Source organism: Crotalus tigris, unplaced genomic scaffold, assembly GCF_016545835.1.
Source record: "Crotalus tigris isolate CLP2741 ecotype Arizona unplaced genomic scaffold, ASM1654583v1 scf7180000024383.4638030, whole genome shotgun sequence".
Lineage (NCBI taxonomy): Eukaryota > Metazoa > Chordata > Lepidosauria > Squamata > Viperidae > Crotalus > Crotalus tigris.
Genome location: NW_024100553.1, coordinates 3,750,680 through 3,862,255, shown reverse-complemented (window position 1 = coordinate 3,862,255; position 111,576 = coordinate 3,750,680). Strand labels below are relative to the sequence as shown.

The 111,576-nt window shown below is 41.3% G+C and overlaps 2 protein-coding genes across 4 annotated transcripts; one reads left to right on the top strand and one right to left on the bottom strand.

The window, feature by feature from the left end:
* Positions 1-13,118: 13,118 nt before the first annotated feature.
* On the bottom strand, positions 13,119-34,000 carry HAUS7 (HAUS augmin like complex subunit 7). Its single transcript, XM_039328703.1, has 10 exons — positions 33,933-34,000; positions 30,713-30,828; positions 25,863-25,933; positions 20,893-20,954; positions 20,327-20,442; positions 19,454-19,612; positions 19,125-19,221; positions 17,441-17,668; positions 13,851-13,962; positions 13,119-13,358 (listed from the first exon to the last, which is right to left on the bottom strand). Exons 1-10 carry the CDS (start codon positions 33,972-33,974, stop codon positions 13,294-13,296), a joined length of 1,068 nt encoding a protein of 355 aa, XP_039184637.1. The 5' UTR covers positions 33,975-34,000; the 3' UTR covers positions 13,119-13,293.
* A 61-nt stretch (positions 34,001-34,061) lies between these two features.
* On the top strand, positions 34,062-78,357 carry LOC120301454 (extracellular matrix protein 2-like). Of its 3 annotated transcripts, none has more exons than XM_039328747.1 (10): positions 34,062-34,243; positions 51,423-51,505; positions 59,507-59,791; positions 63,182-64,300; positions 65,655-65,770; positions 66,680-66,812; positions 69,812-69,969; positions 70,619-70,758; positions 74,107-74,433; positions 75,797-78,357. In XM_039328747.1, exons 1-10 carry the CDS (start codon positions 34,173-34,175, stop codon positions 75,972-75,974), a joined length of 2,610 nt encoding a protein of 869 aa, XP_039184681.1. In that variant the 5' UTR covers positions 34,062-34,172; the 3' UTR covers positions 75,975-78,357. The 3 variants fall into 3 exon arrangements, 2 of the variants coding, with proteins under 2 accessions (XP_039184681.1, XP_039184682.1); XM_039328748.1 differs by lacking the exon at positions 75,797-78,357 and adding an exon at positions 73,321-73,397 and having other exon boundaries at positions 74,107-74,240; XR_005554904.1 differs by lacking the exons at positions 51,423-51,505; positions 59,507-59,791; positions 63,182-64,300; ... (4 more) ...; positions 74,107-74,433; positions 75,797-78,357 and adding an exon at positions 36,576-36,747 and having other exon boundaries at positions 34,105-34,243.
* The last annotated feature ends 33,219 nt before the right edge of the window (positions 78,358-111,576 follow it).

Below are 111,576 nucleotides of genomic sequence, written 5' to 3'. Positions count from 1 at the left end.
CCCACAAAATAGTACTCTGAGCATCTGCAAAAAAACCCTCCTAAAGTACCCCTGTTAGACTAGAGCAGTGTTTCTCAACCTTGGTCACTTGAAGATGGGTGGATTTAAATTCCCAAAATTCCTCAGCCAGCCTAGCTGGTCTGATTCTGAATGAGGCAGCTTCCTAACTGAGTATGTAATCCACTCAATTCCAGTAGACTGTGCCCACTTCATGTGTCAGGTTTCCCATCTGCCATTCCCATCTGCAATTCCATCGATTTTGCCACTGGAGGTGAACAATAAAATGAAGCTTATACATAAAATGAAGCATCCAACATGGAAGGTGACTGACTGATATCTGAATCTTATTTTAATGTTACTGGCAAGATAGTGTCCTCCCATTAAGTTATCTAATTATCTGTGGCTTATCCTGACATCCCATTAACCATGAGAAAAAGAGTTTCTCTAACTTTTTTTTTTACAGGACATACATCCCTAATCCTCAGCTATTACAGAATCAGTTTAAATCCATGTTTACCTGTTCCTGTTTTAATTCAGTGTTCCCCCTCATCTTCTGATATATCACACCATATAAATGAACTACAGTATAACAGTTCATCAATGATAATTATCTAAGGTCATAAGTGAAATGTCCTGTATTGGATCGCAGGAACCAATGATTTAATACAAAATGAAACCATTAGTCCATCTAGGCCAGTACTGACTGCACTGGCTGGTTGGGGAGTTTTGGGGTTTCTCTCTGAAAAACTTATAACCCTCTGCATCTAATCCATGTCTAATCTAGGACTATGAAATAGAACGGAGAAAGTGGACAAGTTATTAGAGATAGTCCTTAACTTATAACCATTCGTTTAATGACAGTTTGAAGTTACGACAGCACTGAAAAAAGTAACTTACTACTAGTCCTCATGCGTATGACCATTGCAGTGTCCTTGTTGTCACGTAATCAACATTTGGCAGCCAGCATGTATTTACGATGGTTGTAGCTTCCTGGAGTCACATGATCACCATTTGTGACTTTCCCAGCCAGCTTCCAGCAAGCATAGTCAATGGGGAAAGCCGGATTTGCTTAGGGACTGTGTGATTCCCTTAACAACTGCCGTGATTTGCTTAACAAATTAAGTGAATTAAGCAAATTAAAATTAGGCATGATCTCGTGTAATGACCACCTAGCTAGCAATGGATGTTCCGGTCCCAACTGTGGTTGTAAGTTGAGGATTATTTGTAGAGGCAATACGTTAATATAGATATCACAGACAAAGTAACTGAGCCAGAATTACTTGCCCCAAGGCTATCAAGGATTGCATAGTTAAATTGGGTTCTGAATCACAGACTATAAGCTGCAAATCCAACTGCAGGCTTAGCAGCTCACCAGTCAGTTTAAAGGAATGTAGGCATACAAGAGCGTAAATGGTACAAAGTGTGATTGGTAACATTCTTTGCCACTACCAGCATGACCATATTTGCATACTGGGAATGGCTTGAAGAATATTTTAGGGTCACACTGGCAGACGTTGCTGTAGTCCCACATTATTGGCTACATAAATCAGTTTGAAATGGCTCGCCCCTGTCCTTCGCTTTAAGCTACCCTTAAGCTTTTCTCTATGTCACCGCCAGTTTGAGAATGGAAAAGATGATCATGCATTGAATAAAGGAGGAGGGGAGAGAGTGGAGGCTGCATTTGGAAGATGGACATCCAGTTCAGGTATTTCTGCCCCATAAATGATCTCCCCCCCCCCTCAATTGCTTTCTGTTTGAAATTATTTGGAGCAATAATTTAAAGGTAATATTTTAGTAAACTTTTAGCAGCAAAAAATTTAATAGAGCTGCAGTGACTGAAAAACTCCTCTTTTTCACAGAACTGAGTATAAACATCAAACATCGATTCTTACCGGCTCAAGGTTGACTCAGCCTTCCATCCTTCCGAGGTCGGTAAAATGAGGACCCAGATTGTTGGGGGGAATAGGCTGGCTGTGTAAACTGCTTAGAGAGGGTTGTAAAGAACTGTGAAGCGGTATAGAAATCTAAGTGCGATTTCTATTGCTATTGCTATTGCTAAACTGTGCCTTGATTTTCCATATCGCCCTCAGATGCGCTCATACATTCTTCTAGTATAGACAACCTAGGGCAGTGATGGCGAACCTTTTAGAGACCGAGTGCCCAAACTGCAACCCAAAACCCACTTATGCATCGTCGGGTGCCAGGTGAGTGTGGCCCCTTGGGTGGGCGTGGCTGCGGTGGTAATAGCAGACTGAGTGGGACTAAAAAGTTCAATCAATCAATTCCAACTTTGCAAGATCTTCTTTTTTCCCTTGAAGAAGTTGAAATTGACTGATTGATTGAACCTTTTTTTTTTGGGACATGGTGGCAGAGGCCTAAAGCGAAAAGGTTTTATAAAACCAAGCTGAATGCCTAGGACTGGGGCGACGGTGCGCGTGCCCACAGAGAGGGCGCTGAGTGCCGCCTCTGGCACCTGTGCCATAGGTTCGCCACCACTGACCTAGGGTAAAGACATTAGAGCAGGGGTAGGCAACCTTGGCTCTTTTATGACTCGTGGACTTCAACCCAGAATTCCTGAGCCAGCATGGCTCAGCTTGGAAACCTCTCCCTGTCCCCTCAGCATGGCTGGCTCAGGAATTCTGGGAGTTGAAGTCCAGGAGTCACAAAAGAGCCAAGGTTGCCTACCCCTGCATTAGAGCAAGGCTTCCAGCTTGACATTTCTAAATGAGGACTTGGAGACTCCTTGGCATCTACCTGAGATCAGCTTCCATCCCACTGAGGATGCCAATCAAGCTGTTCTAGGTCACCTCTATACATCAGAGCCTGAAGAAATACACGAAAAGGGCTCTTCCCAGCTTCATACTTGCTATCTTTTACTAAAATGAGGAAAGGTTCTATTCTGGCAGTGAGAGAAACAAGGAATGTTAAATGAGGAATCTTAAGTTAGCTTTCAGAACTATGAAGGGAACCATCCCAGCCCTCCACACCCCTTCTAATACTCTGGGGTGGGGAGGTAGTAATTGTGATCCAAATGGAAAAGAGACAGAAATTCACAGTGTGGAGGAAGGTCTTCTTATACATGCATTTCTCTGCTATACCAAGTTTATAACCATAGAGCAATTGTGTTGCCCTGCCATTATTTCACATTGTGTCATGTTAACAGGTACTTTATTTGCCTGGGCTGGGCCAAAGGCATAGTTTATGTACTTGACAGCTCTCTGAAATAGGACACTGAGAGGGGAGCAGAGCAAGTAAGGGCTTATGGATCATATTCAGACTATACCACTTGGGCATAAGTCAGCTTTCTTCCCCTGCACACAGAGTCAGCTCTCTAACCTAAAATGCTCGGGGAGGAGAGAGCCAATCAACTCTCAAGGCTCTGCAGGGATGGCCTTAACTTCCTGGGGAACTGCCAAGCGTGTTCGCCCCAGCAGAGGGAACACTGCCAGTAGTTTTCGCCCCAAACCTACAGCCTTTTAAGGTGTGTGGAAGAAATTAGAGAAGAATCTCCATAGAAAGAGAATGACCTAAAATTAACTAACCAACCCAAGTGCACAGAATTGTGGCCAGGCCTTCAAGGCCTCCAGAGTCCGCAATTTACACAAAGCAAAGGGTGTGATTAGGGGTGAGATTTGACTTGATATTCTGCTTTGGATCTTGATCTCATCTTACTTAATAACAAAGTAATCAAAAGTAATGAAGTGAAAAGCATATGAACAATGCAAAAGAATAGCCACAACGAACATGCACAATTCTGTTACTGACCTGCTAGCCCGGTTTGCTGATATCAATGTGCAGTATTTTTTTTTTCTGGATTGCCAATGTGTAACACAAGAGTGAATGACTACTTTGAGGCCGAGGGACTTGTTCATTAGTGCTTCATGTCAGGAACTGCTCTCTGCGGCAGGACCAAGAAGAAAAGTCAGTAGACCAGAGAAAAGTGGAAGCTAATCAATTGGGATTTTTTTAAAAAATATGACTTAATGAAATATGTGAAGCCAACAAAACTTTTTTTGTTGCTTCCCCCCCCCCCCGAGGCAACTGCAGTACTTACCTTAATGCCAAATCAAAGATGTTGCTGTTACTGCTTTTCACTTCTAATTTCCTAATCCTTCCTGTTGCCTTCTGTGGATTTCTGCTTTCTACCAGCCCAGAACTGATGGATACTTCTGCAAAGTAAAGTGATAACCAAAACAATTCCATCCACTTTGTTTCTTCTTTTTGCTATAGGGTTGAATGTTAGCTGCCAACAAAAGAATTTCCCTTGTCAAATGGCAGAAACTTTTAGAAGCTTTTCTCAACTTTTAGTTTTATGTATTTATTTGCCACCTTTATTATTTTGATAAATATCTCCAAGTGGCTAACACAATTAATACACCTTTCTCCTCCTATTTTCCGCACAACAATAACCCTGTGAGGTGAGCTGGGCTGAGAGAAAGTGACTGGCTCAAAGGCGCCCAGCTGGCTTTCTAGTCCTAAGGCAGGACTAGAACTCACTGTCTCCCAGCCTGCCTTAACTACTAGACCAAACAGGTTTTGTTCGTGCCTCCAGATGTATATTAGATTTATGTTCCATCTTTCATTTAAGACAGTGTTTCCCAAACTTGACAATTTTAAGGCATGTGGACTTCAACTCCCAGAATTCCACAGCCAGCATTGCTGGCTGTGGAATTCTGGGAGTTGAAGTCCTCATGCCTTAAAATTGTCAAGTTTGGGAAACACTGATTTAAGAAATAAGGTCCTTTTCTAACAGATGTGTGGTGGTTTCAGTTGGAACTCTAGATAGAAGGAAAAGCCGAATATTTCCCTGTGGGAGGCTGCAAATAAAGAATTACAACTGCCTGACTTGTTTACAATATTATAATTGCACCCACATGGTCACTCATGAGATGGCCAGTAGTGACCAAAGTTGTATTTTTGGCATCCAGCAGAAAAAATAAACACAGACATAGGTTTCTTCTCTCATTGAATTTGACATTAGGATTCTCTACAGGTAGTCCAAAAGTTACAGCCGTGACTGAGCCCAAAATTTATGTTGCTAAGTGAGAAATTTGTTAAGTGAAGTTTTGCCCCATTTTACAACTTTTCTTGCTACATTTGTTAAGTGAGTCACTGCAGTTGTTAAATTAGTAACATGTTTGTTAAGTGAACCTGGCTTCCCCATTGAGAAGGTCAGAAGGTCGCCAAAAGTGATCACGTGATCCCAGGACAGTGGAAGCACCATAAATCTGAGTCAGTTGTCAAGCATCTGAATGTAAATCACATGATCATGGGGAATGCTGCAACACATGTAAGTGTGAAAAATGCTTGTAAGTCACTTTTTTCAATGCTGTTGTAACTTTGAACTGTCACTAAGTGAACTGTTTTAAGTTGAGGACTATCTGTATTTCATTTCAAATGTTATTCCTTAACTCCCCTTTATTTATAATTTAATACTTATTCAATATATTAGCTATGTTTCAACTAAGTCGATTTTCAAGATGCTAAAAACTTAAAACGACTTTAAATGCTTCTCATTTTGGGGCATAGTAGTGATCCAACCATTGCGTGTGTTCTTTTTTTTTTTTTGTAACTTAAAACATTGGTTTTATTATTGTTTTCAGTAAAGTGGTGGTGACCCTTTAATACTGCCAACACAGCAAAGCAGTGGGCAATCAACTAATGCTAAAAGAGCTTAACACAGCTAGCAGTCTGTGATGTAAGCCCTGCACAATCACATTGCACGGTACTAACTGCACACTGTGGAATGATTAATGGACATCAATTTTTTCTTCTTCTATTATTAGGTAAATTTTTAGATATGTACAAACTTAAGGTCATTCAGTTAAACTGTGTAATGTCATGTCTTTTAGCTGAGTTCAGTTCCTGATTACTAGTTACTCATAAAGACATCCATGCTGTGGAAGTAACTTGCCTTTGCTTTCTTCTGATATTTTTTTCTTAATTGTATTGCTTAATCTATGGTCCTGGTGGTGATCCCATTGTCTCCCATTAACTCCATTCCTTCTTAATTTTTTTTATGAGAACAGTGTTGGGTAAGTATTGCTGGGTCTGTGCAGTAGGAAATAATCAGAAGCTATTCACTGGGTTCACTCATTGTGAGGAGCTGTCATTTTATATGTTTGGGTTTGATTTAGCATGTTTGATTTAGCATGTGAATGCTGCCATTGAGATTTTTAACCATGGCGTAATTTATATTGCCACCTACTCATGGCAACTCAAGGTGGCTTACAGGAAATAAAAATACAACATAAAAGAAAACTAATAAAAATAAAAATAATAAAATAATAACCTCCCATCCCAGCCATAACACACACTCATACCAGCCATTTAATAGGCTCCATTCTGCTGTAAAACCAGGTCTTCAGGACCCTTCGAAAGAATGTCACAGAGTGAGGGCCAGTCTAATTTCTGGAGGGATGATGTTCCAGTGGGAGGGGGCCATCACAGAGAAGGGCCTTTTTCTGGGTCCCGCTAGATGTATCTCTTTAGGGCAGGGCTTTTCAACCAGTGGTATGGCTACCACCTGTGGTACATTGGCACCTGACAGGTGGTACGCGACCATCCTAGAAAAGTGGTAGCGTGGGAGGGGAATGAGCTGAACTGGTGGCAGCACCACACAAGCCTGAGTGAGAGATGGCTGGAGTTGCAGGGCTGTCAGGGCTCAGCGGAAGCGCCAGGATCAGCGCCAGGCTCCAGCTGGAGCTCGATGCTGATCCTGGTGCTTCTGCTGAGCCCAGAAGAAGCGCCGGTCAGCTGGAATGTTGCAGCATCTTCAGGGTCTTGTGATTTACATTCAGATGCTTGGCAACTGATTCATATTTATGACGGTCACAGTGTCCCAGGGTCATGTGAAGTGACCAAAACCTGCTGCAACTACCCAGCAGACAGGGGGAATAAAAACCAAACACTCCCCCACCCCACCCCCACTGCCAATCCTCAACAGAAATGCTCAGACCAATGAAAACCTCGGACAGGAGGAAGAGCGTGGCCGGGCGGGCAGGCAGGTGCCTTGCTCGGCTGTGCTGGGGGGGGGGGCACTTTTTTCAGTGCCATTGTAACTCTGAACAGTCACTAAGCTGTTGTAAGTCGAGGACTACCTGTACTTTATCACTTTTTTCCTTTTTGGGGGGATCATCAAGTTTTTGACACCTTGCTAGGCGACTGGTGGTACTCGGATGTTGCCATATCCTAAAAGTGGTACAATGGGTGAAAAGCCCTGCCTTAGGGGATGGGACCTGCAACATTCTTTGCCTCCCTGCTCTAGTGGGTTGAGTGGATGTGACTGGCAAGAGATGATCCCTCAGATAATGCAGTGTGCCCCATTGTGTGAACCCAGCTCATTGTAATCTACTCAGCAACCCACAGAAAGAAAACAGTAGCTTGCTGCAATCAGTTTAACTATTTTAAATTCCCTGCCGCAATATATGGGAATATATGGTACTTTAGATCAATGTTTTATAACCTTGGCAACTTCTGGGTGTATGACTTCAATTCCCAGAATTCTCATCTATGGCCATGTTGGCTATGGAATTCTGGGACAGGAAGTCCACACATCGGGAAATTTGCCGAGGTTGGGAAACAGTGGTTTAGATGATTCTGAAAAAAGAAAATCAATCCAGCCAACTCCAGAAGAAAGTCAAACCTCCCATGGCTGTTAATAATCTCCCTATGAGCCTAGCCATGTGGTGCTCCTTTGGGCTGGTCTCAGTCCTTGGAGGCCCTGCATATTTCCCCTCTCTGACTCGTGGAGAATATCGTTAACTAACCGCAGGGCTAGGGAGGAAGGGAAAGAGCAGTCCATTTGTGCCCCATGTCCGGACAGGATGTCAGGGCTCCTTGTTAAGAGACATATCACACAAAGGCCGACCTGTGGTTGAATGTCTAGATTGAAAGCCTAAAAAAAAAAAAAAACCTCCTTGCCCTGGAGGAAGCAGATTGAAAGGAATGGGAGGGCAAAGTGGGGAAGGAGAAGTCTGGGACACACCCTGCTGCATCTGACTGAGGGAAATGCATTTTGTGTGTGCGGCCCTATTGCTCCCTGCTCCCCATCTCGCAGCCCTTTCTATGAATGGCCGAAGGGCCTTCTTTCTCTCTTATTAGGTTTGGTTCCAGCTTTCCATTCAAGTCTGATGCCTGAGCCTGTACGAAGCAACCATGAGCTGTAGCAAATGAGTTCACTGCATGACTGCACAGACAACTGCCCTTTCAAGCAAAGTTCAGCAAGGTTGAAGGTGACTGGAAAAGGGGCTGACTCCAGCTCTACTTACGCTGCAGTGACACTGCAATAGCTGAGCTTCCCAATTTGAACAGACTGCAATGCTATCGGTTTTTGTCATCAGCCTTCGCTAACAACTGGGAGGTAAGGAAGGCCAGCTCATCTTAGAAAAGCTGGAAATTGACTCTTCTCAAACTTGAAAGGTGAGAGGGGCCATCTCTTACAAGAGTGTGCAGGATCAGCCATTTTGCTGCCTTAGACAATAGGAATCACACTTCACCGTGCCCATTCCATGCACCAAACTGATCATGGTCTTATTTACACCCTGGTTGCAGTTGTAGTTCACTTTTTCTCCAGAAATTTAACCTGGGATTCACGGTCTTCCTCTTTTGTCATCCATATTTTAACTTCACAGCAACCCTGAGAGATCAGCCCCTCCCATTTCTTTACCGGTACAAGATATGCCTTGCCAGATGCAGCTGCTTTTTCTACTAATGGCAGTGCTGGCCTTGGGGAAAATAGGAAATACTTAAGGTCCTTGAGCAAGGAGGCCACTGAAAAATGTAAGAAGCAGCTAGGCAAAGCAGTGATTCTGGAGAACGATGATCCTTGTATAGCAGGCAGAGTGTCGGTAATTAATAAATACTGGTTTAGCAAGTGGTACAGCTTGGCTAACTTGCATGAGTAATCTTGAGTAGAGAATTCTGAAGCAAAGGAACAGTTTGCTGCACACGAGGCTTACGAGAACATTGGCTTGTTCTCCTTTCGGTTCTTAAAACCATGAAGGAGAGGAGGTGCTCCAGACAGGCCTCCAACAGCTGTCCAAAGCAACTTTGACAACAGCCCTTCTTAAGTGCAATTGTAGAATGGGAAGTGGATTCCTACGAGTGAAAGGGTGAAAGGAATCGGCTGGAGAGCATCTTTCAGTTGTGCTTCACTGCTAACACAGAGCCCGCCGAGCAGCTTGAAGAGTTGTTGGGTCTCCTGCAGGCCTTGGGCGTTGGCTTTAGCCCAGAGGAACTGAGAGCCGGATGCTCAAGACCAGGCTTGGCTTATTGCCGGATGATGATAGCAACAACGGGGTGAGCAGGGCAGCCAGGCCCTCCCACTCCCCCGCCTCCCACCCAGAGCCATTACCTCAGCCCCTCAGGAATCTGGCCTTGCAAGGATGAAAGCTGCTGGCGGGAGGCGGTGGGAGGGATGAGAGATTAGGAGAGAGAGGGATGGAGATAGACCCAAGAGTCATTGAGAATTCCCAGCTGGGTGGGAGATGGTGTCTCTTCCTTAGAATGGGAGCCCTGCGAGACAGAACTGCTGGGTCTGTTCTCCAGGGCTACTGTGGGTGAGGGAGCATACAGTGAGGTGGTCTTGTTGGAATAAAGTTGGGGGGTTGGCTAGATTTCAGGATTTCTTTCCCCTTATTACAGAAAGAGCATTACATCAAAGCCAAGAGAAGCAGCACTTCTGGCTCTGAAAAGAAAGACAGGCAAGCATGACTTCAGGGACAGATGTATTGTAAGAGTGCCTGCCAACTCCTCATGTCCCTGAATGGCTTCCTTTCTTGCTCGGAAGATTGCAGCATCAATAGAAGAGACTTCCTATTAATGGGATGGGTTGTTGCCTTGGGGTCAAGAGGGGAGTTGAGCAATGGGCACTTGGAAGGGAAGGGTGGGGCAGTCAGTCAGCTGTGCTTCTGCTCTTGCTTGCTTGTGAGATGGGGTTAGAGATCCAAGGCTAATGTTAGCGGGCATTCAAGAATGCAGCAACACTAGGAAGAAATAAATATTCATAAATCATACACAATTGAGGGGGTGAAAAGCCCCCAGAGTTATCGGTTACATATAAAGCTGCCCCTTTCACATGGACATCATTGCCTAATTCCTAGCTTTATAGAAAAGGGAGCTAAGCTTTTTTTCTCAGAGATAGGAACAGGAGTGTGAAGGCAGAATGGGGGTGGGGTAGGCAAAACGCCAGATCTATTCAGGCCTGTTCCTGGCTGATGAAAGCAGGGAGGGAGGGCACTGGAATCTCTCCCCTATAAGGCAGCCACTCCAGTTTAGGGCTGTGTTTACACTCAGCTTAGGTGACTCAGCTCCAGGCCTGCATTCCTGAACTCTGAAATGGGGTGGATGAGATGGGCAAGTCTTGAGTTGAAAAGCTTGAAGGGAATCAGAGGAGTGGGCTTGCAAAAGCAATCAACCACCACTGTTTTTTTAGGGAGAGGCAAAGAATTAAGAGTCAAGAAGAACTATATTATAACTTGATGACCTAGAAAAGGGTTAAGGGTACAAGGGATATTTAAACTGCATAGCTGCAATGGAAAACAAATTCTCATGGTGTCTCGGCGCCCTCTGCTGGCTAAATCAGAGACGTTGCTTTCCTTGTTACTTCTGTTGAGTGTCAGATAACAAAGAATACCCGGTACTTCATTCTTACCTGCTGTGTCAGATTCAGATTTTCTGGATGAAGGAAAGGCAGTGTCTTGAGCATTGATACTATTGTTTCACGATGATTTTTTAAAAATCCAATTGTACTACGTTTTATATTCACAATTATGCTTTATGTGTGTATTATTTCACCAATATTTTCTAACTCCAACTTTGAAGGTATAAATTGTACTTTCATTTACTCTATTCAAAACAGCATAGGACATTTGCTTATAGCAAACAATTATTGCAAAGGTTAAAAAAAGAACACTGGAGAACGTGTGAAATAAGCCACCATTTGAATCCTATTGTTCATTCATAATCGACCAAATTAAGCTAATGTCTGTCCTGACTGCCAATCCATTCAGTAGGTAAAAGGGCATACATACAAGCAAAATTGCACCATCTCCCATATTTCACATTTTTAAATTAAGACCAAATTAGATCCATTCCTTCTCTTCTGGAGTTAGTGGAATTGTACCTTGGAGAATACTGTGCCAAATGAGACAATCTAGTAAAGGTAACTAGACTAAAAAAGAAGTAGGTATTAAGTCTGAACAATCTGCGTGGGTAATGTCTACGTAAATGTATATAGATGTGCTGCAATTTATATTCTGCAAGTATTAGTGTATATAGCACATTGAATTTAAGTAGAGGATCCTTATAAACTTTGACCCCAAATATTCTCCCCACCCCCAGGAGTACTTCTCCAAATTCCTCCACACCCCTTCTTCATTCCTGCAATCTCCTTGTGCTGGAATTTTAACCACTAATATGAAATACATTTTACATCTAAAATATTTTGATTGTAAACATCATCCTTAGAAAGTGGTCCACAGACTTTGTGGCTTGGCGGTCTTTCGGGGGTGGGGGAAGAAAACCGGGCTGTGCAAGCAGCGGGCAGGCATGCATGTGTGTGCATGCCGGCGTGCTTGCGTATACACACATAGCTCAACTGCAAGTTGAGCACTTGAGCTGTAAGCACATGCACACTAGTCTGCTCGCCCAAACTGAGCTGTGCATGGCCACAACCCAGTAGTGGGTTGCGGCCTGGAGGCTGGGGTCTCCTGTTTTAAGCTTTCTGATTGCCTGGTAATTAGCACAGCCATTTAAGAAGAGAAATTGGGGACTCTACTTGAGGACTACTACCAATGCCCTATTTTTAGTTTGATCTTGGACTAAAAATATCAATTTGTTAAGCTCCATGAAATTAAGCAGAAGATTGTGAAGCATCTGCCCTCTCCTGTAACCTGTTAATTGCAGGAATTGTATTTAAAAGTAACGATTCCTTAAATGAAAAAAAAAAAAAGAAAATCCTACAGGCTGATCAAGAGAATTGCCACGATATAAAAAGCAACGTACCTTTAGGGAGGGCAGTATGGAAGCCATGATATGTTTTGACTGCATCTCTTTATGGGCATTATATTTTATTTATATATTAGGCAAATATAAACAGTATCACACCACTAAAGGTTTCCTAAAGACCAGCATATCTCAAAAAATTTAGATCATTTCCCTCTTGCATGAAGTATTTCTAACCCATACCATCAATTTGTCAGCTTTCTTCCAGCTGCATTTAAACCAAGATTTATAAACCATGTTTACAATTCCAACAAACCAAGATTGATACAACTCAAATAAAACACATTGCTTAGAAAAATGAACTCTAAACATGCTCTGTTCTTCAGATAAGCAAGCTAAAACCTCATTAGAATTCATGTTCAACACGGAGTCCAAGCTGGTGAAAATGTAAGCAACTTTATGAACATGAAGTATGGCAAATTGATCAAAATTTCAGAGGCTTTCTGCAATTTATAGCCTTTTAATCACCTAGAACAATGTCACTAGCCTGATATATTGACAGGAGGGAAAAAGAATAGAGGAACAGTTTATTGTCTTCTCACACTAAAATGAGCTCTGTGTTTGATCACATTGGCCCCATGATATTCACCAGTCTTCAGGTCATTTACCCAAATGCTTCATTGCTCTAAGATCATAGAAAACCAAGGGAGTCTGCTTATCCATCCAAAAGAAGGCAATTAGGAGCAATTATGTCAATTGTCCAAGTAATCTCCCTATTCTACAGTTCAACTGGAGTTTCAACAGAATTATACTCCAGAAGCAGGAAAATTCTCTAGGGCATTTGAAATGCTTTTCAATCCATTAACTGCACTGTTTTAATCCTGCAAAGGTCTCAACAAATCAAACCATTAGGAGGTAATGATCTCTTTAGATCAGATTGGGAATTCTAGAAATTGTCTTTCAAGGGATTTGGCAAAAAGGGACGCCATACGGAAATAATCTGGCATGTAGTTTAAAGGGGTAGTGGTAAAAGCCTCATCCACAAGATACTAGATATAGGGATGCAAATATACAAAAAAGGGAGAAGTGCCTTTTTGATCCAACTATTGCGATTTGGAAACTAGAAAGAGAATTCAATAAGTTTAAGGAAAAAACAACAACAACCAAGAAGGTGAGTGAGAATATTCATCCTAAAGGACAGACTTTATTTTCTAAATTTTCAAAGAAGACTTCAGAAAATATATTTACATTTGGAAAAAAAAAACACCTCAGGTTCTCATTTACATCTCAAGAAGGGACATTTTTCCTTCATCCAGTAATAACCTACAATTTGCAGCCCTTTCATCTTCAGGATCCCTGAGAGTCTTTGAAGATGGCCTTGTATTTCTTCTGCAGTTCTTCAAGCTTTGAGGCTGAAAAAGTAAAAGATCAGCTTGCTAGAGGGAAAGGTGCTTGGGAGGCCTAACAGTCTTTCAGGCTCTGTTGAAGTGATGGCTCTATCTCAGGGGTAGGCAACCTTGGCTCTTTTATGACTCGTGGACTTCAACTCCCAGAATTCCTGAGCCAGCATGGCTCAGCTTGGAAACCTCTCCCTTTCCCCTCAGCATGGCTGGCTCAGGAATTCTGGGAGTTGAAGTCCACGAGTCATAAAAGAGCCAAGGTTGCCTACCCCTGCTCTATCTCTTCATCAAAATGCTCCCGCCAATTCTCTCTACACTTTACATGTCCTTCTCTCCTAGCTGGCCATGGTACCTTCCCCAAATTTCACTCCCTAAAGAAAATACCTCTCCCCCCAACCTCCCTGCACACACAAAGGGGCATCAGAAAGAGAGTTTCACAAAGAGTATAGGAAGAGGAGCTGACATTTATAGGAAAGAGCAGGCCACAGAAGACCCAAGGCTTACCTAATGTGGCTATAGTGCTTCCATTCCAGAACAGCTTCTGTTCATGCCGACACTGTACTGTCTCCATAATACATTCTGAGGTTTCTGTAACCTGGGCCAGCCCTTGCAGCTCCTGAAGACAGAAATATTAAAAAAAAATAGAATAAAAAACAAACCAGGCAGCTCCTTTAGTGACATCTTATCATCTCCAACTGTTCAAGACTTTGTGCTCCAGATATCAATAGCTGTGATGAAGAGAGGCAGGAAAGAGGGGAGTGAAAAGCCCATTCTGAAGGATTTTTTTTTTTAAAAAAAGGCAAAAAAGGGAGCAATTGTGTAATAAAAAAACCAAGAAACACCAGAAAGCTAACAAATACATTATATTATAGGCTTCATGGATTAGAAGACATTTCTATTTGATGGCCCCTCAGTATGCCATAAACCAGAGGGCAGATTTACATAGGAAGAAATAAATTCCTGAGTTTAGCAACCTGACTGCTGCCTCTTGTATTCTGCAGACTTTTTGGTTTATTGCACACCTCATTTCATCTTTGTGTGAACATACGCTTGCCCTCTTTCTTTTATTAAAGATAGGCTCTAAGTGTCAAGCACTTTTGTCGCAAAAGTCAAAGGTGTCATAAATGTCATGTTTAAGGAAAGCTATTCTAGATGGTAAAACACACAGGTGCAGGCAGCTACCATTGTTACAATTGCATCTGAATGTGAACATTTAGAAATATGAATACTGCTATTTAGCATGAAACTGAGCCCCTACTTGTTCATAAGGTAAAAGTAAAGGTTTCCTCTGTCCAGTCAAGTCTGTCTCTCCAGAGCAGGGGTTCTCAACCTTGGCAACTTTAAGACTTGTGGATTTCAATTCCCAGAATTCCTCAGCCAGCAAAGCTGGCTGAGGAATTCTGGGAGTTGAAGTCCACAAGTCTTAAAGTTGCCAAGGTTGAGAACCCCTGCAGTCTAGAGGGTGGTGCTCATCTCCGTTTCTTAGCAGGGGGAACCAGCGTTGTCTTGAAGACACCTCTCTGGTCATGTGGCCAGCATGACTATACGCTGAGGCACATGGAACGCTGTTCCTAAGGTAGGGAATGACTAATTGTCTTGTACCAGTTTCAGCCCTTCCAGACACAATATATTATCTTTACTGTCATGTCATCTTTGAGAAAAAGGGAGATGAAAAAAGCTAAAAACTGAATTACATTGATCAGTTTGATATCTAATAATGGATCAGTACAGAAAATAGCAGGACAAATTTCTGTGATCAGTGAACGCAAGGAGCCAATATTTAGACTAAAGGAAAACTGATGAATCAACCCTGTCCTTGTGAAATATGCTCAGTGAATAAGCAATTGTTTTGTTTTTTTAGTAGTTTATAATATAAAATACAAAAATACGAAAGCAAGTAGTGGTGAAAATAGGGGAGGGAAAAGGGGAAAAAGAAAGAAAAGGTGTTGACGTTGGATTCTATTTGGTGCAATAGAGTAAGAGCATCAAACCTCAACTTTCTATTTTACATAATAGTATAAACTAGCCATTTCTATAACAAACCTATGTAACTGGTAAAACCCACAATCGAAGTTTTGTTTTTTTCCACCTCAAGCACAAAGTCAATAAGCAATTGATTTCTAATAGACTTGAAACTGGAGCTATGAATACAACTAGGTCTTGATTGGTGTGGATAATGAATTCTACGAAATGATTGCATTATTCAAATTAGCGTTATTCAAAGTGATATTTCTGTGGAAAATATGATTAGTTCCATCTCAGCCAAAATAGGCAATGAAAAATTTTGAACATAAAAATTATATGTTAAGGCATATTAGTGAACTATGGATTGACAATTGTAGCCAGTATGAATACAGTTAAAAGATGCTGTTTCTATCCTTCTTGTTGATGTTTGCAAACCACAAAAAGCTGATGCAATTTACTTTTTTATTTCCCCTGTGTATGTTATAATATTGTATACTACAGATTCAGGCATTCCAACATCTCATTCTATTTTGGCATTGCTATGACCAGTTTCACGTGGTTCAATTACTTCAAGTTTGTCCTAATGTAATAATTAGCCTCTTCTTTTTGAGCTTGCATTGTTTTCCTCTGATGGAATCTTCTTTTTCTCCATTTTGTATACATAAAGATTTAACTATAGTTCCAACTGCAACTGTGTGCAATAGACACATATTAGCTGAATTTTCAGATTACATGCAACCTGGTATCAATTTACAATTTGCTCTAAATTGAATATTGTATTAGCCTGAACTTGGCATTAATCACAACTTGGCTGTGTATGAAAGACTAACTTAAAAATAAATGTTGAAATTATTGTTGTTTTAACACGTCAACAAAAAACTATGAGTAAGGCTAGTAGGAAGATTTAGGAAAGGGAACTACTCCATGCAAATGGCTAAGAGGGTAGAACTAAGAAAAAGGTAGACATTTGTGCATTTAAATATATTAGACTTAAAAGGCAGGTGCATTTGCCTAACATCAGGAAGGATGAAAACATTATGCTTGCCTTCCTATAATGTATCTTCTTCTGAAGTTTCAGGTAAAGTATTCCACTAGATGGTATTCTGATGAAAAGGAATGTAACTAGGGTAACTAAGATGTAACGAAAGAAAAACCTTTGAAATGGAAACCAAATTTGCTTGCTTTTGAGACATTTGGATGTTTTAGGACTAGAATAGTAGCTTTTTGCTGCCATCTGATGACCTGTGAAGATAGTTTTTTGATTTCCCAAAGGAAATAAGCCTCAACCAGTGATGGCAAACCTTTTAGAGACTGAGTGCCCCAAAACCGCCCCCCACCCCCGTCCCTGCTCCGCCCTGCCTGCTGAGCCACCCACCACCTCCACGGCCCGCCACAGATCACCCAGGCAGCCCAGCAGCGCCATGGCGGCCATGCCCTCCACCCGTGCCCAGCAGCATCATCTGCGTGTGATGAGGCGCAAGGGCGGAGTCTAGTCCCCGCTGCTCAGCTACCATGTCCTTGGTTGCAGTGCTTTGCGTGGGCCATGACTGGGGGCGACTCTCCTCTGGGAGGGGTTGCTGGTGAGGAGGGGGCCATGGGAGAAGGTGGGGCTGGGGCAACGGTGCGTGTGCCCACAGAGAGGGCTCCGAGTGCCGCCTCTGGCACACATGCCATAGGTTCGCCAACACTGGCCTAAACTATATTGATTCTCTTCCTCCTCTGTCACCAGACCAAACATAGAGGCCCACCATAGCCCCAGAAGAGTTCCTTCTGCTGAGCTGAATTGGCTCCAAAGTGACTATTTTCAATTGGCACCAAGAAATATCTTGTGCATCTCTCCAGCCTTCCCCCTCACCTGCAGATTTCCTGGGATGGAGCTATATCTGCAGACTAAAATGGTACAGTCAGATACAGATTTACTGACTCAGAGAGAAAAAGAGTAGTGTCACAACCTCTTTGGATGGTTGCTAGGAAACTAACTAGCATTTTCTATTTTTATTACCAGACTTCCCCAAACACAAGGCCCGAAGCCATGACTGAAAACCCAAAGAACAATTTTTTTCTACATTGCCACAATTTCTATATAGGCTCTCAAATTCTGTCCCTCCATTTACATGCCCCAAGCTCACCTGCATACACAGCAGCAGTTTGTGGTGCACGGCTTGGAAGAGGGGGCCACAAGGACTCAGTTTAGGAGCAGGACGCTCACAATGCTTCTGCAGCTCATTCTCATAGACTTGTTCAAAGGCTGTGAGCAGCTGACTGTAGTCAGAAACTATCAGCTTGAGGGACTGAAGAGCCGTGGCACTGTTGTTGGATGGATCGGCACCAGCCGGACTCCCCTGGAGGAAAGAACACTATTTTCCCCCACCCCACCCCAAAAAAAATACAGTGAAAAAGACCTGAATTGAAGAAAAGAGGGAAATAACTGTTTGAGGATAAGATATATCCAGTAAAAGCCATCCATTCATGCAACAGTGGTAATAAACAGATTGTTGTTGTTGTTGTTAATTGTGAAGTCGTGTCCGACCCATCGCCACCCCATGGACAACGTTCCTCCAGGTCTTCCTGTCCTCTACCATCTTCTGGAGTCCATTTAAGTTCTCACCTACTGCTTCAGTGACTCCATCCAGCCATCTCATTCTCTGTCGTCCCGTTCTTCTATTGCCCTCAATCTTTCCCAGCATTAGGCCCTTCTCCAGTGAGTCCTTCCTTCTCATTAGGTGGCCAAGTATTTGAGTTTCAACTTCAGGATCTGGCCTTCTAAAGAGCAGTCGGGGTTGATCTCTTCTAGGACTGACCAGTTTGAATGCCTTGCAGTCCAAGGGACTCGCAGGAGTCTTCTCCAGCACCATAGTTCAAAGGCCTCAATTCTTTGGCGCTCAGCCAATTAATGCCAATAACCATTTTTATTATATTTTATTTATATCCCGCCTTTATTATTTTTATAAATAACTCAAGGTGGCAGACATACCTAATATTCCTTTCTCCTCCTATTTTCCTCACCACAACGACTCTATGAAGGGGGATGGGCTGAGAAAAAAATGACTGGCCAAAGTCACCCAGCTGGCTTTTAGGCCTAAAATGTGACTTGAACTCATAGTCTCCTGGTTTCTAGGTCACCACCTTCACCACTACACCAAACTACTTTTCTGGCTTCTTCTTCTGCTTGTCTTGAAATTCCAAGCATCACCTTCCTGACTCCCTATGAAAAATTGAATGAAATAGCTCTTTACTGCAATTTAGCCAGGATACCTCTGATGCGATTAAAAAAATACATACACGTGGTATCCATTATAGCAAGCAGATGCAGATGGCTACGATACCTGCATAGTAAAAAGGGAAAAGTAGAGGCACTGTTTTTAATAACAGGACCAGAGCAGTGAGGCTCTCAATAAAAGTGGTAGGCAAGGCAGAAGAGGGAAGGAAAGAAGAATTAAGGGCAATGCAGTTTGCTAGCCCTAACTAGTCTTTCCATGGGAAGGAGTACTTGGGACTAGCAACTTTTCAACATTATTTTCTTGACATTTTTTGATATGAAAACTTACTAATAGGCATCTACCTAACACAATTTAATTAATTACTATGTTATAAAACTGATAGATTGTCAGTCTCATAAAATCAGGTATCCCTTTCTGTAAATATTCCATGATGAGCCTATACAATTAATAAAATGAAATGTCAGACTGTGCTCATAACTGCAGTAATGGGACAAATAAACTGGAGGGGATTCAGAAAGACACTTCCAACTCACCTTTCCCACTGTAAAACATATGCCCCCTGTTTGATATAGCAGGTTTGCAAACTGCTTACCTGTGCTCTTAGATTTTCCAAGGCTGCTGCAGTCTTCTCCAGCGCCTCTGAAGCCTCCAAGAGAGTTTGCTCATGAGAAGTCATTGAGAGCAGGACCCTTTTATATACAGACAAGAAAGTGGGTAGCAAGAGTTCATGGTTTCATCATGATAGACAGGAAACCATGGGGAAAAGGAGTGGAGTCCAACGGAAAAGCAGATCTCATTTTTATAGGAGTCCTTTCCTCTATTTGACACCTCTAGGCCTGCCATAATTCTACAATAAGCTGAGGTGAAGGACTTCTTGACTCTCTACTTCCCATAACTTAACAGCAGGCACAAGAACCTTACCTTTTCTGCTGTCCTTCTTCATCCAAAAGGAGATGCTTTATATCTGAGCTCCAGGGATGACACTCTGGATTTAGCACTGTCTGCAAATCAGGGCTAGAGAAAACCTGCTTTATGAATTCTTCATTCTTCCTAGCTATTTCTTGGCAAGATTCTTCTGTGCTGCAAGAGAATGCTGGGGAATTATAAAATGCAGGCTGCAGGGCAGTCTAACCTAGGAAGTAAAATTGGGATTGATACAAAGGGAAGAAGGGGTCTAAAAATCAAAGAGACATGATCTGTTCCCATTAAAAGACAAATGCATTTGATGGAAATAAAACATGGCCCCAGAGCTCTTGCTTAAGATCAGCCATCTGAGCAAGTGCTCTGATTGCAGAAAAAAGGGTACACAGGTTGGTATGTTCTAGCTACACACATAGGGTCTGTGCCTGGGCACCAGTAATATAAAATGAGATGTTTTTTAAGATTCCATCATTATCGTCTAATTCCTGTGTACCTCCCCTTCTCTCTCTCTCTCTCTCTCTTTCTCTCTCTCTCTCTCTCTCTCTCTCTCTCCCTCCCTCCCTCCCTCCCTCTTTCTTAATTATCCCAAATTTTTACTCCAAAATCCACAGTAAAAAAAATACGACCCACAATTTTGGACGTTTCTAGGACAAAGTATCTAGGATGGCATGCGGATTTCATTCCAAAATCTGAATCAGCATGTCATTGTAATGGCAGAATTCTATACCTTTTGCCAACAGTAACAATTTTGCCCTACTCAGCAATGGCAGCGATATTCAACATCACATTAACTATATATATTTTAGCACACAAGAGCTGCAAAGCTTAGGGAATGCTAATTGTGGGGAGGAGTACCTTGATCCTCCCCCTCACCTGGAATAACTACTGGAGTCCGATTTAGAGTCTGAGAGCATGAGGTTAGTTTGAGCTGGAATGACAGCCACCAGCTGTTGCAGGAAGTGGAGCTGCCTTTTAACACAGGCCTTTCCCTGTGGGGGACACAAAAAAGCATACAAAGTCTTAGCATCTTCCCTTCCAGTCTGGGGACATAAACAGGCCTTCCCCTCGGATATGCTCAGCTGTTAATATTTAGGATAAAGTGTCTGAGCAGGCCCCGTGTTAAAAGAGAATAGAAGAAAAAATGTTCAAGGCCTAGAAAGGAAATTCCATAAAGAGAAACAGCATACATTTCATTTCAATCCTTTTCTCATCACATAACCTGGACTTTTAATTAGTTAAAATGTTACTATGGGGGAGGGGGGAGGGAAACAGCTTGTTGTATCTAGTCAGTTAAACTGCAGGAAAGAGAAGAATATAAGAATATCCGTCACAGCAGGCAACAAGGAGCCGACATCCGCAATGAAAGGTAAGGGAAATGACATAAAACAGCCATGGAAGTGACAGGAGGCTGCTTTTGCAAATGTTTTCCCGGTGCTTACCTCGATGAGATCCAAATCATCAGCTCGACAAAGCATCAGGTCAGATCCTAGCTTCGCCATACCTGTCAGGATAGGAGGAAGTTTAGCCACACAGGTGCCAGGGCTTTCCACAGAGTTATATTTGCTCTAGAACAACAAGTTTCCAGTTCTCATGAACAATGCAGTTCATGAAGCCCTTTTACAAACGTTCCCAGTTTTCCCAACTTGCAAATGGACGCAGATATACAAAGGGAGACCTATGAAACATTTGGCAATTCAACTTTCTGTGGCTCTGCTTTTCTTTTCGTAATCACCCACGCACCTGATGACTTTCCAGCCCAGATTTACTCATTCTGCTTTGAGGACAGAGAGTAGAGCCTGAGATTTTAATACAATACACACTTACATTCCAATGTTAACAAAGCTTTAAAAAACAACAACAGTACTTCGATAGGTTTTTACACTTCTACATCTGTAGAATGACATCAGCATGATTGGCTCCATTCAGGTACCAGGAGATGGCAGAAGACAGGTATGAGACCAGGGCTGGGAAGGGCTATGGAAGCTGAACCAAACCTACAAAACAAAGGTATTGTATTCCATTTTACTTTCCCCTAATTCCTAATGACCATTGCATAGCCAAAAATGAAACGTTGGCCCAGAGTGGAGGGAAACTCTTCCTGGAAAGCAGCATTTTTTTTTTTTTTTTTACAGCAGATTAGTGCAAGACTTGGCTAGCACATGTAATTTTGTCTTTGGTCCTGCTATCCATTTTTATAGAGACACGGAGAAGTTTGATACCAGGCCGAGATGCCCGATTCTTTTTGTGCCCACTCAAGAGGCAACTGTACAAAAAAAAATAAATCATCATCTGGTACTTCTTGTACAATTCCTTGTACACTAAAACTCACAGTCAAGTATTGGAGAGGGGTTTGAATCAGTGTCAGGGTACTTGTTTTTCCCATTAAGAGTCCCCCAATTCATTTTCCAGTGTCTCCTATTCAAGAGACAAGATAGCAACAAATGACTGGGGGAAAAAAGCACTGCCAAGGCGGTACCAATGGTTAGGAATTTATTTTATTTTGTATGAATAAATGGGAAATAAAAACTTTTTAATAAAAAAAAAAGCACTGCCTGCGGTTTGGGGCCCACTGGAAAAAACACAATTTTGTTTTAGACTAAATGCATGTCACCAGTTTTGGGCCAAGAATTATACGTATAGACACAAAAGTTGATGGCCTCAGAACAAAAAAAACCCCACCTAGTACTGCATTAAGTGCTATTAATATGACTGCTCTCTTCATCTCCCTTTTCTTTCGTATTAAACAGATGAAATACCACAATTTGGTCACAACTTTTAAAGGGTCCCTGAGAATTCCAGGGGCCACATGGACCCTCAGGATGTGCTCCTCTGATTCAAAGGGACATGGTCTGATAGGCACCACTGGCCAAAAGACAGCCAATAATATTAAAGAGTAGTGAGACAGAAGTTCCTTTCTTGTGTACAAAACAGCCTGATATGCAGATTTCAAGCTTTGTGTTCCCCACGACTTTAGACTGCACCATATTTACTCACATCTGTATTATCTCTTTTGAATGGCGCTTGCTTCATTCGTTAACTTGCTCACTACAGATGCAAACAAACTGGGTAGAGGTCAGGAGAGAATGGGGCATTTTGGTAACCGAGTCTTGTGAAGAGTCACTGAACTCAGCTTGTTCAATTACAGAAAAACTTTGAGGAACCAGCAGAGGAGAGCTTTAAAAAAAAAAAAAAATTAAAAAAAGAGTTTCATAAACACAAAAGCAAAACATCTGCCTGGGAAAAGAAAGGACTGTTTTCAATTGCTGAAGACAGGCTTGGATTAAAATATGATTTCTAGCTTGCAAGCATTAGACAAAGGAAAATATGACAACATAATAAATTACGACTTGATCCATTTTTATGGAGCGTCTCAAATTATGAAGATTATGGATTAATCCAAGTCACATGCCACAGACTGAAAACCTAAACCATGTTTCTTGGCAAAACCCCTACACTTTTAGATTTAAAAAGTAATTCATACAGATGTGTTTATGTCCGTTGGCTTAGTTCTCTGACCCCATTGAGGAGAGGACTTCAGAATAATCAGAATTTTGGTCCAAAAGTTCAGATTTTGCTTGGAATATTGGAAGCTTGGTGGATTGAAACATGGACTGATGGAATGCCAACTAAGATGTGACTCATTTCCTGGAAACCGCGCAATTGATTTGCAGTGCATCTATATGCCAACAGAAACGCCACAAATGTTAACTAGCAGTACAAAAGTTGCTTTTTCTTTTTTCTTTTAACAGTGAAGTTGCCAGTATTCCCCTATATTAACTTGATGATTTTAAGAAGCAAAAAGCATCCTTCCTTTGTTCTTAATATGTGTCTCTTTTTTTGTTAACATGTTTCTTAAACAATATTATTCTTAATTACTTTGAACAACTCCATAACTTATTTACAAGCAATGACTTCATATTACCTATAAGGGCATGCTGCAAAATTATATTTATTTCCTTATTACATTTCTGTACCACTCATCTCACCTACGTGATTCTGGGTGGTTTATAATAGCATAATAAAACTATATAAACAGATGACTAAAAGCACAATTAAAAACAAAAATTAACAACAAGGTTAAAATATACAAGTTAAAAGTAAAAATCAATGTTAACAAAATGAATGAAATGAAATAAACAAGTGCATTAATGAAGATAATTCAGTTTGTTTCTTTTGGAGACATTTACTTTTCAAGACCTCACTATTCTTATTATTCCGTTATCATCTAGCCTCCAAATGCGATTGTTTAACTAGAAGATTAGACAGAGATGAATCTAACTAATATGTAAACCCGGTTCTATAATCAATCATACTAATAACTCTAAAAACAGAAACTAGGAAATGGCTAGACAAAGAAATGCAGGCTTGGTTTTCAATTGTTCAAATGGAATTTTATAGGATACGCTAACAAAATGCAGTCTAGGACATAATTAACAGTTTTCCCATTTGAGCTCAGAGGGAACTTTAGATCCCTTCCCCCGCAGAAATACATCTTACTAATAATTTCCATAGAAATAAGTAACATAAGCAGTAATCGAAATTATGGTTTCTAGACAGGACAAAATTGAACATTGGACAGCCATTTACAGAACAACAGAATAACAGAGTTGGAAGGGACTTTGGGAGTCTTCTAGTCCAGGGCTTTTCAACCAGTAGTATGGCTACCACCTGTGGTACATTGGCAGCTGGCAGGTACGCAACCATCCTAGAAAAGTGGTAGCGGGGGAGGGGAATGAGCTGAACCGGTGGTAGCACTGCACAAGCCTGAGCGAGAGATGGCTGGAGCTGCAGGGCTGTCAGGGCTCACCGGAAGCACCAGGATCAGCGCCAGGCTCCAGCTGGAGCTCGGCACTGATCCTGGCGCTTCTGCTGAGCCCAGAAGAAGCGCCGATGAGCTGGAATGTTGCAGCATCCCCAGGGTCTTGTGATTTACTTTCAGATGCTTGGCGACGGATTCATATTTATGACGGTCACAGTGTCCCAGGGTCATGTGAAGTGACCAAAACCTGCTGCAACCGCCTAGCAGACGGGGGAAATAAAAACAAACACCCCACCCCACCCCCGCTGCCAATCCTCAACAGAAATGCTCACAATGAAAACCTCAGACAGGAGGAAGAATGCCGCTGGGGGGGTAGGCAGGTGTCTTGCTCGGCTGTGCCTTAGGGGGCACTTTTTTCAGTGCCATTATAACTTCGAACAGTCACTAAGCGAACTGTTGTAAGTCAAGGACTACCTGTAGTTTATCACTTTTTTCCTTTTTTTTTTTTTTTGGTCATCAAGTTTTTGACACCTTGCTAGGCGACTGGTGGTACTCGGATATTTCCATATCCTAAAAGTGGTACAATGGGTGAAAAGGTTGAAAAGCCCTGTTCTAGTCTAACCATTGAGCTGTGGTGGCCAGTGGTTAGAATGCAGTACTGCAGGCTACTTCTGCTGACTGCTGGCTGCCAGCAATTCGGCAGTTCGAATCTCACTGGCTCAAGGTTGATTCAGCCTTCCAACCTTGCGAGGTCAGTAAACTGAGGACCCAGATTGTTGGGGGCAATATGCTAACTCTGTAAAATCACTTAGAGAGGGCTGTAAAGCACTGTGAAGTGGTATATAAGTCTAAGTGTTATTGCTATTATTTTTATCAATAATTCAAGGTGGCAAACACGTACTCTAAAGGTTGAATCATGGCAACTGACCCAAACTTTGCTAATCTGAGATGTCTCATTGCTCATCCAAGGAACTTTACCAGTCAGAGCAAAATTAGTTAGGCAGAGAGTTGTCGGAAAGTACCAACACTTGCCACACCAACTTCAGGGGTTTCTCCTCAAAATGCATTGCAATATGTCAATGAAGACTCAATCATCCAGGCCAAAGGTGTCTAAAGGTTGAATCATACCAACTGGACCAAACTTTATTAATCTGAGATATTTTGTTGCTCATTTAAGCAATTTTATCAAATCTTCATTGACATATACATAATACTTTCTCCTATTTTCCCCACAACAACATTGTGAGGTGGGTTGAACTGAGAAATAGAGAGACTGGCCCAAGATCACTTAACTGATTTTCAGGTCTAAGGCAGGACTAGAACTCACAGTCTCCTGGTTTCTAGCCTATTGCTTTGTCCACTAGACTAAACTGGCTCTCCCACTTTGCAATTTCCCATTTAGCTTCATCTCTTTTCTATACACACTGTGATGCTATATGCAGATACAAAAGTATGCACTGCATTGTCACAGAGTCTTTTTATCTTTTTGACAAAAGGCTTTGATCCTGCATACTTTGAATTTGAGTCTATATATAGTCCTATTCTGCCCTCCTCCCCACACCCAACCCAAGAACCCATAAACACATCAGCCGTTTCCCCAACTGATAGAATGATATAGATTTATTAACCCACTTAATATGACCACTGTACCTTTTATCTTTAAACCTGATTGGGATTCTTTATTGAGAGATGAAAACTGCTCTCGAAGAGGTGGGTACACGCTGCAAGGAAATGCAAAATAAACTTTCAGAGCCTTGTCAGAATATTGTAAACACTTCACACCTCTTCATAAATGCAAGTAATTTGAATTATTCAGAGATAAAGATGGTGAAAGAGTACAAAGTACCTCTGCCTTTCCAAAGAGCAATACCTAACCATTTAAGACATCTGTTCTTGAATAGTTGCTTATAATGATTATGATTATTTCCTATAATGATTTCAAAACAAGTTACTGTAAAATCTGGCCCCATTTGTGGATTTTCAATCTAGCAAGGGGGAAACCCTTAATATAGAATGAAGAGAGCAATCAGAGGAAGCAACCATGATTGTGAGATTGGCCAGAACAAGGGGACACAGGCAATTGTTATAAACATCCCTAGAAGAGAAACTGTAAATATTTGATTTTAAAAAATGTGGATCCCATCAAACCATTATAAACCCATACAGTATCCAGGGAGAACTTATGCAGGCAGAATCTCCTTTAATTTTATATATTTCTACCAGGCAAAAAAGCCATCCTGTCTCTTTAATAATTTGAATACTTTAGTACTATTTAAACCCCTCTATTTGTCATATTCTCTTCTTGCCATTTCTTATCATAAGAGACTTTAAATATCAACTATCTAAAAATACACATAAATGGGCTAAGAGGTAGCCAAGGTACAAAACTCTAGTCCTTCTTTATTTCATTTACAAAAATTGGGAGATACTGGGTTTAGGACACAGGAGAAAATGAATATTTGCCAGCAGTTTCCAAATTGAAGGGCCCAGTCCAACACAGCTGCTGATGTCAGAAATGGCCCTCTCACAGACTATGTAGGTTTCCACTTCCAATTCCACCATATGGATTGGGGGAAAAATGTTCCCATCTTTCTGGGATTATCAAGCCCATTGGCCAGTTTAGGAAGCCAGGTTTTGGCACCTCACTGTCCAAATATGATAGTGCTAAAATCTTGTTCAAATCAGGCTCAAATGATGGACATTGACATATAGGTAGTCCTCAGCTTAAGATGACAATTTGGATCAGAATTTTCATCACTAAACAATGCACAATATAAAGCACAATGTCACATGACCGAATCGCTTAGCGAAAGCAATTTCAGTGGTTCTGGTTGCCATTATTAGCAAAAAGAATTGCCATCAGTCTTATGGTTTGAAGCGACTCTATTAAGCAAAGATCTCATATTATTGCGATTTCCAACTTCCTGCTCCTCCCCTTTAATTTCATAACCCGAGGACTACTGGTATAGGTTTCTTGACAATATTATAGAAATGGTTGGCATTGCCCAGAAATTTTTCCATTTTCCAGTCTAACCTATAGTCATCTCCCATCCACATAACAATCAAATCTGACCCACATAGCTTTTCAAGTTCAGTCGGGATTAACTAGATGCGGTCACCTAGCTGGACCCAATGAAGTGAAAATTACTGTAAACTCTTTCTGAATAGCTGCTCTTAATTTCAGCAAAATGTTTTCTGCAGCTTGTGATTTTATGCCATGGTTAATCTCCACACTTATTACAACTTCCTAATTAACTTTTTGCTAACATATATAATCAAAGGAAAGTAAATTTCAAAGGGCACTTGTCACTTGATCAGAACTGGAAATGGGACACATGTATGAAATGAAACTAACATCACTCATAAGGGTAAGTCAAATCATATAATTAACTTTTAGAATCACAAAGAAAGAAGCACTAATGGTTTCAAGAGCTGTTTCTTTTTCTACTAATAAGAAATTAATCTTGCTTGTCAAGAAAAGAAAATGCTAAAATTGCAGTCTTATGATCTCTAGCAGAGTATCTTAAGAGCTGCAGGATTTTTCAGTCCCTGTCCTGCCCAAGACTGCAAAGAGAATTCTTTTATCAGCAAAGAAATCTGCTATCAGAAACTTTCTCCTTTACCTCCCAGCACTGGAAAGGCTAAAAATAGGGATGGCAAAGAAGGGGCTACAGATTTATTGGATGCAATGCCTCCTCAACTTTATGGTCATGTTTTTCCAAAAGGAATAATTTATTATTTGCATTTAGAGGCTAGCAAACTTCCAGATTCTGGACATATTATATTTTAAAAGTAAGAAATAATAAAATGAAGAGAGAAAAAAGAGAAGAATTCTCTGTAAAGAAAACAAACCAGCAGACCAAAAAGCTAAAATTGACTGGGGTTCAATAGAATACATATGAAAAAATCTCAATCCAGAGAGCCTGAACAATTACAGCCACCCATTCTTGAGCCTGAGTCTGTTCCTCCCAATTCAGACCTGAACAGACCCGGATATTGAGACAGGACTGTAACAACATCACTTGTATGGCCTAGGCCAGGGGTAGGCAGCCCAAAACACTCAAAGAGCCACTTGGACCCGTTTCCCACCGAAAACAAAACACTGGAAGCCGCAAAAACCTTTTGATATCTAAAAGGAAGATAACACCGCATATATCCTTTTTTACTATATATATATATATATATATAATATAATATATATATATATAGTGTGTGTGTGTGTGTGTGTGTGTGTGTGTGTGTGTGTGTGTGTGTGTGTAGGTCTTTGGATGTTTAGGTTTTCTCCCGCGTAAAATTTTACGCGGGAGAAAACCCGAACAACCAAAGACCTACATACAAACACCCGCGAAAACCTCAGAAAACATATATGTATGTATGTATGTATGTATATGTATATGCATGTATGTATATATATATATATATATATATATATATATATTATAAAAACAAATAAATAACGATCACCAAAAGGATAAATAGAAAAATATTTAATAAACCTAGCTTTCGTCGGGCACTCCCAACATCGTCAGGGTTAAAAGCAGTCATTGGGAGAAAGCTTATATACGATCGCTAACTACCTGCATCCGGATTCTAGATCGCGTCACCGGTCCCAGTTGATTGTGCTGTGTTCTAAGTGTATCTCTTACGTCAGCGTGTGGTTCTTTCTTATCCCCTCTCCCTACTCTACTATGCACAACTCCATCGTTAACTCTGGGGCTGAGTAGGGTCCTTTCACCTCCCTTTTGGGTGGTAGTTATTTCCATCCTCCCACCTTTTTGTGTGCAATTCTCTTTACTAGGAGGGGGGTACGGGTTGTTCAATTTTCTCCTAGCTCCACTGCATGTCCCAGCTAAGTTGTGACCGATCCTCCTCACCCTTAGCAATCGCAACTTAGGTGTCTCGCCCCATTCTATGTTATCTACCCTCTTATCTCCTTCTATATGCGCTATCCCAGTTCGTTTGTCATCCGATCCGACGTCTCTCTCCCTACATTCATGAGGGCTATTTCTTTTTGCCGTGCTAGTGACGATACTTTGCCGCTCAGTTCACTGCTGGTCAATATCTTGTCTGTTCCATTCAAATCCCTTGTATATCGTGGTTATCTCCACTTTCCCTGCGGCGAGGTTTCACCTTAGGGAGCCTGCATATACATCAAAGGGGTGGGGGTAAAAATGCGCCCCAAAGAATGTGAGAATAAGAACCAACCCAAGGACGAGAAGTGTGCCCCGACCTGGGGAATCACGGGACGCCCTCCTGACTTACGAACACGGGAAGTGGGGGAGGTGGGTGATAACTCACGTGTAAGTAAAAGATGCAACGATAAGCTAATTGATTCTGTAGATGAGGCAAAGTTTTATCGGCCGGGACCTGTCACGAGATCCAGGAGCCATGTACAGACGCGATTACATTTATAAGCAAGTTCTCCCAGCATCCTGTTTATACCCTGACGATGATGGCAGCTTTTGGGCCATCGAAAGCTTGGTTTTATTTATTAAACTTCATTGTTTATATTTCCTGGTGTTCACCTTGTTGTATGTATGTATGTATGTATGTATGTATGTATGTATGTATGTGTATCTATATCTATCTATCTATCTATCTATCTATCTATCTATCTATCTATCTATCTATCTATCTCATAAAGGTAAAAAAGGATATATGCAGTGTTATCTTCATTTTAGATGTCAAAAGGGTCTCTCTCTGTGTGTCTCTCTCTCCCTCTCTCTTTCTCTACCCCCCCCTCTGATCTTCTGCTCACCTGGCAAGCTGGCTTCAAGCTGTTCTCCAATAAGCTCAGAGGTAGGCAACCTCGGCTCTTTTATGACTCATGGACCAACTCCCAGTCCTGAGTCAGCATAGCTGGGTTAGCTAGCTCTCTCCTGCCCTTCCTGCTTCCTGCAGAGACGTAGCAAAGGGAGGAGCCCCGCCCAAAAAGCTTTTCAGCTTGTCGGAGAACACCGTGAGTCCACTCTCTTTGACACACAGACAGACAGACAGAGAAGCAGGGAAGCGCAAGTGCCTCTCTCTGTCTCTTTCTGCAAATGGCAGAGGAGGCTGGGAGCCACAGGGGAAGACTCAAAGAGCTGCATGCAGCTCCAGAGCCACAGGTTGCCGACCTGTGGTCTAGGTGCAGGGGTAGGCAACCTCGGCTCTTTTATGACTCATGGATTTCAAATCCCAGAATTCCTGAGTCAGCACAGCTGGCCCTAGGGTCAAGATATACAACTGAATATCTTCTATATATTAATGATACTGGACTCTGAATTGGTGGATAACCTTATGCAGGGGTTTTGTGGAGATATTAAACAAGGCAGGCTATAAAGATTTTTTCTCTGCCTTCAGAAGAAAGTGAAGGAGAAAAAAAATCTATTTCTCTCCCCCCCCTTTCTGAGCTGATTCTGTCAGATTTTTAGATTTCACTGAGACTGCGCAAGACATTCTGACAGCACTGTTAGAATTATCGCATCAGGGAATAAGGCTCCAATTGTAATACTCATTACCTGACACAGATCCATTCCAATATGTCCAAACGATGGGATGAAGGGCTGAATAGCAGTTTCTCTATGTCTTCAACATCTGACAGGTAGACACCCTCTAGTGCTGGACAGCCCAATTCCTGAGGATAATGAAAAATAAAATCAGGAATATTTATTTTCATTCTATGCATCCGTCTAAACTTTTCCTTGAATTCTGCTAGGATTTCCAACCATAAAAAATATTTAGTTTTCTCACCCTCCTTTCCCACAGACCTATTTTAAGAAAGGAAATTCTTTGCATTTTCTACTGTTTAAACATATGCAGAATTGTAAATTTTAAATGCTTATGTATATAGTAGATGTATAGGCAAGCCTTCCATTCTGCATTCATTGGCTGTTTGCCATGTCTCAGCTTCAATTAGGATTCAAGCTGACTGAGGCATGACTTTTAATCATGTCAGCGGGGCAATCATTCCCAAATCCCTTGCTTTTTGCTAGACATGTTTTTAATGAGAACAAAAATTTGGAACAAAGGCTGAGAAAAGAGACAGGCAGAATTAACTGACTGGAATATTCAGAGATCTGCAGGGAGAGTTCAGGAAAAATTGACAGAGGCAAATCTGTTTATTCAAGTTTTTATTGTTTTAAACTTTCTATCCGCTTCCCAGAGACATATGTTGAATGGGTAGGCATATAAAATGAATATTGTTGATACTATAGATAAAAATGTTTAGTTGGAAAAATTGTAAAAGATTTATTTTTATTTTGACTTATATATTCAAGCCTAATATTTTGTTTCTGTTACTTACTTTCTATGTTCAATATCATAACTATGTGCTTTACACAACCAGGAACCTCTTCACAGCTGACTTGGTTGTAAAACAAGGAACAGACCAATATCATCTAGAGAGCTGCCTAGCAGTATACTGTAACTCTTCGCCATTGAATGTTTTGGCATGTGATTATTAAATCTGAAAAAAGGATTTTTACATACTTTTTCTTTTTAAAAAAATGATTTTATTTATCTCCAGTGAGATTAGTCTATCTCCCAAAAGAGTGGCAGAGGATGGGCTTTTGGTCTCCATTCTATCCTGCCAGAAGGTGGCAATATAGAATTTTTTTTTTTAAAAAAAAACCCTTTACAACAATGGTTCTCAACCTTTTTAATGCCGCGACCCCCAACCGGTCGTAAGTCGAGGACTAAACCGGTCGTAAGTCGAGGACTAAACCGGTCATAAGTCGAGGATTACCTAATCGGTCATAAGTCGAAGACTTTCCCTGCCCGGGAGCGCCGCGCATGCGTGGTGCTGCCCCCTGCGCTGGCCAAGGCATAGCTGGCAAGCAGCAGAGACGGAGCAGGCCGACCACCGGCTGGGCCACCAGCTGGCCCAGCCCAAGGGAGGTAAGGCACCCGCCGGAAAAGGGGAAAAAAATGGCGGACAGCCTTGTTTGGCAACTCCCGTGAAATGGTCGATCGACCCCAAATGGGGTTGCGACCTATAGCTTGAGAACCGCTGCTTTACAGTAAAGGCTACAGGACTCCTATGTCCTTGAGGTAAGGGAAGGACATCAGGTGGGATATTTCCAGAAGATATGTTTTACAGCAGGGGTCTTCAAACTTGGCCCCTTTATGACTTATGGACTTCAACTGCCAGAATTCCTCAGCCAGCATGCCTGGCTGAGGAATTCTGGGAGTTGAAATCCACAAGTCATAAAAGGGCCAAGTCTGAAGACCCCTGTTTTACAGCAACAAGAGCCAACAAATCACTGTGATAAAGAACAGAAGGCAAAGCCAACCTATGAAGACCTGGCTGGCTTCTAGGAGAGGTTTAAGACTTCAACCTTTCCAACCTATAAGCTTAGTGATATAGTTTCTCATGTATATTTGTGTGGTAATTCTTTATAAAAAAAAGTGTAGGGTATAGAGGAGATCTTCCATGTCACCATCACATTTATTAATGTTAACTCATGATGGATAAATGTGGAAGTCATTCAGCCTAAAATCTGCCAGCACTACTCCAATGCCATTAACTATTTGTGGAATGAGTTTACACCTACAGTATTGCATTCACCCCACATCTGTTTGCCAGATTTCTTAACATCATCCAGATTTTTGCTTCCTAGGTATTTTGAAAAGACAGATGAATTGCTCTCTAGGGTTCAATTTGTATTACAACCATTAGAAATCTTTCAGTATATATAGTTAGGCTATAAAGGTAGCAACATTAGTAATCCAAAAACTCAGAAAACAAATATATACTGTTCTGAAACGTGAGGTCACCTTCTTTTATTCTATTTATACTGAGTTGAAGTACTTTGTTGTTTTCTAATAGATGCATACAAAGAAGCAAGATATTTTTTCTGAAGCACAACCTTGTAGTAGGGAATGCATAGGATAAACAAAAAAATAGAATTTGGAAGGATACTACAAATGTATGTAAAGTTCCAGAGGTTTCTAAAGAAATCTTAAACTTTGATGAAGTGCAAGTCTATATTAAATCAAAATTCAAGAATTCTAGGAAAGGTCATGATGTCCTCCATACAACATCTATTCTCTTTTTCAAGTATAAGCAGCCACACTGAGTTTTCACATCCAAACTCCAATACTTTTCTATGTATATTTTTATTCAGAAGAAAGTCTCTGTTAGGATGCTATATGTACAATGAAACTCAAAATATGCAGAGGATCAGGCTCTAAGCCTGTTTTTTTATGAAGCAAATCTCATCACATTCAGTGGAATGTAAGAGTTATTGCAAATAAATATACCAAAGACAGTAATATAAGTACCTTAGGCAAAGAAATTAGCTCTTTTATCTCACATGGATTATCAACATATGTCATAACTTAGAATAGAATGATACCTAAACCAGCACCCAGTTTTCATAACCAAGATGCCTACAATCAAAAATAATTGCGCCCACTACTGGTCCACATAAGCAGTATTTCGTGGTATATTGCTCCACATCACGCTAAAGAACCACCAATACACAAGCATGTCCTAGATACATTTATTGCATCTGTACCATTTTGCTTTTTCCTGTAACTCGACATAATCAGATTTTTTTTTACAGGCTGCACAGAGGGCGACTCCTGCCCGGTACGCATCTCCCAAAAGCAGGTAGCCTTACCCCACACCGAGATGACACGGAGCAATATTCCTTCCCGCCCCGCCCTCCCCCACATTCCTTCAACGTGAACAATTAGTTCTCGCCCACCCTCTCCGCTCTCCAAAGAACAAACCACCTTTAGCCGCTCATAGATCGCAATAACGCCGCTGACCGCCATCTTCCCGCGCAGGGACTAGATCCCGCCCACCCCGCTCTTATTGGTTCGTCGACTCGGCAGCCTCGAAGCTAATAGGAAAGAATGGAATACAGGATACATTTATCTCTCCCGCCCCCGAAGTGGAAGCGGCTGAGAGTAGGTCCAGAGTTCTGTTGGAAGGGAAATATCTCCTTTTGTTGAGAGGTTATTGTTTTGATTATGGAATCCGAGGTTCTGGAGAAGAGCAGGCAGCTTCTAAGGATCTCAGAAGAGCGGGATACCAAACCTAGGTAGGAAGTGAGGCCGAATCCTTCGTGACTGCAGGCTAATTTTCTCCAGGCCAGTTTCTGTTAGAATGCATTCAGACGTGCAAGAGAAACCAGTTCCCGGATGATAACGGCGCACATAACGTGTGCGCAGAAAATAGGACAGAAAACAGTGAACAATTGGTTCATTTATATTCGTAAGCGCACAGTTTGTGTCTATTCTGAACGGGTTGATAACTGTACAATAGAAGTAGACCCACTAGCAGGGGTTCTCAACCTTGGCAACTTTAAGACTTGTGGACTTCAACTCCCAGAATTCCTCAGCCAGCAAAGCTACAGTGTCCCCCCACCGCACCCCCAATTACTGAATTACAATTCGTCATCATTCCTTACCGGGACCATGCTAGCTAATGTTGCTTGAAATTGTAATTATGCAACTCAGAAAAAAAAATTCAGATTTCTATATGGTGCTCTACATATATCTTCACAGACAAGGATTAGATTTTCCTGAAATGCATGCATACATACATATATATATATTTAGCTTGTTTGTCATCTGTAGTTTAATTATAAAATTGCCTTTCGAAGGCCTAACATTGCTGACTTGCAATGGGATTCATTAATGCCCAGCAGAGGGCACATCAAGCACACTGGTGCAGCATAATATCTAATTTCAACATCTTTCTTAAATGGCGGATTTAAGATGCAGTACTGTAAGTGGTGTGCAAAGCTTAAACAGACTTTGGCATTTATTCAGCAACAACTAAGTCCCTCAGGAAGTTACTGTAGGAATTCCTCTTCAAAATGAAAAGTACCACTTAAAGTCAGGATAAGCATGCTCCTAGTCCCTTCTAAATACAGTACTGCCATCTGCCATATGCTAAATAAATAAATTGCCATCTGATGGGATCTAAGAAGAGAGCCTTTCCGTGGCAGCCCCTGTCTTATGGAACACTTTGCACCCTGAAATTTGGCTGGTCTCTACCCTCCTAGCCTTCCCAAAAGCTTGGAAGACTTAGCTTTCCCCCCAAGCGCTGGGATAAGAGACTATATGACTTGGTGCCAGGTTTTTGTTTTTAATATGTTGAGTTCTGTAGTTTTACTATCATTTTTATGTTCTTCTTTTACTTCTGGGTGTGAGTTGCCAGTGTTGGTTATATGGAGGCTGTCATATAAATATTTTAAATAAATAAATAGAAGATAGAGACAGGTGCAATCAAATTGTGAGAATGAACTGTGTTTGTACAAGTAAACCATGTCTTGTTGAAGTCACCCAATGGAACCACAAACTAGAAAATAGCAGTTTAATGTAGTAAGCTGTTTAACTCAGCCAAAATATTCCTTATCAATTTTGTTCTTTCTCCTAACAAATGACTGGTGTTGTCATCAATGTTTGAAAAATTCTATGAAGTATCCTTTGGTATAGGGGAATTCATTTAATATGATTGTTTGTACATGTGCTGCCTCATGTAAATACAGAAGGGAGGTGGAAGTATTGTAAGTGAAAGTTTAACAACAATGAAATGAAAACAAAAATTAACTTTCCAAAAGGAAATAGATGCCAGGACATATTTTTTTCAAAAACTAATGTTATTTTTTAGTAGGATGTTTATATAATTCCAAGAGTAGCTTGATTATGGTGGGCTATAAATTTGATAAATAAACAGGCTTAAAATAACTACATAATTTTATCTGCAAGTAACATTTATACCGATATATAAAATAATGCAAAAACAGACTATAATCTAAAATAATAATTACTATACCTAAATGTAATTGAACTTTTAAGCTTCTGGAATAGAGGCGGGACTAATGTAAAGTTTTAGAATTAATCATGAACATCAAAGCTTGCTATTTTCAATTATATATAAATACTAAACAAAAGATCTAGCTCAGTGTTTCTCAACCTTGACAATTTTAAGGCATGTGGACTTCAACTCCCAGAATTCCACAGCCAGCAATGCTGGCTGTGGAATTCTGGGAGTTGAAGTCCACATGCCTTAAAATTGTCAAGGTTGAGAAACACTGACCTAGATAATAAACACTACTATGATCTTGATTTATCTTAGAAATGTATGCAGGGTTAATCTTAATTTGTACTGGGATGGGTGGGGGCAATCAGGAAACCTCAAACTTTCAATCTGGGAAGCCCAAAAAATTTATGGAAGAAGGCAATGACAAGAAAATTGAACAATTTGCCAAGAAGATTACATGGAGACATCCACAAAGCCTCTAGGATCTTCCTTGACTGGAAGGAAACTTTTAAAGAGCATAGCAATGGGGTTAGATCAGGCAGCTCTTTCCCCTTTAATTTATAGGATAGTTTGACTTCTTCCTTCCCTTCTTTTTTAAACAGGGTTGCAGCTGGTCATCAACAAAATATCCTAGCGGGGTTGAATGCCTTTTCTAAAACCTGTAACTGCAAAAAGTCCCAGGAAATGCTTTCCAGTATGATTGGCAAGCAATACCGCTATTTGCAATAGACTGAATGGAGATCAGACTCTTATTAAAAGCTGGTAAACATTTGACACCCTACGTATTGTGATTCTTTTACCTATGTCCCATTTTTTTCTTGGGCCTTTCCATCCCCACTCCCTTTCCCCATCAAACAACTTTTTTAATTTAACTGCTTTCATCTCACATATCCCAGGCTAAATTGTTGTTGCTGGGCAGCCTGTGAATTGTGGGGCCAGCCCTGTGCCTATGAAGCAGCAGTAGTATAATGGACTAACCAAGCTGGAAGGGAGGGGAGAATCCAGCCCCCCCCCCCAGTTGCAGTAGAGAGGAAATGAAAAGTCAAATAACTTGGGAATGACTTTCAGTCTAGACGGAGTGCTTGGCAGGGTTACCTGTGACTCAAAAGTGTCTGCAGAAATAAAGAATGGCAGAGAATATTAATGGAAGGGGGCAGGGAGAAAGGGAGCATGCCAATCAGGAATTCCATGAGGAGCAAGATCCTAAGGAATCGACAAGCAAAGGGTCACTAAAGGGAAAAAATCAGCTAGCAAGCGCTCAGTTTGACCAAAGAGAGGATGCCTTTCACAAACAACATTCTCTAATATATATATATATATATATATATATATATATATATATATATATATATATATACATATATACATATATACATACATACACACACACACACACACACACACACACACACACACACACACACACACACACACACACATATATATATATATATATATATATATATATATATATATATATATATATATATGCTGTAAGCTGCATTCAGCCTCACTATCTTCTGAACCAGGGCCTGCAGGGGCTTGGCTTAGAGAGGAAGTGAACAAAATATACAAAACTGTCTGCCTGCTTTTTAAAAAAAAAAAGGGGGGGGGGGAGTTTACAAGACAAAAGCTATATGGAAAGCGGAAATTCCAATATAAAGTACATTTAGGCGTTGGGCTGATAAATAGGCCTCTGCTGATGATATGATGAGAGTAATGAATAAAATTAATTAATTTTTAATTACCACTTCATATGTTCCATTGCTGAATTTAGGCACTGATGGCAAGGTTGAGCTCTGGGTCAAATTGTAGCTTTACCTTACTTAGGTTGCAACGTTGTCTAAAAAGTGTTTCCTTGTACTGCATCTTGGGAGCTTTTTGCACTATTGTAACAAATGCTTTCCTTCAGTTGTTTTAAAGAAGGCACAACTGGAGTTCTAGTCAGTGGTTTGGAAAAACAGAAATAGAAATGCCTAGTTTATGGGTTGTAGATAAAGACTATATTCTTGCCATGGCAGAAAAAGAAGGCTAGTTAACCCTCTAGTTTTTCCTGGACATGTTCTACTATGGGGCATTAAAATTTTGGGATTCGTAAAAATATCTGGATTCCCCAGTGGGTACCTTGTAGGATACTAAATATTCAAAATAACCCAGTAAATAATTAGAAGTACAAAACAATACCTTTGAAAGTAAAGTTGCAATGTGTGCATTATTAACAAGTTTGAGGAAGAGGACGTGCTTGTAGTGAAATCCACATGTTCCAATATCCAAGTGGCTGCCACAAAGAAGAGGGGGGGGGTCAATCTATTCTCCAAAGCACCTGAAGGCAGGACAAGAAGCAACGGATGGAAACTAATCAAGGAGAGAAGCAACCTGGAATTAAGGAGAAATTTCCTGACAATTAGAACAATTCATCAGTGGAACAGCTTTCCTCCAGAAGTTCTGAATGCTCCAACACTGGAAGTTTTTAAGAAGAGATTGGACAATCATTTGTCTGAAATGGTATAGGGTTTCCTGCCTGAGCAGGGGGTTGGACTAGATGACCTCCATGGTCCCTTCCAACTCTGTTATTCTGTTATGTGAAGTCTAGCCTATTGGGCAGATACTATTGACCTGCAGTATTTTTGAGTTAGCAAAAAGCTAACATTGATATGAAGTTTTCTGTCCCCTCAGCCAATATCCATCACACCTCTGTTCCCAGTTGCCTGATTTAGACACCTTAAGGCTGTCTTTGGACAATGCTGGAAGAAAACTACCTTAATATTAGTTCTCCTTCTCCTCTTCTTTACTTTCCCCTTTCTATCGCTTCGGGTGTCGAGGGTGATACCAAGTTCTGGCTCTTGTTTTTCTGGGGGCCTCAACCATTGTTATCTGATGTTGTTGTAGTATAGTTATTAGTATAGTTATATTAGGTCTGCTAAAGACAATTTAAGGCTGTCTCACTCCTTGGCTACATAAATTAAAGAATAAAAGATGTGTCCAGAGCACGTTTGCATCATAGCTAAGTGTAAGGGGAGGGGAAGGGCTCTTAAACTGTTGGAATACTGTCAACTTCTGCTCTTGTCCCCAAAAACAACACTGGGAGACAGGCAACCTTGCCAAAAGACATCTTCAGTTTAGAAATGTTCTAATCCCAGGAAAATAAATTTGGCACCTCTAAAATTTTCCCTTGCTCTCTGTTCTGCAGGCAACTTCCCTTCCCCTCTCCCTTGCTCCTGGGTTTCCCTGAAAATAAGACTTGGTCTTCTATTTTTTTTGCCTCCAAAAGAGGCACCAGGTCTTATTTTCAGGGGATGTCTTGCCCGCTTACTTTAGGATCGCCGCAGCCAGGCCTCCCACGTCCCGACACCTGTCATGCTGCTGCCTAATTTCTCCTGCCCCTGCTTGGGGCTGCACACCACGTGGCACATCGCACTGGTCCTGCTACTCACAGCAGGAGGCCACGTGGCTCATCATGGCCCTCGTGGCAGCAGGATGGTGCCACGAGCCGCAGCAGCGGCACGATTGGCGCGATGAGGCACGTGGCATATTGATGCAAGCGGCGGCGGCAGCATGATTGGCATGACGAGCCACATGGTCACCTGCTGTGAGCAGCAGCACCGGTGCAATCGGCACAATGACCCACGTGGCCTTCTGCTGCGAGTAGCAGCAGCACAATGTGCTATGTGGTGTGCAGCCGCAAGTGGCCGCAGAAGAACTCAGGCAGTAGCGTGACAGGTGTTGGTGCATTGGAGGCCTGGCTAAGGTCCTAAGGTAAGCAGGTGTGGGGCATGTGGGACAACTCTGCCCTCCCACCGCAACCCTAGCTTGATTTTTACGTGTGCACCTCACCCCAAAACTGGGGCTTATTTTTGGGGTAGGGTTTATATTAGGTGCACATGTAAATTTCAAACTAGGTCTTATTTTTGGGATAGGTCTCATTTTTGGGGAAACACACTAGTAAGGAGCTAGAACATAGAATCATAGGGCTGGGAAATCTTCTAGTCCAACCTCCTGCTCAAGGCAGGAGACCTTATACCAGTGTTTCTCAACCTTGACAATTTTAAGGCATGTGGACTTCAACTCCCAGAATTCGACAGCCAGCATTGCTGGCTGTGGAATTCTGAGAGTTGAAGTCTACATGCCTTAAAATTGTCAAGGTTGAGAAACACTGCCTTATACCAAGAACCATGGTGGCGCAGTGGTTAAAATGCAGTATTACAGGCTAACTCTGTCAACTACCAGCAGTTTAATCCTGACCAGCTGAAGGTTGACTCAGCCTTCCATTCTTCCAAGGTTGGTAAAATAAGAACTCAGATTGTTGGGGGGCAATATGCTGACTCTGTAAACCACTTAGAGAGGACTGTAAAGCACTATGGTATATAGGTCTAAGTGCTATTGCTATTACTAAGTGCTATCCTGGTTGTCCAGTCTATTTTTGAAAACCTCCAGTAATGGAGCACCCAAACTCTGGGAGGCAAGCTATTCCATTGACCAATTGTTCTCACTGTCAGAAAATTTGTCCTTACTTCTAGGTTGGATCTCTCTTTAATAAGCTTCCACCTATTACTTCTTGTCCCCCCCCTTTGGTGCTTTGGATAATAAATTAATCCCCTCAAGTACCAGAGCACAGTTATCATGTCCCCCCAAATCCTGCTCTTTGATAGGCTCCCTCAACCATTCATCATATGTGTTCTGATCCAGAGTTAAGTTGCTTTGTAAACCCAACCCAATAAATGCCAACGTTCTAACATACAGATCTACATGCTCTAGTCAGGGTTACATGATCCAGAACAATATGATTAAGCCTCCAGACCCTTTATCATTTTTTGTTGCTCTTCTCTGCACACTTTCTAGGGCCTCACATCTTTTTTTGTTTCAGGGTGACCAAAACTGTATGCAGTATTCCAAGTGTGGCTTGGCCAGTTCCATTAATGTTTGGCTCTTTGTGCGCCATATAGTTTGATATGGAAAACCTCCTTTGCTGTGGTGGTGCTCATGTCAGTGCCGTAGGCCTAATAGTGGACAGTCAGTAGTGTTACACCAGAGAATTGCTGCTGTGCTAACTGGTTGAATGAGTTGAGCAGAGTTGGATTAGGGTGTGACTTAATCCATATATTCAAGAATGCAACTGAATGGTCACTAGGCACTGATCTAATCCATAAAGCAAAATCTGCTACTTATAGGAACTTGTACAGAAGAAAATCTTTATGGAAAGATTCAGTTCCGCATAATTTTTACACTTCAAATTGGTCTTTTTAGTTTGAGCAAAAATTTCCCATAGTAACTAATGTTGCTTCAGATCTGGTAAAGCAAAACAACCCCTCTTCTTTTTGTAAGAAATTCAACGATGATCTAAATTAGCTAATCATGTAAATTTCCCCTTCATGTATTTTTCATAAATTAATAACCCATTTCCCCTGTCCTGAAATATGCAGATTTTCTAAATTAATCTCTTTAAAGACCCAGCCTGAAACATAGGGGAACATCAAATAGATTATCACTACTCTTCTTGGCAGAGAAAATTTAATTTTCATCTGGCCCATTCAGTTACCTATGGAGTTACATCATCAGGATAGTTTGTTGTGATTTACTTAAAACCAGGCAAGTTAACGGAGCACGAATGGCTGTTTAATATGTTACTATAGCAATGGAACTATTATAGCATGTTAGTGTGACTATATAAGCAACTTTACAACAGCTTTGCACTACTTTGTTTTAGTAATTGTACACTTCTTTTAGGTAATAATTGTTCCTAGGGCATTATTGAGAGACAAAGAAAGTTCTGTGCTCAAAACGAAGCTCTAATTTGTATTTCATTATTGATTTTTCTCCTGGTTTTCCCCATTTGTAAGAATAAACATTTCTTAATTAAATGTCAAAATGTCCCTAATGTTTTCTTTTTCTCTTCCAATGACATGACAAGCTAAAAGCCATGTCAGCAGACATAAATTGGCTCGTGACTCATTACTTTCAGTAGAATTTACTTCCACATAAGCAAGCTTAGGCTGAGAGATATTACACCTTATACATGTTTACAGAGTAATTACACAAAGTTGACTTAAATCTGAGTCCAATTGCTTGGTATTTCTTTAAAAAAATCTATTACTTGTATCTTATCATGCAGCTGTTTAACAAGTAATTTAGGGTAACTGAGGATTGTGGATGCTTCCCATATAGTATCTCCTAGCGTGACTGGTCAAAAGACATTGTGCAGCTCTTTTCTTTGTTCGTAAGAATTGATTGTGCATGACCTTTTTTTTTAAACAAAATTTTATTAAGTTTATATAAATGAGGAAAAATAGGAACAATACAGATATGGTAAAGAGAGGGGTGGGAGGGAAGGGGAAGGGAATAAAGGGTTTAGGGTAAAATAAGGATAGGTACAATCACATATTTCAACAAACAAGCTACCATCGGGATCATAATAATGAGTAAATATCATATTCAACCATTTTTACCGAAGCTTAGACTATAACATATTAAAACAATTAGTAAACAAGTACGTTAATCTATTGAGTAAGCACTACTAATAAATCTCAAAAAATCCTAACAATCAAAAGTAACAAATGAAAATCAGTAAGTCAGGAAAAATAATCATATCATCAAAATGTTAGTTAGAACTTGGTTAAAAATCAGCGTGCATGACTTTTTGATGGAAAAGGAGAAAGAGGGAGGAAGTGGTAGGAAAGCATGGAAAGATTACAAAGTATGACACAGTCTGGGTCTCTCCTCTTCACTCTCCACCCTATTCTGTTAGGGTGGAGAGTGAAGAGGAGCGTTTTCCCCATCGACATTTTTTCTGGAAGCACAAATGGAGTCAGTATAATAAAGCTGTAGCAGTCATAGCATTTCCCACTGTTACCACAATTCATTCTGAAGGGATTAAAAACCAGATTCCTTGGGTTGCTGGAATAAAGCAGTCTTGACTAACTTCCTGAGAAACGTAACCAGAGAGGCCCATTATGTTTCATTGGAGAGTTGCATAAGATTTACTGGCAGAACAGCCTTTTGTGCAGAGATGCTGGGCAGTTGTGGAATTCAGTGATTAAATCACATATTATACTTATCTATAAGGTGGTTACTTGAACCCAGCCACTGAAGTTTGTGAATCATAGTCTATGGTGGTGGTGAACAGTTTGACTAAGCTTTGACACAATAACACTTGACTGCCCTCTAGAATTGGTGTTACGGGTTTCATTAGACATCCCTCTGGAACAGTGGTTCTCAACCTTTTTAATGCCGCGACCCCCAACCAGTCGTAAGTTGAGGACTACTCAACCGGTCGTAAGTTGAGGACTACTCAACTGGTGCAGCACCATTTGCAGAATGGGACTTTTGGCGGGCTCAGCAGGGCAGATACAGCCTGGACAATTCCTATTGGCTTTTGAAAGCCAATAGAATTAGACTCTATTCAGGAGAGTCTATTCTATTGGCTTTCAAAAGCCAATAGAATAAAAGGGAATAGCACAGCTAAGGAAAAGGGGGAAAAAATGGCGGACTGCGTTGTTTGGCGACCCCCGTGAAATGGTCGTTCGACCCCAAATGGGATCCTGACCCACAGGTTGAGAACCACTGCTCTGGAATATGCATCAGCATGTTTTTTTATTCTCCTAAGTTGTGGCTTTAGCATGTAGTATGAATCCAACCATGATTTAATCAACAGATCATGATTAAGAAAACTGGCTTAGATCAATATGCTTTCTTTCCAGGATAGGAGTGGAAAACGTGATAGAAAGAAAAATGAAAAATATTTTAAAAGCAGCCTTGTCCATACAATAATGTGCTTGCAGTTGCCTTTTAATTCTAAAACAGGACAGATGAAGCCACACGGTTTCCAATCCAGGCCAGCCAAGGTGACACTGTATCTCTTTGACACGCAAAATGTCACAGGCTGGGTTCATCTACTGAACTCAATCATGGCTTGTTTTAATTCTAATTTGTAGAATAAGCCATGCTGGCTGGATTCAGACATCATGCTAGGACAAAGGGATATAAACTGTGACCTTCCCAGATGGCTCCTAACAAGTAAAGTTAATGAGGGAAGCTGTATTTGCCTAATGACCCTGTGATTTGCTTAACAATTGCAGTGATTCACTTAAAAACCATAGGAGAAAAGGTTGTAAAATAAGGCACAACTCACTTAACAACTGCCGTGCTTAGCACGGAAATTCTGATCCTGATTGTGGTTGTAAGTCAAAGACTATCTATAAATAGTAGCGGTGTCTTCAAAGATAATCTCATACATAGTAATTACAGTATTGTATTTGGGATTATACTAAAGCAGTGTTTCTCAACCTTGGCAATTTTAAGATGTGTGGGCCAACTTCCAGAATTCCCAAATCTAAGGTTGAGAAATACTGTACTAGAACATAGTGCAGCCTTTCCCCCCACATGGATCCTCCAGTTGCATTGGGACTGCAATTCCCAGAATTCTTAGTCAATATGGCATTGTTGAATAGGAACTCTGGGAGTTGCAGTCTCAACAGAGCATTTACTGTATGCGAAAGACTGGCATAAAGAATAATAGGCTATTTCTGTCCACAATTGGAGAACAGATGCTGCATGCTACTAATATTCCACAATGATTCCAAGGCAGGGCTGACTGCCAAGCTACAAATTTGATATTCAGAGCAGGTTAATATTTTCAAGCGTGTCTGTATCCTTAAGAAACATTATGTCTATGCTCAAAACTGAGGTAGCATGGGGTGGGGGAGAGATATAATGAACATTATTAGTAATGTCATCCTCCACTCCAAGCTTATAATACTGTTGTGGAATATAATCATTTGGCCCTGTGGTGATATCACCACAACTGGCCCTGTGGTGCGGCCAGAACAATCTTGAACTGAACACACTCAAAACTGTAGAGATGATAATATATTTTGGGAGATGCCCTCCTATTCTACCACCTCTTACAATACTAGACAACACAGTATCAGCAGTATAGACCTTCAAGTTTCTAAGTTCTATAATATCTCAGAATGAACACCTAACATCAAAGAAGCACAACAAAGAATATTCTTCAGAAAGTTCAGACTGTCCAAGGAGCTGCGGCTACAGTTCTACAAAGGAATTATTGAATCTGTCATTTGCACCTCTATAACTATCTGGTTTGGCACAGCAATGAAACAAGACAAGACACAGTCTTCAACAGATAATTAGGACTGCAGAAAAAATAACTGCAACCAGCCTGCCTTCCCTTGAGGATCTATATACTGCACGAGTCAGAAAGAGGGCTGTGAAAATATCTACAGACCCCTCACATCCTGGACATAAACAGTTTCAACCTGTTCCCTCAAGACGATGTTATAGAGCATTACATACCAAAACATCTAGACATAAAGATAGTTTTTTCCCCCCATGTCATCATTATATTAAGCAACTAATTCCAACAACACTGTCTTATGCTTGCATGTCAAATCACCTAGTAGGGCTGTACTACTATTAGCCTTCTCATCTTTCCTATTACCTATTTCCTTAGCTTCTTATGATTATAACTTTGTTATTTGTATCTTATGATTTATATTGATTGCTTTTATTAGTATCCTATTATGAGTTACATTGATTGATTATTTAGTATCCTATGACTACCACTGAGTTTTTTATCATGATTTATGAAGATTGTATTTTATTATTATGATCATAATTTATCACTTGTTGCTTGTATGTACACCGAGAGCTTATGCACTGGAGACAAATTCCTTGTGTATCCAGTCACACTTGGCCACTAAAGAATTCTATTCTGTTCTGTTCTGTTCTTTGAAGTATGTGTACTTCTGGTCCAGGATTTTTGTCTAAATAGAATACCCCAATTAAATTAGAAGCTAGAAATAAAATGTAGAGTTATAATTAAGTAATAGCAATGTCATCTTGGTGCTCGGTGAAATTTAGGTAATGAATGGTGCACATTTCTCAGTAGAAGATTTTCCTACAAGAAATGCTGTCAAAACCAGACTGAAATTGGTCAATTTTTAAGTATTTATACCTAAAGTGGAACATACATTTGCCATCAGCCGATGATCTCTGACTCAGAAGACTAAGAACTGAGCACACAAATGGTAGAATATGCTCACACAGCACCTTGGCTATAATAGTAAGCAACAGTGCTTGAAGCCCTTTGAAGAAATATGGCCAGATATATTCTAGGCACATATATCCTAAAAATAGGATGCTTGAGATTTTATCCCCAAAGTGCTTTGCAAGTGGGTCACAGAGAGCCTCTGGAATTCCTTAACAATGCTCAGCACTACATCTGAATCTCACTAATACATATTAGTAAAGCCACTGGAAAGCAACTCTTCCAATTTTCAGTCTAGTCAGATGGTCCAGAAGGATACCAAGGTGATTACTATCCATGGATGCTGGATAATCCATGAGAGTCAAAAGGATCACAGTCTTCTATACATCTATTTGTTAGAATCATTGGCCAGAAAGATCAGAATGGATTCATTTAGAAATGGAACCGTAAACCATCCTAGAACAATCCGTTTCATCAAACAGGCCCAGAGTCACCAGCACTAACAAATGCTCAGTCACAACAATAAATGGAAGACAGTGATAGCCAGAAATCCATATAATTATAATTGGGAGCTACCAGGAAATAAAAAGGCTGTAGGGTAAGTAAGTGAAATGGCAAATATTTGTATTGCTGTCAAGAAAATTGTGAAACCACCAGCAGCCAAACTCAATGATGAAGAATTTTTATAGCAATGGTGGGGAATCTGTGGCTTCATTGGCTGTTGATTAACTCCATTGGCTATGCTGCCAGGAGCTTCTGGAAGCCATACTTCTGAGGAGTCATTCTAGATTCTTGAATTCTCCAATCACTTGCCTGTATGAGTTTTGGAACTGCTATTTCTGCATTTGGTCATTATCTGGGGAGCATCGCAGCAAACAACCCGATTGTTCTCTCTGCTCAAAAACAGGCCAAGGAGTAAATACTTAGGCTTCTCTCAATGAAACAATTGCATAAGAAACTTTCTGGATTTTATTTGACCATGTCACCACAATGTCCCTTTTATAAAAACGTGGACATTAAAATCATGCCAGCGCTATGTAGTAGCCAGTAGACACTGCCATTTCTTTCTATGTTGTAAAATGTCTTAAGAACAAGCATATTTGCAGTATCATTCAGATGTCCAGATATCTCCCAATGTATCTTCTTTCCTTAATCGTTCTGTTGACAATGTGTCCATTGCATTCTTATTCTATAGTACAATATTCTTTTCCCATCTTCAGAGTCTATTCAAAGGTGTTATATTTACCGTAGACAGGTGATCCCAGAGGAAGGAGAGGAGGCAAACAGCTTGTATTCTTTTTTATTCTCTTTCTTTACAAGATGAGAAAGAGAATGGTGAGGATTAATCTCAGGACTGACACATTCTCAGATGAAGCATGAAGTACACGAGAGGACAACAATTGAGTAGCTAGAAGGACAATTGTTGATTAGTTGGCATGTATAGTAAGCAAAAGAAGTAAGAGAATATAGCACATTATAAGAAAATGTGAACATTGCAGTACTAATCTGAATGAGTGTTATGTTGTAAGCACTGGCTTTGGATGGTAATATGAGCTGGCCTTCTGCAATGGCAGTAATCTAGATATCCAGCTCCTACTGACTGGAATATGATACCAGAATATGATCCTCTGGAAAGGAATGGTTTCTCCCACTTTCTTCCTGTTCTGCCTCACCATGCAATTGTACACTGTCTTGTATGGCTCCCTAATTATACAGGAGTAGCATTATATAGGTATGGTTAGAAGAGACAGATGGGTTTTAATCTTTATATAGGCCCACAATAACTTTATGAAATGTTTTCTATTTATGTCCATAGGATTTAAGTTAATCTTGCCTGGCTTGATGCAATTTATAAATATTGCAATGCAAGTCATGTAAGATGCTGGTCTAGCATGTCTGAAGGTACCAAGAGGAAGGATGTTGCTTGAGATGCTGCCTGTCTTAAGAAAACCTAGGATACAAATTCCCAGTGCATTCTTACAGCTTTGCACCTTTCTCTATTTACCCTTGGGTGGGTAAGAGTGGGTTCTCAGACTGATACGATTGCTCAGTACTAGTAACTGTGAGAGGGCTCTCGGAGTCCTAGTGGACAATCATTTAAATATGAGCCAGCAGTGTGCTGCAGCTGCCAAAAAAGCCAACACAGTGCTAGGCTGCATTAACAGAGGGATAGAATTAAGATCACGTGAAGTATTAATACCACTTTACAATGCCTTGGTAACGCGACACTTGGAATACTGCATCCAGTTTTGGTCACCACGATGTAAAAAGATGTTGTGACTCTAGAAAGAGTGCAGAGAAGAGCAACAAAGATGATTAGGGGACTGGAGGCTAAAACATATAAGGAACAGTTCTTGGAATTGAGTATGTCTAGTTTAACGAAGAGAAGGATGAGGGGGGGGGACATGATAGCAGTGTTCCAATATCTCAGGGGCTGCCACAAAGAAGAGGGAGTCAAGCTATTTTCCAAAGCGCCTGAAAGCAGGACAAGGAGCAACAGGTGGAAACTAACCAAAGAGAGAAGCAACCTAGAACTAAGGAGAAACTTCCTGACAGTTAGAAAAATTAACCAGTGGAATATCCTGCCTCCAGAAGCGGTGAATGCTCCAACACTGGAAGTTTTTAAGAAGAAACTGCACAGCCATTTGTCCAAAATGGTATAGGGTTTCCTGCCTGAGCAGGGGGTTGGACTAGATGACTTCCAAGGTCCCTTCCAACTTTATCATCACCATCATCATCATCATCATCATTACTATTACTAAGCAACAGTTAGGTTAACCACCTAACATAGAATCATAGGGCTGGAAGGGATCTTGGAGGTCTTCTAGTCCAACCCCCTGCTCAAGGCAGGATCTTTTCACTGAATAATCTTTCTTTATTATCGGTGAACTGCCCCACTTCAGAGCACAGTTATGAGAAAAAGACAAAAAAGCTTTCACCCATATATTCTACTTATCTTTATCTGGGTTAAAATGTCAGTGCAACAGTGTCATTTTGGTTGCTTTTCTACATGATATTGGGGATTCGGCTATGTAGACCTCAAGGGGTTCAGGGTTTCAAGTATGGGAGGGGAGTTAAAGCGGAAGAGTCCTGTTGTATAGCTCACAACTCCCTGACTTTTGATCAGTTAATAGGCAGGCATTTATACAGAGATATACTGGTTCTAAATTGAAAATTAGTTCATGTGTTGGAACTCTTGAATGACCATTCTTCCATTTCAATAACTCTTGCTAAAGAGAACTCAGTGAATTTGTACTTTAAAAAAAAATACTTTCTGTTCAGCCAGTCTCAAAGAACCAACACCCATGTTTGCCTCCTTTGTTTACAATTTGGCTGACTTACCCAAAATTCAGAATGCTAGCTTCTGCTCTGTCTTTGATGGAAGAGAGATTGCATTTGTCTCCTGATGCCTTATCTCACAACACAACCTTGAAAAAAAAAAACCCAATAAAGCTGAGAATCCAGAATGTCCTAGTCTGAGCCTGGGGCAATGCCTAATGCCATGAATTTATTTGGACAAAAATTACATTGAAGCATTTTAAAACAGCTCTTTCAAGAGGCATTGTAATGGGAACCAGCTGCCAGAGCTATGGGAAAGATGGTTTCTATCAGAAGAACAGGGTCAGGTTGAATGAAAAACAGGAAAGGGGTGGGAACTGGCTCTAAAGCCTTCTGGAACAAAGAACGATTAATAAAGTTGAGCTCATTATTAATTCACCTTCCCATCGTACTTCAAATCTGTTTTACTGTCTTTAAGACAAATATTCCTCCAAGGACTAGTTGCTGTTGGCAAGAGCCATGGGTTCAGAAGGCAGGACTGCCCTTCAGAAAACCTAGGAGAAAACTTACAAAGCCTTCTCCCTCAGGCAATGGAGCTCAGAGTTGTTGATTTGGCCTGCCCTACTAAGAGAACTGGTCTAATTTATGCTTATTAAACAAAATGGAACACGGCTGCCAATTGAATTGAATCTTTCTCTGTATTTTGTGAATTCATTCTCTATTCCAGTGATGGCGAATCTTTTAGAGACCGAGTGCCCAAACTGCAACCCAAAACCCACTTATGCATCATCGGGTGGGTGTGGGTGTGGCCCATTGGGTGGGTGTGGCCCATTGGGTGGGCATGGTTACGGTGGTAACAGCAGACTGGGTGGGACTAAAAAGTTCAATCAATCAATTCCAACTTTGCAAGATCTTTTTTTTCCCCTCAAGAAGTTGAAATTGACTGATTGATTGAACCTTTTTTTTGTACATGGCAGTGGAGGCCTAAAGTGAAAAGGTTTTATAAAACCCAGCTGAAGGCCTAGGTCTGGGGCGATGGCACGGGTGCCCACAGAGAGGGCTCTGAGTGCCACCTCTGGCACCCGTGCCATAGGTTCGCCATGACTGCTCTATTCCAACTGTATATTAAAAAGTACATTTTAGGGATAGGTATCTATATTATATGGTAGGGAAAGTTGTATGGACAAATAAATGCAAATGTCCTGGCATCTTTTTATATTCCCAGTACAATGTAAGAAGGTCAGGGAAAGGCATTTACAGATGAATATTTGAATAGATGCAGAATAGAAAGAGACTAGGTTCACACAAATATGCTAAATCATAAGCAATGGTTTTACGAAATATGGCCAATTTAGCCCCAAAGTGGGCTATATTCATACAACAGCTTATATTGAAATCTGGTTTCTATCCAACCATGCACAATCTAGATTCATTGGGATACAACTCCCATTTTTCACAGCCCACATGGCCATTGACAGGCGTAATCCAAGATTTCTAGAAGGCATCAGATTGTAGTACAGATGTATAAATAAACTTCTATCTGGCCATTTTATTGTTACATGTATTTGATCATAAAGTTATTGTACAAGTTAGCCATTTTGCTATCAGTTAGGTATGCAGCCAAATAAATTCACAGTTCAGTTATGGATTGTCAGGTTCCTAATAATGCTCCTGTTAAGTAGTTTGCTAATTAATAGCCCAGAATATTAAGTTCCCTAATAACACTTAATGATTGTGCTGTGCTAAGCTACTGTTTGCTTAACCACACAATTGGATCACAGAATCGTAAACAAGCAACCCATATTATGGTTTGGCAAATATGTCAATCCAGTCAAAGAAGTTGAGCATTACTGAAATCATGAGCTTGGCTCAGAATAAAAGTTTGTTGTTTTTTTTAAAAAAATCCTGCTTTTTATAGACCTGCAGCCTTGTCAAATGGAACTTGCCAAAACTCACTTCAAAATAAAGATACAGACAACTGAGCTACACAATTCAAATATAAACTTTAAAAAGGGTTTTTGTTTCCTGTTAAGCAAGGCAAATAATTTCCAAGAATAGGTAGTTTTTGTGAATAGATAAATTATACAGATTAAGCTAATACCACAGTTTATGTTACTTTGCAGAATAGATGTGTCTACTAATCTCAATATAAATGACTTTTTTCTAGTGTACAAGGTGAACAAGGATCACTGGAGTTACCAAAATCTACCCTGACTGAAGAGCATCTTAGCAGGTTTCTAAGATCAGCAGGTACTGCCTTAGTTCACATATCACACTATATTTTAACTATTTTTTTTTATAAACCACAGTTGGCTAAATTCCCTCATCAAGCTAAACTATAATCCAGAGGTTTCTAAGGCAGATTATATTATGGTTCAGTGAAATATCTGAAACTCAACTGCAGGAACTTAAAACTTGCATTATCTCTCTTTTTCTGAAATGAAAAAGCCCAGATCCTGTAAATTCTCTGTCCAATGATGCATTGCACAATTTTCTTGCATTCTGTGGAACTATAACATATATGTTGAACTAATTCTAATTTTTCAGTACTGTGTCTTCTGAAGACTGGACTAAAGAACACACACACATGCATGGTAAGCCGGGTTTTTTTTCCAAGTTCTCCATATAATTGTAGGGGTACGGTTGGAAAATTGCTTTGTCATGGGTATATTTTAATACTTTCTTTTTGCAGTGTCATGGTTTTAATGTGCTGTGCCTTCTAATCTTCAGTGATTTGTACCTTCCTAGTACCAGCCCCATCTTAATCCTGGCGTAAAGTCCAACTTCTGTGGCTGAGGATGAGTAAGAAGCCTTTTAAAAAGCACGTTGCAAACCTTTGGCAGCCGTGTGACCACCTCCTCCAAAGATTTGTCCTTTTCTCTCCCAGGCACAAACTTTGCTCTACACATATACACACAAGCCAGTAATTGGGAAATAGAGGAAGGGGAAAAAGCAGGCTTCCTCAGTCAGCTGATTCTGAGTTTTAGATTTTGGAGTCATCAGAAGAATTGGAATCCAAGATTGGAAATGTTTAAAAGTCAGTAACTGGATATGATGAAAGGCAGAATTTCTTAAAGTGCGGTCTGAGGACGTTCCCCCAAGAACCTCTCACAGGTCCACAAAATCAGAATTATTTGCCAGAGGTTGAAGTCTTCTGCAAAAATTTAAAGCAATGTCAGGCTTCTCATTATTATTTTTATTTGTTAAAAAATATAAGGCTTTTTCATGAAAAATATGTATGTATTTATATTAATACCAAATGGTTTAATATTATCTTTACATAATTCAATAAATATTTTACAATTAATTTTTTTAATACAGTAAACATTTAATAAAATGTAACTCATGCAAACAAAAGTTCTTTCTCCACAGTTTTTAAAAGTGTGAAAGGATACTGAGAGCAAAAAGTTTAAGAAACACTGATGTATTTCATTCATGTATAGCTTGGAATGACATATTGTACTGAACCATGTTGAGTCTAATTATGGTGTCTGAATCAATCATAGCTGGCTGGGTTTCCACAACATACAGAGCTAGAGTTTACAAACTGTAATGGTTAAGTCCCCATAACACATTAAGCCAAAACAAAACTAATCCTATTAGGATTTATGGTGTTTACAAGGACAGCCATAACATGGAGACAGTTGAATATCATATTGCTGAGTTCTTCATACAAAGCCAGAAACATATAATATTTATTTTGGCTAACAGCCTCTTTTGGATTAGAATAATTTCCTGAAGATGGCAGTCCACATGCAGGTTCAATCAATAGAAATCTATAATTCATTTAGATATAAATTAAACCTAATTAAAATTAATATGACTACTTCCACAAACTAATAGTTTTCCCCTTCTTTTACAACTTGATGACAACCTTTGGAAGATGCCACACTTTAGGACCAGATGCAGCCTTTGTGCCGAAGATGAAGGACCTCATTTTAAGGCTTTAGCAGTTTTATTTTGATTTACATTGTGTAAATTCAACTATTGTGGTTTCTAAACTATGGTTTAACATCCACTGCTAGGTACCAATTTTGGCTTATTTGACAAACTATAGTTAAACAATCATGGTTAGTGTGATTTGTGAACTCAGTCACATGTTGGGTTTGTAGGAGGGGAACCATGTTAGTCTATGGTGGCAAAAATCCAGGAGACTTGGATCTTTTCTGACTCTCAAATTTTTGTAAAAGACACAAGCTTTCATGATGCATGAAATAGCCAAATTGATGGAGAGTTAAAATAGGATGAGATGGTGGATGAAGGGAGCAGAAGACAGGTTGGTTATGCACATGTATGTTATATACATCTGAGTTTATACAACATGCTGAGCTGAAAAGGTGTGGGTTAACCTGTTGGATGTAACAATCCAGAGTGTTTTCTAAACCTTGACTGACGGCTTTTTGTATTACAATGGTACCTCAATATTCATCATTAATTGGCTCCAGGAGGCATGATGAGTACCAGAAACAATGAGTACCAAACAAATTTTTCTCATAAGGAATAATGTAATGAGTCACAAGGTAGTCAACACCGACAAGTTCTAGCTTATGCATTGAGTATCAAACAAACAATGAGTACAGGATAACATTTTTGCATCAAAATGCATTGAGTACCAAAGTCGATGAGTTTCAAAGCATTGAGTACCAAGATACCAATGTATTGGGACCCAAAATGTGGTTTGATTCTGTAAACCATAATTAACCTTAAGTCCATTCTATGAAAATGGTTAATGTACAGTATTGCACAAGACCTAAGATTTAGGTCTTTCCTATTCCATTTCCCCCTTTCAGTTCAGATATGAGGAGGAAATTGTGTAAGAGAAAAATGTTTGGAATGACAGATGGCAAGAAGAAAAGGCATTATTATTATTAATTTATTCCTTCAAAGCCAGTCCTTTTCCCTCTTTCCATAGATTCTGCAGAATGAGAAGGACTGAAAGATACTTCCTCCTCTGGGATCAGCAGCATGAGACTTGGGAGAAAAGTGCCCTAGTTATATTTGACTTTCTTGTGAATAAATTCAAAAAGCAGCAAAACATGGCTCTTTGTCTCTGCCATTGGAAACAGGGCTTTTTCTATATCACAGAGATATAGGAAATCATGTCTAGTTTGACCTGGAAAAATCTGCTTCATGCATCGTTCTTAATAACATTTGGGTATGCAACTATTGTTTGTTTGTTTGTTTGATTGATTTGCCACCCATCTCTCCTCAAGGAGTAAAAGGGTTGCAGGTATAAATGGATTGGTTATAAAATTTGGTTCCCAGTTTCATGGAAAAATCAGCCCTATGTGGTAGCCCAATGTTACATAAATCCAATTGTGCCAGTTTAAAGTTCATGTTTATTAAGGAAATTATGAGAAAGTCATCATTAGAATGAGACCAAGGAAAGCAAATATTTGTTGCAAAGGCAACCATTTTAATATTTAGCCATATCAAGGGTGGGGAACGATGGTCCTTTTATGACTTGTGGACTTCAACTCCCAGAATTCCTGAGCCAGCCATGACCCAAAGGGCCATCATTCCCCACCCCTGAGCTAGATAGTGCATGAGTTCATATGATTGCTTTAAAGCTGCATTCAAGTCTTTGTTGAGCTGGAGTGCTGTCTGTCCATCTCTGAGTTGGCAGAAAAATATGCTTTCATGAAATAGCTTTTCCCATTGCTGATCTGATCTTATCCCAGCAACCACTTTTATTATTATCTTATTATCTTTTTTGCCAGGCAATGCCAATCCCCTGCTTTCCCTCAGGAGATCTGATAACAAAACCTAACAGATTTTATGTACCTCAGGAGTGCTCTTGGACTATGTGGGAATGGGGGGGGGAGAATCTTATTTTAATGCCAGTACAGCTAAGGACAACCTAAGCACATTTCGGTGGCATGGGGTTGCTTCAGTTGGATGTCCTAATGTAATTCTCACCTAATGCAAGAGATGGCATATTATCATTCCCCTGAAAAATGTGACAGATATTGACCTAACATTCTCTGAAATACTAAAACAACAACAGGAATAAGGAAGGGTGGAAACTTGGTGTGCATCAAAGGAATTGTTATGTGTGCTACACAGGGGACCTCAACCTTGGTTCCTCCCAGGAGACTTCATTGCTTTCCTAATTACATCAGTTTGCCTTCTTTTTTCCCTTTTATCCTTTCAGACAGCTATATAAATGGGAAAATACTGGAGAGAAAATTAGGAGCTATCTGAGAAGATTCCATCACCAAATTAGGCAATAGAACTCAATAGATGTCTCAGAAGTTTCTAGGAAAACAGGTCCAAAATAACTATATGTGGGCCACACCCTTTTTTCCATTTGGATACCAAATGCCAAGCAAAATCATATTCTGGTATCTCCTTGCTTCAGGAGATACAGATGGATTGACCTTTATACATTACGTCAGTATGGGAGATTCCTTCAAGAGAACCTCCACTAGATGTTCAATGCCAAACACACGCAGAGTATGAATGCTCCACCTCCTGCATGAAGCTTGACCAATAATTATCACTGGTGCTTGATGAGACAAATGCGGATGTCGGTAGTCACAGCCTTAGCATTGTGCAGACACAGGCTGGCTTAGCTCTGGGAATATCAAGTCTGCTTCTTGACAGAAACAGTTCATGGATTTCTGGACAGTAGCTGGCTGTGTGCACTCATAGAAGCAGCATTCATGAATGTGTGAGACCTCGGAGTCTTGCCAAAGACTAATAGAGAAAGTCCCCTGTATTAGGCAGGTCAGATCTCCAACTGGTGGTAAATGGCAGAGCCCCTTCTAGACAGCCAGAGTGTTTGCTCCATTTGCTTGGCTTCTTCTTTCCTCCTCCTCATCAAAGTTGTGGGGAAGAAGAATATAAAACCTCCCACTGTACAGGATGATACGTGGAGTTGAGATCCCAACATAGAGAATAGCAGGCTTGCATTGAGAAGCGTCGAGGCACGATGAGGTTCTTTTTCCTTGGCCTCTTTGTTTTGGTCCTCTGGGCTCCCACTTACTGGGCTGTCAGACACAACCCTAAACATCCAATTGAGGATTTGGGTTCCTCATTCTCTCTAGAGGTGTCAGCCCATCCAGTGAAAAGTCAAAGGCAGCTGACGGAGAATGAGCTAAACCTGGGAAAGAATGTGGAGGAAGGTGAGTTATGGGAAAGGTTGGGTTGGATGGTAGGATCTTTATAAGGGAGGAGCTTCAGGAAAAAAAGTTGTGTAAAAAATAATGGGGAGGTGAGATAGGTGGCCATCAAGCTATTTCAGTCTATCACATTAAATCACCATTTCTAGATAAAGCTAACTGGGAAAGCTCTACTGTTTTCTACTCCATCCATCCTTTCTGCTCCTCCCTTTCGTACTCTGGATGCAACAATCCACACTGTTCCTTGCCTACTCATCTGTTAAATCTAACAATTAAGACGGCTCTATGATATCAAATGGCAGAGTGATTCCACTTGTAACATAGGATTAGTTCTACTTGTTGCTGCCAGAGATTTTACAGAATTCCCATGACTTAAATTAAAATGTTCATATTTTCTAGTCCAACGTTAATGGCAGGTGAAAATTAGTGAAAAACTGCCTGTTAATTGCTCTTGAATAGCATAAGTATTAGGCTGAAATTTTAAACCCATTTATTTATTTATAGATTCCATTTATTATGGAATAAAATACATCAAACATTGTGATAGTTACTCCTGAGAAAACGTATATAGACTCACATTATTACTTTCCACTAGTCACATAGGTTTCATTTCTCTAATTATTAGGTTTCCTCCCCCCCTTATATTTCTCTAAGTAAAAAGGTACTGCTTTGTTATACAAAATGAAATGCAAGAAAATTGGTAACCACAAGGGAAAAAGAAACTGATGTTGAAACAATTAAGGAAAGCTATTCATGGTGTTAGAAACACACTATTCATCAGTTAAAGTACCAAGCCCTGGGCAAAGAAAGTATAAAACATTTTAAAAGAATTTAATTATTGGCAAGAAATTCTGCTGAATAGAATTTACTTGTTACTAAATAATATGCAAAGATATTGGCCAGTTCAGCATGCAGGGCACTGTTGGTTCATAGCTCTATATTATGTGGTATACGACTGCTTCTATTTTAATTTTGCAGTCAGTAAATTATAGGGATACAATCACTATTGAGCAACAACTGAGCACAGAACCAAAGAATAGTACAATTCTGGATTTGTTAATCTATTTTTTTTTTTAAAGAAAAAACGTCTGGCTTTCTTTCTACATCCACTTTCAATCAATGCCTGGCTTGGATTGTTTCTGGATCAGTCCCATCATGTGAGGACTAATTTAGTAAATAAAGTCCAGAAATTTCTGGGGATTGCTGGAAGGGTAACAACTTTTGGCCATCAAGTCCAACCTCCATTCAATTCAGGAATCAAATTTAAAGCTTCCCAGACAAATGGCTCTCTAGTCTCCACTTAACTCTATTCAGCAAAGAGGATAATTGTCTGGATAATAGATTCTATTGTCAGCAATAAAAGTCCAGGAGTAAGTTACAGGACCTTTTTAATCCAAATTATATTTCCTTCTAGATCATCCTTTCCCAAAGTGGTATTATCCTATCTGGGTAAGGATCAGATCAGAAAAAGCTCTTCTGGATATTCTTTGCAATGGCCATGTTCTTCCAAATAATCTTTCAGGACTCTTCAAGTTCTCTTGAAATTCTTGTGGTAACAGTTGTATAGGAGATTCATTATGTAAAAAGGAATTCTGAGTCTGATGGCATTTTTGAAAGATTCAGGTTTTTTTTCAGAATTTGAAGAATAGCAAGTTCCTCCAGCAATCAGCATAACTGTCCCTCCCACTCAGAAAAGCGGTCCCTGATCCAGCTCCCCATTTCTGTATCCATTTTTAGTGATATCAAACAGTTATTTCCTCTTTATTCTTACATTATGTAAAACTAAAACATGTTTTGATTAGTTTTGATTTAATATGTCTGTATCTAGGCAATTGTGCTTTTTAAACAAACCATTATTAAACTGTTATTTTTTTATTTTATTAATTTGATTTCTATAGCTGCTCACCTTAACAAATGATTCTGGGTGGCGTATATCATGAAATATAAAAACAATTGTAACTATTAAAACAGTACAAAATAAATATATATAATGCCAAGTAAAACTGTTACAATGGATGTTAAAACAGCCAGGAAATGAGGACCTTAACACACTCAGGGCCCCAGGTCCAGGCACATAACCAAGTTTTCATGGCTTTATGAAAGGCTGACAGGGTTAGGCTTATCCTGATATCTGAAGGTCAATAATCTAGAGGGCAGGGGCTATAGCAGAGGATGCACGTGTCCTGGTTCCCACCAGCTGACATTCCTTGGCTGACAGGACCTACAGCATATCCAACTTGTCTCACTGAATTGGACAGGTTGAAACAAGTGGAAGCAGAGTCTCCCTTAGGTAATCTGGCCCCAAACCATTAAGGCTTTAGAGGTGATAACCAGCACTTTGAATTGTTCCTTAAAACACACTGGCAACCAATCCAGCTCACGAAGTAGTGGTCTTTCATGTGTCAAATACTCAACACTTTTTATTACCTGTACATCCGCATTCTGGAAGTTTCCCAATGCTCATCAAGGGCAGCCCCATGTAGAGCACATTGCAGTTATCCAGACAAGAGATCATGAAGAGAAGAGGGATTGTGAGCAAAGTTATGGCTTAGTGTGATAAGTGAACCCAGTGTCAATGCCATGTAGACAAGATTCACGGGTTGGATTCCAATCACAAACCAATAATGAACAAATCATGTTTTACCAAATCATATCTTAATGCAGTGTGTCAGCCAGTATAGATACACCAACCTGCAGGCAAGATGCTGGTCTTATCTCTCAGCAAACTGAAAGTATGTGCAGCATCCAGTGGCTGCCAGCATGACAAATGTGTTTTGCTTTCCCCATAGAAGTGTGTGTGTGTGTGTCTGTGTGTGTGTGGAAAGTGTTTTTAAGATCAGCCATGTTTTCAGAAGTAAAATCAGCTTCCTGCCTCTAATGAACCAGGCAGATTGGGGGGGGGGGAAATCTGTTCCTTTCTGCATAACCAGGTTACTTTTTGTTCTGAGGCATTCAGATTAGGGATGGTGGGACATAATCCAACACATGTAGAGGGTGCCTTGTTGAGGAAGGCTATCTTAGCCACCTTAATTTTGCATAATAAAAACAACAGAGTGCAGAGGGTATATTAAAAGAAAGAAAGAAAAAAACCCTTAATGAAATCACTTTTTCCTGCTTCTTTTTCTAGAGCTCCCCAGGTCTGCTGCCACTAAAGTGAAATCTCCTGATGGAGAAAAGGAGCTGCCTCTGAGAAGTAGGAAGCTTTCCATCCCGAAGAATACTGCCTTAAAGAGAAAGGTGCCAATTCACCTCCATCAAGATGACCAAACATGGAAAAAAGGAGACAGAGTTGGGAAGAAAATGCTGGGTGTTAAGAAAACAGAGAGCAGGACCTTGCACGCTATATCAGAAGCTGTTGGTCTGGAGACCAACAGCAGCCTCACCCAAGCAAGAAGCAGATACGAGCCAGAAGGTATGAGTGAAATACAAGCTGTTAAGAAAAAAAAAATCAGCCTCTCAGTTAACCTATTTTCAGCTTGACCTCCTAATTTTAAGATATAAGCAGACTTATTAGAGCAATAAACCCATCAGAATTTAATGGGATTCACTTCTGAGTAGTTAATGCTAAAGACCACCATCCCCATTATCTTTAAAGGAGTTCATTTATTATTTAAGGTAATGAATTTAGAGAGGCAGTTTGGTGTGGTGATTAAGGCACCACGCTAGAGACTGGGGGACTGTAAGTTCTAGTCCTGCCTCAGACACAACGCTAGTTGGGAGACTTTGGACCAGTAAGTCTCTTTCAGCCCTAGGAAGCAGGCAAAAGTGAACTACTCCCAAAATCTTTCCAAGAAAAATGCAAGGACTATTCAGGCAGTTGCCAGGAGTCACTCACACACACTCACATCCTGAAATATGATTCCTTATGTTCTCACGGATTTGGAACATCAAAAGATTGCATTTTGTGGTCACCTACTTTGAATGGCTCTTAATGTTTATAATTAAGACGCTGCTGGTTTTCTAATCTGCTTTAATTATTGTGCTTGAATACAAAATCAAAGACTTTTGGTTCTTTGGGCTCAATTAGTTGGAAAAGGGGAAATGATTTCATATATCTAGACTTGCCAGTTGCCTGGCAAGTGGGCAGCTATGTAACTGGAACAAACTAACAAATAAATAAATAAATGAGAGAGGCTTGTTTGTACATGAATCAGAAATAAATTCAACACAGAACAATCACAGCAATGTGATGGGTGATTGTTGCTACTGTCTAGTTTCTAATAAGAATTTTGCAAGTATGTTTTCTATGAAAAAAACCACCCACCCAGCTTTTCCTTGGAAGAGCAATTTCCTTGTGGCTGATAGTAAACTGGCAAAGATCCAGCACATTTCTCTCTCTCTCTCTCTCTCTCTCTCTCTCTCTCTCTATATATATATATATATATATATATATATATATATATATATTAAAATCAATAAATAGTCAAACACCAAGAGAATAAAATTATAAAAATGTTAAAATTTTATTTACTAGACCTAGCTTTCGTCAAGAGCTCTTGACATCATCAGGGTGTAAACGGCAGTCGTTGGGAGGGCTTATATGCAGCCTCCAATCATTTGCGCTCGGCTCTTGGATCGTGTCATGGGTCCCAGCTGTGTGCGTTGTAATCCAAGTGTGTGTCCTGCATCGGGGTGTAGTTCTTTCTCACTCCTTCTACGTGTGCTGTTACGTGTGTCTTTCTCGCTAGTTCTGAAATTAGCTGGGGTATTTCCCCTTTCCTTGCAGTTAGTGGATGTTTCACTAGTTTCCCGTTCGTAATTCTGTCTGTTACGGGCGGCAGATATATATTTCTCCAAAGAATTTAAGATGGCATACATACCTCACTTCCTGCCATTCTTTTTCCATAGCAAACCTGTTGGGTTAGTAAATTGAACAACAGCAACTGGCTCAGTTGAGTGGGGCTTGGAACCTCATTTTCCCTCCATAGCCCCTTTGGGCCCACTAGATCAGTATTAACCTCAGCAACTTTCAGATGTGTGGATTTCATCTCCCAGAATGTCCCCACAAATGCTGGCTGGAAAATTCTGGGAACTGAACTCCACACATCTTAAATATGCCGAGACTGAGAAACGCTGCTCTAAGTGCACATGGCCAATTATTCATTTGCAAAGATGTCTTGATTTTAATAGATGGCTCGGCCTGCATCTTCCAGAAATAATTGCTGTGTACATAATAATTGGTTAGAATTCGTATCTATTAGCCTCTCCCATTTTGGTAGTGGTTAAAACAGCCCAATTAAATCCAAATTCTTTGGACAACAAGCTGGAAATAATCTCTGCAGATCACAGAAATTTATCAGTATATGAAGCAGCAGCTCTAGGACTTCAGGGACTATTTAGAGTGGCTGAGTGGAAGATTGAACTGAGGAAAATCATCTGAGCAGCTTTCATTGGAACTCTTCAAGAGCTATGCTGGATTCTTAGAGGAGAATGCCTACTTAATTACACTCTATGTCCATGTTGAACAAGGATGACAGTATTTAATTAGTTCTGAGATAATTCATTAAGGGATGGCCGGCTCAGGAATTCTGGGAGTTGAAGTCCACGAGTCATAAAAGAGCCAAGGTTGCCTACCCCTGGTATAGGTTATACCTTGCTCAATAGTAGCAATTGTAAGAGGGATCTTGGAGTCCTAGTGGATAATCACTTAAATACGAGCCAACAGTGTGCTGCAGCTGCCAAAAAAGCCAACACGGTGCTAGGCTGCATTAACAGAGGGATAGAATCGAGATCATGTGAAATATTAATACCACTTTACAATGCCTTGGTAAGGCGACACTTGGAATACTGCATCCAGTTTTGGTCACCACGATGTAAAAAAGATGTTGTGACTCTAGAAAGAGTGCAGAGAAGAGCAACAAAGATGATTAGGGGACTGGAGGCTAAAACATATAAGGAACGGTTGCTAGAATTGGTATGTCTAGTTTATGAAGAGAAGGATGAGGGGTGACATGATAGCAGCCTTCCAATATCTCAGGGGTTGCCACAAATAAGAGGGAGTCAAACTATTCTCCAATGCACCTGAAGGCAGGACAAGAAGCAACAGATGGAAACTAATCAAAGAAAGAAGCAACCTAGAACTAAGGAAAAATTTCCTGACAGTTAGAATAATTAACCAGTGGAACAACCTGCCTCCAGAAGTTGTGAATGCTCCAACAATGGAAGTTTTTAAGAAAAGACTAGACCAGTGATGGTGAATCTTTTAGAGACTGAGTGCCCAAAAACTGGCCCCACCCCTGCTTCACCCCCTGCCCCGCCCCTGCTCTGCACCCCCATCTTCTGCCCCACCTGCCCACAGAACCTCTCACTGCCTCCAGGGCCCGCCGCAGATCGCCCAGGCAGCCCAGCACCGCTATGGCGGCCACACCCTCTGTCCGCGCCCTGCAGCATCAACTGCATGATGGGGTGTGAGGGCAGAGTCTTGTCTACGCTGCCTGGCTGCCATGTCCTTGGCTGCGCTGCTCCGTGTGGGCCACGCTCGAGGGCGACTCTCCTTCAGGGGGGCTGCTGGAGAGGAGGGGGTCACAGGGGGAGGCAAGGCTGGGGCAACGGAATGTGTGCCTACAGAGAGGGCTTCGAGTGCCGCCTCTGGCACCCGTGCCAAAGGTTCGCCACCACTGGACTAGACAGCCATTTGTCTGAAATGGTATAGGGTTTCCTGCCTGAGCAGGGGGTTGGACTAGATGATCTCCTAGGCCCCTTCCAACTTTTTGTATTATTATTATTATTGTTGTTGTTGTTATTTGGTTCCAAAATATTGCAGTCTGACTCTGCTTTTCAATGTGCATTTCCTTTTCTTCAGGTTTGATTTTGAATCATGCCACAACAGCACCAGTGCAGGGGAACATTGCCATCCATAGGAAAAAGGCAAGAAAAGGAAATGCTCGCAAATATAGGACTATGGCTCAGATGGAAACAGGACAAGCTCTAGACCCTCAGCATAGAAATGAAAGCTGGATACCCTCTTTTTCTGTCTATAAACGTGTCATTCGCATAAAAGAAAGAAGTGACCCTGTATTTCTGGACAGAAATGTCACCTGGGTATTGTTGCAAAAGCAGAACCGTTCCACACCAAGAAATATCAGTAGGTCACCAACAGGAAAAGTCCGTGGCACTTTCAAGGAAAATGACAACTGCACAGTGATGTGGGAGGAATGTGGCCTTTGCACTAGGAACAGCACTCATGCACTCAGAGAGAAAGAGGCTAGGCTTCTCTACAAGCATGGCAGCCCACCCCCAAAAGGGAAATTGCAGGGAACGCCCTCTGCAAATGTCAGTGTAAGGCTTCCTGGAGAAAAGCAGAGAACATTCCAGAAAATTGGCGAAAAGAGGACTGGCATTCAGGCAGAGCTGGCAAAAGGATCGGTTACTCTGTGCAGCCAGGCCGAAGACAGAAAGGATTCCACAACTTCCTTACAAAATGCTAGTCAGCCCCTTCTGCAGAAAAAGCTCAGTTTGACTCTTAGGGAGGCTAGTGGAATATCACCAGGAAAAAGACCCAGCAGCCAGCTGAGGAATGTCAGCTGGGCAGCAGAAAACAAGGCCCAGAGCCCTTTTCACAGGAATGCAAGCTGGTCATTGCCCAGCCAAGAACTGCTGTCTCCCCATAGAAATGTCAACCAGGCCCTGACCAGAACTGAGGATGGCTTTCAAAGCAAGAATAGTGTCCAGGTTCAGCTGGGGAATACCACCCAATCAAAAACTAGGAGAGGACAAAATTTACCTCATAAAAATGTCTCCCAAAGAAGGACAGGCTCACCAAAACAGCAGCCTGTAAAGCCCAAAGAAAGGAAGAAGTCCACCATGCCTTCTCTGCCTCCTACTTGCTTGCTGTCTGAACATGCCATAGCCTGTGGGAATGCCCACTTGAAATATGTGCCCAAACTAACTGATTCTGTTCTGAAAACCCTCTACCTGGCAGGTGAATCTCTGAATCATCCAGGCATCCAATTTCTACTGCTGAATTTTGTTCTAAGTCAGTGGTTCTCAACCTTTTTAATGCTGCAACCCTCAACCGGTCGTAAGTCGAGGACTACTCAACCGGTCGTAAGTCGAGGACTACTCAACTGGTGCAGCACCGTTTGCAGAATGGGACTTTTGGCAGGTTCAGCAGGGCAGAGACAGCCTGGACAATTTCTATTGGCTTTTGAAAGCCAATAGAATTAGACTCTATTCAAGAGAGTCTATTCTATTGGCTTTCAAAAGCCAATAGAATAAAAGGGAGTAGCACAGCTAAGGAAAAGGGGGAAAAAATGGCGGACTGCGTTGTTTGGTGACCCCCGTGAAATGGTCGTTCGGCCCCAAATGGGGTCCCGACCCACAGGTTGAGAACCACTGTTCTAAGTGCTGTGCTGGAAGGAGTCACATATTTAAGCCTGGTTGTGCCAAGTTATAAAGTTTTATGCAAAGTGGGTTCAGCATATTGTGGGTACTAGCCACTGTGTTTTAGAGAACCATGAGGTCAGTGTTTTAGAGATATTTCCTTACCTAAAAGAGAAACAGAATGACCCTCTGTAGGCAAAAAAATCAAGGAGAGTAGGAGTGACTTTTGACTTCCTGTCAGCTTCCTCATTGAGTTTCCTTATGAGAAGCTGGCAGGGAGCATCGGGTTAAAGGTTAAAATAGTGTTGTCTCTTGAATTTTGACTCTAAAGAAAAAGAAAAGAAAGGTGGACGAATCCTGAGTAAAATAATTTTTCTCCCAGGAGAAGGTGGCAATTTTCTTACTATTATGAGGTTTTTTTGGGGGGGGGGGAGCAGTGTCACAATTGATTGAACTTGTCAGGTGAGAGAATGGGGTTTAAGGAATGGGCCAAATCAAGCATCAGGCAGTTGGTATCAGGCACATCCTGTTCCCAGTGCAGTGCTGTGATTGGCAGATATTTTTCCTGCTGGCTGGTGACAGGGTGAAGATGGTGGGCAGCAAAGCCAGAAGACCCAACCAATCACTTTGCCAGCCATGCACTGCATGAACCTAATCAGGGTAGAAGCAGAAAAGAGATCAACTGTGGAGGCAACTCATTTAGTGCCAGTAGAGGTCAAGGATGAGTGAATAGCACCTTCTGCTTAGCCTAGGAAAAAGCTGAAGATTGTTCTTGTGGGTTGCTGCATGTGAGTTTGATGATTAAAAAAAAAAACACCCTCTCCTGTGCAACTCCTACACATTCACCCTCTTTTGGAATCAAATACTGGCTGACTGTAACATGTAGTTCAAGAATTCAAACAGTCTCTAATTAAGACAGTAACCTTTTAACATTTCCCTTCCCCCCCCCCCAGAGAATGAAATCAACAATATCCCAGCTGGAGTTTTCTTGGGATTACCTAATCTGGAATGGTTGGATCTCAGCAAGAACAAGCTGAAATCAGCTGGCTTGCACCCAGAAGCCTTCAAGGTAATTGGAGAGGAAGGGCTATTTGAAAGGCAAGGGGAAAATGCCAGGGAGGAGTGAATTTAAGGGTTCTTGTATCAAGCATAGGAACCCCATATGAAGATACGCTATGGGGAAAGTGAAGCAGAAGCCATAGCCAATGGGTAGGGAACAGTTGTAGATAAATAAAATGTGGCAATTTTGCCAGACTGTCTTTCTCTCTGCTATTCCCTGCCATCTCATATCTCCTTGTCTCACTTGCTATGATATCTCTTCAAGCTGTGTGAAATTAGCTCTGCACGAAGTGAGACTGAAGGTGCAGGCAATGCAGCACTTAGCCAGAGATTGATTTATTTATGTATTCGATTTATATAGCTACCTATCTCAGACATATGACTCTGCATGGCTAACCGAGAATAAAGACAAGACAAGCATAGAAAAACAGTAACTAACAAATATAGAAGCTGATATAAAACCAAGAACATAGTCAACATAACCAAGAGATGGACTCAGCCACCCACCTTGGGCCCCAGGCTCAGCAACAAAAGGAGGTTTTTAGTGGGTTACATTACAAAAGACCAGCAAGCTCAGGCCAAGTCTAATCTTTGGGGCAGTGATGTTCCAGAGAGCGAGCACCACAACAGAAAAGGCTGTTGTCTGGGGACGCACCAAGTGACACTCCCTAACAGACAGGTTCTGGAACATGCCTCTCTTACTGGATCTCGTGAGACAGGTAGATACAACTCCCCTCTTGTGGGAAAAGATGGGCCACAAATAATCCAGTCCCATGACCCAGTTTCCTGCTCCATGTTTACATTCAGAGCACGTCTACTGAATCTTATCTTGCCTATTTACAATACGGCAATAATATTTGAATGTTTATTAATTACTTCTCTTCTGCTATTGTTATCAATACTCTTTCTTCCTACGCAGAACCTCACCAAACTGAAGCGTCTGAATCTGGATGGGAACCAGCTCACTTTAATCCCAGCCTTGCCAAGTTCATTACATGAACTTAAACTGAATGACAATAATTTAGCAGGACTTCAGAGACGGAGCTTCACAGGTATGAGACCTCTCACAAACTGCCTTTTCCTAGGATAGCAAAAACAGCAAAAAGTCTTGGGACATGGACAAATTCTGCATGCAATCAGGGGCTTTCATTTCAAAATGCTAGAGCTTTTATTAGCCAGAGAGGTTAGTGTACTAATCCACTTCTCTGAGAGATTTGTGTGATGCTGCCATGTCCTAGACGTAATAATGTTTCTTTTTCTCCAGAAGAACACTGCGCTAAAAAATTAGAGATTACAATGGTGTGTTCATATATTTTGCTAAAGGTATGTCCCTTAAAATTGCTCAATTCCTTCACCTCTAGGTTATAAAAAGGAGTGCAGGGACACATATAGTCCCATGGAACATGTACCCACTTAGGTATTACACCATGCTTTTTAACCATGTTGACAAATCCATGATTTGATTGAATTAATACAAGACACTAATTCATAAATCACCATTTACAAACCATAAGTAATGGCTAGATTTACACATTAAGTAAGCCACATTAAGGAAATTAGATTATGAATTAGCTTCATGTGGGGATCTAACCAGCATCTAGTTTCAAACTCTGGTTGTTGTTGATTTTGAGTTTTTGAAGTATAAAGAAATGCAGAAGTAGTGATCCATCCTACCATCCATCGATCCATTTTCTAGATGTATTTGAACTACCACCAACAGAGCTCCTAGTTACGTTAGAGATGTGGTAGGGGACAAATGACAACATTGGTATGACAGTATCATCACACAGTTGCTACAAATTGCATCAGGCTTTGGGAACAAGTGCACAATGGTGATCTTCATAAATTTTTGTAGATGCTGCTATTTGATGATACGTTGTGTAGTTCAATGCACCTGGAGGGTAGGACGTTGGGGAAGATCACTGTTCTGCTGTTTTACACATTACGCAACACATGTGCTACCAAGATGTAGACAGTAGAACAATTATATAATAGGACTTATACATGAACTCATTTTGCTAACAGCATCCACGTGTCTAAATATCTGAAACCGCTGAACAGTCAAATAGACAAAAGCAGTGAAAAGAATGCCATTGACTTGGGCAGGCACAGAAAAGATATTTCCTCAACTGAAAATTTAGCCAGAATAAGGACATATCTTGTGTTCTGTACATATTTATTTATTTCATTTCTTTGTTATTATGGTCCACATCTTACCTTTCCTGCAGGAGTTTAGTGCAGTGCACAGGGATCCTCTTCAAACCTCACATTATCTTCACAACTCCAAATCTGGGAGGTACAATATGTTAGATTCATAGACAGTGACTTGAAGTTGGGTCCTCGTGGCCCTAGTCCAATGCCTTGATCACAACATCATGTTGTCTTTTTAATACAACAAAGACATTAAAGCGTACCCTTTCATCCAAGCAGTGTTAAGCAGAGGTTTCCAGTCAATCCCAGAATTAAGAGAGCATTTGTTGTTCTACTTTTTTTTCTCTCCTATGACCTCCCATGTTGGATGTGCAGCTTGCTTTCCAAGCAGCTTATTTACCAGTTGATAAACAGTATGTAAACAGGAAGCTGACACAGACATTGGACCTACTGCAAGCAAATTCTGTTATGTTTGCACTTAACAGAGGCCCTTTGTTTCTATTTTATCTCTGAGGATAAAGTATGGTCTATTCTAATAGTTCTTATTTCATATTTCCTTCTGGAAATTGGGCTTATGTACATAACAAGATTGTCGTTTGTGTTACTTAAATTTTTTTTTTTCATTTCTTCCTTAAAACTGCCAGGTCCTCTGTTACAAAATTGGAAATTACCAAGAGCAGGAATGTAAGCTTTTCCTTTTTAACCCTTTTCTAAAGGGTTTTCCCGTGGTGGGTTAAGTAACAATTGAGCAGTTTCCCCCCCCCCCTTTGCCAGCTTTCTGTAGGTTACATAGAAGATGATACACATAAGAGTAGGGCTATGAAGAGTTATAGGCCATCAAGTTCAACCCTTGGATCAGTGTAGGAACTTAAAATTAAAGCATCACTAATAAATGGCTTCTAGCTTCCATTTAAACACATGTGAAGGAGAATTTATTATGTCTGAGTATTTTGTCCCAGTGCTGAACTGCTATTGTTTCCCTTTCAAAATCTGCCTCCCTATAACTTCAATCTATTATCCCATGTCTGGAAAGATGGAGAATAAGACTTGACATTCTTCAATTTGAAGTCTTCTAAGGCATTTACAGACCTATCATTTCCTCTCTGAGTTCTTTCTTCTACAATAAGGGAGAAAGATGCCAATTATAAAATCTACTTCAAATTGAGTATCTCAAGGGTGTTTTTTCAAAAGGCAACTGGATGGACTATGTTTTTTTCCTTGAGGATGTTTCACTTCTCATCCAAAGAGCTTCATCAGTCAGAACTGATGAAAAAAAACAGTCCAGTTGCCTTTTGAAAAAGCACTCTTGAAACAACCATGATCTGGATGACTGAGAATCACCATAGACCTTCAAGTTGAGCACATCTCTCTGAGACTTCATAAGCACATCCAATCTATTTTCTTGACAGCAATACTGAAGTGATTTGCCACAGCCTGCTTCCAACAGGCCATAGGTTAAATTGGAAAGTGCTTTTTGCACTTTCCAATTTAACCTACGGCTCAAAACCTTTCTGGCTGTGTCTTATAGTAATCTGGTCTGACTCTACTAAGCTTTTCAAAATCAGCCAAAGCTGCCTAGGTGTTACCATTTAGCTCAGTGTTTCTCAACCTTGACAATTTTAAGGCATGTGGACTTCAACTCCCAGAATTCCACAGCCAGCAATGCTGGCTGTGGAATTCTGGGAGTTGAAGTCCACATGCCTTAAAATTGTCAAGGTTGAGAAACACTGATTTATACCATATCCTATTTATCACTGCAATTGCAGCACTGAGTCAACCTGAGCAGCATTTTGTAAAACATATATTAGGAGTTGTTTCCCACTTGATCTGTGCATTTTCAAAAAAGTGGTTCTACCTAGTTCTGAGAGGCATTCATTGCCTCTGTCTCTTTCTTCCACAGGCCTCTTCAAACTGTTCACCTTGGAGCTAGAAGGAAACCAGCTGCATGATGGCAACGTTTCCCCTACTGCTTTCACGCCCCTGGGCAAGCTTATCTACCTGCGACTAGACCGGAACCATTTTCGGACTATCCCATCAGGTTTGCCTGCATCTCTACTGGTGAGCAGAACATCTTTAATTTAGATCAGAATGTAACTCCTGAAACAGACTTCCCCAAGCTGGTATGCTTCCAGTTATGCAGAACTGCAATCTCCATTGTACAGATTGGAGGTGATGGGAGTAGTAGCCCAACAGCTGTAACTGATATACTGCCAAATCTTGGTTTGGAAAATATTGACTACCTAGCCCAGGCTTTAAAACAGAATCTGGAAGATCAGTGGTTCATCATGTCGGCTCTGAAGAGCTGAAGGTGGTTATTCAGGAGATTTTTGGTAATTCTAACTGGGAAACTGCCAGGGCACAACTTCATACCCCTCTGTTTGAAAAACTACCCAAATCTGATTTAAAGAAAGAGCAATAAGAGGATAAAGCAAGGAGAGGACTTTAGGTTGCCATCTGCATTCCTATCTGTATATTACTTTGAGCTCCCTTCAGAAATAGATCAATGGTCAGCCTCATTTAATCTGTCTCCCTCTGTGCTTGATACCTTGCAAGGTGAGGGGGGTGCTCTCTATGGATTTGACCTAAATGGCATATCTATGTCAGCTAGTGAGACAGAGCAGATTGGGAACCAGGATAGGAGAGGCAAAGGGAAGGTGATGGCTGAGGTGCTTCTGGTTGTGTCTGGAATCTTCTCATCTACTTCCAGGAGCTGCATCTAGATTCCAATCGCGTTGAGGAGGTGACTGAGGGTGTCCTCAACAGAACTCTGAATCTCACTGTGCTGGTTCTGAGCAACAATAAGCTGCAAGAGGATCGCATTGCTCCACGTGCCTGGATTGACCTCCTGTGAGTAACACAGCATTTCCATTCCTAGGGACAGAGCTAAAACTCACTACCTTTGAACTAGGATTGCCACTCCACTGGCAAATGTGATGATAATCAGAAATTCAAGACTGCCTGTTCTTTTTCTTTGAACCTCCATGCACTAGCAGACAAAAGTAACTTCTATGAATTTCTGCCTGTTCTACAGCTATTAAAGACGTAGGTGTCCTGCCAGGAAAAGAACAGCTAATGCAAACACTTCTTGTGTTAACAATTGTCAAGATCCACCAGGAAACTTTTCCACATAAGAATGACTCAGTTTCTTGCAAATAACATGACAAAGGAGGTGTTGCATCATTGGTTTGAGGAGGAGGATTAAGGAAGGGGGATGACAAAAGCAGCGTTGCACCACTTGCTTGCACTCCTTTTCTGTATGCGTTATGACACTGCATGCATGTATAAAAGTGGCAGAGCTTGTGTGACGCAGATTTTTTCATTTTGACAAAAGGCCATTTGGATAAAAGCTTTGGGTTCTGCAGAGGCAGAACAAATATTTGTGAAAATGAGGCTTGCTAGCAATCCCCCCTTTTTTTCTGGAAAGATATGGGGGGGGGGAGCTTATTACTTCAAGAGTAGGAACAATTCAGAATAGGACATTGACCGAGTGATATTCTTGGTACTCTCTTCTGGTTTAACTGGAGGGAATGTGGCTCAGCTCCTAATGCTGGACGAAATGCATAAATATATCTACTTTGAGATCAGCAGAAGTCGAGATGTGACGGGCTGCCTTCTGAAGGATGGAGCCGTGATGGAAAAGTTAGCAGTGTGCAAATGCCCAATTTAAACTCACTGCCTCTCAAAAGAATCACAGGAAAAAAAACCCTACATTTTTCTGAGTTGTCAATTAGAATGAAAAATTATACCAGGTTAATAACATGACATAAAACACAGTATGAAATAACATCATAACATAGCATATTGCAACAGCAGTATTTCGTTGTGTTATGCTATGTTACGTCCTGTTATCTTATGTCAGTGGTGGCGAACCTATGGCATGGGTGCCAGAGGCGGCACTCGGAGCCCTCTCTGTGGACACACGCATCATCTCTCCAGCTCCGCCTCCTCCCACGGCCCCCTCCTCACCAGCAGCCCTTCTGGAGGAGAGTTGTCCCTGGGCGCGGCCCACTTGAAGCAGCACAACCAAGGACATGGTAGCCAGGCAGTGGGGATAAGACTCTGCCCTTGCGCCCCATCATGTGCAGATGCTGCGGGGCATGGGTGGAGGGCGTGGCCACTATGGCACTGCTGGGCTGTCTGGGTGATCTGTGGCGGGCGGTGGAGGTGGTGAGTGGCCCAGTGGGCAGGGCGGAGCAGGGACAGGGGTGGTGGGTGGTTTTGGGACACTCGGTCTCTCAAAGGTTCGCCATCACTGCCTTATGTTTAAGCTATTGTCATAGATGTGAGCCCTAGTTGCCACATAGGTATGTTACGGCCCTTCTCTCTTGTTACACTGAGTAAAATGGGGTGGGTTTCTTTGATCTGATAGCTCTGTCCAATGCAGTCTGATCTTACACAGCAATGTTTTTTGTGGCTCATATGTTTTAATTTAATTTTAATTTAACATTTCATTTAATATATAAGCTGCCTAACTCTGGGTGGCATACAATATTCAAAATTTAAAATACAGTATTCCACAGAATACAGAAAGGATGTCTGGCAAACACACACATCTCTCATCATACCAACAAGGCACCCCAGAGAGGTCTGCCACCCACTGCAGTCTGGGAAAAGAGTTGGGTCTTAAGGAAGGACTCATCTAAATAAGATTAGGGAGGGCGATGTGAGTGTATGAAGGGATGTCATTCCAGAGGGTAGGCGGTTTCAATGGAGAAGGCCTGCTTTAGGCATCCAATCAGGAGGCATTGCTTAGTTGATGGGCCCCAGAGCATGCAGGATCTGCCAGATCGTATAGGATGGCTAGCAGCTATGGAAGACAGGTGAACTCTGAAGAAACCAGACCTTCTACCATGAAGGGCTTTATAGGTGATGGCCAGCACCTTAAATCTCACCCTGAAGCCTACCAGGGCCCAGTGCAGCTCTTAGACAGAGTTGTTACATGGGGATACAGAGGCATAACAACCCCTCCCTCCCATTGCCACTTCTGGACCAGCTGTGGTTTCTGAGAGGTTTTCAGGGCAATCCCATGTAAATAATTACAACAATCCAAAAGCGAGATGATTAAAACATGTTGTTCTACAAAAACAAAAATGAAAATCTATATTGTAGCACACATCACCAAGATGTGTGTGTTTTGGCAATGCTTGGGGGTGTGTGCGTGTGTTCTCTGATACAGTTTTTGTGCCAGCAGCCTCCCTTAGCTCATTTGACCACATGGTCCTGTCAGAAAGCATACTTAAAGTTATTTCACTCTGCCTTGATTTTGTAAAGCATCACCACATGGCCAGATTTGATTGCTTGCATTTTGATGTCACATCATCAGCCCAGAGCAGGCCAGGACTGCTAATGGAAGAAGTCTTATTTTTGTAAAAAATAATAATAAATATTTTATTTATTTCCTTTACACAGAAAGCTGTATACTGCATATTGCAACCCAGCTGCAGATCAGCTACAAAGAGACAATAAACAGCATTCAAGAAAAGCAAGTGAGAGGGTTTAGCTCAAGGGTTTATATAAACATTCACATCCACTGTTTTTTTTTTTTTTAACCACTAAAATGTTTGTAGACATCAAATCTGCATAGCCCTGCTTTGTCTCGACTGAGTGTAGAACTGTTCCTTGGCTAGGATTCTACTGATAGTTTATTTTAAAGTAGCAAAAAGTCCATTATAGTGATGGAGCAGTCTGCCTTTAGAAAGGATGTTATGCTGCAATGATTGTGGAAAAGAGCTTTTGCAATGCATCTCTGTAAACTCTAATGGCACTACCAGATGTGGCTCCAAATCCACTTGGGAAACTAACTGACACCCCCCCCACACACACACTGATTAGTGAAAGGAAACGTTGGGTGTTTTCCATAGCCTCAGGTCCTGGCCAAGATGCAAGGACAGAGTTTGGTTTCTGTTCTTTCCTTTTTATTTTGCCCCTTTGAGAATGAGTAAAATGTCATACGTACTGCATAGAAAAAAAGCAAACCCATCCCTAAGACAGATTTAAAAAGATCTTGTTCTCTGCATCTGAGAGCGCCAATGTCCCTTCAGCCTTACTTCTAGGGCACAGTTCCATCTTGAGCTCTTCGTCTCAGTCGTAGAATGTGACCAAATATCTGGATATGGATTTTATCTCCAGAAAAAGTGAAAAGTGATAACTGTGGTCTGCAATCCTGATGAACACTTGTGTTTCTTTCACTTCCAGGAAACTGGAGGTGCTAGATTTGTCTCACAACCATTTAGTACACGTGCCCTCATTTCTGCCTCGACATTTGAAACAGCTGACTTTGCATCACAACCGCATTGAACGTGTCCCTGGCTACGTTTTTGCCCATATGAAGCCTGGCCTGGAATTCCTGCATCTCTCCCACAATGTGCTGCGGGATGACGGTGTCCATGCCGTCTCCTTCTTAGGGCTCTACCATTCACTTGCCGAACTGCTCTTGGACAACAATCGGTTCGAGGCCATCCCACATGGCATCATCAACTTAAAGGGCTTGCAGGTTCTACGGCTGAGCCACAACCGCATCCGGTAAAGGGATTCTGTTCTGCTCTTGGTTGCCTTTGAGGAAGGGTAATCTGAGTACTGCAGGAAGAACACTTGTCTTGCATGTCTACCCTACCAGTAGAAGCAGCTCTTTGACAAAGACAAAACTGGGTTTGATCCCATGTTCCGGGACCGTATGCCTCAATACTCTTTATTAGCCAAGGGCTTAGGTGTCAAACTCTCTTCAACCATAATGCTCATGCTGCTTGGCTGAGGGAGGCCCAGAATCCTAAAGCAGAGGTTCTTAAACTGGAGATTAATTAACCTGGGGGTAATTACAAGATTCTTAAACAAGGGGGTAATTTGGGCATATTCTGGGGATATGTAATTGGTTGTTTATGAGTCAGGAATCTGATTTGGGGCTGGAGCTGCCAAGATGTTGCTGTAAAACAAGAATCCTTTTTTGTAGGAGAAATTACATTACTGGAGACTGGGAAAAGAGGCTATTGGAAAGGCACCATCTATGTTGTTAAGCATGTTTGGTTAACTCTTCCCCTGAATACAAAAAGAAATAGGTGGTGGAAAAGAATGAAAAAGTGAAGGGGGCTATACAGCTCTCAGCTGGCCATCTCTGTTTTATGCTCCTTCCCATATTCCCAAATGGTGAGGAATCCCAGATTGACTCTTACCAAGTTCACTTTTCTGTAGGAAAGAATGCTGGTGATTGGTCATTTCTGCTTCATGTCAATTTATTTATGAATGCATGCAGTAAGCGAGTAGTATACAAGTTACTTTTGAAGCAGCATCAGTCTCCTCAAAATCTTAAGTGATACTCAAGCAATTCCAAGCCTGTATTATACCTACAAAGCATAAGCAGAACAGCTCTTGTTAAACTCTTCCAGACAGCAAACTCAGTTTAGATGCAGGAAATGTGCTCATTCTTTCTTACTTAGCAAGAGATCCCAAGGAAAAGAGATGAAGTTATTATGGTGGACTTCCTAATTCTTTGTTGCAATAGAACCTTGCTTGCCTCTCTGTTGGTATCCGGGTGGGTCACAGTGGAAATAGAAGTTTGAACATTCCTACTTTGACCTAATCCAGGAAGAGTTAAGGGGAGCCTTATACAGAAAAAACTCTCAAAAGTAGCATCTTATGGAAGAGTAGATTCTCAGCAGCTGTACCTTGTTCTAAGATGACTCATGAGCCAGGAAATGTCAGCCAGTCCAGTCTCACTAACTTGTGATTAAGGGGCCTTAGCTAAGCCATTCAGTCCTCCAATTTTTAATAGGGTTTTAACCTTGCTCCACATTAAAGGACTACTGAGATAAGTAGTTACAGAAAGTACTGCAAAACTCTCAATAAGTCCTTTTTATATACTTTATGTGTTCTTATTCTTTCTTTCTGGCAGACATGTGCCCCTGAACTCACTCTGTGACACAAGAGTGTCAGAAGACTCGAACATTGTGTCTGTGCGCTTGGAGCATAATTTGATTGATCGCCGCCGCATCCCTCCCACAGCCTTCTCCTGTATCAAAGCCTATCCCAGTGTGATACTGAGACCACAACAGAATGAAGACGATTATTGAGCCATATGGGGAATTAGACCAAAAGCAGCCACAAATTTACTATGGGAGGAAAGGGTCTTACCCTGAAGGCAGGTGGTGACTAGAGAAGAAGTCTCTGCTGTTCAGGATTATCATCTTACTAAAATAATAAGAAAAGATGAGCCTACCTACATCCCCTCTTCTCTATAGTTAATTTCACATGCCTCCCATCCCTTGTACCCCATTTTTTAAATCCACATTATGGGCAGCCTTTTCTTGTGACTTGGGAATATCACTTTTTTTTAAAGAAATACATTATTTGCAAACATATATAAAAGACCAGACAAGTATCCAGGTTCTGCAGATCTTTTTCTTTATGTTTATAATGAAACAGACAGACATCAGTAATAAAATAATAAACAATAATAAAGGACACCAAGAAAAGAACATTTGAGATCCATAAGATGGATGGGTAGACAAAAAGTAACCTATTAGAAAATAAATTGATAATAATCACATTAAAATATGGAGATAAGATGTTAATAAGACGATCTACAGTTGATAGATGCACCAAGACTCTTCAATGCTAATTTCTCAGAGAATGCAATTTGCCACATTTTAAAATACCTTTGATTCAAAGAAAGATGTATGCACAGTTTAACAAGAATACATTTGACAGGTAACGGAAGAAATTGAGCTAATGTCTTGTTATTGCAGTCGTTTATGTGTCCTGAGATTTATAGAAGATAAACTTACAAGAGGAATAATTTTCCAAGGTGGTTTAATTGTTTTCCCACTTTCTTTTAAGACAACATATATAGTTAAACCTATTGCCCTTTCTAGTAACTATTTGATCACACTACCCTCCAGAACAGTCTAAAAAAAGTTTAGATTAATACCCAGTAGACCATCCATTTAATTTAGCAATCTTCGGATTAATTGCTCAAAATGTGTTGGAACCAGAAAGCTGCTGCCGTTGGCCCTATCTGGTGCCTAATGCATTGCTCACCCTGCCATCTCTTAGTTGGCAATCCACAGAAGAGCTCAGTTGTGCAATCATTCTGGCCCCAGTGCTTCTAGGTACTGATCCTCACTCACCATGTGGCCTCTTGGCTGTAGCTCATTTTTTGCAAGCTATCGTGCCACATGTGTGATCACCCGTGCTGCCTCTTGCTCTCCAGCTGCAACTCAAATTCTCCTTTTTCTTCTTCTTCTTTTTTGTATACTTACGTCCCTTTGGGGGCCCCCAAATTAACATTTAATAGACATTTGGTTTCAGTGGACATCTCTCCCCCCACCCCACCCCATTAGTACATTACATCAAGGGCTTAGTATAATGTAATTTGAATGGGAGTAATATAATCTGTGAATTGTTTTTTATGGCCAATTCTTGATGAATCATCAAAACAGATTAGAAGAGACTTTCATGCTCTAAAGAATTCCAAGCTGATTCATCAAGTTCAGTTCCCAAATCTCTTTTCGTACTTTTTGCAAACTTTCAAGGCAGCCTGTCGTATTTGATATAAGAGGCCTGCACGCCAAATGTTCCCTTGATTTGAAGTGGTGGCTATGGACCACTCAGACAGAGTCTATTTTGCTGACTGCATTCCAATAGCAGTTTGCACAAGAATTTGTTTTGATTTGTCATTTGTAGGCTGCTGAATTTTTTTTAAAAAAAGGATTAAATCTCTGTTGTTTATCCATTTTCATTTCACCCCAAACTCATTTGTCAGAAGCTCCAGATTCTATAGTCTTATCCACTCAATTATACCTACCTACCTACCTACCTACCTACCTACCTACCTACCTACCTACCTACCTACCTACCTACATATACATACATATAAGGCCAGGTAATTGAATTCACTTTTTATTTTCTCCATGCAAAAAGGTTCTTGTTATTAAATGCTTGGTTTCTGCTTTACTGGCTTAGTACTAGAACATATTTAATTGAAATAATATGTACAACTGTTGTTACTGTTCAAATAGACTGGCCGTTGCAATTAAATGCCTTTCAAAGTTATCGGACAATTTTGCTCATCCAGAGGTAACAGGATGCAAGTCATGATCTAACATCCTCAGTTTGCAAATATTAAATTAATTTGAAATTCTGGTTGGGGAAAGCTGAGGTAGACCATATTAGACTCCATAAAATGTTTTATGGGAAATTAATGAAGTATGTGCATGTGTATATTCAAATGTCCAGGTACACCTTGTCTTGAAAGATAAAAGCTGCTTGGAAGTCAATGGTTTGGTTTAATTTAATTTCTGATGTTAGCAACATTCCCACAAGGCATTTTTGCTCAAAACAGCAATCATTTTGAATAATTCTCCATATGATGTCATGTTCATCCACAATATAATAGATGTTACATTTTTTTCTGTATTTCTTCACTGAAATTCAAGCTCTTCCTCTAGTTCTCTCTCTCCCTCTCTCTCCCTCCCTCCCTCCCTCCCTCCCTCCTTCCCTCCCCCCTCTCATGGCTTCAATTTGTAAAATAAGAAAACCCACCCCAATAAAAGTTTAACTAAAATATATGCCTAACTGGGTTTATTTTATCTATGTCTTTTACACAGTTCTATGCCACCCTAAGACCAATTTGCTGGTGTGTTTCTGAGGCTAGAAACCAGGAGACTGAGAATTCTAGTCCCACCTTAGGCACAAAGCCAGCTGGCTGGGTGACCTTGTGCCAGTCACTCTTTCTCAGCCTCAGCCCTAGGAAGAAAGCAACGGCAAACCACTTCTGAAAAACCTTGCCAAGAAAACTGCAGGGACCAACTCAAAGGCAGAATGGCAATAATTTAAAAAGCCATCTTAGTTACTGGCTAAGGGTTTCACCCACTGCATATTTTTTTTTATTGTTACAGATGATCCTCGACTTATGACTACAGTTGAGCCCAAAATTTCTGATGCTAACCAAGACAGTTGTTTTGCCCCCATTTTATGACCTTTCTTTCCATAGCTGTTAAGTGAACTACTGCAATTCTTAAGTTGGCAACATGGTTGTTAAGTGAATCTGGCTTTCCTGTTGACTTTGCTTGTCAGAATCACATGACTCTAGGACACGGCAACCACCATAAATATGAGCCAGTTTCCACGTGTCTGAATTTTATTCATGTGACCGTAGGAATGCTGCAAAGGTTGTAAGTGGGAAAAACAGGCATGAGTCACTTTTTTTCAGTGCCGTTGTTTAGCACGGTCACTAAATGAATGGTTGTTAGTCAAGGACAACCTGTACTGCATTTGGAGAATGCAGGGGCCATTTTCAAGTGCGGCTGGTCATTGACTGTTTCTGCTTCTCCTGCCATTCTCTTGCAACGTTTATGGAGGTGGGGCTCACTTGTTCTCCTGTCCTCCTGCCTCCATCCATGCCGCTCTCCACCCTTGAAGCATCTCAGCCAGGCTAAGATTTGGTGATAGGTTTAGGACGAGCATCATACCCATTTTAAGAAATATCCCAACTAACAGATTGCAGGGATGGAGATGAGGACAGGAAGCTACAGCAGCCATGCCAAGCATTTACTTACACCCCCTTCCCCCTGAACAGCTGATTATTAATCCTCCCTGAAAGGGATGATTGATAGGAGAGGAAATGAAGGCCCCTCGTTCTGCATTAGAACTTTCAGGCAGCAAAATCACCCAGTGTGGTCAGCAAGGTGGCTTAGCAGACGGCAGCCTTCTTTTCTTCTGGCTGGAGGGACCATCTTTTCTTCTTCTTCTTGAGTTCTTTAATGCTGAAGGTTTCAAAAGCATTCCTCAAAGCTCCCACTTTTATCCTACCCCCTCCAGAAATACATCTAATAATATCACTTTTTAAAAGTTTTTTTTCAACTTTATCATTTGATTAAGCTAAATCTTACCAACACTGGAAATAATATGTGAGATCATCATCTGGTTCTTTTAGAGACCGAGTGCCCAAAAACTGGCCCCGCCCCCACTTCATCCCCTACCCTGCTCCCACCCTGCCCCCACCCCGCCTGCCTGCAGGACCACTCACCGCCTCCAGAGCCCACTGCAAATTGTCCAGGCAGCCCAGCAATGCCATGGCGGCCACACCCTCTGCCTGCGCCCCGCAGCATCAACTGTGCGCAATGGGGCGTGAGGGCAGAGTCTTGTCTACGCTGCCTGGCTGCCATATCCTTGGCTGCACTGCTCCGCATGGGCCACACTCAGGGGCAACTTTCCTCCAGGGGGGCTGCTGGTGAGGAGGGGGTCATGGGGGGAGGTGAAGCTGGGGCAATGGCACGTGTGCCCACAGAGAGGCTCCGAGTGCTTTCTCTGGCACGCGTACCATAGGTTCGCCACCACTGGTATAGTCCTCACTGGGGTTGAATGATCCTCCCCCCCAACCAATAACTCAAAATGTGTCCTTCTCCTCTGAAAGTTTGCAGCCAGAATTTCTGGAACTGAAAAAGAGAGTTGTAGTGGTCTACAACCTAATCCCTTGGCTACATTTGGGTTTTTTCCTTCCTTCCTTCCTTCCTTCCTTCCTTCCTTCCTTCCTTCCTTCCTTCCTTCCTTCCTTCCTTCCTTCCTTCCTTCCTTTCTTCCTTCCTCCCTCCCTCCCTCCCTCCCTCCCTCCTTTCTTTCCTTCCTGTTACAGAAAATTAATAATTCTTAGGGCCATAAAGATTTCACTATCTGAAAAAAACGCAATGAAAATCAATATGTGTTTCATCTCTTATGACAGAGGTGGACACTCTTGGTCCTGAGGGTACATGTGACCTCCAGGTCCCTTGGATTTAGACTGCAGAAATTTGACATCACATTTTCCCATCATGGAAATCCGGGAAAGTTGCAATCTAGGCACAGTTCCATACAACCCAAACAAAACCCAAAGTTCACGATTTCCTTCCCCAAACCTGACCTTGCATTATGATATGACTTCACCACTTTCAGACCCCCTAAAATATTTAGTATATCCCCTCACCATCAACATGTTGCCTACTACTGCAATATGGAGCACAAGATGTGTGGGTGACTTTAGATGGAAGGAGAGCAAACCTTGTTCCACCAGAGTGAAAGGCATCTGCATTGAATTGTAGAAGCAAGGAACCCTTCTTCAGGGTCTTTTGCTTGAGCAGGGGGCTGGACTAGAAGACCTCTGAGGCCTCTTCCAACTCTGTTACTTTGCTATTCTCAGGAAACAGGCTAAGGACACGTTTTATGCTTTTTCAGCTTTCTTCTGCTGGTGAACAGGAGGAGCGTGTGCTTTGTGACGTAGCGTCCAAAGCTGGTTCCAATTTACTTAGCTCAGGGTTAGGTCAATCCAGCACAAGGACTGGAGAGAACAGCAAAACCCCAGCCAAAGCCAATATTTACTGCTGGCCCCCTGACCTTCCCAAAACAGGAAGTGCCGTTGTTATGATCCAGATCAGAAGAAGATTGTAGCAGCAAACTGGGCTTGATGGAGCCCTCTGGGGGCCTAGTGATGGGGAAGGGATACAACAAAGACAGCTTGAAGAACATGTTGCATTAAGAGAGTGAGTAAGGGATGAAGGAGAAAGACAATCAATTTCCATCACTCCCAGAAATGACTCATTCAAACAGCATGGCTGGCTGAGGAATTCTGGGAATTGAAGTCCACAAGTCTTAAAGCTGTCAAGTTTGGAGACCCCTGCAATAGAGACTGAAGTTTCTTCCTCATGGCTGAGTTAAAATGCTATTCACCAGTCCTTGAACCAGCATAAAACTATACATTGGTATAAAAGTTGCTGCCCCCCTGGATAGTACCTAGCTTGTTGCAGGCCAGCCATTGGTCTGTTCTCCATAATGTAGGATGGGGCTATGGAGCAAACAAATTGTGACAGATTGGCAGTTCAGCCAACTGTGAAAACTTACTCTGTTTGGGGGGTAAGTGTTTTGCACGGACATGTTCAAAAGGAGCCCAACTTGAGCTAATACCATTTGATAGTTGAACTCCTTTTAGGCATGAGATATTCTGGAAGAGAGCTGTTTTGGAAAAAGCACTAAGTCCATGTTCAAAAGCAGCCTAAACAATAGTTGCCAAGCATGGACAAAGTTTCACCATGAAATAATAGAAAGTTGGCCCTCCTTCACTTTGTAATGCCCCTGTAAGGACCCACCCCACTTTGCATCTTAAGAAGACAGAACTCTTGGAATAGCTCTTCCAACAGGAATCCTTTATTAAGAGAAAATGGTTGCAGGCATGCTAGACAGGACTTGGGGTTCAAGCTCTCCCATTCAAGGTTTTAAGGGGTTCCCCAGTAGTCCCACCCAATCAACCCCCCTTCCAGTGATAGTTTCAAGTATCACAATTCCATCCCCTTTCTTCTTCCGTCTGGATGGAGACTTCAGATAACTACATGAAAGGCAATTACTCTTCTTTGATATGTTAAAGCTTAGAGGCCACAATAAACACACATTCAGTCCTTTGAAGTGTGCTGAAGGAAGTGAGGGCCATAAAGCCCCTTTGCTCTCCCCCTTTTCTCCCTCTTATGGCAGAATCCAGAGAAGGCAGAATTGGGAGTTTCTATGTTTGATAATTAAAGATGAAATATAATTGGATTCTGACATCCGGCCCCTCTTAACAATAAGAGAGATCCACCTGAAAGAAAACACAAGTAAAAAATTTAGTTAGGCTTGTTAGGATACTCTGTGTGAAACTTCTTCAATAGCTTCGGGGCTCTGACGTGACGTTTATGGACCCACTCATTTTGTGAGGCAGGGAGGTGTTTCCAGGCAACTAGGTACTGAGTTGTTCCACGATATCTCCTAGAGTCAAGGATCTCTTTTATTTCGAAGTGTTGTTCCCCCTCCACCATGATTGGAGGTGGTGGGGGGGGGATTTTTGGCCGTAGAGGTGACTGATGCTCTCTTTTCAGCAAGCTGCAATGAAAAATTGGGTGTATTTGCCTGAGGTTTTTGGGTAATTCTAATTCTACTGTTACTGGATTTATGATCCTTTTAATTGGAAAAGGTCCTATATATTTTGGTCCAAGTTTTTTACAGGGCTGTAGGGACTTTAGGTATTTTGTAGATAAGTACACCATTTCTCCTATAATGAATGGTGTAGGCTCAACCCTTTTTTTATCGGCTTGTGCTTTGTATGCCCGCCTAGCTTCATCTAGTGATTTTCTGACTATTGGCCAGGTGTTTTGTAGGTTTTCCATCCATTCTTTCAGTGAAGGGATCGTTGGTTCTTTTGGGGTTAACTCTGGCATAGGGTTGAAACTTTGGCCGTTGGCTATTTGAAAAGGAGTGTAGCCTGTGCTGGAGTGGACTGCATTATTGTAGGCAACTTCTGCAAAAGGAAGTAAGTCCGTCCAATCACTCTGTTGGAAATTTAAAAAACATCTCAAATATTGCTCAAGTACCGACTGGCAGCGTTCCGCTTGTCCATCTGTCTGAGGGTGATGGCTAGATGTCAGTCCCTGAGTGGTCCCTAAGAGGGATAAAAATTCCTTCCAAAATGTAGACGTAAATTGCACTCCCCTATCAGAGATGATGCGTTGGGGTGCCCCGTGCAATCTGTAAATGTGCTGGATAAAAAGTTTTGCTAAGGCCTTTGCAGTGGGAATTTTTTGGCAAGGGATAAAGTGCACCTGTTTGGAAAATAGGTCCGTGACTGTCCAGATAACAGTATTCCCATTGCTTTCAGGCAATTCCACTATAAAATCCATGGCTATTTCCCTCCAGGGGGCTGAGGGACTTGCCACTGGTTGTAACAGCCCTGGCGATTTCCCTTGCAACCTCTTTGCTGATGCACAGGTTGGGCAGCTGGCAACATAACTTTCTATGTCCTTTTTTATTGATGGCCACCAAAATTGCCGTTTAATTAAGTGTAAAGTTTTTACAAATCCAAAATGCCCTGCTGATTTTGTGTCATGGCAAAGTTGCATGAAAGTTAGTCTTTGAGTTGTTGGTATATATAACTTTTCCCCTACCCAAGGCAATCCGTCTCTCATTGTGCACACATGTTTGTTTTTCTGGAACCAATCATCTGTTTCCAAACTTTTTCTGAATTCAATCCCAGTTTGGCTGTCCAGTTGTGGTTTTATTTTGGCTTGGGTTCTTGTGGTTACTGGCGCTGCCAGTTGTGATTCTGCCATTATTGGTCTAGAGTCTGTGGTTCGTGCGCTGTTATATTGGGGCATGCGAGATAGTGCATCTGCCAGGAAGTTCTTTCTTCCTGGTAAATGTTTGAGCTTAAATTGGAATTGGTGAAAATGCTGGGACCAGCGGGCTTGTTTGGGATTGAGTTTCCTGGAAGTTTTCAGGGCTTCTAAATTTTTGTGATCAGTCCATACCTGGAAGGGGATTTTGTTGCCTTCCAGGAACTGTCGCCACGTGAGTAATGCCCAACGTATCCCATAAGCCTCCTTCTCCCATACGGGCCAGCGCTGTTCTGTTTCCGTGAGTTTCTTAGATGTATATGCACAGGGTTGCAATACTGCATCATCATTTTCTTGTAATAGCACAGCCCCCACTGCCACATCACTTGCATCTGCCTGTATTATGAAGGGCTTGTCCATATCTGGGTGCCTTAGTACTGGTTCGGCAGAAAAAAGTCTCTTTAGTCTCTCAAACGCTGCTTGGCACTCCATTGTCCATGTTAGTGGCTGGCTAGGTTTTACTGAGGATGTTCCCTTCGTTTTTAGTAAGTTGGTGAGGGGCAAGGCTATCTGTGCAAATGAGGGGATGAATTGGCGGTAAAAATTTGCAAAGCCCAGGAAACTTTGTAGTTGCTTTCTTGTGCGGGGTGGTGCCCATTCTAATACTGCTCTGACCTTCTCTGGGTCCATTTCAATGCCCTGTGGGGATATGCGATAGCCTAGGTAGTCTATCCTTTCCTGGTGGAATTCGCATTTTGAGAGTTTGGCATATAGGTGAGCGGCTCGCAGCTTCTTTAAAACCGCTCTGACAAGTTTGACGTGTTCTTCTTTTGTTTCGGTAAAGATAAGAATGTCGTCCAAGTAAACAAGGACCCCCTTAAACAGGTGCTCCCTTAGAACGTCATTGATTAATTGCATAAAGACTGCAGGGCCCCCTTGTAATCCAAATGGCAAGACTTTGAATTGATAGCACCCCATGGGGCAGTTAAATGCAGTCTTCCATTCGTCCCCTTCCTTGATTCTCACGCGATAGTAAGCTTCCCTTAAGTCTAGTTTAGAAAAAATTTTCCCTTTCGATAGGTGTGACAGCATGTCTTTCATGAGGGGCAGCGGGTATAGGTTGCTTTCACTGATTGTGTTCAGGGCCCTATAATCCACGCATAAACGTAAAGAGCCATCCTTCTTCTCTCTAAAAAGGACCGGGGCAGCCACTTTAGGCTTAGCTGGTTCAATGAAACCTCTCTCCAGGTTTTTTTTATAAATCTTTCCATTTCCTCCTTCTCCTTTGGGCTCATGGAGTATAATCTGGGCTTCGGGAGTTTTGCCCCAGGCTTGAATTCAATGGTACAGTCTGTGGGTCGGTGGGGGGGAAGCTCATTCGCCCTCTCCTCACTGAAGACTTCAGCAAGGTCCCTATATTCCTCTGGTATTTCTGTTAATCTTTTTTCCTCTCCTATGGATGCTTTTTCTATTCTTGATTCTGGTAGCCTCCCTTGGGGTTTTAAGTCCATAGGGTCCCCCTTCGGGAATTTGATTTCTGTCGTCCTCCAATTTACCCAGGGGTTCCATTTTTTCAACCATTCCATCCCTAGAATCATTGGGCATTCCATACCTGGGGTCACCACAAACGTTAAGTCCTCTTCATGGTTGCCCAGGGAGAGGTGTATTGGCAGAGTGGCTAGGGTAGCTGGCACCCCCCCTGCTATGGATCCATCTAGCTGGCCAAATGAGATTGGTTGTTCCAGTCTCCTGGATGGGATGCCCAGATTCCCCACTAGTGTTGGGCTAATGAGGCAGCGGGTGCAGCCAGAGTCTATTAAGGCTTTCACCTTCACAGCTTCGGGCATGGGGGGGATTAATATAGTCACTGTTTTGAAGATGGGTGTGATGCGTCCACTTACCAGGGGTTCGCCTTCCGAGCTGTCATCTGAGGCATCCACCGTCCCTGTGGTGTAGGCTGGAGTTCTTTCCCCTTGGTGAGCAGAGGTGGGGTTTTCTGCAATTTCCATCATTTTCATGGCTGTTTCTTTTGGCTTAGCTGAATACCCTCTGGGTTTGTTGATTGGGGATCTGTCTGGGTTGTGCTGGGGGGCCTTTGAGCGGCATTCTACAGCTCGATGCCCTTCTCTTCCGCACTTGAAACACCCCATCTGCTTCTTGGCTGTATCCGATGATTTCACCGGTTGGTGTGTCAGCTCAGGCGGGGGGCGGCTCCATTGTTTTCCTCGGCGATGCCTCTTCAATATGTCGATCTCTGCTTCCTCTGCCAAGACGTACCATTCCTCAAGTCGATGTGGGTCTCCTCGGGGCAGGCAAGCATCATATAGATCATAGTTTAGTCCGTCTTTGAAACGGCCAAGGAGGATGTCTTCTGGCCAATTCAGTTTGCTGGCAATGGCTCGGAATTCTTGTGTATACTCAGCCACTGGGCGTTTGCCCTGCCTCATCGTTGTTATTCTTTCACGGGCTTTGCGATCAGCCAGGGGGTCTTCAAACCGTCTTCTCAACGAGGACATGAAACGGTTGAAGTTACTGAGTTCTGGGGCATTGGAGTCATGCAGGTTCACCACCCAATCTGCAGCTGGTCCATCCAGGGCAGATTGCACGATCCGGATGCGGGCTTTGTCGCTGGGGATGTCCTGCCCATATTCCTCCATGTAGCTGAGGACTTGGGTTAGGAAAAACCCCAAGCGTGTTGGCTCCCCTTTGAATTTCACCTCCAACGGTGGACGTCTTGGAATGGATCGGTGCCTCCATTGTGGGTGGTAGTGTCTTCCGTCCAGATTTCCATCTGTGGTCCGGTAGGGGGTGGGAGCTCCTGGATCAGTAAATGTCCCTGGGGTTGCAGGTTCCACGTCCCCCTCGGTGTCTCTCCCTTTGTGGCTCCAGGAACTGGGGCGGGCGTAGGGCTCAGGAATCTCCTCTCCTAGGGAGCTGAGAGTTCTCTTCATCAGGTCAATAGCTCTCTCTAGGATCCAGTCTGAGTACGGCATACAGCTTCCTCCCTCTTCACTTGCGTGCAGGGATTTCTCCATCTCCTGCTTCCATTCTGGTTGCTTGGTCCCCCGTCTCAGGGTCACTTTTCTTGATTCCTTTCCCCACTCGCTTTTCTTTCCAACGCCCATCGACCAGCGAGGCTTGTGGTCCTGTGTCTCCACCACTTCTTCTTCTGAGAAATCTGGCCTCTCGGATCCCAACATCTGGCAAGGTTCCAACTGGGTCAGCGGCTCTCTTTCCAGGGAGTTTTCTCCCTCTCTTGCTTCGTTGTCTGACATGGTAAATTTTTGCAAAATCCCCCGGCAAGGGTCTACCTTCCAGGTGGATTAATTTTGCAAGTCCTGTCTAATGTAAGGACCCACCCCACTTTGCATCTTAAGAAGACAGAACTCTTGGAATAATTCTTCCAACAGGAATCCTTTATTAAGAGAAAATGGTTGCAGGCATGCTAGACAGGACTTGGGGTTCAAGCTCTCCCATTCAAGGTTTTAAGGGGTTCCCCAGTAGTCCCACCCAATCAACCCCCCTTCCAGTGATAGTTTCAAGTATCACAATTCCATCCCCTTTCTTCTTCCGTCTGGATGGAGACTTCAGATAACTACATGAAAGGCAATTACTCTTCTTTGATATGTTAAAGCTTAGAGGCAACAATAAACACACATTCAGTCCTTTGAAGTGTGCTGAAGGAAGTGAGGGCCATAAAGCCCCTTTGCTCTCCCCCTTTTCTCCCTCTTATGGCAGAATCCAGAGAAGGCAGAATTGGGAGTTTCTATGTTTGATAATTAAAGATGAAATATAATTGGATTCTGACATCCCCTGTTTCCGCCAGTGGTCAGCTGCTCTTCAGGTTGACCTGGAGATTGGCTTGAAGACCCAATGGACATGGGGGAATTGCTGAAAAGCTCAGTTTGAAAGAATCAAACTCTTCTTCTCTTCTAGCAACACAGATCTGAAAGACACGAACCTAAAGAGGGGCAGGATTGATTCAATGACCATTTGATTGCAGGACTGACTAAATGGTCAATGAAATATGTCAGAGTATACCAGTGGCAAATTTCTATGACTTCTTTCCCTTATTTAAAGGGAAAGTTTATTTACTTGAAAGATCAGTATAGTTGTCCAGCTAATGCAACAGGTTCTTGGATGGGTCACAACAACAATAAAATTATAAAACAAACAGTTTAAAAAAAAACCTATAAAAGCAAACAAAGCAAAACCCGTCAACTCCCGGCTTTATGATTTTAACAGAATAACAGAGTTGGAAGGGAGCTTGGAGCTCTTCTAACCCAGCCCCTTTCTCATGCAAGAGACCCTATACCATGGGTAGGCAACCTTGGCTCTTTTATGACTCGTGGACTTCAACTTCCAGAATTCCTGGCTTAGGAATTCTGGGAGTTGAAGTCCACGAGTCATAAACGAGCCAACGTTGCCTACCCCTGCCCTATACCATTTCAGACAAATGGTTGTCCAATCTCTTTTTAAAAACCTCCAGTGAAGGAGCCCTCACAACTTCTGAAGGCAAGCAGTTCCACTGGTTAACTGTTCTCACCGTTAGGAAATCCCTCCTTAGTTCTAGGTTGCTTCTCTCCTTGATTAGTTTCCATCCGTTGTTTCTTGCCTTGCCTTCTGGTGCTTCGGAGAATAGGTTGACCCCCACCCCCTCTTCTTCGTGGCAGTCCATCAAATATTGCAACACTGCTATCAAATCACCTCTAGTCCTTCTTTTCACTAGACTAGACAAACCCAATTTAAGCTGCCTCAAGTATGGTCTGCTGAGTTGAAGGGTTAGGGTTAGGATAAATAGTAAATACAGACATTATAAGCAAACATCAATCATTATGACAGGTGACCAGAAATAAAGTTTATATTTGACAGGAATCCAGGGAACTGCAGCAGGACAACCCATAATACTTCTCAAAAGGTCTCTCAAGTGAAGGCCAACGGATCAGACAAGAGGTAGCAGCATTTTTGCCCTCATCAAAGTAAACAGCAGCTATATAGAACTCGGGGCTGATCTTCTTGCTCCCTCACATGTACAGGCTACTTACTATTCTTGGGAGAGGGGCAGGAGGTACATACATCCTCCTCTACCTGCACCCAGATAGAGTCCACCAGAAAGGCAATCTTTGCCCAAACGTTTCTGCTGTGCATCAGAAGTAGTTGTTGTGACTTGTGGTAGCTCAGATGATGCTGTCTGTTTTTTTGTTTTTTTTTAACTACCTGTCATTTCATGGAATGCAAATCCAGCCTCTCCAGCTGTGTACTATAGCAGGAAGACTTCCATCCTTCTGGTCACTGGCTGTTGTCCTTCACGGTCATTTTATTTGTTTACAAGTTCAGTGGTAGTTCAGTGGTGGAACAATGGAAAACCAGGTGTATATAAATACAGATATATATGTCTCTGTTTATGTATAAAAGTTCATTGATGGACTATCTTCTCTTCCTCCAAATGACACGAAATTGAGAAGACAATCTATCACTTTCCCCTCCTGATCCACATGAGAGGAAAATAGTATTAAAACGGTGATGTTTTTAAAGCCGTCCTGAAGGGGTAAAGAAGTAGAGCAGCCCACACTAGTGGCTATGGTAAATATGGTCTGGATAGACCAAGTCTGGCCCAAGTGGAAGGAAGGGCTGAAACCTGGAAAGCCATATTTTAATTCAGCATTCTATTAGCTTTCTGTGCAAGAGAGTTGCAGGGCAGAACAGCCTTTTGAACTCTCTTTTGGCTAAGAAGGGAGCTGATCCCAGACCATTAAGTGGAGCTGCTTTTCTATCCCTGCAATAGTCTTATCATGTGCATCCAATTAACTCGATCCCACAGAATCCTTTGGGAAGAAGCCTGACCTTATCTGCACAGCCTAGGTTCACTTGTTGGGCATGAAGCTAGATTGCAATGGGACTGTGGAAACTGACACTTTTGTCATTTGATTTATCTTTCACTGTTTTTGCCCAGAAACCCAAAGAAGCATATATATAGTGCCCCTCCTTTCATCCTCTCTCTGCCATTACAACATCCCTGTGAGGTAGATTGTGCTGAGAGAATGGCTGACCCAAAGTCACCTTTCAGCTTCTATAGCTAATGTTTGGACCTGGGACTCAGCAGTGGTGGAGCAACAATTTAACCACTATACCACACTGCTTTTGATGTGCAGTATAGTTTAGCTCATGCTGGCTGGGGAATTCTGGGAGCTGAAGTTCACACTTCTTAAAGTTGCCCTGTTTGAAAAACACTGGTTAAGCAGTGTGCATCGTTGTTTTATTGGGAAATTGTATTGCATCTGCCCTAGACACAATTTGTGCAATTCAAGAGTGCTTTTGAGGAAACAGGATATATAATCAGGGAGCTGGAAGGAAAAAAGAAAGATAGAAAAAGGCAGTGCCTATTGATGCTGTGCTCATAACAATATCATAGGCTATTTGTATGATTTTAATGTGCCTGGGTGGGAGGTAAGATCTTGTCCTGATATGCGAACCACTCATTATAGCTTAGTGTTATGTTATCAAGTTACCAAGGCTTGTTTAAAATGATTTAAATATATACCTTTAATCTTATGGGTGAATGCAGCCAATGAATGGACAAGCCATACAATCGTTACAAGTTGAGTTTGGCTGGAGACAGGCTTCCTCCACCGCCTCCTTCTTTTCTGAACCTGGGTTCAGTGAGTGCTTTTCCGAATTATATATTACTTGACAACTGGTATACCTACCTTCACTCAGTTAATTTAAAGTTTTACTATTTTTCCCAGGTAGTTCAAAGTGATTCTGAACCTGAGAAAGAAAAGAAATAAGATATACACTTGAAAACAAGAACAAATATATCAAAAAGCTCCTCAGCACCCTACAGAAATAGCCTCGGGGAGTTTTGAGGTTCCCATTAGCTTTTCCATAGATCTGGTTTTAAGGAGAATGCAAAATTACAGTGAAAAGGTTGCATGTTGGACTATTCTAGTGGTGGCGATCCTATGGCACGGGTGCCAGAGATGGCACACAGAGCCCTCTCTGTGGGCACATGCGTCGTCGCCCCAGTCCTAGGCCTTCAGCTGGGTTTTATAAAACCTTTTCACTTTAGGCTTCCGCCGTCGTATGCAAAAAAAAAAAAAAAAAAGGTTCAATCTATCAATTTCAACTTCTCGCGGGGAAAAAAAAGATCTTGCAAAGTTGGAATTGATAGATTGAACTTTTTAGTCCCACCCAGTCTGCCGTTACCACCGCAGCCACGCCCACCCAAATGGCCATACCCGGCCATTGGGTCACACCCACCGGCACTCGACGATGCATAAGTGGGTTTTGGGTTGCAGTTTGGGCACTCGGTCTCTTAAAGGTTCGCCATCACTGGACTATTCTATTTGGGCTCTAAAATTCCAGGAGACCTTTAACTCTTTGCTGCCATCTAGTAGTTGCCTGGATTGCTGCAAATTTATTTGTAGGCCCAGTTTATTGGTTGGGATATATCAGGGGTCTTCAAATGCTGACTGAGGAATTCTGGGAGTTGAAGTCCACAAGTCATAAAAGGGCCAAGTTTGAAGACCCCTGGGATACATTATGCAAACATAGCAATTGTGTTTTGTTAACTTAAGCTTAATAGAACGGTACAAGTTGGACCTTCTTATCTTCACCTCAAATATCTGCTCCTTTCCTTTTCCATGCATTTATCCCAAAAGTGTAATTGCAAAAAAAAAAAAAAAAAAAATGAGTGGACGAGTGGAAAAAATAAATCAGTTTTTATAGAGTTTCCTCCTGGATTAACTTCTGAGGGTTTTAAAATTATTATTATTTGTCATTCATTTGGCTTAGATTACCTTGTCTGTCTCATTTCTCCAGGGCCTTAACTTCCTCCTGTGTCTTGTGCACTTACATACGCACAAGCCACAATGTTGTCTGCCCCAATTCATCTTTCTTGTGTGTGCTGCACGTCACCTTTTTCCAGTTCATTTAGTTCCTCAGGAGTGCTGGAGTAATAAGGAGAAGTTTACTCTGCCACTTGCAGCCTTGCTTTTTCTCCTGTAAGGCATCTCCCTGGCAAGCCGGAGGGGAAGGGATGAACAGGCACACAAGAATGCAAGAACATCTGATTTACTGAAGAAAAGCTAAGAAGCCATCACGAAAGAATTCCAGTGACTTCAGTCTAATAACTATAAGTTCTACTTATCCTTAAAACACTGTTCAATTCTTGTACCTTTTTCCCACCTGCAGAGTAGAAAGGGTTAGAAGGGACTGTTGAAAGAAAAATCTTCAGGTCCAGTCCAAGCCAGGAGTAAATAAAATGGAGGCTAAGATGCTGGAAATAAAATGGAGGCTGCTTGGGAAAGAAGGTTCTTGTTTATTTAGTTGCCAGAAATTTCACTGACACAGTAAGTTTCTGGGGTGGCTGACAAAATGGAGCTGGGATAGGTGGCTTTTATATCTTCTTTGGACTTTGGATTTGAGGTTCTTCCTGTTCCTGTGGCATGTACTTTGACCTGAGTTTGAGTGTGCCCTTTTGGTATTCTAATGGTGGTGGGTTAATTCTGTTGTGTCCTAAAGGTCATGTCTTTAGATTTTGGGTGGGGGATGTTGATTTTAGGGGTCTTTGTCTTTCTAATCCCATCAGCTCCAAGCTTCCTGGCCCCAGTCTTCCTGAATGAATCACCAAATCTGCATTTCTAAAAGCTGGTTTCTGCCTAAGATTTTTCTATTATTCTTTTGGGGAAATATATAATATTCTGCCTTATTAATATCCCCCAAAATATTTCCTTCTTTCTGTATGTGTGTGCTAATTTCTTACAGGACTCTCACATTATTGTGGGGGATGAATGAGCTATTGGTTCATCTGCTAATAGGAGCCACCCAGTGAAAAAGTTAGTGCTTAAGATAGAAAGGAGTCCAGGAGCTTCTGAGGTGAGGATTTAAACTGGGAGTTAGCAGAAAGAAAATAATCATGTGGGACTAGAGAATAAATAACTATGCTGACTTTTCCCAAACTGGTGCTCTTCCATTGTGTACAACAAATGAAAGAACGCATATGTGGCAGAATGTGAATGGTAGAATGATCTGATCTGATCCTAAGCCCCATTGTCGCTTTTCCCAATCCAGTATTATCCAGATGCATTGGATTCCAATTCTTAGGAGGTTCACTGGAAATTCAGGGAGTTATAATCCAATGGATCTGAAGATCTTGATTGGGACCTTGGGTTACTGAAATGAATGCATGAAATTACAGCTCAGTGCAAGGATATCTTGTTTGCTGGCAGATGTTCCTGCTTCCACTGCTTGCTGCTTTCCAGTGAAGACAAGAACGCCAATGACATGTCACACTTATTCAAAAGGGAACATACCGTATTTGAAAGCCAAGGATCTGTTGGTGGTGGAGGGGAAATCTCAACTCATTGCAGCTGTAAGCAAAAAAGCATATTACCCAAGATTGCCCAAGGAAGGCTTCTGTTCCTTATCAGGAAAGGGAGAATGTTATGCAACCATATGCTTTCAAATATTTTAATATTTGAGAAGAATAACATTTGAGTTTCCAAAATATTTCCTTGGGACAAGTCAGAATAAAACAGATGTTGTGTCTTAAGGTGGAGCTTTCACGCACATGCAAAAATCCACACGTGATGCTACAGTCTTCTCCAACCTCCAAATGTGCTAGATTTTATCTCCCACATAGCCCTAGCTGGCTAAGTGGAGATCATGGAAGCCGAAATCTAAGATGTTTAAAAAGGTGAGGAAAGTTAAGTAGCAATATTTGTGCAAGGCTTTCACAAAACCAAATCTCCCCTTTAGACTGGAAGAATGATTAAAATTCTGATCCCCATACCAGTTTTGTAGAATGTTAGCAACTATCAATAATAGCATTATTATTGTATTATAGCATTTTATATTGGATGATAATTTCCTATCTCTTTCAATCCTCTTTCCCTCCATTGTGCCTATGAGATTCCCAGGAGGTCAGTGTGGGAAACTGGAGCAGTGGATTAGATGAGTTTTTAGTCTGACTCGGTCAAGTTTACTTTTAATTCTCTATCCATAGGACATCATGATTTACTTCCTATAGGAGTCAAAATACTCTGTGAAGCTCTGTAGCAAAGAGGACACAGAGACTAGAACTGTATAATGCCATCTGCAGATTTTTGCTGTGACTTCTTTCTTCCTGGCCATTGAGCATTATTTCATGAGTGAATTAGGCTACTTATGAACCTTTTCCCTCAAAAGTGAGTGTATGAAACTCTACTTCCTGTTCTGGTTCCAAGATGACAGTCGTCTCTTTCAGAGATTATTGACCGACCTACAGCTCTCCTTCCCTTCCTCCTAGGACAAGATTTCAATTCCTCCCCTTCGGCATCCTTTGGGTAACATAAATCATACAGTCATACTCCAGCTGTTTTCTGCCTCAGAACAGCCAACAACAACCCGCATACAGTTCAGATTCACAGAGCACACTAAGCCTTCTTTGCTTTAACCAGGACCAACTGGATGGTTTCTTGCATCATGATAAGCCATAAATCAGTCTTTCCAAATTGGGTGCTCAAACGGATGGATTTCAGGTCCTCAAAATCCTCCACTCCATTGCAGAAAGGCAGGAACTGACATTCATACTGTATATCTGAAGAGGGCTCAGAATGGAGAAGACTGTCAAAAACCATGGATTGTAATCCACACTTGCCTAAGTTCATGCACCAAACTATACAAACCATGTTTTTGTCTTAGAACAATGTGTGAACTCAAATGTTGGGTTATAGAATAATATGTGAATTCTGCTGTTGTGTGAAAGGCATCAAAATGATGCATGACTGGAGCTATCAACCTCCTCAGGGAAGAGAGATCCATTTGACGGAACCAACCCATGCACCTAATAGATCTGCTTGGATTCCAGAAGGCGCTTGAGGAGATGTTGGTGCAGAGTTTTGCCAAAACTTACAAGATTAATGTCAGTCTTATGAGGGAGAGCAGACAGAAAACACAACCAAGTGAGCTAATTTTACTTTATTGTAAAGCTGCACTAACAGAATTTTGCAAGTCTGAAATTACATCTCTCACCCTCTCGTCTCCTTTACGGTCTAAGAAACTAAGGAGAGTCTCTTCTGAACCTTTTTCTCCATCCACATCTTACTGTGGGCTGAACTGCCTTTTATTTTACAGTCCCCTTGGTTGCATCTCTTTACCCTGTCTCCAAAAGTTGTTTCTGCATACAACATCTCAATACTTAAGGGAACAGGAGATGTTATCAGGATGCTATTTTGACACCTGGAGGTTGTGAGAGCCTGGATATGTTACAACAGACTCAAGCCTTCCTAGATAGAGTGGCTATGGATCTGGAAGCCATTTGACATGACATTCCATCTCTGGTTCTGTACAGGATTAAATCCCCCCCATGTTGAACTGGTTTATATTGTGATGTCTCCTGGGACACACTTTTTCACCTGTGTAATATCACAATTACGAGCACTCAACAGGTTGGCTTCCAGATACAATGCCAGATGCCGACTGGAGTTTTTAAAGCCTTTTAGTACTGCCTGCTCCTAGCAGTGTCTATCATCTAAAAAGACCTGGAAGGCAGGGGTCCCTTGGATCCTTACTCCAAAGGCATGATATTATCTGGGACCAAGGGGACAGGCCCTTCCCTGTTGCTGCTATCCTTTCTTTTTGAACAACCTTCTTTTGTAAGACCCTGGATTTTTTAAATTGTGGAGGCAGGTATTTCTCTCACAATAATGGATCCTATTTAGTTTTCCTGCCAAAGGGCAGAACCAGAAATTACAAGAAAGACACAGCTGCTGATCTGTGTCCTTTTCCCCCTTGGGAGGAGGGATATTTTGAATGGAAAATCTGGGGGGGGGGGAGAGGGGGGAGGGGAAGACAAATTGTTTTTCTACATCTGCAATTTTTCCACTCTTCATTGCTGCCGCTATAGCTGATGGGGGGGGGGAGTTAAATTTAATTCTGTTTTTGAAAAGGCCAAGGAATGTTGCATGCATGTTTGTAACATGTAATTTGTCTTGGAATCTCATAATTCAATTATATTTTATTGCCCTTTTAGTTTTTTTATGTTAGAGTTTTGGGCCGGGAAGGGATAATAACTATGCAAAGTCCTAAAGCTTTCCTTCTGAACAGCTAGAGGTACTGGCTGGATATTTTCAGATATATTTGTGTCTCTGTAAGAACTCTGAAAGCAGGCACTTTAGGGCCAGGGGAAGCAAGTGTTTACAGTTTTTATAGTGTGTCTCGATCTGAATGTATACATGCACATACACACACACACACGTCTATTCATGTATCAACTGAACTTCCAACCATGAAAAATTAGACAAAATAGGATTTGTTTGAAGTGGACACATTACAAGTATCCAAAATTGGGTTTTTTTTCCCCCCAATGGTTAAAAATCAGAGCAAAGCTGCAGTCTACTTGTGTACTTGAATGATGATATTTGATGAAGCTAAAGGCATATCTTACCTTTTGAGTTTCAAAAAGCATACCATTATTCTAAAAACCACCTTCTGACCTGGTTATTCTACACATGGGCTGGGTTTGCATAAGGTTGGAAAATTTGTGCTTCATCACTTTGTGGGAAACAAGCCATCATGTTATGGCACTATGATTTGTTTTAGGGCTGCAAAAAATAGAGGCTACCCCATACAGCATACTGTGGGCAGGGACATCCAGAGAGAGAAAGAGAGTTAAAAAGAAGTCACAGCTGCTGTGAAAGTGGACCTCCTTTAGTGTGAATTGCAGCCCAGATCTGTTGGGCCATACTTTATAATGTGAACAAAGTGTTTTGTTAACCAAAGTTCAAAGTTTTGTATGCTGCTCGAACTTGGTCATTAAATATGCTGCTATTTAAACCACTGCTATGTATCACCATTTCTTCTTGTTGTTGTGTCCGACCCATCGCGACCCCATGAACAACATTCCTCCAGGTCTTCCTGTCCTCTACCATCTTCTGGAGTCCATTTAAATTCACACCTACTGCTTCAGTGACTCCATCCAGCCATCTCATTCTCTGTCGTCCCCTTCTTCTATTGCCCTCAATCTTTCCCAGCATTAGGCCCTTCTCCAGTGAGTCCTTCCTTCTCATTAGGTGGCCAAAGTATTTGAGTTTCAACTTCAGGATCTGGCCTTCTAAAGAGCAGTTGGGGTTGATCTCTTCTAGGACTGACCGGTTTGAACGCCTTGTAGTTCAAGGGACTCGCAGGAGTCTTCTCCAGCACCATAGTTCAAAGGCCTCAATTCTTTGGCACTCAGCCTTTCTTATGGCACCATTTCTTACTGAGAATTAAAAAAAAGAGAGAGGTGTTCCTTTGAGTCAACTCTCCAGGTGAGTACAAAGATACTGTAGTTCTTCTAAATATGGGAAATCTTGCTTCTGAATAAATATGCCCACAGTCGAATCTCTCAAGGACCTAGGCATGTGAAACAATGAGAGCAGTTTGATCTGGATGATATCTATCAGCAAGATTTCAACTGTTCCTTTTCTTTCATTTAAATTTGACATAGAACTCTTGTTCTGTGGACAGCAGATACAATGCAAGAGCACCAGGGAATACATGCAGAATACATTCAGTATTCCTGACATACTTTAACAATCTTCTATCTGGAAAGGAAAAGAAGAACGAGGCAAACTTGAGTGCCATCACTACCTTGTTGTTTTTTTAAAGTGGATGAAATTAACTAAGTACTTTTGATGTCAAAGGTTTGTTATTTGTCCCAGATATAAAAACAGTTCAGTCACAGAAGGACGCTTACTTTAAGTAGGAAAGACAACTGATCCTAAGACAAAATTGCCAAAGCTGGTTTTTTTTTTTTCCTTGTTCAATATGAGTAGGCCACAAGGCTCCCATCCACCTTGTGTGTAAACTTAGGCTCCTTGCCTTGAGTCTGCTCTGGGTAATTTGAGAGATAGAAAAAAGTGGGCAGGCAGAGGATTAGAAAGATAAATATTCTAATAAATTCAATAAACCCCAAAAGCACAGTGCTGTGAGAATATGACGTCAAAGATGATTCAATCATTCATTGGCTACAAACATACCCACCACCTACCAAGACCTCCAAATGAAACATGGAAGACATAGCTGGACTTATCACTTATGGGGTCATGTGCTTCCTGAGCCTGTGCACTCTTATGCATCTTCTAGAGACCAGGGGTGGGAACGATGGCCCTTTTATGACTTGCGGACTCTCAGAATTGCAAGAAGCTTGATTAGAAATAGCTCAATTAGAAATAATGATGTGGGGATATAAACAAGAATGGCACCAAGAGCTATAGTTTGCTGAAATGCAGTTAGGTGGCTTCATATAACCCAATGTACCATAAACTGGAGTTTATAAAACACAATGGCTGAGTCAAGTAATGTGTCTATCACCTGCCAAACAAATTGTAACATGGTTTAGGGTAAGAGTTGTCAAACCGAGACTTAGGAGCCCTGAGGAGGCCACGATAACTTAAGAAAGAGCTCAGATTTAAAAAAAAAAATCAGGCTTGTGCAGGCAAAGGGAGATGCCTGTGAAAATCTGCACTAGTTTTGTTCCTCATTTTGCCCAACAATGTCTCACTGGGCAATTGTAGTAGTGCCCCAAGTTAGAGATACCTTGCAATACAGAAATTAAATTTTACACTGGTTTCTTGCTCAATCCTCACACCAATTAAATCATTCATTGATTCCAGGCTGGGGGGGGGTGTTGTCACATAAATTCCTGTGTCATTATAGGAGGCCATCTGTTACTCTGCAAAGTTGGAAAATCACTGGCTCAGAATATTGTGTTGACCAAGGCTTTGTGAAAGTGTTGTGTTATTATTTCTTACACGATAAATCAGCCCTCCTTGGTCCACTACCCTTTAGATGTATCAGCTCTGCTGGCTGGGAAGCTGCAATCTAGAGATACATGGATAATAGTAAGTTGGGGAAAACAGAAATAAGGAGGAATAGATTTTCTAGAGGAAGAAATACGAGGTCTGCCTGGACAACTATCTCTCAATTGAGCAAGGTGGCTTGTAGAAACCAAGCTTGCCTGGCTCTTTCTGGTCTCAGATTGCCTTTCAAAGCAACCTTAGCTTTGCTACTTGCTTGTTAGTACCATGGGGGTGAAGGGGGGGGGGAGAGAAGGAAGTGAGGTAATGCCATTTCAGAAGCATGTGAGAACTGCAGCTGTGAAAACAGTAATGTTGCATGCAAGCAGGCCTGGGAGAAGAGGTGTTGGAAAGCAAGGCTTAGCCAGACGGACTGGCCCTGGGGCCTCTGCCTAGCTATATTCCCTGACAGGCCAAAACTCAGAGTGCCCCCAGGATCTGTCTTGCACCTTCCTGGTCTATAGCAGGAGTGGCACTGTCCCTTCTCCCCATCCTATTGTTCTACAGAAGGTTGAGAGCATAGCATGCCATTATTTCTGATTCGCCATACCCTGGAGCAGTGGTTCTTTTTAATGCCGCGACCCCCAACCGGTCGTAAGTCGAGGACTACTCAACTGGTGCAGCACCGTTTGCAGAATGGGACTTTTGGCGGGCTCAGCAGGGCAGAGACAGCCTGGACAATTCCTATTGGCTTTTGAAAGCCAATAGCATTAGACTCTATTCAAGAGAGTCTATTCTATTGGCTTTCAAAAGCCAATAGAATAAAAGGGAGTAGCACAGCTAAGGAAAAGGGGGGAAAAAATGGCGGTCTGCATTGTTTGGTGACCCTCATGAAATGGTCATTCGACCCCAAATGGGGTCCCATCCCACAGGTTGAGAACCACTGCCCTGGAGGGAGAGTGTCACGCATGGTGACCCAGCCCCATCAGCCTTAGCTGCTTGGCTGATAGAAGAGGCCAAAATACTGTGGTGGTTAAGGTGCTGGCCTAGGCGTAGGGAGCCCCAGATTCTAGTCCTAGCTCAGGCACAAATGCCAACTTGGTGGTTTTGGTCAGTGACTGTCTCTCTCAGCCTAGCCTCACTCACAGGCTGTTGCCAGGAAAAATGGGAAGAAGCAGGGCCTTGAGCTCCTTTATTTATAGGATGTAAATAAATAAATAGACAAGAGTGGGCAGGGAAGCTGAGTGTGATGCATTCACCCTGCTCAGGTTGACCTCACAAGCAGCCCATGCAAAGGGAACAGCTATTGTCTGGACTGGATTAATTTAGGTGGGACTCATGAAAGATGTTGCCTTACATAATTCGAAATAACGTAACCCATTAATAATACCGCCTAGAGCCCCATTTTGAGGGAGATGGGCGGTTTAGAAATATGAAATATAAATACATAAATAAAAATGCATCCAGACACTGTACATTAAGAATATATGGAATAAGATGCCAAGGTAAAATTTCCAAGTAAAGGCAATGTAAGACAACCTTCTGCTGTTGAGAAGTCCTTGCCTACGATCCAAAGAGACCTAATCTGGAATCTCATCTGCCATTTGGCTGACATTTTAGTCCGTTTCATTTTACTTTTTAAAATTCCACCTTCCTTTACAAAATGAGCTTAAAGCAACTTAGAAAGCAGAGAGGAAACCGCTTGGAGAATCCAGGCTGAGCATGAGCAAACTGTGGGCACATCGCCTGTTTCACTCTTAAGAACACAGCTTTTTTCAGCTGAGACGATCCATGGGATGATCCCTGGCAGTAAACTTGCTCTCTCTGCTGTTGATCCTTACCCTGTCTATGCTGTCTCTGTTTCATGTTGCTAAAATCACCAGATTTCCCTCCAACATTCAGCTATCATATCTGGGCTGCAAAGATCCAGATGACACAAAGAGGCAGCCGTTTTCTATCTCTTGGTTGCCACCTACCTTAGATATGATTTCCTTGCCCTTCAAGATGAAGAAATTTAATATTCCTTGAGGCTGTCCTTGGACGGTGACTGAATATTTGGGGGGGCGGGAAGAGGGAGGTTTGAGAAAGAAAAACACAAGTAAAACAGCAGTTCAGCCAAGGAGCTGTGTCACTCATGGGTTTAGGAGTGAGATTAAATCAATGTCACCAGGTGCCATGAATGAGTGCCAGTGGGTATTTACTCTGAAATTCTACTTTCTCATGTCTCTTATAAACCAGGATCATTAATCAGGTCAAGTTTCATCTTCAAAACCCTGGCTTGCATAGCAGCAACAAATAAAGTTCCTTAATTTGAGCATTGCAGTGTGTTTTCTGTTTAATTTAGTTACTCCCATTGACAAGAAAAACCAAAGAGAGTTGTCAAGCCAAAATTCACTAGAATCCCGGTTCTGCCTGGCTGTGGCCACTACCTCATCTGATGAAGAACAGGGTCCCAAATAGTGTAGGTGCAGAAAGTAAATGCAAACCTACATCCCCAAGCTTCAGATATTCACCTCACAGAGACTAAGTTCAACTGAACCTCTTCACCATTTAGCACAGTGGTTCTCAACCTTTTTAATGCCGCAACCCCTAACCGGTCATAAGTCGAGGACTACTCAACCGGTCGTAAGTCGAGGACTACTCAACTGGTGCAGCACCATTTGCAGAATGGGACTTTTGGCGGGCTCAGCAGGGCAGAGACAGCCTGGACAATTCCTATTGGCTTTTGAAAGCCAATAAAATTAGACTCTATTCAAGAGAGTCTATTCTATTGGCTTTCAAAAGCCAATAGAATAAAAGAGAGTAGCACAGCTAAGGAAAAGGGGGGAAAAATGGTGGACTGCGTTGTTTGGCGACCCCCGTGAAATGGCCGTTCGACCCCAAATGGGGTCCCGATCCACAGGTTGAGAACCACTGATTTAGCAACATCACAGGCACCTATGAAGGATTACAACATGGCTCCTCCTGGCTGTTTTATGAGCAAGGAAGGATCTAATTCCATCTCTCACTGAGACCCTGGCAGCTGAATGAAGTGATGGAGACTCGAGACAGTCGGAAAAAATGCAATATTATTCCTGAGTAAATGGGAAAGTGCGTACCGGTAATAGCATTGAGTTCTCTGTAAGAAGCAGCCAAGGACAAATAGAGGCAGGGAAATGATTCCAAATGATGTCACAACACACCTTTTCTTTTCAACTATATTTTACCCAGTCTGCAGTTCCCAGATTTTTCCTGGTGCACTGTGGTTTTGATTAAGTCTGTACTTCATGCTAAGAGGCTTGTCTGGATTTGCTTAGCCTGCTTGATTGTTTATTTATTTACTCATTTATCTTGCTGCAATCACAAGACTCAGCATAATTCAGTACAAAACAATACAAAACAACCAGAATAAAACGATAACAGGTCTGTGGAGCAGCGATAACTAGGAAGAGCAATGATAATTCATATTCCTAGTAAAACAACTGGAGCAATATACAAAAAGCAATTACATAATGACAACATCGCATTAAACAGGAAGAGCTCTATCTTTAATTTCCTTCCTTCTGGAAAACAGGAATTCATGAGGCAACACTCACCTTTAAGGGAAGGCTGTTCCAAAGCCTGGGGGACATGTTGGAGAAACCCCTGTTCCTGTTCTCCTGGAAGTGATGGCCTGCCAGTCAGGCCATTCTTTCCAGGATGTATATGTCAGACAGGTTTGTTCAAACTGGAACAGATGATCTAGCAGGCCTTTTGATGCCAAACCAGATAGAGATTTACAAGGGATCCCTATGTTAGGTGCATTTCTTGGTCTGATTCAAGCTCAGAATACAGGACAATTTTTTGAAGCAGAGGTGAAGGCAAAACAGTCACAGAAATCAAAGGTGGCCATGAATTATAGTTTGAAAGCAATTACCTTTATAGAGGAGTCTTTCTATTATTCTTACAAAACACAGGAACTTGGTTGGGATTACTGGAAAGCATACCAGGTCCTGCAGAGAGGAAATGCTGCTTGGCTCCACATATGATTTTGCAACCTTTACCTTTTGTGACTCAAGTTGGTAACCTTGGGGTGAAAAGTTTGTACAATGAAATCTATTATTTCTCATCTATCACAAGGAATTTGTAATATCTAGAGGGGATTTTCTTATTATGACTTTTGCCAATTTCATCCACATAAAACCATGCTTTGTCAGTTTCATCCTAGGTGTCAAAAGTCCTTTGTTTTATTGTCCTAGAGTGCATTGGAAGGACAGGTAAGAAACAGAGTTAAGATGACAAGGGAAAGTGTGGCTTTCTAAACCTATGACTTATATGGCTTGTGTTTGAACCCAGGCATTTGTGCTTAGTGCAATGTGTAAATTCCGGCCAATATTGGCTTCTTGAACAAGACATGGTTCAGTAAATAATGGTTTAGCAAAGCTGGTCAATATGTGTACACACCAAAGAAGAAAGCCTATCCTAGATTCACTCAACTATATCCTCTCAATTGCTATCTAGAAAGAGCCAGTTACAGAAACCCACATTCTCTTCTTTCCTGAAAGGTAGGAATTCTAACAGCAGCACATATAAGCAATGCTTGAGCAGGGTCCGCAGGATTGTCTGGGACGCTACCCATCTTCTTTATGACCTGTTTTCCTTGTTACCTTCTGGGAGGAGGCTTCGTGGTGTCCGAAGCAGAACACATATATGTATGTGTATGGGTAGAGTGCGCAACAGAATTTCATTTTTAATGTGGGCCAGGGTATCTTATCTTATCTTTTTAAAGATAGGAGGGATGCACATTCACTGATCACACAGGCAAATGAATACACATGAATGAGGATGTCTTCAGGTAAATGCCATTGCTTGCATTGTCTTTATCCAAGCAAGCACTTTGCATGAAAACAATATTGCAATCATTTTGGCATTGTTCCAGCTGGCTCTAAGTGATATTGATCAGTTCAGAAAAGACAAAGAGGTTAATCACTATCAGATATACTTTGGCAATTTTTTTCTTTGAGTCAGGTTCTACTCCTGATGATTATATAGACCCCTTCACATTATTTCCCAGAAAACAGGATGGAAGTGACTTGCCATTGCCGTCTTTGGGGCTGTTTCTTTCAGTTTTTCAATGTATGCTGTATAGACCATAGAGTTCCTAAAGATCTTCTATCTTAGTTTTAACCAAATCCAGCTGTGTTTAGCTCCTTGAAATCAGTCAGTGTTAACTAGGTGTTGTTGCTTACTATGAGAAAATATCTCTTTTTATCTTTGTATGTGTGATGCATGTGTGCATGTGTATGAATGTGTATAATTAAATTTATAGTATATGGAAGGTTTATAAATAAAGTTTACTAGTATTGCATGCTGTAAATGTGATCCAGCAGTCAGAGTGGAGGGGAATTTTTTTTAAAAATCCTGATCATCTTGCACATCAAACAGTGGAATCTATTCCCAAAATAATATTAAAGCATGCATTTGGCAACTCAAATATTCAAAAACATACTTTGCAATCCAAATTAACTGCCATCTTACATAACTGTACTAGCTAAGAATATTTAATGTTTAATGTTTTAGAATTATAATGATTTGTTTTCAAAGCTAACAGGAGGCAAGGGGGAGGGAGAGGCAGAAATTCAAACCTTAGGACAAAAACGTTTTTAAAAAATGTTTTCCAGTACATGAATGATTCAGACTTTTTTGGGAGGCATTGTTTCCCCCCCCCCTTAATATTGGGTAAAATATTATAGACAGAATACAAATCAGAAGAGTTGCTAATGAAAAATTCTGGGAGCTGCTGTCCCAAGACATCTGGTGGTTACGAGATTGGGAATGACTGTATTGAGGCATCTATTTGGTATCTAAGTTCAGCCCAATATATAAACTAAGCAGTAAGGATGGTTGACTGGCTCTTGAGATTCTGTTCATAGTCAGGATAGACTAGGGGGCTGGATGGGCAGTTAAGCTGACCTGGTACAAGTTAATTGTATTTCTTTTATCTATTTGTTGCAATCATGATCTTATAAAAATCTACACTGAAAATAATGGTTGACTTTGTGCAGAATTGAAAAATTCAAGAAACTCTTCCCATCAAAAGCCGAGTGGAAAGAAACAAGACGAGAGCAGTATATCACTCTAAGATGCTGCAAGTAGCCTCCTCTATGAGCAAGTAGAAACTGCGAGCAATCTCTGGAGCAACTATTACACTTCTCTTGTTGCATTTTGGTATGGAAATAAGGACCTCATGATTTCACCTTATGGCATTTTGGGGGAGAACTCCAGGTCTCCATTAGCAGAATGGACAAGTGGGCCCCCCAATTATGTTGGGTAGGCTTACCACATTGCCATCTGAAGAGCATTTCTGGTAGACCTATTAAAGCTGAAGTCTAAAATTACCTAATTGCAGTAGTTGCTCTTTTGCCCCAGGGGCTGAAATTCAGTGGGAGCCTTCAGTATCCATTCAAAGCTTTGAAATCTAATTTTGATTGCTAAAATTATCATATCGAATTTAAAGATTCTGATTTTCTAATGCTTGGAGTTAAACAGTCCCTTCCTGTTCACCTTAGCTCTCCTCTAACTCATTTCTGTCCAAGGTCCTTCAAGTTTCCTCTGCATTGCTGTTCTGTCTAGTTAAAACAAGGGCCACCCATCACTATATCCAGGACAACCCCGCCCACCAGACCAGCCATCACTTTAAGTCAATGGTATAGAGGTTCAGAGTCAACAGTGGAAACATCCCAGCCTGATGATGAAATAAACGCACATCTGGATTTGATTACTGGAAAAGCTGGTTGGGGGCAACAAGAATGCCAGTCTCTCTTTAATTCCTTGTACAGCCATTGTCCTCTTCCAAGCTAAAGGTCTGAATAATAAAATCTTCTGGGCCATTTAACTTTTCTTGTGCAAACTATTCTTAATGTTGGTGGGATCTCTTTATCTTAATCCCAGGACTTTCCCAAGGAACTACATTTTGGAGATAGAAGAATCCTCAGTTCCTTATTCTTCCTAGCCAAAAGAGTTTATGTTCTTCATTTCCTAAAGTGGTGAGTCCCCTTATAAAAGGGATCCAGTCTGGTTCTGGCTCGCTATTGCTCGGTATTGCTGAAAATGGAATTAGTGGACCAGTGGACTAGTCATGTGGACTAGTCATATGTTTGTATGACCAGTATAGCCTGGTCATTTTATAATTTAATTTAATTTAATTTAATTTAACTTAATTGCCACCTATCTCATTGTTGATGTAACTCTGGGAGGCTTAAAAAAGATAATATATAAAAAAGCTAAAATTAGCAAGGATTAAATAGAAACTAAAAACCAAGAGGATGGCAGCGAGGGATAGCATCTTCTCTCTACCCCATCAGGCACTCCCAGAATAGACCATCCCCACTGGGCCCCAGGCCAGCCAGCAGAACCTGGTTTTAAGCCCTTCAGAAGGCTAAGAGGGTGAGGGGTGGATCTTATCAGTGGCATAATATTCTAAAGGGCGGTGACCAGGTTGAGCCTGAGGGAAAGGTCAAATGTGCCATCAGTCTCAAGTCCCTTCATGCCCACAAGAGATCTAAGTCCAGCTTACTCTGAATTCCATTGACCCTTATCTACCGCCAATTTGCTTTGTTCATTAGTAGTTTGGATTCTCGTAGCAAGCTTAAGCTTGCAATAAACCTATATATTCGTTTGAACTGCCTGGACTTCTGATTTTCTGTGCTTGACAGGCAGGGGCCATAGTAGTAATTTCCTGGATCCTGCCAGCTGAAATTCCTTGACAGACGGGGTTCATAGCAAGCCTTTTTTGTTGCAGTGGATAGAATGGGGCAATCCCATTAATAATAGAAATAAGTAATTTCTAAAGGTGATTAGCAGAGATGTGCCCATTGTTGAGTCCTTGGCGGGAAGCAGATACGAGAAGCAGTTGAAGTTCTCAGTTTCCTTTATTCAGCGTTCAGCTTACAAGTAGATGGCTTCAGCAGCTCCCAAAACCTCCCAGCTTCTTATATAGACGCTTCCCGGGTAAATGTGATACTTTTCCCGCGCCAGCACCCGCGCATGCGCACGGCGCTGGCGACAGCCTGTCTGGTCCCGGGCAGTTTTGCACCTGCCCGGGACTGCCTGCAAACGCCCGAGCCGTTTGCAAGGCTCAGGACATAACACCCATCATTCTAAAATATAGCACAGAGTTTCCCAATTTTGGCAACTTTAAGATGTGTGGACTTCAACTCCCACAATTCCCCAGCTAGCATGGTAGCTATGGAGTTCTGAGAGTTAATGTTCATACATCTTAAAGTTGCTAAGATTGAGAAACACTGATCTAGCAGGTCATTTAAAGGCTTAGCAACATCAATTCCCCAAAGCAAGCTGCAGGTCCATGGAGCACACTCACTCCTCTGTTCCCAGCACCCACTCAACCGCCTTTTGTTACCAAGCTTCAGAAACAGATTCTTTTTTTCCATTTTGGCTATATGTGGAGTGTGTCCTGTAGATATTACTAGCCAAAATAATCTATGTAAATTTAAGTCAGTAATCATCTAACTATGAGCCAAGTAGCTTTGAAAAATGGTGAATTATTTTGTCAGAATAGGGAAGAGATCAGTGGTGGGATTCAAATATGTGAACAGCCAATCCTCTGTGTGGATGCCCGCTTCCGGAAGTCCATTCTGGGCCTGGCAACAAAAAATTAGCTACCGGTTCTGCCAAAGTGATGTGAACTGGCTGAATCCCACCAGTGGAAGAGACACAATTTCTGTCATCACCTGAAATCTGGTTTCAGAGCTATGCGTGGAAAATGTGAAAAAGATGTCTTAATTCATCTGCATGGGAATTTCCTACTAATCAAGAATATTTTCCAGTCTCCACCAATATTTTTTTCCAGACACAGCTATAAATGGAATATATGGCTAAATCTACTAAAACTATATTCCATCTGTAGGCCCACCACCTAGCAGTTCAAAAGCATGCAAATGCAAGTAGATTAATAGGTACCACATCGGAGGGGAGTTATCAGCATTCTGGGCACCTTTAGCATATAGCCATGTTGGCCACATGATTACAGAAAATGTCTTCGGACAATGCTGGCTCTCTCAGCCAAGAAAATGGAGAGGAGCCTACAGTCAAACACAACTGGACAGGGAAACTTGTACCTTTACTAAAATTATAATGTGAGTGAACTTGTGATCATACTGATCTGTGGATCCCTGCATGTGGCTGCATTCTAAAACACAAATGAAAATTTTCATCAGAGTTACTATATTAATAATAACAATGCACATTGCCCTTTTGATGTGCTATAGGAAATAGGGCTCAATTCCAAGGGGTGGTTTTTAATGTCAAAGTCTACGCAAGGGAGACACAATTACACAATTAAGAGGAGTGTGTGAGACCCATAAGGCAGGGGGACAAAGACAGGTAATGCAGGTACATTTCTTTGCAATTGAAGATGGATGGCATGCTAATTAACATGTGAGGATGCTAATTGACATAGGATGAGCATAAGGATACTATTCATAATATCTACATTCCGGCTTTGGCTGTGATGCCAAGGCTGGTTTATAGCTCAACTGCTATAAGGAGCATAGTCAGATATTCTGAAGCAGTCCATGAATGGTTCAGCCAGGAATAACTTATAAATCAAGGATCATCACAGCCTTTCCGCTATGATGAAATAAACTGTAGTTGTTATTTCTATCTTTGCAAATAAACATAGCTATATTTCTTTGTGTGTCTTCTTGACAGATGTTTTCTTTTTTGTGGGAGGGGGTGTTTAAGAGGTCACCTGGTTTAGGAGATGAGGCTATAAGAAAATAAGCTTCAGAAACGAGCAATTACTTCTTCCTAGCTTTTTTTCCTCCTCTAATTATAGATCCCCATGGCAAATCTCAATAAGTCTTCAGAATAAATTAGAATATGTCACCAAGGGACTGAAAGAAGGGGAATTCTGACACCCATCAATTCCAGCCTGTCTTCAGCATATCCAAGCCAAAATAACTCTTTGGGTAGCATTGGGGTTATAGACATAATGAAATGGCAACTTAAGATTTAACATTATTGGCGTATTATTAAACAACACATCTGACAGTATCATTTTTGTCGTTGTTTTTCAAGTCTCCTTCAAAAGAATCCATCTAGCCCAGGGAAATTGCAATAAGTAGTCCAATCAAAATGCATGACCTTTTCTCTTCTGCCTCTTGAAATTTAATAGAAAATCCTCATCTTTGATGCTGCATACCAAAATCAAGATGCACATTTTCATCATATTATGTTCTTCTGCTGTATAAACCTCCCTGCGCTATAATCACAAAGAAGAAACCCACTGCTTTCTGTGTATAGTATGTAAGACTCAGTAAATTGATCGCCCATGTTGTGGTTGTTAAGATTAGGGTAGATTTCCACATGCATTTTTATACCAAACTGAAGATTTGTGGTAATTAAGAGATTGCCAGTAGATAGTCTTGGCTTAAGTTTCGTTATTAGTGCTTCCAGCAAGAAGATTCTTTTGCTTCAACTACTTCTGAATGAATTGTTCTTTTTGTGGTCCAAGGAATGTTTAACAACTTTCTCCAGCATCCAGTTCAAGGGTATTAATCTTTCTTTGGTCAGTTTTTGTTCACAACTGTATATTAGAACAGTAAAAAAACATAGGTTGACTTCATTGTCGGTGAGATGTCTTCATGCAAAATATTTTATCTATTTTTTTTCACAGTTTTTCCTCTGAAGAACAAAATGTCTTTTATTTCAGGTTTACAGTCATCACCCCAGTGAATTTTTGAGCCAAGATAGATAAATCCTATTACTAGTTCCAATACTTTTCTGCCTATTTGCATTTATAATTGCCTATTGACATTATCTAGCTTTAGAAGAAAAGTGGTTTTGCGCCCTCTTCTTTCACCTTCTGCAAGAGATCCTGACATGGAATTGACTTGGATCTATTTATAGACTGTAATTAACACATGAACTTCGTAAAATTTGGGCTTTTTTCAACATAAGGCTTAAAATATTCATTTTTGTCTGATCTGTTATAATAAACATAGACTTTCTTAAACAGAAACAACTATTCTTTATTCTGGTTAATGACACTTAACCATGTTGATTGCCTTTGCAAATTGTATTGATTTGATTTTAATAAGGTTAAAACTGATATGAGATCATTTTCAGTACTGAGCTAATCTTACTTTGGACATTCTTCTTAAGTTTTGTGCATCTTGTAAATCTCTTTTTTATTCTCTCTCTCTCTCTCTCTCTCTCTCTCTTTTCCTGGTCATGTTTTAAAATATCTGTTCTGTTAAATATTTTTTTAAAAAAATCAAAATAATTTATATTGTCAAAAAACCCCTCCCAAATACTTCTAGCTATTTAAGTAGTGTCATCAGCATATCTGAGATTGTTTTTATTTCTTCCAGCAATTTTAATTTTAATTCCAATTTCTACTACTTCTTTTAGAGCAGTGGTTCTCAACCTGTGGGTCGGGACCCCATTTGGGGTCGAACGACCATTTCACGGGGGTCGCCAAACAAGGCTGTCCGCCATTTTTCCCCCTTTTCTTTGGCCACGCCCCTGGCACCCGGTGATGTATAAGTGGTTGGGGGGTCACCACAACATGGGGAACTGTATTATGGGGTCGCGGCATTAGAAAGGTTGAGAACCACTGTTTTAGAGGAACAGCATATGTTATATGAGTAAAGCAACAATAAACAACCTTGGCTCATTACTTTCCCATTTAGTTACCTCATTTCTAATTGTTTCTTGATGATCATACAAATTCTTCAGTAAATTAAGTGGCTGGATATCTATGTTTTAAGGGCTATCCACAATTTGTTTTATTCTACATAGTCGAAAGCTTTAGTATAAAAATTAAAGCAAAAATAGACATTGCCTTTACTCATAAAATAGTAGCAATATCATCTCAAGGTGAATCATTATAATATTGATTGGCTTGTCTTGAATTCAAACTGAGATAATCATATTGTGATTTTTTTTTAGTTGTATCTCAATAATGGTAACTACTTCATTTCTTTTTCATGTATGGTAAAAGACTTAATGCTCCTATGATGTGAAGTGACCAAATCAAGTTCATTTCAATTCACTGGTTCCTAGAATGTCAATACTAAGTCTTGATATTTCTGCTTTAACAATCCAAAATTTGTCTTGGTTCATGCTTCTGATATTCCACATACCAGCTGTAAACACAGAACTTCAAACTTTCTCTGGCTTTTGGGAAGCTGGATAGCCATATTTCAAGCCCCAAACCAAGAATGATATGTCACATTTTTTTCCAAGCTGAGTCTTTATTGTTTCATACCTATAGACAAAATCTTGCCAGAATGAAGACTACTACTACATCTATTTATTTATTTATTTATTTATTTATTTATTTATTTATGAGACTTATATACTGCTTTAAGTGCAAGCACTCTCTAAGCGGTGTACACCAGTAAGCAATGTATATATATATTTACATTGCCCCCAACAATCTGGGTCCTCATTTTACCTACCCCGGAAGGATGGAAGGCTGAGTCAACTTGAGCCGGTGAGATTTGAACCGCTGACCTGCTGAACACAGTCAGCTAAAGTGGCCTGCAGTACTGCACTCTAACTGCTGCGCCACCTCGGCTCTAAATTTTAGATTCTAAAATATACTCTGAAAAGTATTAGGGAGAGACTGTCTTCACCCTCTTTCTCTCACACATAATATCCAGGCTAAGTTGTCTCTTACTTATCTGGAATGCACTGCCTCCCTCATGGAGATCCAACGCCACACTATATTCCATCACACCGTACAAATTTTGCAGGTGATCTCAAATATGATAATTAGTGGTTCTGTGATCACTTGGTTCCTTTGGTCTCCTAGGATGTAATTC

Coding starts and splice junctions, on each gene's coding strand:
- HAUS7 (XM_039328703.1), bottom strand. CDS start 33,974: ATGGCGGTCAGCGGCGTTATTGCGATCTATGAGCGGCTAAAG. Junction 20,443..20,892: donor ATGATTTGGATCTCATCGAG/GTAAGCACCGGG, acceptor TGTCCCCCACAG/GGAAAGGCCTGTGTTAAAAG. Junction 13,359..13,850: donor AAGCACTATAGCCACATTAG/GTAAGCCTTGGG, acceptor TTACTTTTTCAG/CCTCAAAGCTTGAAGAACTG.
- LOC120301454 (XM_039328747.1), top strand. CDS start 34,173: ATGGAATCCGAGGTTCTGGAGAAGAGCAGGCAGCTTCTAAGGATCTCA. Junction 59,792..63,181: donor AAGCAGATACGAGCCAGAAG/GTATGAGTGAAA, acceptor CCTTTTCTTCAG/GTTTGATTTTGAATCATGCC. Junction 69,970..70,618: donor GTTTGCCTGCATCTCTACTG/GTGAGCAGAACA, acceptor ATCTACTTCCAG/GAGCTGCATCTAGATTCCAA.